Source organism: Amaranthus tricolor, chromosome 13 (genome assembly GCF_026212465.1).
Source record: "Amaranthus tricolor cultivar Red isolate AtriRed21 chromosome 13, ASM2621246v1, whole genome shotgun sequence".
NCBI classification, from domain to species: domain Eukaryota; kingdom Viridiplantae; phylum Streptophyta; class Magnoliopsida; order Caryophyllales; family Amaranthaceae; genus Amaranthus; species Amaranthus tricolor.
Genome location: NC_080059.1, coordinates 8,409,004 through 8,553,182, shown reverse-complemented (window position 1 = coordinate 8,553,182; position 144,179 = coordinate 8,409,004). Strand labels below are relative to the sequence as shown.

General features: G+C 33.5%; 12 protein-coding genes and 1 long non-coding RNA gene across 19 annotated transcripts; 5 read left to right on the top strand and 8 right to left on the bottom strand.

Moving 5' to 3' along the window:
* The first annotated feature begins 5,276 nt into the window (after positions 1–5,276).
* On the top strand, positions 5,277–7,692 carry LOC130798355 (60S ribosomal protein L10a). Its single transcript, XM_057661296.1, has 6 exons — positions 5,277–5,372; positions 5,474–5,511; positions 6,414–6,633; positions 6,786–6,951; positions 7,142–7,347; positions 7,447–7,692. Exons 2-6 carry the CDS (start codon positions 5,507–5,509, stop codon positions 7,498–7,500), a joined length of 651 nt encoding a protein of 216 aa, XP_057517279.1. The 5' UTR covers positions 5,277–5,372; positions 5,474–5,506; the 3' UTR covers positions 7,501–7,692.
* A 5,961-nt stretch (positions 7,693–13,653) lies between these two features.
* On the bottom strand, positions 13,654–24,277 carry LOC130797953 (UPF0235 protein At5g63440). The gene is made up of 7 exons (XM_057660753.1): positions 23,921–24,277; positions 19,905–20,019; positions 17,795–17,948; positions 17,121–17,217; positions 14,757–14,845; positions 14,611–14,679; positions 13,654–14,079 (listed from the first exon to the last, which is right to left on the bottom strand). Exons 1-7 carry the CDS (start codon positions 24,033–24,035, stop codon positions 14,020–14,022), a joined length of 699 nt encoding a protein of 232 aa, XP_057516736.1. The 5' UTR covers positions 24,036–24,277; the 3' UTR covers positions 13,654–14,019.
* A 1,017-nt stretch (positions 24,278–25,294) lies between these two features.
* Positions 25,295–42,383, top strand: LOC130797476 (uncharacterized). Of its 3 annotated transcripts, none has more exons than XM_057660070.1 (28): positions 25,295–25,653; positions 25,744–25,933; positions 26,049–26,164; positions 26,249–26,365; positions 26,559–26,705; positions 27,016–27,402; positions 27,500–27,657; positions 27,871–27,992; positions 28,091–28,182; positions 28,285–28,480; positions 28,573–28,633; positions 29,979–30,127; positions 30,243–30,313; positions 32,151–32,324; positions 32,419–32,490; positions 35,164–35,265; positions 35,376–35,465; positions 35,974–36,049; positions 36,129–36,222; positions 36,299–36,368; positions 37,148–37,327; positions 39,683–39,805; positions 39,887–39,970; positions 40,194–40,378; positions 40,507–40,645; positions 40,731–40,790; positions 41,400–41,504; positions 41,600–42,381. In XM_057660070.1, exons 1-28 carry the CDS (start codon positions 25,465–25,467, stop codon positions 41,711–41,713), a joined length of 3,663 nt encoding a protein of 1,220 aa, XP_057516053.1. In that variant the 5' UTR covers positions 25,295–25,464; the 3' UTR covers positions 41,714–42,381. The 3 variants fall into 3 exon arrangements, with proteins under 3 accessions (XP_057516053.1, XP_057516052.1, XP_057516054.1); XM_057660069.1 differs by having other exon boundaries at positions 25,296–25,653; positions 26,037–26,164; positions 41,600–42,378; XM_057660071.1 differs by lacking the exons at positions 25,295–25,653; positions 25,744–25,933; positions 26,049–26,164 and having other exon boundaries at positions 26,250–26,365; positions 26,527–26,705; positions 41,600–42,383.
* A 1,125-nt stretch (positions 42,384–43,508) lies between these two features.
* Positions 43,509–54,392, top strand: LOC130798619 (conserved oligomeric Golgi complex subunit 2). Its single transcript, XM_057661679.1, has 12 exons — positions 43,509–44,124; positions 44,215–44,421; positions 48,053–48,389; positions 48,797–48,958; positions 49,087–49,186; positions 49,281–49,496; positions 49,589–49,697; positions 50,356–50,556; positions 51,167–51,271; positions 52,896–53,021; positions 53,114–53,248; positions 53,445–54,392. Exons 1-12 carry the CDS (start codon positions 43,633–43,635, stop codon positions 53,556–53,558), a joined length of 2,304 nt encoding a protein of 767 aa, XP_057517662.1. The 5' UTR covers positions 43,509–43,632; the 3' UTR covers positions 53,559–54,392.
* Positions 54,393–54,525: 133 nt separating this feature from the next.
* On the bottom strand, positions 54,526–69,017 carry LOC130798618 (ribonuclease J). 3 transcript variants are annotated; one of them, XM_057661677.1, is made up of 17 exons: positions 68,725–69,016; positions 64,002–64,230; positions 63,779–63,902; positions 62,359–62,415; positions 61,911–62,102; positions 61,739–61,816; positions 60,844–61,026; positions 60,466–60,546; positions 60,122–60,187; positions 59,927–60,019; positions 59,449–59,574; positions 58,673–58,786; positions 58,352–58,447; positions 58,119–58,216; positions 57,575–58,026; positions 56,245–56,684; positions 54,526–54,947 (listed from the first exon to the last, which is right to left on the bottom strand). In XM_057661677.1, the coding sequence occupies exons 1-17, from the start codon at positions 68,819–68,821 to the stop codon at positions 54,852–54,854; spliced, it is 2,622 nt and encodes an 873-aa protein (XP_057517660.1). In that variant the 5' UTR covers positions 68,822–69,016; the 3' UTR covers positions 54,526–54,851. The 3 variants fall into 3 exon arrangements, with proteins under 3 accessions (XP_057517660.1, XP_057517659.1, XP_057517661.1); XM_057661676.1 differs by having other exon boundaries at positions 59,927–60,187; positions 68,725–69,017; XM_057661678.1 differs by lacking the exon at positions 68,725–69,016 and having other exon boundaries at positions 63,793–63,902; positions 64,002–64,141.
* A 12,453-nt stretch (positions 69,018–81,470) lies between these two features.
* On the bottom strand, positions 81,471–81,881 carry LOC130798781 (S-protein homolog 29-like). Its single transcript, XM_057661877.1, has one exon. It carries the CDS (start codon positions 81,879–81,881, stop codon positions 81,471–81,473), a length of 411 nt encoding a protein of 136 aa, XP_057517860.1.
* Positions 81,882–87,220: 5,339 nt separating this feature from the next.
* On the top strand, positions 87,221–88,366 carry LOC130798163 (zinc finger protein SHOOT GRAVITROPISM 5-like). Its single transcript, XM_057661046.1, has one exon. It carries the CDS (start codon positions 87,435–87,437, stop codon positions 87,954–87,956), a length of 522 nt encoding a protein of 173 aa, XP_057517029.1. The 5' UTR covers positions 87,221–87,434; the 3' UTR covers positions 87,957–88,366.
* Positions 88,367–93,309: 4,943 nt separating this feature from the next.
* LOC130797457 (acetolactate synthase 3, chloroplastic) lies at positions 93,310–97,345 on the bottom strand. Its single transcript, XM_057660042.1, has one exon. The coding sequence runs from the start codon at positions 95,503–95,505 to the stop codon at positions 93,496–93,498; it is 2,010 nt and encodes a 669-aa protein (XP_057516025.1). The 5' UTR covers positions 95,506–97,345; the 3' UTR covers positions 93,310–93,495.
* LOC130797456 (uncharacterized) lies at positions 96,858–102,082 on the bottom strand. Of its 2 annotated transcripts, none has more exons than XM_057660040.1 (3): positions 101,871–102,082; positions 99,892–100,788; positions 96,858–98,843 (listed from the first exon to the last, which is right to left on the bottom strand). In XM_057660040.1, exons 2-3 carry the CDS (start codon positions 100,658–100,660, stop codon positions 97,345–97,347), a joined length of 2,268 nt encoding a protein of 755 aa, XP_057516023.1. In that variant the 5' UTR covers positions 100,661–100,788; positions 101,871–102,082; the 3' UTR covers positions 96,858–97,344. The 2 variants fall into 2 exon arrangements, with proteins under 2 accessions (XP_057516023.1, XP_057516024.1); XM_057660041.1 differs by having other exon boundaries at positions 101,876–102,082.
* Positions 102,083–106,735: 4,653 nt separating this feature from the next.
* On the bottom strand, positions 106,736–111,365 carry LOC130797903 (rust resistance kinase Lr10-like). Its single transcript, XM_057660692.1, has 3 exons — positions 111,209–111,365; positions 110,340–110,587; positions 106,736–107,963 (listed from the first exon to the last, which is right to left on the bottom strand). Exons 1-3 carry the CDS (start codon positions 111,267–111,269, stop codon positions 106,938–106,940), a joined length of 1,335 nt encoding a protein of 444 aa, XP_057516675.1. The 5' UTR covers positions 111,270–111,365; the 3' UTR covers positions 106,736–106,937.
* A 7,756-nt stretch (positions 111,366–119,121) lies between these two features.
* On the bottom strand, positions 119,122–120,649 carry LOC130798325 (protein ALP1-like). Its single transcript, XM_057661262.1, has one exon. The coding sequence runs from the start codon at positions 120,642–120,644 to the stop codon at positions 119,268–119,270; it is 1,377 nt and encodes a 458-aa protein (XP_057517245.1). The 5' UTR covers positions 120,645–120,649; the 3' UTR covers positions 119,122–119,267.
* Positions 120,650–123,874: 3,225 nt separating this feature from the next.
* LOC130798324 (CBS domain-containing protein CBSCBSPB1) lies at positions 123,875–140,878 on the bottom strand. 2 transcript variants are annotated; one of them, XR_009039039.1, is made up of 16 exons: positions 140,617–140,878; positions 140,250–140,385; positions 137,982–138,150; positions 137,726–137,858; positions 137,479–137,649; positions 137,261–137,339; positions 137,056–137,169; positions 136,745–136,811; positions 136,527–136,632; positions 136,391–136,449; positions 135,791–135,900; positions 135,032–135,162; positions 134,782–134,867; positions 134,598–134,687; positions 125,176–125,423; positions 123,875–124,014 (listed from the first exon to the last, which is right to left on the bottom strand). XR_009039039.1 is itself a non-coding variant. In XM_057661261.1 (15 exons), the coding sequence occupies exons 2-15, from the start codon at positions 140,366–140,368 to the stop codon at positions 125,247–125,249; spliced, it is 1,611 nt and encodes a 536-aa protein (XP_057517244.1). In that variant the 5' UTR covers positions 140,369–140,385; positions 140,617–140,878; the 3' UTR covers positions 124,966–125,246. The 2 variants fall into 2 exon arrangements, 1 of the variants encoding a protein (XP_057517244.1); XM_057661261.1 differs by lacking the exon at positions 123,875–124,014 and having other exon boundaries at positions 124,966–125,423.
* LOC130798326 (uncharacterized) lies at positions 126,993–132,257 on the top strand. The gene is made up of 2 exons (XR_009039040.1): positions 126,993–130,556; positions 130,901–132,257. It is a non-coding gene; the product is annotated as an uncharacterized LOC130798326 (long non-coding RNA).
* Positions 140,879–144,179: the final 3,301 nt, after the last annotated feature.

Genomic DNA, 144,179 nt, shown 5'->3' with positions numbered 1-144,179 from the left:
AATCACGAAGGGAAGAATAAGGACTTACTGATTTCACACGCAAGTCCTTCGAAGATCAGAGGGAAGAAGAACAGTCATGCCCTCGCAGCCATTGACGTTTTCTTCGTAGAAATTTAGGGAAATAGGGGTTTGAAGATTCAAAGAGGAATGTTGTAAAGGGAAGGTGCTCTTGGCTTGTTTTCTCTGGGTTGTCGACGTGAGAAAGGGACAAGGAATGGGTGCCTGATTCCTTGAGTTTATACGAGTAAGGAAAAAAAGAAAGGGATTTTTGGGTTTTTATTTTATTATATATATATAAATATATATATATATATATATATATATATATATATATATATATATATATATATATATATATATATATTTAAACAAATTAAAAGAAAGGAAAAGAAGAGAAAAATTAAATTAAGAATACTTTATGTCATGTGTATTTAAAATCGTTCTCGCATAAATAATTCTCTTAAACTTACTCGTCTTAAAATATTAATTTCCCAAATGTTACATTCTACCCAACTTGAAATGAACTTCGTCCTCGAAGTTAAACTAAGTCTCAAGCATATATTCAAATATCTAGCTAACATACATCGTAAAGTTATGTCACCCAATTTCTCATACTTTATGCATTGTAAGAATCTATCTTACTCGTACTAACTATGCGAACTAACCAAAATTTTAAGGCTTAGCATCGTTAAAACTTAGTATTATTCCTGAAATCTTATGAATCTATCCAACTTAGAATGGAGTTCGTCCTCGAACTTAACTCACTAAGACTAAGAAGATGCAATAGCTATAAAGCGATAAACATGATTTCCGTTTTTTTGTCCTTTCTAAATTTACGACATTGTCTCCCTTTTGTTCGCAATTATTAACTGCGAACAAACAATTTTTGACTTTTTTGACCAATTTTTTTTCGCTGTTAGTAACTGCGAACATACCTAACCTTAGACTTGGACATGAAGATACTTATTTTTGAAATTAAATTTATCGAAAGCTCTTTTTTTTTTTGCTAAATTACTTATTTATTTCAATCTTTAAGTGTCAAGTCAAACACTAAACTCTAGAGAAAATTTGAAATGTATAAGACAAATTATCAAAAAATGAACAAAATAGTATAAGTTTCAACTTTATTCCAAAAGTAAGTGTGAAATTCCCAAACCTGAGATTTAAGACTGTTCGCAGTTATTAACTGCGAACAGCTACTTTACTTAATTTTTTTTTCTAATTATTGAGTTGTTATTTGTTGTATTTGCATTAGAGACATTAGAATAAGTAATTACAAGACATTGTATGTTTCAGGCGGAATGATTTATCGCCAAAACTCCGAACATTCGTAAGTCAAAGCTTGGAGGATATAATAAAGTAAACAAACATATATATACAACTAAATATATACAAATGTTAGAAATATACAACTAAATAAACATATATATATATATATACATATATATATATATATATATATATATATATATATATATATATATATATATATATATATATATGTGTGTGTGTGTGTGTGTGTGTGTGTGTGTGTATATATATATATATATACATACTCAATCCAAATACACAAAAATGAAACGCTTACGCTCATGACCCTCATCTACCCTATCCAACTGAGCTGGTCTCCTACGCCTCCTACGGTAGTAAGAGGCTTTTGGGTGTCGCTCTGGCAGTGGAGGGGACTGGTACTGTGATGGCCCAGCCTGCGAGGTCCCCGCAACGTCAACGGGGTATGAAAGGTCCATCTCCTCCAAATGATAGTCATAAGCAGGAAATGAGACGGGCGTGTGGGCGGTAGCCGGTGAGGACTCTACAGCGACTTCCGGTATGAAGTGTTGGAATTGCGTGCCAACGAGCATGCCTTGAGCAATCTCCCTCACCGGCTCCTCATGGTTGTACCGCATCACTGCTGCCGCACCTTGTGCCTGCAATTAATATTTAGTTTATGTAATATTATATTATATAATTGGCAACTTAATCATTTAAATGCAAATGAAGACTTACAAATTAGGTCATCGTAGGCGCAACAGGTGCATAATGTGATGTTGCGATGATGCCACGTGGTGTAGTCCGGTGTAGTAGGTGCGCCATGAACATCGATCGGCACACCTTGGGCCAGCAGCTCAAGTCTACGATCCCAACGAGCGATGTGGCGCCAGTTGATCTCCATCCAATTCGCCGTACCCTGATTCTTGAGCGAAATTAGGTACAGCTCGGGTTCAGTGTTGCAAGGCGGTGGGATGCCCTGTACCAACCCATATTGGCGCAGTACGCGGTCTGGTAGATGTACTTCGACAATGTCGAAGCATATGAGTGGCACAGAAGCCCTACACGCACCTGATTGAATCCCTGAGTGCACGGGAGCAGCTGCGTAGGCTTCTGCAGGGTACGAGTCCCACAAAAACTAAATACATGTTATGAAAATGTAAATGATGTGTTAATTAAATTGCAGTAATGTTAATGAGTACTGAAATATTTACCTGGTTGGGTCGCAGCAGGTCTAACTGATCTCGGTAGAATCCGAGACCGGTCCCGGTGTGCTTGCGCGTCCGGCGTGCAAAATTTCACCTTGAACCATATGTAGCATCTGGTAGGTGTTGTTGCGGAGGAGCAGCATCACCACGACCAACGGTTCTATAAGGTTAGCCGATAAGAATATGCTCCCACACCCGCAGGTGAAGATTGCAAATGTAATTAGTATGTAATTCACCAAATGCATATTAGAATTAAATATTATTATTATTACCTGTAATATGACTAGTGGCCCTGCAATCTCCTTGACGTTCTTATGGGCAGCACCACATAGCCTCCTGTACAAGTATCCTAGGACTACGGAGTCCCAGCGATACTCGGCGATGCGCTTCCAGGGGTCGTTTAGTAAAGTCAAGTATAGGAGCTGTAGTTGGTTGCTATTTTTATCGGCAAACAAGACAACTCCTATCAAATATAGGAACGCCTTGGCGTACCTCGAAATAGAAAGATTCCTTTATCACCATTTTGGGCAATGGCAGTCAATAAGGTATAACGATACTTACCATACAAGTGTGTGCCGTCAAAGGCGATAAGAGGTTTACAATGATTGAAGCCTTCAATGCAAGGTTTAAAGGCCCAAAAGACACGTTGGAAGTTCCTAATATTAGGTCGCACTTATACACCCGTGTCATTGTCCTCCTTCAAAAACCACTCAAGTACTAAGCCTGGGTTGGAATGTTACAAAGCTTCTAAAAAGCGTGGAAGAAGTGAGTAAGGACCTTCCCAAGTCCCGTATATGGACAACAAGGCTTGTTGCTTAGCACACCACACTCGCTTATAATTCACATCCACACCAAAACGATCTTTAACCATCTGCCGTATGACAGATACCTTAATGGATGAGTCTTTAGCAATACAATTTCTAATGACATTGTTAATGACAGAAGATGTCAAGTGAATGTGTCCAGCCGAAACAGTGTCCCTACCCAAAACACAAGACCCATGCTTACCCTTATATGTAACAATACGCCAACAAGATAAATATGAATCGAACGCAGCCCTAAGTCTCCACGAACAACCCCGCTTGCACTTCAAGGTAAGGACAGTTTGGTTTAGGTCTCCGTTCTATACTCCACATTTCTACGAATATGATACACTCTGATAGCTTCCAACAACGCTTCCTTACTAGCAAACATCATACCCTTCTCCAACTCTCCTTCTTTGGTGTAAGTGGTATCACATGCCTAAGTCCTCCAAGAGTTGTCCTCCTCATACTCGTCTAGAGGTGGACATAGGGCATAAGGTGTAGGAGGAATGATTGTAAGAATGTTGCCTAGGGTCATGTCATTTGCTAGCGCATCCTCATCGACATCCACATCATCCTCAAAAGGATCATCAATGAGCTCATTACTCCCATTTCCATCATCCCAAGGTCCCATCTCATCACTTTCTCCTAAGTTAACCATTGAATCAATTGGAACTTGATTGGTAGGAGGTTGAGAAAAAGTATAAGATGCGGAAGGAACAAAAGGATTAACAATTTCCTGAGTTGATATAGGCATAGGGGTAGGAGTAAGATTAGAAGCAACTACATTCCCTAAGGGTACTTCTTCTACGTATAACTCTAAGGAGGGAATTTTGGTGGACTTTGAATACTCCCACATAGCATCTATAGCCTCATCATCCTCAACAGGAAAGACTAGCAATTCTCTACTCATGTCATATTTAAAGCTTATATTTACGGTACTTCTAGTGGGGCCCAATCAAATCTTAGAACATATAAAACGTTTAAACTGGTTCAAATCCATGTTCGAGTTGCATGAAACAAACTTACGTCTTCCCCCAACATAATGAACTTTGCCACTACTTTCTTGAATACAACCATTCAAAAAACATACTATAGTGACGCAAAATGATGTCATTTTCTACATTAATACAAACAAAATCAACATCATCATCAACTTCATACTTAAACAAGTACATTATATTCATTTGATTATAATCTTTTTTGGTCTACAAATTAATAAAGTCCATAATGTAACTAAGTTCATGCATATATAATGCACATAAAATCCAAATAACAAATCAATTTATAAGTTCATAAATGATATTTCTAATACCAACATCAACATGTCTAATAATATATAATGTACATCTAATTCAATATGCTCATCAACAACAATACTTCAAAAAACAACATAAAGCTATGAAAACAATTAAACATTACCTTGAATAGTTATGGATGATTAAGAAGAGTCTTGACTTAAGAACTAGTAACCTACATTTGAGAAAATAACCAAATTTCACTAAAACCCTATAAAACTATATATATACTAAAAAAATGCATAAAAGTTTACCTTTGTACAAGCTAGAGTATCCCAGACTATTTTTGAAGTGTCAAATTGAAAGAGGAATGCAAGAATTGATGGATTGAATCTAGACTAAAAGTGGTTTTAAACGGAGAATGTCCAGTAATAAGGTAGGGTTTTGATAATTGGGGAAAATGGGAAGGAAGGAAGCTAATCAGCGTATTTGTGAAGCATTTTGTTTGCAGTTAGTAACTGCGAACAAGTCAAAAAAAGTCAAAGTGTTGTTCGCAGTTACAACTATTTTGTTGTTTTTGACCTGTTTATAGTTACTAACTGCGAACAACCTTAAACCACAAGTTTGAGATTTTCACGCTTACTTTTAAAATAAAGTTAAAACTTATACTATTTTATTCATTTTTTTGATAATTTGTCTTATAGTTTTCAAATTTTTAACTCTAGACGGGCCAAATCCTGACAACATAACCAATATCTTAAACATAAGCCCAAAAGACAGTCAAAGCCCTTTCTATTTAATGCCAATTCTGATCCACACTACTCCAGTCGCAAAACCCTAGCTATTTCCCTCCGGTACTTTCCCTCGATCTTCCTTTCCTCCGTTTTATCGATTTAGTTGAATGCTTTGATTTCGATTAACTCTGATTGTTCGTTTTGTGTTGCTATTTCCTCAGGTTTGCATCGTTTCTCCTGTAAAAGATTTAATCATGAGGTAATGCTAAGCTTAGATTTTCATTTCTGATTTTTGTTAAATCGTCCTTTTTTGTAGTGTGTTCATTTTGTGATATAAATAACTGTTATGGCTTATATTTAGGGGTTTAGGTTCATGTCTTTTTATATATTGAAATTCTGAAAATGGGGTTCATTGTTAAATCGGGAATTCATTGTTTAAATGGAAATTCTTCGTTCACATGGGAATTCATTGGTGAATCGATGTGTATGTGTTAAGAGATCCCAAGAAGTAAAATAGTTTGTGGGCTATGGCTTTTAAATGTGTCTGGATTTGCTACGTGTTAAACGAGAATATTGAGTCTAGAATAATGTATTAATTGATCTTATTTGCTTGTCTGTTAGTCAGTGTAAAATCAGGTAATTTGCCAATGTAGTTTACATTTGTCAATAGCAAAAAAACATAAGATTTGTCTACCTTACACCTCTCTGGTGTGACCTTCCTTGGACGCTTTCCGGGCAGCCCTCATTAATTCGTTTTTATTGTAACAATCATAAATATCTAATTAAACTTGAGCCTAGGGTCTCAATGGCTCTAATCTCCTTTGATAAAAGTATAAGATGCTTTTTTCATCCCCCTTGGATCCTGATTATATTTTTTACGAATGTGGGATGATGATGAAGATATAATCTAATTAAAGTTATTCTAAGATGAATAGTTTAAAACATTATTCAAAAAACGAAAATTTGAGAATCATATGTACCACTTTATAAAGCTTGGCCCTAAAAGGTTGTTTATTCATATTGCATGACATAGGTACTGCGTTGTTATGTTCCTGACTCTATTTTGGTTTGCTTATGCTAGTGTACTATTGTTACTTTTGTATCTTGTTTTTTATGATGTGTTAAAGGAAGAATTATTAAGTTTATTGTTCTGTGATGCAGTAAGCTTCAGAGTGATGCTCTGAGGGAGGCAATTTCTGGGATTAAAAATGATGCTACTGAAAAAGGCCGCAAATTTACTGAAACAATTGAACTTCAGATTGGGTTGAAGAACTATGATCCCCAAAAGGACAAGCGTTTTAGTGGTTCAGTTAAGTTGCAACACATTCCTCGTCCCAAGATGAAGGTTTGCATGCTTGGAGATGCACAACATGTTGAAGAGGTATATATTTATAAATAGCATTAGATTGCTTTTGAATTTCTTGTTGCATCTTTTCTAGTTATGAGTGCCGTATTCGAGTGTTGCTAGTGCATTTTTTTGTAGTATTTAAGCTTGTGTATTGTTTTCTTTATTACTGATGTATATTATGGCAGGCTGAGAGGATTGGTTTGGAGTGGATGGATGTGGAAGCATTGAAAAAGTTGAACAAGAACAAGAAGCTGGTGAAGAAGCTTGCAAAGAAGTACCATGCTTTCCTTGCTTCTGAAGCAGTCATCAAGCAGATCCCTCGTTTGCTCGGCCCTGGTCTTAACAAAGCAGGCAAGTGGATTTGGCTGGTTGCTTAAATTTGTTTACCATATTACTTTCAAGAACATTTAAAGTGACAACTAACAAGTTTAAGCTGCAGTTCATCGGTTTCACATAACTTGAATCTATCAGACTATGACTTACCGGTGACTAATTCATCTTTTGTCTAACTCTTTGTTTTTTCCTTTTGTTGCTTGTTCAGGAAAATTCCCTACTCTTGTCACTCACCAGGAGCCCTTAGAGAACAAGGTGAATGAGACCAAAGCAACAGTGAAGTTCCAGCTGAAGAAGGTTCTCTGCATGGGTGTTGCTGTTGGTAACTGTAGCATGGAGGAGAAACAGATCTTCCAGAACGTGCAAATGAGTGTCAACTTTCTTGTTTCACTATTGAAAAAGAACTGGCAAAATGTAAGCTTCAATACTCTTGTGATAACATTTATTTTGTGAAAACAAGTATTCTATTGTGCATTGTACCTTAAGCAACTTACTATCATCAACGTTGTGCAGGTTCGTTGCCTGTACCTGAAGAGTACCATGGGCAAGCCTTACCGTATTTTCTAAGTGCCTTCCTGCGAGTTTTGCTTGATCTTTGGGAGCCGCATTTTTGTTACATGTGTACTAGAGTATTCAAAGCATTAGTATACTTGGATCGTGACTTTCTGTTGTGATGGTGACTATCATCTTTTTGTTTCATTGTCCTTGGCGACTTTAATGTTATACATGATGTGCTGACCCTATGGGCAGTTTTGGCTATTTCATGCTGAGTACGAGTGAACTGTTTGATCATTTTTGTCACATTACAAAACTTTGTTATGCATGCTTGAAGCCCGAAGGTATCGAGTATGGATTAAAAAGTGTTTTCAAATCCTGTATTGCTACGTTATTGCTACATTATGGTCGATTATGTAAGCTTACTCGGAGTAAATCCAAATAGATGGAGGAATATTTGAGGATCATGCTTGCTGCTGTGGAGGTTTAGGATCAGAAAATCTTGTGGGGAATACTCTAAATGGTTTATAATTTTGAGTCTTTGACAAATGCTTGTTGGCTTGAAGGTTGATTAGATTAGTTGAAGAATTTGATTAGATTAGTTGAAAGAGTTTGCTGAGATTTGAGAAGTTGGTAAATTAATTGTTGGTTGGCTGTTATGGGAAAAAAGTGTTGCTTGTTGGTTGGCTTATCCATTTAAAGGGACTTTTTCTAAGCAAAAAATGGATAAAAAAATTTAAGACAATTAAAAAGTTATTTATAGTAGTATTATGATCTTTGCTTAAAATTCAGCTTTTAGATTGCTTAAAAGTAATTCCATTGAACACTATTCATGATTTTGGATCAATTAAAATAATTCTTTGATCAACTTATAGAAAACAATCAGTTAAATTTATCACTTTTTTGAGTTTGTAAAAATTAATAGATTTTTTTTTTCAAATGAGGCTTCAAATAGTTGTTCTATGTAAATGTTTGGAAAAATTATCAAAAACAACTTATAAAAATAACTTTTAGTTATAAATTACCTTGAATAATTGTTTTTCCAAAAAACTTCAAAAACTCACTATTTGCCAGAAATTACCGAACACAATTTTTTTTAAGAAACTACCTAAAAAAGATTTATTTTTTTGTCAACACTATCTGCTAAGAACATAAGATATCCGACAATTAGTTAATATGAACATATACAAATCACATATTTTAAATTTGCATAGCCAAAATATACCACACTTTTTGTTACAGCTCATCCAATTCACTTCCCTTTTTGATTTCTAATCTACAAAACCTATTAGTAGGTACTTGATAGTGCTTGACAAAAAAATAGATTTCAAAGAGAATATTTAATAATAAATTTTGCTTTACGTAATTCCAACAAAAAGTCAATTTTAATGGTAGTTATATATATATATATATATATATATATATATATATATATATATATATATATATATATATATATATATACATATATATATATATACATATATATATATATATATACATATATATATATATATATACATATATATATATTTATATACATATATATATATATACATATATATATATATATATACATATATATATATATATATATACATATATATACATATATATATATATATATATACATATATATATATATATACATATATATATATATACATATATACATATATATATATATATATATATATATATATATATATATATATATATATATATATATATATATATATATATATAAACCAAAAGCGATTAGAAAAGTGGTTGAATATGGTAAAAATCATTAGAAAAGTAACAAAAGAGAACTTGGGGGTGTCGTCGGATGAACCAAAAGTGTTTAAAGAGTTGTGGTGGTGGAATGATGAGGTGGAAAAAAAATAAAGGATAAAAATAAGAGATTTAAAGAACTTATGGCATGCACGGAAGAGGAGGATAGGATAGAAAAAAAGAGTAAGCTATAACGAAGAAGTCGGCGACAAAGAAAGCGGTAATGGAGGTAAAAAAAACTGTGGTTATGAGGACTTGTATCGAAAACTTGACACCGAAGAGGAGGAGAAACAGATTTTTAAGTTGGCAAGGACTAGGTCCAGGCAGCGGCAAGACTTAGAGGCAGTGAAATACATCAAGGATGAGGGAGGATGAGTTTTCCTGAGACAAGAGGACATCAAAACCAAATGGCTCAAGTATTTCTCTCAGCTACTCAATGAGTCTAGGGGGGCAAGGGAGGCGGATAATCAAATTTCTGATGTCCAAAGACCACTGGAATATGGGTCAACAAGTGATATTACCACAGAAAAATTAGGAGAAGCTCTCAAAAAAATGAGAAGAACAAAGGCAGTCGGACCAGATAACATCCCGATTGAGGTGTGGAGGGGTTTAGGAGAAAAGAGCATTCGTTGACTGAGTAACCTCTTTAATATTATTTTGAGGACACATAAGACGCCAGAAGAATTGAGGAATAGCATACTAATACCTCTGTCTAAAAAAAAAGCGATGCGCAAGTATGAGGGAACTATAGAGGTATCAAACTTTTAAGTCACATGATGAAATTGTGGGAAAGAGTGATAGAGAGGAGAATTAGACAAGAAACAGTGATTAGAGAGAACCAATTCGGTTTTATGCAAGGAAGTCACCATTGAGGCAATTCATGTTTTGAGGATACTGACGGAGAAATATAGGGAGCGAAAAAAAGATTTGCATATGGTGTTCATTGACTTGGAGAAAGCGTATGATAGCATACCACGATATGTCATCTAGGATAGGCTCAAGGCTAGAGATATTTCTTCAGTGTACGTTGAGGCTATAGGGGATATGTATAACAGAGTTTCGACTAACATTCAAACACCGGTGGGGATAACAGAGCCCTTTTCCTATTAAAGTTGGACTACATCAGGGATCGACTCTAAGCCCTTTCATTTTTAATGTCATTATGGAAGAGATTTCTAAATCTATTTGGGAGACGGTATTGAGGTGCATGCTATTCGCTGACGACATAGTGCTGGTAGCAGAAACTAGAGAGGAGGTTAGTAATAAATTGGATGAGTGGAGGGAAGCTTTAGAAGGTAAAGGGTTGCGCATTAGTCATACGAAGATCGAGTATTTGCGCTGTGACTTTAGTGGGACAGCACCGGTAGGTGAACCAGAGGTGTTCATTGATGAAGCAGTTGTTAAAAGTATGACCAAGTGCGAGTATATGGGTTCGATCATTCAAAGGGATAGGGAGATTGACGGAGATGTAAATCATCGTATACAAGCGGGTTGCCTCAAGTGGCGAGCAGCCACCGCAGTTCTATGTGATAGAAAATTCCCAAGCAACTTAAAAAGAAAATTCTACCGGGCGGCAATCAGACCTGCTCTGCTATATGGGACTGAATGTTGGCCTGTAAAGAATATTTTTGAACATAAGATGAAAGTTACAGAATTGCGTATGCTGAGATTGATGGATCGAATTAGGAACTAAGAGTTTAGGAACAAATTAGGGGTAGCCCCTATTACTGGAAAAATGCGCAAAATAGATTGAGGTGGTTTGGACATGTGCAAAGAAAGACTTTCGCCGCCCCTGTGAGGAGGGTAGAAAGCATTATAGTAAAGGGTAAGAGGAGTCGAGGAAGACCCAGGAGAACTTGGGATGAGCAAATAAAAGTTGACTTATATATATATATATGAAGAAGTTTGAGTAAGAACCAATCAATCTGACAAAAAGGTGTTACTTTTCTATTAAAAAGATGTTAATTTAGGCAAGAAAGTGTTAACTTTTTTTTAAAAAAAAAATAATAATTTTTCTCAAAAAAAGTGTTACTTTCAGAAAAAAAATTCTAAACAAAACTCACCAAAAAGGTGTTACTTTTTACACAAGAAAGTGTTACTTTTCGGTATAAACGTGTTACTTTGTATTATTATTTCGGAAATTTCATGATACACCACTGAGTGTCTCCAAAATTCACCATATACCATACAAAATTTTTTAATTCACCATATACCATTAAGTTTTTGTACGTTAACATAGAATACCATTTATGACAACTGCTGTCAGTGTGCCGTTAGTGGTAAATTATTAATTCACCATATACCTTTACTTCTTTTTTTTTTGCGTCAAATACTATTTTTTAAAAAAATATAGCCGTCGGAAGAGTGTAAAGGCTAGTTTGTGCATATATATGTGATTTTTGAGGGAGTCACGTAACAAGACACACCTCTAACCTCTGAAAGCATTTGCAAAGATGTCTAAAAACTCAGGATCATCATCATCATCGTCTTCTTTTAGTTCTTCGTATGCAAGTGCAGACCACCTAAGCAAAGGACAAGAGCTGCCATAAAGCAAAAAAAGGAAAGAGGCACAAGAACAACAAATGCAGTCTCTGTAAAGAATTAGGCCACAATACAGTGACATGCAAGGCAAGAAAGGCGTCAGCAAAGAAGGCAGAACATGTAGCTTCCTCTTCACAGGAAGGCAACAGAAGGGGAAGAAGAGAAAGGCTGCTACTTAGCATTGTTTAGTGTCATTTTTTGGTGACAGTGTTCAAGTTGCTTTTGAACAAAATGTTAACTACTTGATTTTGTGTGACACTTGTTTTGTATCACAATTCCAATGTATGTAATGCAAGTACTCACTAATTATGTAGGCAGATTTTTTTGACAAACAATGTTACCAATTTCAGTACAACTTATTTAAGCAACGAAATATTTTATCTTACATTTTTCATTTCAAGGCAAGAAATACAATAAACACAAACAAAATTGGTCCTATTTTATTGCTCCATTCACTATCTTTTGCTGTTTTGCTACTCTTTTCTTTAGCTCCTTTAAACTCATGCTTCAACACGGTCTCACTTCCATGCGTGGTATTCCCTCCCTTGCTTTGATTTTCATAACCTCACGAGACATTTTTATCAACATTGCCCTCGCACCATTTGAATGTATCACATACATCACACTAGTAGTACAACCTTTGTGGATTTTTTGCCGAATCGGAGCTTCTTAGTGCAAACTTCCTACCACAACAACATGCTTTGTTCGGCACCCTTACATACGAAGAACTAAAAGAAGACGATGATGATGATGATCTTGTGTTTGTGGACATCTTTGCAAATGCTTTCAGAGGTTAGAGGTGTGCCTTGTTACGTGGCTCCCTCAAAAATCACATATATATGCACAAACTAGCCCTAAGACTCTTCCAACGGCTATATTTTTAAAAAATGGTATTTGACGCAAAAAAAAAAATGAATGGTATATGGTGAATTAATAATTTACCACAAACAGCACACTGACGGCAGTTGTCATTAATGGTATTCTGTGCTAACGTACGAAAACTCAATGGTATATGGTGAATTAAAAAATTTTGTGTGGTATATGGTGAATTTTGGAGAAACTCAATGGTATATCATGAAATTTCCGTTATTATTTTTTTGAAATTTTTCTTGAAAATAACACTTGTTTGCTAAAAAGTAGCAACTTTTTTTATAAAAAAAGTATCAATTTTTTTATAAAAAAATAGCAACACTTTTTTGCCCAAAAGTAACACATTTTCTGTAAAAAAGTAACACATTTTATTAGGTAGATTAATTCTCACGGTTATCATATAAGTTGGGTTCTCACTTACACACACACTAAATGGATTCTGTTAGCACTAACTTAGTAAAAGTAATATATATATATATATATATATATATATATATATATATATATATATATATATATATATATATATATATATATATATATATATATATATATATATATATATATATATATAATACATATTAAAACAATTCATAACATCTATTAAACCTATAAGAGTACCAAATTTTAGCCACTACTTCACTATTATTTTTTTTCTCTTAATAAAAATATTATGGCTTGTTCTCTCTATCAATATTCTTAAATCTCAACACCCCTAGTCTCTTGAATTACCCGCGTTGGAAATTCACCTTTCGCTTATAGCTTTAATGTACAAACAAGGCTGCAATTCATATCGCGACCGTATTGTATAGGCTTTTGAGTTTACTTTACCGCTAGCGAAATATAGATCGCACTGACCATGTAACTATTCGTATTGACTACAATATCCATTTCGCGGTTGTTATTGCAACCGTATTTTTACTCTATACTTAAAGCCTTTGACTTGCCATCAACACTATGTGAAGATAACTAACGGTACATGAAGACACAAAATAGGGAAAGATAGCGTTACACATGAAGAATGGAGATAACAAAGTACAGTTATGTTCAACCTTACTAGGTTTTCGTTAGAGGAAATGATTTTGTTACAAGTGGTTGATAAGCAGTAACAATTGCGAGGAATACGCTAAACTCAAATAACGGAGTTAAAGACGTATCTATAGAAAACGAAAATACTTATGTAATATCACTCATCACCATTCACCTCGGTGGTCCATCCTACCTTTCTCTTTTCTCATGTCCAAGATATGGTGAAAAAATGAAGAGTATCCTACTCCAAGAAGCAAATTGTAGAATACTAGCATTTTAACATGAGAAAAATAAGAACACTGTGTTTGTTTTTATCTAGTCTTAATATTGTACAATTGCCAATAGCATACGTAGTTACAACTTCGATGAGGAGGCACATCAAGGCTGAACAGCTTCTAGAAGCTTTTCATATACTTGTCTCGCGGTGAGATCTTCCACCTATTCAAGCGGAGTTTCTTGTGTTAGTTTACAAAGAATCGGTGTTCATACTATCTAAACAAAGCCTTTTGCAACATAAATTACTTCATAGAACAAAACCCAATCCTGTGTTATCAAAAACTTGCATGTTCCAAATCCCTACCTTCTACAAAAACCCATACTTATATTCAAATTTCCTCATTGATCTTTAATACTCAAAATCTCGACTAAGAATTTCAGTTACGATGACCTCAACAATATTAATAACCAAAAATCCAAAATATTGCAGTTTCTTTCATTTATAAAAGATGTTTATCTAAACTATGACCCCATTATATAAGGCTTGATTGAACTTCTTATTATAAACCCTTATCTAAAATTTCCATGGCCACTAAATTCAGCATATAAATCAAACTGAAATGTGTTCTTGGACACCCAAAATAACAAGCAGCCTCTTGTGAACTACTCATTCAGCAACACAATATTCCAAAAAAATTTTATACTAAAAATAATTTCCAACCAAAATAGAGTGCAAGGGCAAAAATGACTAACCACAAGGAGCTTTGATTTATTGTTCCATCCTCTTTGAAGAGTCATTTGGCTTAACCTAAGCCCCAAAACCTGTTAAAGAGAATCTTTAATGAGGCTTATCGTTAAATACCACTCGCAGTAAAACTAAGTATAAAAAATGTTAAGACCTTTCCCATGAATTCCAAGAGCTCATTATTTGCTTCCCCGCGCGCAGCAGGTGCAGCTACCGCTATTCTTACATCGTCAGCATTAACCCCTGATCATCATTCAACAAATTTGGCCAATCAATGTCCAATAATGTGATAAAGCAAGCTATAATGAGAAAAATAAGCACATATTGACATGACCTAAATAATGCAAGCACATATCACATTTAGTTAGAAAATTTATTTTTGTGGAGCATTATAAGGGAAAAAATAAAATGATATCATAAGTATATGTAAAAGGAATTAGAATAGTAAGGATGGCATGACACATCCACACTAGTCGGTATCATGACATGAAATTACAAGACAAGGATTAAGGCATTATATGATTCATGATGATAGGCAAACAAGTGTCCAAAAAGGCATTTTAAAAAAGACTCGATGTCCTTTTCTTTTAGTTTGATAAAAAAGAAAGATAGAAAATCAAGTAGATCTCGAGGGCTGTCACAAATATTTTTGAACTATCTATGTTGCTTAATTAAAACCTTTCTTTCGCTTTTCCACCTTGCCCTAGTCTAATCCAACTTTGAAGGATTCTCCAAAGTTAATAAAAGATAACCTAACATGATAATCTGATACAAAGCGGACACAAAAATAGCTGGTAAGGCCTATTGATTCATATGTATTAGATAGGTCAGCATGATATATCGACTTCTCTATGGAGAATGCCACATTTAATATGTAGTACGCAATTTATTTCTGTTGGTTGTGTTGGGAGGATAAGACAAATTTGAAATGTGTGGATGTGATTAAAAGAGAAAATATAGGGAGGATGAGATTTTGTGAAAGTAATGGGATCCTTACATAAAATCAAAATGTAGCAATTTAAGGGGAATCCATTATAAGTAAATGTAGAAAATTCCGTGGGACGGAGGAGATATGTGTTAGTTAATACTCCCTCCTATTCATAGAGAATGAGACATTTGGGTTTTGCACCAAAACCAAGGAGGGGTGGGGGCCACTTAAAAGTGGGTGGAAAACTCTCTTTTTCCATAAAAGGTATTGAAATTTATGTGTTATTGTGTTGTTGTAGTAAGGGTAAAAGGGTAAAAAAGAATGACAAAAATAAAATGGGACATTTTCAGTGAATTGGCCCAATAAAGAAATGTCTCATTCTCTATGAATAGGAGGGAGTAGAATTTAGATAAGAAAATAACTTCCCATATATGTAAATGAGTAACAGAACATGCAGATAATAAAAATTAATGGAGTAGGTAAAATGTAACAAATTCTATGCGACGGAGGAGACATTTGATTAGTTAATAGAATTCAGATAAGTAAATAACTTCATTAAACCCATTTATGTAAATGAGTAACATAACATGCAGATAACAAAAATTAATAAGAAAATACATAAATAAAAAGAAAAAAATTAGAGGGCATAATTTTTTTATAAATGATTTGGTAGCATTAGTGCTTCATGTTGACAAAGCAGCAAATAGCAAATATACGTAATACATGGAATCCACCAAGCTTCCAGGATGTGAAAAGAAAGCGAACAAAATCTAGTACTCATTTGTCACAAATATTCTCACGAACCTCGCCTGGGTAGGTGCCACTTAATGGCATAGGGTTAATGGAATATTTTTGAATGTCACATATATTATGATTGTTAGAACCTAGAAGTAAACCTCTTCCTCTCCCCTCTCCAACAAAAGGAATGACAAACGAAAAAAAACACTGAATTGTAAAATGGCCATAACGGAAACCACAAAGTATACTTCAGAGTTCAAATGTATGCAATGTAAAATAAAATATGATTCCTCCAATAATCACCTAAAAACACAATAACTAGTTTAAGAGACAAACATGTCAAAAAGGTATGAACCACCAGTCCACCACCAACAGCTAAGCCAAATACTACAAGGTTAGAACTTCTAAGGAATAAGAAATAGCTTTAGGGAAGGGGAGAGAATGGTATATAGGGTCATGCGGCTCATGCCAACTCAAATTCTTCTCCTATGTTAGTCTCTCACCAATAGCAGTACAAGGGATGCTTCTACAGACAGCCAAAGGAGACCTAAGGAAGAATTTACATACTATGGCTATAAAATGAAACAACATGCTAATACTAAAGATCAGTCCTAAAGCATCCTCTGCTTAGTAAATACTCACTGTCCCTTGCAATTGTCATAATTGACTTTTCCTGGTCAAATTTAGAAATCTTCAGCCATAATATCTCTCAGAAGAAAGTCAATTTAGATAATAGCCTGCTAAATAACAACAGATCAAGCTAAGATGGAACAGTCAAAAGCAAGGTAACAAAAGGGCTTATTGTGCTGAGATGATGAAAAATAAAATGACAAGTAAAAGAATATGTATTACTTGTAATTGCTGAGCGTGGTGCACGGTCTTCAACTTCAATTGCAACTTGAACAAGCCCACCTTCTAACTGTGATATGCATGGTGGCACAGGAGCATCCTATATTGCAAAAAGAAATATAAGCCCCAAGTTCAGTTAAATGGAAAACTATAACACTACATGCAAGATAACATATTTTCACAATATGCAAATAATTGAGCAAGTCAAGAAATTAATTTTAAAAATATATAAATTCATCAGATAAAAGATCAAACTGACATGATAAATTATTCAACAGATGAAAATCTACATGTCTGGTTCCAAATATTTAGTCCACACTATAAGTTATTAAGAAAGAAAAATATACGTCTGATTCCCAATAATTAGTCCACACTTATATAACATTCAACCAAGTTGAGAAAATACGGAAATGTAGAAATCAGTCTAATAAACATCAAACTGGCATGATAAGTTTTCAACAAAAGAAAATTTAAATGCAATCCCCAACAATTGGTCCATGCTCTATAATAACATGGTTTCAAAATGCAGTTCCATAGTCATGATGACTGAAAAAAGGGTTCGTACATTATCAAAACATTTTATAGGTACTAAAATGTATCAAGCTTAATCTTATAGATCAATACTTAAGATGTGAAGCTCTAGAAATCTCTAGTTTCCTTAATATAAACATCATTACCTGTGGGTTTGTTTCAGCAGCAACAGTGCTAAGTGCATCATTAATTATGTATATGAAAGATGCATGTTCCAGTTCTTCTTCTGATCTGTAGCAAACAAAAAGGCCACAGCCTAAACAATTCATTCTGTACTGTTTTTCCAGCTTCCCTTCTCCTCTGGCAATAGAATCAACAGGAAAAAAAAAAACTGTTCATAGACATGTTTATAACATAACAGTTTAGTTGTAGTGATACAGGTTGAGAAAACAATCCAGCATAATAATTGGCAGCATTTGTATTCTAATATGAAGGTCTCAAAGAAAGGCAAGGTGCTTGACCCAAATGCAAGTCTCAAAACTACCGAGATTGAAGCAAGAAGTTTGTATACAAATTTCCGGAAAATAATACAGCGTGGCTTAGAATATCAGTCTTAGTACACAGCATCAACGTCAACATCACCTCAATGACATTTAAGAGGCTTCTAGGATCAAATAAGACGGGTGGATGTATTCAATCTTACACCTACAAATTACATTCACATATAAATAGGAGAGAAGTTACTCTAGTCAAATCCTCGATCGTAAGGGACATGAGCAACTACAACTTAATAATTAACTAAATAATAATTAAGTACAATAATTTTAGTCAGTCGCTTTAGTTCAGTCTGTTGCACACTTGTGCTTCATAGCCAAAAAATAGAGAATGTAAGTGAATTTAGTAAGAAGAGAGTACGCTAACAACCTAGAGCAAGAATCTTTTATCAAGAATTACTTCTTACAACCAGTTTCAAGTATGATTTATGTCCTTGTTTCCTTCTTGTATCCTAAGAAGCTCAGACTCAGATATGGAAGTAACACTTAGGTATGGATTCATGAGAGATATGGAAATTACTAAAAAAAGAAAACAAGGACACAATTGAGAGTAAGCAAAAAAAATTAGGATCCCAACATCAGGACACGTCATTTTAAAAATATATACTCCCCAAAAAAGGGAATTCACAATTCTTTAATATTTACAAGTTATATTTGAATGTGGAAGTCAAACCTTGAAAAACATGTTCACAATGGAATCATAGTAAAAGTAATTGGAAAAAACTGATACAAATAATCACAGCTACCCATCAAGATAATCCTAACTAAGTTTAACAAAGAATAACCCCAACTACATGGGTCTTGTCCTAACTCAACACTTTTAAGTCTAAATTCACTTGTTACCTATGAGACTGGTTGATAAGGAATGAGCTCCCCCTCAAAACTCATTTATCAACCTAATAATAGGGAGTTATATAACTCTTCTCAATCCACCCTGAGCTACAAATTGCTACACTCTGCTCTTCCCTTAGAGTCAATTAGTCAATGCCTTAACTCTCTCTCCTCCAAGATTTTTTCTCTTCATTTTCTTTGAATATCATGTCAATTTATTAACAAAATTGAAATTTCACAAATATACAATGTTAACGGATTTTTGCAGAAGATAAATTTGGTAATGTGTTTAGGAGCATGTCAAATTTGTGGGAATCACAGCACAAGTCACTCAAAATCCATATCCAATAGTTGTTCTCAGAATAAATTTTATGATAAATCAGGGAAGAATCTGATACAATGTATTGGTCAATCATTATATTTTCCGGCATATCAAAACGTCAAAATTTGCAGCAAAACTGCTGAAGGCAATATTCCCCAGTTCAATCAGGATTTCAGCAATTCTAGCTCCATTATTATGCGTAACTAAAAAATGTTCTAAGCATAAAGTAAAGCTTATCATTTCAATAAGAAAATTGATGAATTTACAAAATTTCAGAAGGATAGGCTTTAGACAGTCACATAATGGAAGTATGCCCACCAAACACAAGATCTACTCAAATTGGATAAGAATGAATGTGAGACTTGCAATTTGCATGTAACCAATGACACAAAGAAACTGAACGTAGGAATAAGTAAATTTATGAGAATAGATGCATCATCGTATAACACATACATCCAGATCAAGGTTTCCAAATATTTATCAGGTTTGAACAATTTGTGAAAAAATGAGTCAAGATTCACTATTACACAGAACTTCTACTTTGAGACAATCACCAAATGCAAGGACACAATGGAAAATCTACGTAGCTTCTGAATATATTAGCCATACCGCTTCAACAAAATCTTCCCTGCTTCATTGATGTTAAGCCTTGCGAGATGTTTTGTTTTGTCAATTACATACGCCTTGTCTGTTTTCCTCTTTGGCAACTTTTGCAACTGGGTATCTTAAAAAAACATATCTCAGTAACAAACTAAAAATCACACATTGAAAAATTCTACAACATAAACTCATTTGAAAATTCCTAGAGCCTATCTTTACAGAACATAATGTGAATTTGACCGGTGGCACTATTACTCCAACTACACGCCGAGAGTCCAAGCCAATACATCACCGTAAAGCTCTAAAAAATACTTACACAGTTACATGTTACTTCACTCACATAATACAAGCTTCACGATTCCAACACCAAGCCCAATTAAATATTCAAAAATCACTACATCAATATTTTCCATTTAGCATAAGACAGTTAAGTAATGAAATTCAAATTGCAATTATGTCACTCAACACTATACAAAGTGTGGTTCATCAGTATATTGGCTTTCTTTTAAACTATTGAAACTGAATACGAAGATATCCTATTGAAAAGACTGAATAATATACCTCGGCACTCATTCACGTGCTTTAACAAGCTTTAAAGTTGCTTGATAAGAATGTAGTTACCATTACTTAAATGGAAAAAAAAAATATTATCAAATAAAAGGGAAATCTATAATCGTAAGGGGGATAGGACTTGAAGCCTCACCATCCAAGTTCCATCATTCCATGGACTTTATTTGAGCAAGGTGGAATAGAATGTCAAGTTAGGGATTAGGACCTGCTTGAAGAATATCATCCTACCCTTCATCAAAGCTCCCTTCATCTTCTTCAATTCATCTCATCATCTTATACCTTTCTGTGTTCACCATTTCAATCTTTTTTGAAGATGGTTCTATTTTAATTTGGTGAAAAGTTAAGATTTTGATTTGGAGGAAATGCAAAGAAAAAGAGATGGAAAGAGTTGGAGAAGAGAGAAAATGAGATCCAATGATAGCTTTTGAATAAAGCTAAATATATTCAGAGCACATGAAATTAGAGAGAGAGGAAGGTATTCTTTGTGCCCAAGCCACACCCATGAAAGCTTAGAGAGAACGCAAAATTAGTGAATTCAAAATGTTTTATTTATATTACCGCCACCACCATATAATTCCCAAATTATTTCCACTATTATGCCAAACAAGGGCAAGAGACATTCCTTTTATTTCGTGAATTCTCACCATCAATTCCCATTCTGAATTCCACCATTCACTAAATTTGATTCCCAATAACAAAATGACCTCTCATTTGCTTCAGCACCAAAGGCAACCTAAGATACAATTGTGGATAAAGTTTCAAATGATATTCCATCCATTGGTGAACACACAAAGGGGTTTAACATCTTAAGCTAATATGTTATTGCTCCAATTTTCTTTTGTTTTTTTCTAATTATTCAATAAAAATTTTCAAGAATCTCCCCATTGTTAAAATCCTAAATCCGCCACTGATTCCATCCGATTTCAACTAAAAATAGAGCATAAAATAACTCAGAATCTCAGCTTCCCTTGCTACCAATATATCATGGAACCAATTCAAAAAGTACACAACAAAAATTTTATCTTAGTCCCATTGGTCTCAAGATCACAGCTCACAAACGGTCAAGGAAATCTAGTAGCGATTAAGATCACACTTGTTTAAAGGGAATTGAACAATATTTTGTCTTGTTGGACAAGCTGAATAACAGGAAGCTAATATAAGGTCACTATTAGGCAGTTTATTGACAACCCCATAAAGGAATGAAAACTTAATGTCCTAATATGCACTACAACAGTCATTTAATCTTTTATGAACATATAAGTCTAGTGTGTTACAACTCACATGCTCACAACATCGACTTAAAATCTAGACAACATTCCCAATCCCAAGCATAGAGGTAAATATTGACCCTATCACCGCAATGAGACCACATAGGAAGTATTTTAGGTTACTATGACCACAATACAGAGCCCGATAACCACAAAACCATTGACCAAAAAAGTGGTTTCACAGCTGTTAGCAATATGAGATTTGCACTATGGTCTCAAGTAGGGATGGCAACAGGTCGAATCTGGACCGGGTCCAGATGGACCCAGATCCAGATCCGTTTTCAAGAACAGGATCCAGATCCGAACTCGGATCCACGGGTCCAGTTTTGCAAGACCCAGATCCAGGTCCAAAATGAGTCTGACTTGTTTTTGCTTTTTTTTTGTATTTTTGAATGGTGTTGAGATTTAAAATTTGCAATAAAGCTATATTGATAGACTATTGATAATAAATTATTATCATTAGTCTATAAATATAGCTTTATTGCAAATTAGAATTAGAAAATTAGATTTAAAATTAGAATTAGAAAATATAGCACGTGCACTTGATTCGTGAGTGCCTGAGCTTACAGGGGGAGTACTGGGGTCTGGGAGGGAAAATTAGAATTAGAAAATTATATATATTTAATAAAATTAATATATAAAAAAATAAAATGGGTCCTCCAGATCCGCGGGTTGGGGTCTGGGTATTTTTCTTAGATCCGGATCCGCCGGGTCCATTTTTTAAGGATTCAGATCCGTGAAAACAGATACGGATCCGGTTTGGATCCAATACCCATTGCCATCCCTAGTCTCAAGAAACCCAACTCATTCCTTCCCAGTTCATATTTACTATTTTAACCAAAACACTTTCTCTTTCATGCTTCACAACAAATTAAGAGCTGCAATTGGCACAATCAATCACTTAAAAGGAATGACGAGCTTTGAACTAATATTGATATTCTTCATCCACTCAAAAAATTGATCTTACAGCTTGGAGAGTGTGGCTTTGATTACATAATTTCATAATTAGAACCTAGAAAGTGTTCCTGTGACTTATGAGTATGACTAACGCCAACACAATAACATGTTTAGACACCACTTACTCTACCAACCACGAAGATCGTAAAACTAGATTTGTATCTCCATAGTTCATCCAATTAACAAGTCTAGTAGTGACACTCTGACCCGTCGGACCTCTGGTGTCTACCCATGAAGACTGTAGACTAGCCCCACAAACCAACACAAGTCTTTTCAGCGGATTTTGGTCTCACTCATGCGCACCCGGAAAGCTTCCCAGGAGATTACCCATCCTAAGATTGCTCCCCACCAAGCCCGCTTAACTGTGGAGTTTTTAGCAAATGAACTCTCTTGAAAAGAAGATGCACCTTGTTGATATGAGTAGTCTATCAATCCTTTTTAAAGCTGAATCCGGAGTATCACACTAGTTATGAGTATTACTCTTATAACCAACACAACATAATTGCAGCAAATCTAAGTTGTGTGGCTCCAATCCTGCAAATTTCCCAACTAGCCTCATCCACTGATGCTTCCCTTTAATGTAGTTCCACTTACCAGTTCCCACATACTTTTTCATTGTCAATATATAGGTGGTGGTTATCAAATGAGATAGGGATCGTGCAAGGAGGCGCAAGTTTTGGAGGAATCATTTACCAACGAAAATATATATGATGAAAATTATAGTTTCCCTCCATTCCCTGCGTCAACAATTCCCCTATCAATTTATTTATTCACCACACTGACACTACTTCATCCCATTTTAATCATCCATAATTTTCTACAAAAGTCTTATTTCCAACCCGGGCATGCCCTCAAGAGCTCTGCATAATGGACAAGTCCAAAAGCAATGTACCTATTGCTTCCATTTTTTGCTTAAACTCAGTAAACTCGGCCATTTCCCCAACATACATAATCCTGATGATTAAGTGGTCATCCCTACCCCTAAGGATGCCTCAACCACATTAGATCAAAGTATTCATTATAATGTTTAAGAGAACAAGTAGTCCAATCAAAAAAGATCTCACTGAGTCAATACTATGAACTTTCAATATTATTATACATTTTCGGAACATAATAATCAGTCTATAATACGAATACTAATAGCAATTGAAATTGAAATTGACATTGATCAAAAGTAAGAAAGTAATGAATCAAATCAAAAACCCTAAAAAGAGAGATGAGAGAAAGAACCAGTAATTAGGATGTGAGAACTACAATGCTTGCAGTAATAGACAAAGAGTTCGGAATCAGGACCATCTGGAACTGCATCTTCGCTCGAGTATGTGTGCGTCGTCCTCTTCGGCATCTCTCTACTTCTTTGCTCCGCCCACTTCACTCAGACAGTCACACTACTAGTAAGTACTAATCTTCCCTCCCAATCTATCCCCCCCCTTTATATGTTCAATTATAAGGTAGACCTAAAAAAGAAAGTATCACTCTTTAAAAAAAGTCATACATGATTTTTAATTTATACAGGATTCGATTCTCGGAGGAACACCTTACCTAGCTGTCTAACAGTCCCCTCGGACACTTATGGATAAAAGTATGTGATGTACTCTATAAATGAAGTGTACAAGCATAATCTCAACTTCGTGCATTATAAAAAAATTAATTACACAAGTTTATCACATGTTTATTTTCTCGAGTATGTGAACATATGTGCAACGTTTGCATACACTATAGTAACCCATACATGCTTAGAAATATCTATTTATAATAACTATTACTCAAACAAAACACTGTTAATGGCATCACTTATCAAAATTGCTTATGTGTTATGCTCTTAATAAAAAATTTCCCTCTAAAGCTTAATGATGATGTCATTTTTATAATGACTATTGTTTACTTTACTACTTTCTAAGTATGAATATAATATTATCTACATTGATTGATTTTTTACTTTTTAGCTCACATCATTTAACGTATTAAAAAGTTATAGAAGTATATTTTATTTTGTTTTTTTTTTCAAGTTTTTTTTATAAAATCTTTATGATGTTTTTTATTAAATAAGTATATGATATTTTGAGATGATTAAAACATAAAGTCGTTAATTTTTTATTTTTTTGTTTATACAAATATGTCAAAAATTTTAATAAAGTTGTGCATCGCACGGGCATTATCTAGTAAAGGTAATAATAAGAAAATGGCACATCGGCTTTAGATAATTTATTATGACGGAATAATATGATCGGATTCTTTGTCCATATGCTAAATATGAATCATAGATTACAACTATTTGCACAAACTCAAATTCTTTTGGGAGAGGCACTTTATGCACGAGTTTAATAGTCTAACTGGTACAAATTATTAGCATATATGCTTTTTTTATGAGATGTCTCACCGAAAGACGGTTTTTCACAAACATAACTCTTGCACAAATACCTCAACGAGTCCCACTTGTTAATATATAGATTTCAATAAGCATATCTTGAATTGATATGGAAATGAAATCCTCGATAATTAAAGACAAAAGCTTTATATTTGTATGAACTTATCTCATAATAAGACGATTCTATTTCAAACTAAAACGATAGAAAGTGCTTGTACTAGTATAGTAGTATTTGCTCCTTAGACTCAAGAGTCATAATTTTCCGTCTCTCTATCTCCCTTATTTGTTTCGTTCATTCCTCTTCCGTTTAATTCTCTCTCTAAACCAGATTATATACAGAGAGTAGAACAAACAGGAAAGACCAAACCTCGCTCAAACCCAGAAAACCAAACTCAAATTCATAGCCATGGTTTCCACTAGACGAAGCAGTGGATCTATGTCTTCTAACAACAATACAACCACCAACAATAATAGTACAAGTAGTACTAGCAATAACGATGGCACCAAGATTAATGGCGGTGCTTCTAATTCCAAAAAGTCTTCTGCTTCTGCCGATGATAATCACCTTAAACCTCCTTCGCCTAAACGTCTAAAGGTTTTTCTTTTAATTTCTTTTAATTTTGATTTTTTGTATGGGAATTTAAATGTGGATGTTTTAATTGATCGGATGTTTTGATTTGATTAGGTTGAAAATGAGGTTGCATCGGAGAAATCTACTGGAATTCCGGGAAATTCTAAGGAAATGTGTAGTTTGGGGGGTGTAGATCCCGTTGAATGTGAAGCTGTGAGTCATAGCGGTGGTGCTGAGGATGTTAATTCCGTTAAACCCGAGGCTGCTACTGCTCCTATTTCGTCTTCCCCGATAGTTCCAGAAGGTTCTTTAGCTTTTTTCTTGAATTTTCTTTGCTTCTTTTTGCTTTTTTTTTTTTTTTTTTTTTTTTGTTTGGAAAATAGGTTTTGAATTTTGATTGATTGAAGGGAATTCGCCAGTTGTGGTGGAACACGCCAAGAACTCATTTTCACCAGCCAGAAACTTTCAAAAACAAATCTTGGGTTATGAAACTTCTGCTACTCCTTGGTGTAGATTATTGTCAGAGTATCAACAGGTTATTTTATTGTATTTTCGATTTTTTAGTGAAAAAAGGAGAAACATGTCTGTTCTTGAATTGGGTTTTTTGATTGATATGCAGACTCCGACCGTAAATATATCAGCTTCTGTTTTCACTATTGGTTCAAGCAGACAATGCAATTTACCTCTGAAAGATCAATCGGCTAGTGGGATCATATGCAAGATAAAACATACTCAGGTACTTATGTTTTTAATGTAAGTGAGTATAATTTATCATGATTAGTTTTGAGTTGAAGTTTATACCATATTACTGGCTGCCAAGATATTCATTTGCCCATCAAAAAGTATGTTTGTGTTTGTGATTGTTTTGGAAATCAAGTCTTGGTGATGTATTTGCAGTATGATTACTCATTTTTTGCTGGTATTATCAGCGTGAAGGCTGCATGATTGCTGTTCTTGAAAGCACAGGGAGCAAAGGAGCTGTTTTTGTAAATGGGATTAATGTTAAGAAGAATACCAGCCGTCTTTTGCATTCTGGGGACGAAGTCGTTTTCGGAGTTGCTGGAAGTCATGCTTATGTATCCTCTCTTTATGTTGCTTCTATTGGCTATGCACTCATTAGTTTTTGAACATATTCCTTTTTTTTTAGTTGGGTCAAAACAGAAAATCCCCACAAGCAAGGGGAAAGAGAATTAATCCGTCATGTATGTAGTGAGAACCGAGCCCTTGTCACAAGGGTGAAAGATAAAATCCCTCGATTACTAGGCTAATTTAGAATTCATAACTCTTGAATGCATACCATAGTGATTATCTTTATTGGTAATTTGCTCGTCACGCAAGGGATATTTTGCTGTAGTCAGTTTCATCCTTAACTTGCATATTGTGTAGATTTTCCAGCAACTTGTGATGGATGTTGCTGTGAAGGCACCTTTGTCAATGGGAAATGTGGAGGTTCAAGGTGCTGTTGGGAAGTATTTTCCAGTAGAGAAAAGATCAGGAGATCCTTCTGCAGTGGCTGGGGCTTCTATATTGGCATCTCTCTCAAATCTGAGACCTAATCTGACATGGAGGCCTTCTGGTCTGAGCACTCCTAAGCCACACCAAGAAAGTGAGCTTTCTACTCATGCAGTTATACAGGATGGATCAGAGGCCGAGTTTGATAGTATGGAAGGAAATTCCACTCAGAATATGGACTGTGATAATGCCACAAACATTGTTGGGACTAGCAAGAACCTCCCTATTGACCGTAAAACAGATGGCTTAGAGAGAGGCAATGTAGGTTTATAAAGTTCATAGTTTTTGAGGTCCTAAGCCAGAAACTTTTTTTTAGGGGGTATCTAGTAATTGAGCTTTCTTATTATTTTGGTCATAGGTACTAGAAGAAAAAAATGATTGCACAAGGAGTTCACAGCCGGCATCGACATCTGGTATATCTCCCAGATGTGCGGCCTTCAAAGAAGATGTTTTGGCAGGAATTATTGATGGCAATGGGGTTAACGTTTCATTTGATGACTTCCCTTATTATTTGAGGTTGGGATTGGATGCTTATTTTTTTTATTACCTTTGATAATTAATTATTTTGTGGGCTATATTTCTTGTTTCTTGAAACCTTTTAAGTTTCCTTTTCTTAAGTGGATGACATATGACTATTTTCCTTTGAATATCAAAAAAAGAGTGAAGTAAATTGATTTTCTACTTGTGATGATTCTGATGAATTATGTTGTTTTTGTTTGAGTTTTGCAGTGAAAACACAAAAAATGTGTTAATTTCTGCGTCCTACATACATTTGAAGCACAAAGAGCATGCAAAATATACATCTGAGCTGCCTACTGTTAATCCAAGAATTTTACTCTCAGGCCCAGCTGGTGCATTTCATTTTCATGTCTATTATAATTGTGCATTGTATATTGTTTATTGCTCTTCATGAAAGCTCTTTACCGAAGTTACTGTACTGATGAAAAAGGTTCGGAGATTTATCAAGAGATGCTGGCAAAAGCATTAGCTAAACACTTTGGGGCTAAACTCCTTGTATTTGATAGCCACGCCTTATTGGGTGTAAGAGCTTAAGACTTTTATCAACTAACGTTGCTCTCATTCAAGTATTAGATTCTTGTTGGCAAAAAAGTAATAAACTAATGTACCTATATATCTCTTTAGGCTTTGTCAATAAAGGATGCAGAGCTTCTAAAGGATGGTCATAATACTGAGAAAACACCTAACTCCATGAAGAAAACCCCAGGTTCAGTGGAACTGGATAAGTGTCCAGATCCTGCTGGTGAAGTAGATGCTCAGCCCAAGCTGGAACTCACACCATTTGTTTCTTTCTCATCTAAAAATTACACATTTAAATCAGGCAAGTGTTCGTGGGAGATTTTGTGTAAGCTTCCTATAGTTATTATAACACCTAATACAAGAAACAATTTAATTTGGTTATTGAATATCCAGGCGACAGAGTGAGATACATAGGTTCGGGTTCCACTGGTATATATACCGCAACATCTTCACGGTATGGCATCTGAAAATAAGAAAACATTGTTGTCAGGTGGACAAGTTTTTATGCCGTTGATATGTTTGCAATTTGTTCATATTGTATATATGTATTTTTGGCTGTCTTGGCTGCTTTTAAAAACATTGCTGGTTTTAGAAATGCTATTTATAAATGACTCAAAAAGGATTGTATACTTTTTTTCATTAGATTCCAGTTTAAAGATTCACATAGTTGTATATTTGACATTGACATGGACTATATTATTATTCACTACATCTTTAAACTAATATTTCATAAAATAAGTTTCATAGAAGCTCCTTAAGAGTGTTTTAATGGCCTTTATGTTTATAGGTTATATCTTGACTGAGATTCTTTTGATTGCAATCTTGAGCATTGCAAGTCTCAACAATGTAGATAGTTCTGACAGCTTTTTTTTTTTTTTTTTTTTTTTTTTTTTTTTTTATTAACTGAAGTCTTGAGTTCTAGGAATGTGTAGCTTTAGGTTATGAAATGAACAAAACTATCTAAAATAAAATGTGATTTCTGTTAGGTTTTTCCAATCTCCTCAAATATATCCCTGGTACTTAAAATTCAGATATCAATGGGACAGGGCTACACGATCTATACCATTATTTATATCATTAGTCTTATCGCTTGTCTCCAATCAATGTAGAGATTTTGATTCTCTTGTTATGGACATATTTATGCTGGTATATGTTGTTACTTATGATGATAAGCTTTGAGCTTTTATGTTTTGCATTTTCATGTTGATGATTTTTTTTCCTTTTTTTTTATGGCATGGACATCAATCTCTTGGCATGTCAGAGGTGCAAGAATTTTTTGGGTTATGGATACTTACAATGCAATTAAGATTCAGGTGTAAACAGGAAATTTGAAATCATGGTGTATCAACAGTTGAAACACAGTAACTTGCAACTGAAACGCATTTTTTTAAACTCTTCATTATTGCTTGTGGTTATCAGTGAGGTGCTCTAGAATGTATGGTTTTGTCACATATGTCCTTTCATGTCAGCTGGAAAATTGGTTCTCGAGTTGTAGGGTTGGAAATTAAATGTGAAATTGAGGAAGATCAAATATGTTTTTATCCATCTATTATGATTTATGTATGCCGATTAGGAATGGATCACCCAAGAGAAAGAAAAAAGGAAAGATGTTTTTTAATCAACTAAAGAAGCTACTTTTATGTTCCTGCACAAATTCGTATTAGTTTAATAGAAAGTTTTAAGTGCTTAACTAACTTTTGTTGGAATTGTTATCTCCAGGAAGTCACAAAGTGTTTTTTCTGACTTCTCTTCAATTTTTGATGGTTTTTGTTTTTTTTTTGTCTGTAAAATTCTTGCAGGGGTCCAACTTTTGGAATGCGTGGCAGGGTTGTTTTACCTTTTGAAGATAATCCACTTTCAAAAATTGGTGTGAGATTTGACAAATCAGTGCCTTCAGGTGTTGACCTTGGTGGCATGTGTGAATTCGATCATGGATTCTTTTGCAATGGTAATACTCTTGTCTTTTCTGTAAATGCTCAACAGGGTGACACCTTGTAATTATTATATTCTTTCAGCCTTCCTTATGCATATTATTGAAAGCTCTTTGTTTTCCTCTCCTTTAGTCCATGATCTCCGCCTGGAGAACCCTGGTGTAGAAGACTTGGACAAATTACTGATCAATACACTATTTGAGGTACCATCTCAATGCTATATACTGTTCCATTACTGTGTTTTACTTTCTTTGACTGCCGTGAGTATGGTTGGTGAAGGCTTTTTTTTTTGATGTACCTTATATTATACTCTATATTGATTGATACATTTGATAGTATAGTGTTTTTCCTCTAAGAAAGAAATTTCATCAGAATTAGAAAGAAACTACTAGATAGATAAGTCTTTTTTGCCAAAGAAGACATTAACTTGTATTAAAAATTGTTTCCTACTTTAGAAGTCTTTGAATAATCACACTCCTTGCAAGATGTGCAAGATGTAGTTTTACTATCTTTAGAGTTTATTTTCATTTTGGAATCAGTCAGCTGATTAATTTTTTATGTATGTTTTTGTGAATTGAGAGTTAGCTAGGACAATTGACAACATACTTTGTTGATTTGTAGATGGCCGTAGCCTATGTTACTCGAACCCTCCATTTTTTCCGGCTCACTGGTGTCCGGTACGGATACCGGTGCTGGATATGTGCCCGGTACGTCGGATTGCACTTGTGTACAACCCAATTCCATGTTGTCATTCTTAAATCGCCATTGAAGCTTCACTTATCAACCATTGTTTTTCTTCTATTTTAGAGATGAAGAACATGTTTTTTTTTTTCTCTTTTAGAGATGAAGAAAAGGGTTGAAATTTGAATCATTAAAGATAAAAAATAAAGAGAAAGAAAAAAAGGTGAAAGGAGGGAGTACCGTTTTGTGGAGCCTGGAGGACATGGAAATTAATGATTCAGGGAAAATGAAGGGTTTTACTAAGTGAAGATGAAGTTGTCAGACTTCTTTTAGCTTCTCAAAGAAGCCTAGTTTTATTTTTACTTTTGTTTACTTTTTTACCTTTTACCTTTTCACCTTTTCACTTGTTACTTTTTAGTTATTTACTTCGTTACCTTTTTATTATTTTTGAAATGGTAGAAGTAGTACTGCTTTCCTACTACTAATGAAAATTTTCTTTGTTTTCTTCTATTTGTCCAATAATAATATTAATAATATTAATATGTTCAAAATTTTATTAATAATAATAATAATATTGACTATTTATATTTTAGGCAATTTTAAATATATTTATGCTATATGAGATTTTTTTTAAATTCTTTTGCCGTGTCCTTGTACCCGTATCCAATATAAGGACGGTGTCCGCGTATCCTAAAATTTTAAAATTGTCGTACTGGATCCTAGGATCCACACCCATATCCGATACCCATATCCGTGTCCAAGTAACATAGGCTATAGCAGATTTAGGCAGAAAGAATCCAACCACCTATTTTAGTTCTAATAAGAAACATTATATAGGGTGCAGGTAGAGTTTAGAACACAGGATAAAATGCCAGCTAGGGTGAACATATGCATACAAGTTTGTGTAGCTCTTGTTTGCTGAAAATTTGCACATGTACTCCCAAGAATCAGTTGACGGGTTAGTTTCTATTAGCTAGGGTGAAGCAGTAGTCATAACTTTTGATTCCTGATGCTATGTTCATTGGGAATTCCGATTGCTGTGTAGATGACATATTACAGAAAAAGAAGCATTTCTTGTTTTGTTAAAGAGTCTTGAGTAAGATGATTCTCACGTGGTTTAGGAGTATGCTTCAGTTGTGGAAAAGATACTGTTAGCTTTTTGTCTTTGTCTTGTTTTCCGCCTTGTTATATTGAGTATGGCAGGCCAAACACTCATTGGAAAGAAACATAATGCAAGGTGCCAGATTTGGCATTTGAGAGTTAGCTTCTTTTTTTTCTTTTCATTTTTTTTACATAAAATAATTCATTTTTATTACCAAAGTATATTTATAATTCAGTATGTCATTGCCTTGTCTTTAGGTCATAACAAATGAGAGCAGAAGCTCCCCTTTCATTTTATTCATCAAAGATGCGGAGAAGTCTCTTGTTGGTAACTCAGAATCTTATTCAACCTTCAAAAGTAGGCTGGAGAAGCTTCCTGATAATGTTGTTGTAATTGGGTCACAAGTTCAAAATGATAACCGTAAAGAGAAGGTACTGTTGATTTCATTTATGTTTCTTACCTTTTACCATGTTCCAGGACTCTTGCTTGGATGTGTTATGTTTCTAAAATCTTTTTTTTTTGTAGGCACATCCTGGTGGTTTATTTTTCACAAAGTTTGGCAGCAATCAAACTGCTCTGTTGGACCTGGCTTTTCCAGTAAAGTTTCTTTTCTTTTTTTCATATAGTTTATAGCTTTAAATTTCCTGTGTTTATTTTTCTTTAAGATCAAGAAAGGTAGAGAGAAATAGAGGTAAAAAGTGGGTAGTTGGGAGGAGAGAGAAATAAAATGAGAAAGTAAGGGGATGGAAATTGCAACCAATATGACATATCCTGAAATGGGAAGTATTGCAACTAATTGATACAAGTATAACTTCCATTTTTATTGGAGTCTTACCTTGAGTCTTGTTAGGAGCTGGCTTTCAGCTCATAATCTTTTGCCACTGCTATTAGTATCATGGTTCATAACTAAAAGAATTGAAGTTTCGTCAGATCATGTTCAGGAAGGGATAACCTGCTATTGGATTTTGATCTCTTTGAGAATTTGAACGATGGCCTGCAATAGGGAGTTTTATTTGCATATAGTACTATGAATTCTTAGTTTTAGATGAACTTTGAAAGAAACTCTGATCAGTTTGGTTGGGTTGGAAAGCATTTTAGGCTTTGTTGTTGCAACTTGCAAATAATATCATGGTGTTAGTTTATTATATTTTGGATATCCTGTAGGGTTGTGTTTGAAAACACGTAACTCATTTTAAATTGTATGTTTTAATCATGAAATCATAAAGGAAGAAGGTGAAAATGACAAGGTTTGGGATGTCATTCTCAATTCTCCAATTAACCTACTTTTAAAACAATGGTGAAATTGACTCAAATCCAAAATCGGATTTCATTGATTTCCCGAACATTAAATTTCAGTCGATTCTAGATTTCAAAATGAAATCATCTTCACCAAATATAGCATTAGAAGTATATTAGAGGTTAAGCAATCTAGGTGACCTTGGCTTGATGACTAGCTATTAGCCTGTTGATGAGGGAAAGGGGGAGATTGTGAGGACTGTGTTCTGTTCACCTTTTTAGTTTGATTATCATACTCTCTTTTAGCCTTATAAGTTTTAAAAAGGCTGCTAATAACAAGAGCTTTTGTCTTCTTGGATCACTGATTAATGTTGAGATAGAATCATGGGCCCACTCACGTAATGCTACTCCTTTTTATTTCACAATGCAGGACACACTTATTTTGCTATCAAACTGCTTGTAAATCTATGTTACTATACTTCTTCCATTTCACTTTAAATTTCCAATTTGGTTTTGCACACTAATCAATGCATTAATTCATATTATCTTTAATTGTACATAATTCAAAATTATAAAAAATTGATATTAATGAATATATGTTCAAACGAATTAAACAAAATTCCACTTGACTATGTTTTAACTTATAGATTAATTAAAAAATTCTTATTATGATTAATGTGATTGATTGATGATTAGACAAAAACCAAATGGAACACATGTAGAGATATGGAAATATATCATTTAAGGTTATAATAAAAGTATTACAAAGATAAATTGATTTAAACCCATTGTTTTATACGTTTAGAACAATTTTTGGTTAATGCTCAACTTGAATAATGGAGGCTTTGTATTATGAAATGACAAGGGTAGGACATAGTTACAAAACCAATAGTGGGAGCTCAGAACATTTTAATATTCTCTATTATCATGGCCATATCTTAAAGCATTTGTAAATTGATATTGCTCGTATAATATTAAAGAACATGTTTTCAATGCTCCACCTTTCACATACTTTATCTTGAATAGATATTGTTTTATTTATCAAAAATTATTGACCAATATTTTCACTTACTTCAATGGTAGGGGGGAAGTTTCGGGTTGAGTCCGTTTTGGTCGGATTAGTGTCACATCGAGGCTTTTATGACAAATGGGTTTGATAATCCCCAATTGGAGTTTGTTCATGGATCAAATTGCCCTTATATTTGTTTTGGTGATATGAAAGTGTAAGGGTTTTTCTAGAAAGAGAGAAAAAAAGGAAGTTGGGCAAGGAAGATGAATAAGAGAAGTAGTGACAGCCAGTGGTTTTCAATATTAATACTTACAAAGAAAGAATAGAAATGACCTGACACAATTTTTTATATTTTTTCTCTTCAATGAAATTTTATCAAAACATGTAAACTTGTAAATTTTTTATTAGTAACAAGTGGACCAACATACTGGTTTTAAGACTTCGACATTAGAATATTAACTCAAAAGTCATGACATGGCCAGAAATAATGTTGGCTTCGACCAACAAATGATAATGTGGAATTTTAAATTTGACATTTGGGAAAACAGGTCAAAATTTATTTGGTACGGGTTATAGTTGGGTTTGACCCACTTTTTTGTTTTTTCGGGTTGTTTACTTTTGGGTAACTAGTAAAGAATTTTGGGTTATGACGAACTAGTTTTTTGAAAAGGTTTGGGTCAGTTTCATATTGGATAAAAAAGTGGCATGTTTACTTCCACTTATTACAAATCTCTAAGACCTTTCATCTGCGTGAATAATTTTCTTGAAGATATAGTTTTGAACGCGAGTGAGATAAAAATAGTTATAAATGGAACTCATGCCACATTAGCAACTTTGTGATCGTTAATGAACTGTTCCTTGCATGTACATTTTTGTGAATAATTTTTTTTCCAAGTACCAACTCCCGTTCACTTCTTGGCTCTTCTTGCAATCATTTATAATTATCTTGATTGTAGAGTGAGATTGATGAAGCACTTTGTTGGATGATGTACATGGACTGATGTCTCTACTTTTTTATCCCTCAGGATAGTTTTGGCAGATTGCATGATAAAGGGAAAGATGTTTCGCGAGCAACAAAGGCTCTAACAAAGCTTTTCCCGAACAAGGTTACAATTCATATGCCTCAGGTTTGTTTGCACCTTGAATCATATTATCCTTCATTCACTTATGTCTTGATCACTACTCTCTTCTCTATGGACCATTTATGCTTTGCTCGCTGCTTGCATTATCCTTGCAGGATGAGGATCTTCTTGCTAGCTGGAAAAATCAATTAGAACGGGATTCTGAAACTCTTAAAATGAAGAGTAATTTGGGTCACCTGCGCACTGTGAGAACTTAATCCATAATTTCTGTTTTTGTAAAAGAAAATCAAGATCATTGTTTGTTCCAGCTAGTGATCTTGGTCACCTTAAGTTTGAGTTATGCAAGCATGAAGCAAACCATTGCATTTTTACAAGATTATTTTCTAATATTTTTGGGGTGGGAATTACTGATGCTTTAAATCCTCTTTACCTGATATGGTTCAGGGTCTTTGGCAACATCATCTTATATTTGCATAAACCTACTGTATTTTGACTGTTTATCAAGTAAGAGTACAAGACTTGTGTTGTGATATTAATGATCCTACTTATGAGGATTCATGGACATGGCCCCTGGGGTTCGTAGCATGAAAAATCTTTTTTTTGACTTTGTCACCATTTCTTATGAGATCTCTCCATTTGATTGTTGTTTTAGGACTTTGGTTTATTTTAATAGCTTGCTACGCTATTTTCTATTTCTAAATGTATTTACTAAAAAGCATTTAGTTACAACTCTTTTTTTTTGATGATCTGTAGGTTTTGAGTCGTAGTGGCTTGGAATGTGATGGACTGGAGACACTGTGTGTCAAGGATCTCACACTTTCCAATGATAGTATGTTGCCCCTATTTGATGAGCAATTGGATATGTTTAGCTGTACTTAGATGGTTACTGAGTCATTTATGGTTTGCAGGTGCAGAGAAGGTGGTTGGATGGGCTCTAAGCTATTTTTTGATGCAGAGTCCTCAATCTGAGTCTGATGCAAGGCTTGTTTTGTCTGCTGAGAGGTATTTGATTATAGTAACTTTCTGATTTGTTACATTAGACTGGCTATTGTTTGTTGACCTTAATGGCTCTTGACAGCCTCAAGTACGGGATTGGTGTACTACAGTCTATCCAGAATGAATCCAAAAGCTTAAAAAAGTCTCTAAAGGTATGTAATATCTTCTGCAAGTTTATATTACACAAGCTTACCAACTGTGCAAATGTACAGATTTTGCAAGAATTGTTAATAAATGCAAAAGAAGGCTGATCGTCTTATATATCATCAATTATTTTCCTGAGTTCAGAAAATATAATTCTACAAGGATATATTAGTATGTTAAGGATATAAAATACTTTAGCTAGAAGTTTCCTTGCAGTAATTAGTGTATAACATTCCATTACCATCGTGTCATGTTGTCATTATGTGTCTCCCTTATCGCTAGTGTTCGAAAAGTTGATGTACGCAATCATGCCCTTGTTTTAACAAAGAGGTTTTTTTTTTTTCCAATTGATCCTTGATAACAAAATAATCAGCGACTTCACATGAATTAGATTTGTACATGATTTAATCCAGTTTATTATAGTCTAATATAAATATTTGGATCCATTGAGATGCATAGTTTACGTAACTTAGGGACTAATACAATAACATGCCTTTACCCCAATGCCAAGTGGCTCCCACAGGCAATGGAGATTGGATGTACACACCCTATCCTTGTAATAACAAAGTGGTTGTTCTGACTCTTGATTGCAAACATCACTTTGGAATATCATTAGTAGGTGGAAAATTGAAAGGAAATTTTCTTAGGCTGGATAATTTTAATAAGCTGACATGTGTCCTCTTGTTTATTGTTTTTCTGTAAAGTAATAATAATGTATTCATCCATAACATAAAGAAATCGTATTCAAGTATAGTATTTAATGCTGTGTGTTTTGGGAAAATATCAGGATGTAGTGACAGAAAATGAATTTGAGAAGCGGCTGTTGGCAGATGTCATTCCACCCAGTGACATTGGAGTAACATTTGATGATATTGGAGCCCTTGAAAATGTGAAAGACACACTGAAGGAATTAGTAATGCTGCCTCTACAAAGGCCTGAACTTTTTTGCAAGGGCCAATTAACTAAGGTTTGTTTCATTTGTTTTATTTCTATATCATTTTCCGCGCCTGTTTGCCTGCTAGCTGTTGATATTGATGAGTGCTTTAAGGTGTTATCCTGTCATTGGATCAACATTGTCTGTTTTGACTTTTTAGGCATGTGTTCTTTAGTATTTTGATTGTTAGTAGTTAAAAGGGAATGGACCCTTTTGTAAACATGCAGTTTCAATAGTGGCAACTGTAACAGTCACAGTCTTGTAGTAACGAGGTTGTTGTAAACTTTGAGATATCCCTTAAACTTTACAATGCAACCTTATTCTGCACTGTGATTATTGACCTTAGTTGCACTTTGTTTAACACCAAGAAAGTAGAAGCACTACATCTATTCTATTTATCGATGTGTTTCTGACCGTTGGAGTTGGAGTTGATAATCCAACTTAAAAGTTGCTCAAGGGTCTAGAACCCTATAGCTATATTGCAAATAGTGAGGATCTCCAATGTTTCTGACCGTGAAACTCATTGAAGCTTATGCGACTAGTGTCTTCTCTATTCATGATGCTATGTGTGTTGGCCAACACTTGCAATTTATGAGAAGCTATGGTGCGGCTAACTTGCTTGTGCTGAACTTGACCCTTGGTAGAAGCACATACCATTTTTTGTTTCCTCTCATAAATCCTCTTGTTTGGGGTTTTTTTATTTATTTTTAAAATTGATGTGGGAGAGAGGGGAAGGATGTGCGGGCTGGATTTGAGACTATATAATGTTTGCACCAGTGTTAGGAGTATCTAAGAGTAGCTTTCATTAGGTTGTGTCTTGTGATCACTGAATAAATGGGTCAACTAATGAACTAAAACAAATCAATTTGGAAGTCGTCGCTAACAAAATTATGCTCTATTCTGTTTTAACAACTAAGAAAATTAATTCCAGTGATCCTTCAACATATATTCTCGTCTACTTATTTTTCATATGCTCATGCAAATCCCAATTTATGTTCACCGCTCTTGTCATGAGCGAAATCACCTTTCTGATAATAGGGTCACTTGACCCCACTATACTCTTTTGAATCGGGCAGTATATCATTATATATAAGGGAAAAAGAAAATGAGGCTATTGCATTGAACCCACTTTTTATGTGTATTATTTGGACATCACATAGTATTAAAAGTATTAAATTGTCATAATGACTATTAATGCACGAAATGCCAAACGTAGTGTGAAATTACGTTGCAAACTATCCATAGACTGAAACACAATCTAGGATGATAGCTGTAAGGTTCCAGTTGCCGTCTTACCAAGTATAAGACAATGTCTTGAAGAGCAAGAATAAAGAAGCAAGAGAAGGGAGGAAGGGTACTTGAAGCCTTCAGAGAACTCAATAACAAAAATAGACTTTTTCGTTGCAACTTGATCTGTATGCTAGCTTCAAAGATTTGGAATTGCCTTTACCAATTTACCATTCTCCTTTACCGAGAATGAAAGAAAGAACAAATAGAGACGAAAGAAAGGGTAAGTGAGATGAGAGAGAAAAAGGAAGTGGAAAAGACTTGTGAGTTGTGACTTTAGAGTTTGTTGTCTTACTTTTCTTTTTTCAATCAACCATTAATAGTATTTGTATTTTTTTTTATTAATTTCTTGTTTTTTCTTCTGCTTGTTTGAGTTTAGTAACTTAGTTCTAACATTACTGCTTTTTAAGATAGGACATAGGAGTATGAGCAATCAATTGTCATTTTATTTTAGATGTTTAATTGTACTTTCTTCATATTTTTTGTGTTTAGTTTAGGCATATATTACTTGTTGCAAATAAAAATAGCTTTCATTTCATATTCAACTCCATTTCCTAAGTTGTTGATAATTCAAATTGACGCTTCGCGTTTTCGTTTTCCATTTTTTTATTGGATCGAATTTCGTTTCATGTAACATTGGTAATGACTTTGTTGTTTCAAGCATCTTGTGGGTATAGGCTCACTTGTCCCAAATTAGTTGCTACACATTCCATTTTGAGTCGTCCCAAATTAGTTGCAATATTTCCTTTTACAATATTTTTGAACTTATTAAATCTCAAATTTAATCTATTATAATTCATCCAATCCTAATTTTATGTATTATTTATACTATACATTTAATGCAATTATCTTTAATTTAGTGCTTTTAAAACATTCAGTCCTAAATTTCTCTTTTAACTCCTTAAATCCAAGCAAAAGTTCCATAAAACCTTACATAGCAACTAAAATTTGGGACAGCGCCTTCCGTTCTTGTTTGTTCTCATTTTCCCCAAATAGAAATTCCAAAAATCTCTTGAGCTTTTCCCATATTATTATCTGAGATCTGTTTATTTTAGACTTTGTGGCTGAATGAAATTTTAATTAGTTTTTTTGTCTGTTCAGCCTTGCAAGGGTATTCTTTTGTTTGGCCCTCCTGGTACCGGAAAGACAATGCTTGCTAAAGCTGTTGCCACTGAAGCTGGTGCAAACTTCATCAATATATCAATGTCAAGCATCACTTCTAAGGTTTGCAATGAACACACAACTGTATTCTCTATTATATCTTCGTATGAGACTCTGATTTGATGTTAATTTGCTTCTATTCAGTGGTTTGGTGAAGGTGAAAAGTATGTGAAGGCTGTTTTTTCACTTGCTAGTAAAATTGCTCCAAGTGTTGTATTTGTTGATGAAGTAAGCTCCTTCTCACCTGCTCATCAAATAATGTTTTCCATGTACTTCTCAAACTGTTTTTTCTTAAATTATTTTGTCTTTTAAATTGAAAACAATATCCATGTTTCTACAAGGGTTAGGTTGCAAACATTCGACCTCCCAAACCCCGCTTAGGTTGGAGTCATTTAATGACACGGGGTTTTGTAATGGAAAAAGATTTCTTAATTGTGCTACTTGAATATAGGTTGATAGCATGTTAGGCCGTAGAGAAAATCCTGGAGAACATGAGGCTATGCGTAAAATGAAAAATGAATTCATGGTGAATTGGGATGGCTTGAGGACCAAAGATACAGAACGAGTTCTGGTGCTTGCAGCAACAAACAGACCTTTTGACCTTGATGAAGCTGTCATAAGGCGGCTGCCTCGTAGGTAAGCTCTTAGTGCACTTTTAGATTCAAGCATTGACATTGGCCTGGTCCTTAGTTGTGATGTGTTAAAATCTGATTTGGTTGTAACTTGTATACTCAACTGGGTCCTGGTTATTGGTGTTTTATCAGGCTTATGGTTAACTTGCCCGATGCTCCAAATAGAGCAAAGATATTAAAAGTAATATTGGCGAAAGAGGAATTGTCCGCCGATTTCGACTTTGATGCAATTGCCAGCATGACTGATGGATATTCTGGGAGCGATCTTAAGGTTAATATGATAATCAGTTATCGTTCATTGTCTAATTGCTCTTTGTAATATAAGAATCTAAAAAATTTTGAGAATTATTTTACAGAATCTTTGTGTGGCTGCTGCACATCGTCCAATCAGAGAAATACTGGAGAAGGAAAAACAGGTTTGCTTTTCTCTCATTCTTAAAAGATCTTCTCATTCTTGAAAGATTTGACTTGCTATTTTTACCCATGTGCCACATACATGTTCGTAGTGATTCTTTATGGATTTCGATATCTTACCTGACTTGCCTAATATAGCCCTAAATTATACCAAAATGGACAATATTTTGTTATTTCAATCTTTTAAGGGGACAAGTAATTTAGACAACAGTGATAACACTGAACTTGATTGTTGTTTCATACATATCTTTGGTTAATATTAAATACGACAAGATAGCAAAGAAAAAAAGTAAGTTTGGATATTTGTTGACAAAGTTTAAAATAACTGAAGGTTCTATGAGAAATGAGAAGTAGGTTGTAAATTACTGGGCTGGCGCATCATAGGCACAAACTCTTACATACGGCCAAAACTCTTACATACGGCCAAATCCGTGAGCTATGCGAATGGCATTATTGAGTCCAATATATAGGCATAAACATTGTTATATGGCTTTTCATGCAATTTTGTCATCTTCCGAAAAGAAAATTGAAAAGGTGAAGAGAAGTATCTGGAATTTACACCTGTTCTGCATATTATTATCACTCAAGTTTTAATGTTCCATACACTCCAGGAGCGTATATCCGCAGTAGCAGAAAGCAGACCACTGCCACCTTTGAGTGGTAGTGCAGACATTCGTCCTCTGAACTTGGATGATTTTAAACGTGCACACGAGCAGGTAAGAATCAAACTTCCTGGCAAATTCCTTGTTTTGAGTTCATTCTTCCTCTACCTTGTATCATTTTGACGCGGATTGTTTCGAAATGAAAACAGGTTTGTGCTAGTGTATCGTCTGAAAGTGTTAATATGACCGAGCTTCAGCAATGGAACGAACTTTACGGCGAGGGTGGTTCAAGGAGGAAAAAGGCACTTAGTTACTTCATGTGAAGGATTTTTGTGTATACAAAGCTAATGCAATGTGGGAGACATTTGGTGTCGTCTTGCGAGTCACAGCGGAGCCATTTCGTGTTGTTTTGTGAGGCGTAGCTTCGTATAAGTTATTCATAGGATGATTGTATAAAGAGGGACAATGTGTATTTAAGTCTGCACTTTGTTTCCCTTTGTTTCATTGAATGGTTCCTGTGATGTTTAGAATCTTTTAGGACTGTAACTTACTGAGCTTGAGAAACTGAGGAAGTTCAAATTAGAAATCGAGTTTATGGTTCTAATAGCATTAGACCACATTTTTCATTCTTACCTGGCCCCACCATCTTTTTTAATTGCATAAATATTTGATAAATGCACATGTCTTCTGGTTGTCACTATATTCTTGGTGAATATATCCATTTTCATTTTACACATTGTGCAAAATAATCAAATATAATCGATATAGCTACTCTTGTGAGAGACCGTTTTTCGGTAAGACGTTATTAAATCATCATCATATTTAGTGTATCCTGTCCATAGAAAAACTAGAGACAATATTAAATAAGGAATTTCTATTCTCGTAATATGTATTAGTTATTCTATCTAACCTATGAATAAGACGCGTTTCTTGGTAATCAGTCTCAAATTGATTTTTTGTAACATAATTTATCAATCTCTCTTTTCAAACCATCTAACTATTAAGTCCTCTAAGCCTAGAAGCATTGGAGGCACTTTAAAATCACCTTTTACCATTGTAGTCATCAAAATAATTCAATTAAGATTATACTTTTTTCGTTTTCTTATGTATATCTCATTTAGAATATTTCACTTTAAAAAGAAAAGTTTGATTACAGTTTTTGAAAGATCTCATTATATTTGTCTTAATATACATTTTATTATTATATATTTTTATGATTTTTTTATGATACATAATTAGAAATATTGAGATTTAAAAATTACTTTAAAAATTGTGTAAAAAGTAAAAAAAAAAAAAGAGGAAAGTAATTACTAATGATAATGAAGAAGAAAAGTAGCAATGTGATCCATCTTTCCTTGCAACCTTATGAGGTAATCATAAAGAAGACTCAAAGGTCTTTGGTTTCCAATTTCCATGATCACGAGAGCTCACTAAAATGTTGAGTCATAACCAAAATTTAGAATGTAGAAAATTTAATAAAACAACCAAGGAAATAAGCATGAAAGTAGGTACATATTTAGCTCTACTTGAGTAACACAATACCAATAATTATTAAAAATCTAAAATTTTAAAATGTATTAAAATTGATGGTGTAAAATTATTTACATATTCTCATTTAAGATCGTTTGATTATAAAACAATTTTAAGTTAGGCTAAATACCATAACTAAATTAATTAAATCATTCACTTTCGTAATTAAAACATTCTCTTTAATAATTGAGCTAATTATATAAAACTGGCTCGCTATGAGACGGTCTCATACACGATTTGCTCTAGATTATTTGTTTTGCAATTTTAACCCAATAATAATGTAGCACTCCCTATATAGTATTTGGGGAAATCGTAAAAAAAATTAACTTTTGTTCAATTCGCTGAAAGTAAACTCAACTATTATTTATTTTCAAATACTACTTATTTGGTATAATTGTTGAAAATAAACTCAATTATTATTTATTCCTAATGCTGACTTGCAAAGAATTCATAAAAATTGTTATAAACAATATGTCAGTTTATTTTTAGCAAATATACCTAATAAATAAATTTATTTAAAAATAATTAATAAATAGTTTTATTTTCAGCTGATTAAATTGGTTTATTATTCAATTTTTTTAAAAATATCACAAATTTGTTGTTTTTGTTAATTCATTGAAATTCCTGCAGTCCTGCTCTTGAATCTTTTGGTGTACATACATAAACTGAAGTTTTAACATTCAGTAGTTAAGGAGAAAGCTTAAAGATTACAATGGCGTCGGCAGATCTATCAATGGCGCCACCAACACCAACACCAACACCAATTACACAGCGAACGCACACAGACCTATTCGGCGACCCGATTGAAGATTCAACTCCATTATGGTTCAAGAAAGATCTCTTTCTCTCCCCTGATTTTGACTCCGAATCTTACATCTCGGACCTCCGAACTTTTGTTCCTTTCGACACTCTCAGATCTCAGCTTCAATCTCATCTCTCTTCTCTTAAACACCAGCTCGTTGATCTTATCAATAGGGATTACAATGATTTTGTTAATCTAACTACTCATCTCGTGGATGTTGATTCTTCCGTTGCTCGAATGCGTGCGCCATTGTCTGATCTCAGGGATAAGATTTCTGCATTTAGGGAATCTGTTAAACAATCTCTTGTTTCACTTCAAAATGGTTTGAATCAAAGAGCTGATGCCGCTAATGCTAGGGAGGTTTTGGAATTGCTTCTCGATACTTTTCATGTCGTCTCCAAGGTATAATTCATATTTTAGCTTGTATATTTATGGTTTAGTTTACTTTGTTGCAAAGAGTTAATGGGTGTGTATGATCAAATTGTGGTTTAGGTTGAGAAGTTAATAAAGGAGTTGCCAAGTGTTGCTGCTGATTGGTCGAATGGAGACTTGAATGCGTCAGAGAGGAGTCATATTAGCAATGGTATAGCTGTGCAACAATCAGAGAATGAATCAAATGTGAGGGAGACTCAGAGCATGCTTTTGGAGAGAATTGCCAGTGAAATGAACAGATTGAAGTTCTACATGGGTCACGCAAAGGTCTCTTTTCCTCCTTACTCTCATTGTTGCTTTCACTGTCATGTTGTGTTTGTTTTGGATCATGCGCATCTATCTCTTCTCATGCTTATTTCAACCTTATTTTCAAATAAATAATAGCAAATTAAGATTACAGAAAATAAATATTGACAAAGAATTACCTTTCGTTATGAGCTAGATTGTTATGATATCTTCCTCATTTTAGTGTTGTTGCGGCTCATTTTTCAAAAGCCTTGGAGCTGGGGGGCATTTTTTAGATAGAGTGACTGGTGATAAAAACAAGGGTTTCAAGTTTCATTGATTGGCATCATAAAGTATGTTTGAACGTATGAATCACAGGAGTAGTTGTGGTTGTGTAAATCATTATTTGGAAACAAATTGTAATGAGTGGGGTTCTTAAGTTTGTTCGTCTTAATCCCATTTATCGGCTGCACCTAGATTGTCAAATAACACTTTTCTTGTAAATTGTATCACAAAGCTTTTCTTGTCACGCCATCTATGCATAACCCATTATCACAACCAACGTTTGATCTTATAGTTAGTATTTGTTATTGATTTGCCATTGAAGGTAGAATCCATTGATTACAATCGACCTATGGCCTTTTGGCCTAGGTGTTGCAGGTATTTCTATATTAGATAACATTATATATACAATTAGTGTTTAGGAATGTTGATTTAGCTCCAAATCATAGTGGAAGAACAACATCACATCGTATCATATTGACAGAGGGCTAAAGGTTCTATGTAGATTTTATGGTGTAGCGTTCCTTTTTTCTTCTATATAACATTTTTAAGAAACGGTCTTGGCTTAACAGAAAATATTATTTGAAGCGCGTGCATTTGGGTTTTCTTAGTGCGGAGACAACATCTCTACAATCAACATTTTAAAGTAATCATGGTAATTTATTCAACCCAAAATCTATTATTGTTAGTTATAGGCTTATAAGTGACATCCCATTTACTCATTCCATTTCTCTGTAAATGTCCTAATTGGTTCTACGCAATATCTAATACACTAATTCATTCCATAATATTTCTAGCTGTGCGCCTGTGCGTAATTAAAGATCATAAAAAATTAATATTAATAGAATTTAGATCACGAAGAATCAAATACAATTTTATTTGACTATATATTCAATTATAGATTAAAAATAAATACAATTTAAGATTGATGGATGAATAGTGATAAAAACCAATTGAGACTATCATCAACTAAAAGTTGAATGAATCCCCAATTTTTATTTTTTTGGTTTGCATATTAACTCAAAGACTATCAAAGCAACAACGTTCCATTAATGTTAATAAGTAGATCCCATGTATGCTTGTTTGGGAGAGTTGAATGTATACAATTTTATCCTTGTGACTTGTGCTAACAAAAGGTTTCTTTAATTGAGTCTTAATTGCAAACATCACATAAATAAGGAGTGCACAGAATTTGTCATGCCATTACCATAAAAAATTATAAATCTTATAAATTCTAACACTAGTTAGGTCCGTTTAATCGATGGCCTAATTTTGAAATGATTTACAAACATTCAATGTCGAAAGGCTTTTTCCTCGAAAGGGAAAACTATGATATTATCTAAGTCATTTTTGGGCTTGTGCAATGTGTTGTTGGATTGGACACAACTAAAATCGGGTGGCCCTTGAGATCCTAATCAAGATTCAAGTATTACCTTGTTTCTTTTTTTCTTTCTATCTATTGCGTTTTATCTCAGTACTAATGATGCAGTCCTCATGCTTTTGTCTAGCGGTTCATTCCATATTAAAGATGGCTGATGGAAATATTTAATTTTTTGAGGCTCTAAGCTATCACCACTCCAATTGTCACTACCACCCTTCACCACTACAACTTTCACTGTCAAGTCTTCTACCACCAGCATCTTAAACATCAATGTCAGTCAATAAATCATCATCATAAAATCACCTCCAATTTAAATGAAATGAAACCTATTTTGACCAAATTACCACTGTAAACCTCAAACGAACACCATCACTAGTATGACTAAATTAAAGTTCAACACTGTTCTTTATACATAAATAAGACAAAGTAACTAAATGAGGGAAAACCTAACATAAACTAATGTCTAGAAAAGGAACCAACATTATGGGAACTATGTTGTGGTGGTTGATCATCTGGGTACGGTGGGCATGGTGGTTGATATTAGGTATGCCAAATTTAAAGAGGGGTTTATTGCTTTAAAAACGTGAAGGTCTCTCGTTGAGCTTGAACATTATAGCATGTAGATTTGTTGGAGCCTTGAATTTCCCATTTCTCTGGGTATGCACACTGTTGCTTGAGCTTACATTATGTGACTATGGTATTGGCACATGCTTATCCGCAACAAATTCTTGTGCTCTTCATCTATTGGACTTAAGTAAAACAAAGGAAAATATTAGTATTCTAAAACTTCAGGTTTCCCTTCAGAGACATTTGAGGAATTATTTGAGGAGTTCAAACTCCATGTTGAGTTTTCCTTAGCATACTGAGCCTTTTCTCGTGGGTATCTATGGTAGCCTTTTTTGTCGCATGCTTGCAGCCTTGGCTTGATTTGTGGACCATGAACCATTATTTGGAGTTTAATTTTACTAGGCTTTGTCACTGAGAACACCTCCTTTAGAGACCTACGATGCAAAGCTATTTTTTTCCAAGAACACAATGCATTTGGTGCTCGTTAGTAGAATAAGAGAAGTAGTTAATTACAATTCCGTTATGTATCTTTGGTTCACTCCTATCAATAGCATAGTGAGAGTGTTTACTGACAATGTATGATATATCTACAATCCTTAGATTATATATTATATTTTATCACCTAAAATCCTAAGGAAAAAGTCTCACTTCCCATATCAATATTAGTGTTGTTAACAGTCTCCAACAAAACAGGAGCATCCATCTTATCAGCACGCACGACTAGCACATGAAAGTCAACAAGAAAAACTTGCTAAAACTATAAGCATATTTTCTACCAAATCTTTGGGAAGGCACTAGACTGATGAACTTATTGTATGACTAAGGCAACTGGGGTCTTAGAGCTTGGAGGTAAAACACGTGACATGACATGCGTGTCTCCTTAAAATGAGGCGCATTCTCTAAAATTAAAGACCCTTTGTGCGAAAAACAAACACAAAATACTGTGTAGAGTGCCTCCATTGCCTTGTTTTTGCCTTATTTGTGCTGCAAAGAAAATGCCTCCTTGGGCCATTTAAGTGCTTGTGATAGTGGACCTTGGGCTTTGCTCTCGAGGTGTGTCTTGGACACACTTTTTTCAACATTGGTTTTGACATGCGATATAGATCAACACTTGGAATAGTGGTTGATAACCCAGAGGACAAACGTCAATAAGCCTAGATTTAGAAAAGATGGCTTTTTTGAGTAGCCAAACATTCAAGAAGTACAATTGCTTCTCTACCTATAACAAAATTAATTAGGGATGTGACTCAAAGGAAGATGGAAATTGGAGATTTTTTTCAATGACTAAGGCTGGAGGCGTGTCTTCAATTGGTACATAATAATGTATAGTTGGACTTGATCTACTTGTTTTCAGTTTTGGAGGAAACGTTACAATTATTCTCATATGTATGTATCCAGCATATATCTTGTTGCTCATTTTTTTTGTCCATTATGGCAGTACAGGACCTACCTTTTATTCAGAACATTGAGAAGAGATTTCAAAGTGCTAGCCTCTTGTTAGATGCGAGCTTGGGACATTGCTTTTTAGATGGTTTAGAGCACCAAGATGAGAATGCCATATACAATTGCTTACGGGCTTATGCTGCAATCGACAATACTAGAAATGCCGAAGAAATTTTCCGTACTACCATTGTTGCCCCTCTTATAGAGAAGATTATTCCACATGGTTCTTCAGGGTTGATTGGTGTGGCTTCTGGGGATGAACTGGAAGCTGATTACAAAGAAATGAAACAATGTATAGAGAGAGAATGTACATTCTTGCTGAAAATTTCTTCAAGAGGTATGGTGGCGTATAATATAGTCTCATTGTTTTCAGCATTCTGATAGACATCTGAGTTTCTGTTGCATTAAATTTTCTTTTCAGCTGATGTTACATCTTGTAGTATTTTATGATGTGATAATAATTATATTGGTCACAGATGTGAACTCAGCCAGTCAGAGTTCAAGTTGTGCAGAAGTTGTTGTCCCCTTTTTTTTTTGCCTATTTGGGTATGATGTAGGTGGACAATTTTGCATAACATTGTTAGATTTCTGCATGTTACAGTATTTCTCAATTGTTTGATACAGTTGTTTGAAGATATTTAATAATTCTGTTACTTATATCTGGAAATCATCAAACTGTTATGAACAAAAAGTTTTTCAACCATTTGAAAATCCTAATCATCAAGTTCTTTTGGTCTTATGCAGAGAATGCTGGCTTTCACGTTTTTGACTTTTTGGCTAATTCAATCCTCAAAGAGGTTCTTTCAGCAATTCAGAAAGGAAAGCCTGGAGTTTTCTCACCTGGAAGGCCTACGGAATTTTTGAAAAATTATAGATCAAGTATAGATTTTTTGACCCATTTGGAAGGTAAGGTTTTTGTAAAACTTTGATTATCAATTTGTTACTTATATGTGCATTGGAAAAGTCTTCTGAAACTTACCTTAGTTCTGAGATTGTGTATATTCAACTCTAATTGTAGAGTTTCTGTTGTTAAGGTTATTGTACATCTAGATATGCCGTTACTAAATTCAGAGCAGAGCCTGCATATGTTGACTTCATAAAGCAATGGAATCTTGGGGCTTACTTTTCATTGAGGTATCATATGCAACTTAGATACCAATAAAGTTAGAAAATGGATATTTCATGATAATGGAAGTAAGTTATGACTTATGAGATCCAATACGTTCAGGTTTCAAGAAATAGCAGGGGCTTTGGATTCTGCTCTTATATCTCCCAGCCTAATAGTGGAACAAACTGCACATCATGAGGATGGAAAATTTCTAGCTTTGACTTTGAAACAAAGTGTTACTCTCTTGGAGAGTTTGAGGGCCTGTTGGAGTGAAAATGTGCTTCTCCTACCTTGTTCTGACAAGTTTCTTCGTCTGTCGTTGCAGCTTATCTCAAGGTCGTGCTAAAAGGATTTGTACTTTATGTATATCTCCGTTGACCTTCAGTCTGTGATTCATGATCATTTGAATTGACAATTGCATTAAACAGGTATTCTAATTGGTTGTCATATGGACTCAATGCTCGGAAACCTGGTCATACCAATGCGAACCCTGGATCTGAGTGGGCGATCTCTGCTGGACCTGAGGATTTTATTTATGTATGAACTCCCTTTCTCTTATTTTAACATTTGTCCTTATGGTTTTGTTGATTATATTGATAGTCATGTTGCTAATCTGAAATTAGCATCAAGCTCAACTTCGACTAGCATGCGTGCTAGCTTGCAGCTTGAGGCATAACTGCTATGTGCTTACCAATATTCTCAGTTTTAATCTTGAGTTGCCAATTTGCGGTGGTGGGATAATTGATTGCCATTGTAGACTTTAGCTTGGGAAAATAAAGACCTAAAGACTTGAGTAAAGCAGGAATGTCCCATAAAAGAAAAAAACAAACTCATCACTCAATAAGGTTGATACTCTGCTGTAAGCTCACCATGTATCTTAGTTTTGGGATTCGGAGGGTTGAATGAATAAGCTGGTTCGATCCCTTCTTCACCAAACACTCCTAAGAGTGGTTATGACCTTTTAGCATGCGAATTGTCTAAGAGTCCAAAGGCGATGTCTGTTTTTCTGATGCCTTCTTAATTTAATGTGTGAGCATTATAAAAACATATATTGCTTTTAATTTTCATGATATATATCGCACTCCCACTTATCTGTGTTAATGTTGATGTACTCTGTACTTTCTAACTCTGCAAGATATTGTATTTCAAGATTTTAACTGAGTTGTATGATTAAGCGTGTCAAATTGGTTTTCAGGTTGTGCATGACGTAAAGCTCATTGTGAAAGAGATTTGTGGCGACTATGTGGGACATGTTCTAGATGTTCTTTCTTCCTGTCCCACAGAAGTGCTGGATCCTGTGAAACAGAGCATATTACAAAGTGGAAAATCATTGGAATCTATGATTACACCATTGACAATATCTATCATAGATGCGTTGGTTGAGAAGTCTGTTGAGGTGAGGCATCATTTCATGATGGAATAGTCTCTTAGACTTCAAAAAGAGTGATTTGGTTGAAACTTGAAAGTGGTTTGTACTGAGTAAGACTAGATGTTGTTTTGTGTTTTTCCTTTTACTTTCCTGTTGCAAGTAAATTGATTTTCCATTCAGCTTATCTACTAGTGATTTAGATAACAAAGCTATATGGATATAGGTAACAGTTAATAAAGAATAATGTAGAATGATTCTTTACTTATGGCCATTTCCAGAGTATATAGCTTTTCAAACAATAATGGTGAGTTAAAGTGGATCATGAAAATTACATCCCTTGCTATCAGTTTTTCTTTGATTCCTTTTGAATGGCATGACTGGTAACCAGTAGGTGAGTGATTTGCTATTTGATAGTTTCAATGGAATTACACTCATATTTAGCTCCTGGTACCCAGTTTAAAATGCTTCAATGCCTAGACATAGGCATACTTAATGGAAAGTTTTTTTTTCTTTTTTTTTTTAATATTTTTTTTTTACTTGTAGTGGGTTGAGGACATTGCATAAGTTCTAATCCCTTTCAGTAGCTATAAGTTTTCCAAGTTGAATTTCGCTGATGATTTCGATCTTACAAATTTAGGACCTAAAACAGCTGAAGGGAATTTCAGCGACATACAGGATGACTAACAAACCTCTACCTGTCCGTCATTCTCCTTATGTCACGGCAATACTTCATCATCTCAAGGTAAGCATTCTTGATGCATCATCCTATCAAGATACAACTCATAATCCAGCCTTCTCATAATCCAGTCAATGAAACTTCGTCGCTGATAAAAAGTCAAGCAAATTTGCTTCTAACGTAGTCTTGTTGTCTTTGTTGTGTCTTCTGTCTTCTGTCTTGGGGACTGCTATGTTGCCTTTGCTATTTTTGTTAATACCTTTTCTATTTGGCTCCCTTGGCTTTACTGGGCTTGCTGGCTGTGTTGAATCTGTATTTGGTTTTTCATTTCATTTTTCCAAAACAAAAAGGTTTTTCAAAATCTCAGAATGTCCTAAAGTTGTAAATGTCTCTTTGTTAAAATGAAAATTGAATCCTTTGGCGTTCTTTTTCTACTTGGGACTGCGAACAAGTCAATCCAGCGTAATTTCGGTGTGTTGGAACTTATCTTGATAAGAAATTTCAGTGCTTATGTTTGCAATTAATTATTACAAAATTGTTAAGGTTGCATACATTCGACCACCTAAACCTTGCTGAGGTGGGACTTGAAAGTTGGAAGCCAACTGACATTGGGTAGAGGTTGCTTGTTGTTAGAACTTTGAGTGCTTGAACATGGAACAAGCTTTTAAACTTCTAGTTCAAGCTTGGCTCATTATGCATTTGAGACTTTGAGTAGTTTGAGCTCAACTTGAGCTTTCTCATTTGTGTGTCAACCTTTTTTTTTGGAAGGATTTGTGTATCAACCTCAAACAAGCCCAATTTATGTAATCAAATTGAAAGTAGCATTTAAAAGTTGCAATATCTGTTAAATTAAAGAAGGAAAATTCTGCTCCCCCAGTTTCCATTTAATGTTTCCATTTGCTTTTTGCACGGTTTTCAATGCATGTGTTTGAGGCTCAATATCTATAAATACATTTGATATAAAATTATATAAAGTATTTTATAAAATTCTATGTCGAGACAAATTCAACTAGATCTCACATAGATATAATTTAACTTGTAAATATCGTTGAAAAATCATTAAGTTTCTCTCTCCTTAAATAGAATATTTTTGGTGAGAACATCAATAGGAACTGAGGGAGTACAAGACATTTATTTTGATACAGGACATCCAAATCTGAGCTTTTTTGGCTATTTAGGAAAATATTTTACGGTGGGTTTAGACTCTTTTTTTGTGGGATGCACAAGGCTTCATTTTGTTCTGTTTTTAATATTGTTGAGATCTCTTTGGGTGATGATAGGGCCTATGAATGAGATGTTTGCGAGCATTATCGAGTTAAACTTGAGGGGCTCGAGTTCGGCTCGATATTGTAATGCAAATTCTGTTCATGTTTGTGTGTATCTTAATGGACATGCTTTGATTGAGCTTGTAAGCTTGTTCTGGAGCAGTTTGTGTACATGTTGAGTTTTTATTCAATTGCAGCCCTAGTTCTACTCTTGCTATTTTAGTTGGTGTTTTGAATCCTTCATTGCAAGCTATTCTGCATTTTTCAAATTCAATTAGATATATCATCTTATGTGCCTTCGGAACTTGATACTCTCTTTGCTGGAGTTTCTATCTTTCAAGCAAGGTATCCCCCTCTTCCAATAAACGGTTCAAGGAAAACGCGAGGCCTCTTGTTTAGTAAATTAAAATGCGCATTTCTTGTAGGCTTTCTTGGAGGGAGACAGAGCGACCACATATCTGGACAATTCAACAACAAAAGCAATCCTGCGAGGTACTGCATCAGAGATTACCAAAAGTTATTATGAGATGGCCTCTGATCTAGTTAATGTGGTATGTGTGTCAATTTCCATGAAACATCAGTTTATTGTTTTCAGATCCCTAATAGTGGAAAAGTTATGACTTGATTCTTGCTTATTTCACAGGCAAGGAAAACTGAAAGTTCACTGTTGAGAATCCGTCAAGGCGCACAGAGGCGAGCTGGAGCAAGCTCTGATGTGTCTGACCATAATGTATCTAATACTGACAAAATTTGCATGCAGTTGTTCCTTGATATACAGGTGCCATTTCTCTTACACCTATTGCTTGCTTATCATACTGATATGTTAAAGTTGTCGAATCTTGAGCTCATGTAAAAGAGCTCAAACCTTCTGTCCCAATCAGAAGGCCACTGTTTCTATTTGGAATCCCAAGATAAAAGTTGATATCTAATCTTATTAACTCGGTCATTTTTCCCTCAAAATTTTCCCTTGTCAGGAGTACGGGCGTAATCTAGCATCACTTGGAGTTGATGCTACTGAATTTCAAGAATACAAATTGTTGTGGGAGTGTGTGGCTCCGGCAGATAAGCAAAGCACAATAGTCTTTTAGTATCCTATTTAGTTATGCTGAGATTTGAGAAAATATTGTTCCTCAACCTGCGTAGTGAATATAGAAATGTCTTGTGGTTCATATTCCCCTGTAATTTTTTCAAAAACAGGATTTATTCGTGTACCTTCAAAATTTTGTTCATAGTATAGTAGTGCTCGTTGAAAGTTCTATCGAGGTAATAAATTGTTGTATAATGTACAGTGCTGGTTAAAAGTTCATTTTGCAGGATCATGTGTTCGTAGTCCATGAATTTGAGGTTGACAGATTCGATACTTCTGCATCATGTGTTACTATGGGAAAACTATCGATTCAATTCCAAGAGTGACGCTACACCCCAACAAAGTATGTGCAACATTTGCAGTCTTGCACATGAGGTAATTTTGCTAGACAAACGGCAAAGCTTGACACGAGTCAAACCCAATGAAATACCATACTAGGGGATCGAGCTTGTGTTTGCTTGGTTCGACATGAATACCCGAGTTTGCTTGAACTCAAAGCTTGATGAACTTCAATCGTGGTTTGAATTCTTCAACTCAAATTTGAACTCAAAAATACTTTGATAAATAATATATCTAGCTATCAATACATAGTAGTTAAAGTGGAATTTATAAATGATGATATCATAATGCACAAGCTAAGTGAAACTAGCACTGCATTGTGCCACTGCTACCTATGTGAAAAAAACCATCAAAGCAATCATATTCAATTTTGCTTGGAGACAAGTAATTTATTTTAAATTGTGAAATTTAATCATGAATTTATAAATAGGAAATTTAAGTATGACAAGATTTGAATGTTTTAAAACAATTGTAAAATTAACTGAAATTCAAATTTAAATATTTTTATTTGTCAAACACTAAATTTGAGTCAATTTTAGATTTCTAAGTAAAATAATCGTTTTCTGTAACCTTTGAACCCATTGAGATGGTAATGAAAAGATCTGACTGAAATAATATGGAGCTCTCTATTTTAGAACAATGCATGACTTCATTTTTTTTTGGTTGGAGAAAATTAAGAGTAGAAATTGGGGAAGTAACCCATTGAAAGATGCTAATACACTGTCAAAATTGAACAATATCTATATCGTTCCTATTTTCTGTACAAATTTGAGCCATTCATAACATATCTAAGATACCCAGCAGCCAGCTGCTCCGTCTGTCAACACCAGCCATCATGTTTTGCAGCACATTTGTCATCAAAAACTATTCCTTTTAAAGGGTCAATCTTCAAAGCCGAAATTCGGAGAACAATCGGAAATCAATCTTGTGTATGAGAAATGGTAGAATTGTGAATTCACGAGTTAACGATCTCCCCCAAACTAGATAGTATTGCGTTCATCTCTTGAAAATAAGGCCAGCTTTTCTTGTTCTTCTCGTCACTCTTGCTTTCCTGCAACAGAAGACACTCACTCAGTAAACCACCAGAGTTCTGACGATATTGTTCTTAAGAAGGCATTGATTCCATCACCCCCAACGAACCATTAAATGGCTCCCACTAGGCGGGTTTGAAGGAATCGAATATATACAACCTTACTTTTGTTAGCGATAACAAAGAAAATGTTTCTGATTGACCACTGGTAGCAACCATCAACTGCAACTTCACTTAAATGAAATAACAGTGCACATGATTTTATAAGTCATTTGGATATAGTCCATTATAACCAGAAACCAAATAATTATTAATCTTTACCCCATTGAAATAAGAGACATAAAGAAAGCATTGAAGAGAATATAATCGAAGTGAAGTATCTTATGATACTATACATAGAGTGATAGAGATGTTACTTAAACAATAAAGGAACACCCTCGACTTTTATATAGAGATGGTACTTAAACAAGGCACTATTGTTAGTTTACTAACCTAACTAAGGGCTTTCCTAGTCCCGAGCAATAAACAAGAAACTAAGGAATTGATACCTATAGGAATTGTGGATGATATCAATGAAGACTTCAAATTGCTAACATAAAGGGGATAGTTAAGAAAAAAAACAATTCTAAATTATACAACAAAAACTGATTCAAGGTACATAAACTGATTTAAATCAGTCCCCAACAGTCGTCCATTTGAATTCTGCTCCATTCATTTCGATTATCAACTATTTCAACCAGTAGAATTATATTCCTTGTATTTTTTTCCACTTCTGCTCTCCAAGTTATCTTTATTGTTTTTCACCCCTCATTGGTACTAATTTTGAACGTCATAAGTGCTTATGCACTAACAAGTGGGGATAGAGGAATCAATTGGAAGGAAAATCTGGGAGAATTAGATGATATGGTGCAAGACGTACCAATGAATGGGAATCTCTATAGCGGAGGTGATTTGAATGGACACCTAGGAGTATGTCGCAGTGGCTACGAATCGGAAAGGTTATTTATTACAAACATAATTACCCTTGTTACGAATTGACATGTATATAATGCGGTCACAAGCAACCTCTCAAAAAAGAAAAGAGGGAAAGGCAAACCAGTTTCACATGATTCGTTAATCTCCTCGCAAATGGCGAATCAAAAAGCAAATTATGGTCGGTTTTGGACTATATTTGGACCATTTTGAGCGAATCACGATTCAGAAAGTGAATTAGCTAGCGAATTATGTTACACCTATACTATCAAGTTGGTGTAATTCACTAGATTTAATCGGTGAGCGAGTTATGACCCAGGGAAACAGCAAGTGATAATGAACTGACCTCGTACTTTTGGACTAGAGAAGCCCACAAAGATTTGCATTGTCCAGGTGTTCGAGTGTAGCCATCAGCCAAAAGACTCGATGATATCTCTTCCCATAGTGCCATACGTCCTCTTGCGACTTGGAATCTTTCATGCAACTCTCCACGCAACATTATCAACTTTTTAACCTCTTCAGGCTTCCATTTATTCCGTTTGGTTGACTTTGAAGGTGTAGAGGAATGATTTGTCGTGTTATCAAATTCCTCTTGACTAATTTCTTCACCCATTCCAGCTTTGTCTAGCTTACCCGTTGGCAGGGTTGAAAAATCTGCAAACAGTTTCAAAAGATCCTCTGAATCCCCAGATTCTGAATCAGAGCTTGCTTCAATGTCTGAAGCTGACGCTGAAGCTGAAGCAGACACATCATTCGCTACAAGTAGCCGATCAATTTCAGTACCGTCTGTATACAATAAGAATTAGAAAGGGAAAGATATAAATAGAGCATTTTGGTAAAACAACACTCAATTCTTTGATAAAAACAACTTCAGACCCCTTTTGCTACAGCCACACATTGTCATACACAAATAAATTTGAACTACTTTTACGACTAATTATAAATTTGAAGCATATTTTCACATTGTAGAACAACTTATGGTTTAATAAATTATGGGCAAAAATCAAGTGAAAAGCAGCCACTAAAGTCAAACATAGCTCTTTTTTGAAGTCAAAGATAGCTATGATTCTCAAATGGGAATATTTGTTTATGTCCATTCTATATATGTACACCGACATTCTATTGTGTATGTACAATATTTTGCTACTGAAGCAGGCACCTTAGTGCATAGGCATGGAGATTTTATCTTACCCAAACACATAATTTTCTTTTATGCCAAGGACAATTTGGCATTGTGGGTAATGGAATGTTGTTTTTGCCAAGAAAATGTCAACTTAAACACTTAGGGAAGTAAAAGACTCTAGAGACCCTTTTTATAAAGACATCTAGCTCAATCATTTGTGGTCGTCATAGTGCAAAAGTGCGGCAATGGTCGCATTCGCGGTAACCGAACGGTTATGCGGTGAAGGAAGTTAAAGGGTTACTATAACGCCTAAATATCAGTCGAAAGCATGAGAGATACCTTGATACAGCCCAAAGCATGGTTTTTTTTTACACATTTAAAGCACGGGAAATATCAAATTTTTTTTTGAAACCTTTACTACGTAGTTGATGCGATGTGATGCGACCTTGTTTTTGCACTATGGCGGTCACGCAGAAGCTTTCATTTCGAAAACAGTAAAGCAGGTGTACACAGGTAGAAAATGATACACAAGGGAAGAGTATAAGTGTAAAACCTTCTGACAGGGGCTCTGGGGTGCCATTTATAGACAGTTGAGCATCGTCTTCCTCATCTTGTACTTTTCTAGCCTTTTTCCTCTGAAGATGCCCATCAAATCCCTTTCGCAATCCTGATATACCAAAGCCAATATTTGATTTTCCAGATAGCCTTCCGTTGACTTCTTCAGAAAGAACTGCTGCAGGATTTTCCGTAGCAATAGCAATTACTTCAGGTCTTTTTCCACTGTACTTCCTCACTACTTTTCTTAATACCTCAGAAACTGTCCTCTCCATATGCGAAAGAGGACTGTTTACAGGGCAGCTTGACAATGCCGCACATGCAGCTTTGTACAGTGCATCTAACAACTTTCCTTGATCAAGCCATAAACACCGTGTAGTTATTCTTATCTTCCCTTTCAAGAAATTCTCGGTGGAACCCTCAACCTCGTGGGGCCGTAAAATTTCCATGCTACACCACAGGAAAAAGGAGAGTTAGCCAGTGTTTAGGGTACATATAAGCCTAAACATAATGTTGTCTTTGTTTCTCGTTTCCCATCCTACCTGATCACTATTATTCCATCTGTAGCAATTTTCATCCGTTCATCAATACAAAGTTCCGCAGATGTGCCAAACGCTTTATCACCATCGTTATACATTAACTGTGTTTATGAACACCTTGTAAGTTGTAAGAAGAAAATATTTGAATAATCTATTTCGGTAACGAAGGCAACTTGGACCAACAGGTTGGTCCATCACATGAATCTAATTATGAAAAATTACTGCGTATAACCCACCTGTAAATTTTCTTTGCCCAGAGAAATGAACCCATTTGATAAGACCCTTCTATTCCTCAAATGAGACACTCCAAGCATTTCTCCGTTCTTTATCACCTGGAAAAAGAATTTTCAGACAAAAGTTAAAAAGCTTATATGGAATGGCAATACTTCCTATTTTAGCCTACGGTGTACTGAGGAACGTAATGAACCACACAATAAGAGATCTAGACAGATGATGAAGTAACCGTCAGATACAATAGTATCAATGGGACATAAGTAGTTATTTCACACACGAATGCTCTGTTGTATGATTATTTGAATGAGAACTTTAAAACTCACAGTAGTATGCCGAACACCGGTTGATTTTCCGAGGAGTTCGTGTTCTTTCAGGAATAACAGCTCACCATGAATCGGGAGAAAATGTTGTGGCTTGACAATCTTCAGTGCTTCCGCCTTGATACAAAAAATGATTAACTTCATTAAACATCATGAAAGACACAGATTTGCATCAATAACATAACAGTGACAACCCAAATAACGAGCACCTTATCAAGGAACCAACTCAACCAAAAGCTTAAGCTAATGGTTGAGGCTCCAGGATATGTTATATACTCTAAAATGTTCCCTCGCACGCGAGCCCTTTGGGCTAGAAGTGTGGATGCAGCACAGACCATCCTCATATCTGGCGTACAATATTCCACTTTAAATGAGGGGGTGCTTGGTTGAGATTCAAACCCCTTGTCACGCTAGCTCTGATAACATATCAAAGAACCAACTCAACCAAAAGCTTAAGCTGATTGTTCAGGTTCACGCCCAGATATGCTATGTACCTAACACCTAACTACAATTTAAGATCTTGAGCTCACATAGCTTAAAACAGTAGTTTAGAAATGAACTAAAAATCATTGTCCATGCATAAACTAATGCAAATTTGTCATGTAGAAGAGAGTAGCCAAACTAATTAGCTAAAGATCCAAATTTGTCTGCTCTTGTTAGCCAACTGGAAGTCTAAATCTCAAAGTATTTGTAGTTATTTTAAGAGTTTCATGGAGGTTGAAAAATTAAAATTGGAAATCCAAAAGAAAAAAAGAATATTGGACTCCATAGAATATTACCAATTCCTCGCGATGCCCATGACCAGAAGTGTGCAACAACTCATTTCTTCCCATAACTAAGGACGATCCAAGTTCAGCTATGCGATTGAACATTTTCATACACCGAGTTTCATTTCCAGGTATGACCTGTATTACAGAAAAAGAATGAGTAAACCAAAGTGTATCACTAACATCAAAAGAATAATTAATCAAATATTATCGTCAACCAAATATGTCAATTTTAGATAACCCCAAAATACTAGCCAACTTTCACAATGAAATTATATTTGAACATTTCCTTATGACCTCCAGTAAGATTCTCAAAGAAAAACGACTAGATAAATGGTGAGCACAATTTTATGAACGGATATGTCTTCCAACTATATTTGGCCAATGAAGGAAGTACAAAGAGACTCAACAATGACTAAAATGAAGACCGATTCAAGATTTTAGGGATAAACTTGACAAAATAATCTAAAGTATATTGTGAAGAAAATACCTTTGCGGAATATAATATAACGTCATCTTTGCTCAATTTGAGGGAATGACTGCTCCCATAAGAAGCAAGGTTAAGAGCAGCACGTGGTTCTGCCTGACACAACCGTATAGTTATATGCCAGAAACAAGTCAGAGAATTGAATAATGAAATACAATAGTAGTGCCAGTAGAATCTGTCGATCATCTTATTACTTACTTGAGAGCCTGTAGTTACAATCAGCAAATCTTTCGGAGCATAGGCATCAATATCTTCCACCTTAACCTGAGAACAACCAGAGAAAATAGAACTAATAACTGTAGAAAGTATCTCGTAGATGATAACGAAACAAAGATGCATCAAGCCAGAGTTGTCAATTAAAGACAATAAACCTTATTTAAGAGATAATATATATTGACGCGTATAACACGATTTGAATTGTACTTAAATTGTGATTAGAGCATATAACTTGTCAGTAATTTTCGCATTTGAAAAAAACTTCGTGAAACCCCTCAATCAAAGTAATATAAATGATAAAATAATCATAAACTATTAAACTGTACCAAAGTAGATGGATCAATAGGTGCCGTCCCGTCCTTCCAAGCAGCATCCAAATACGTTCTTAAGGACATTCCAACAAAAACCTACATAACATGTGTGCCATGGAAATTTTATACTTATTTATAAAATCTGAAAAGAAGAAATAAGAATCATTAAGGTGCTTTGGGCATGTGCGACGATGGAGTGTACGATTAAAAATGGATACGAAGTATCTACAATTACAAACGGAGAAGGTGAATTCATTTGGACGCTATTGGGACTTTGGGAGTGATTTATTGGTTCATGTAGCCAACCCAATCTTTTGGGATTAAGCTTTGGCATTGTTGTTATTTATACAAAAAAACATCAACTATACCCTAAGACCCAAGAAAGATGCATACCAACTTACGACCAGTGGCGTCTGCGGCTGCTTTGACACTTCCAAGGCGGTGTATATTTGATGCAAACTGGGTAGTAATCACTCTTCCTTTGGCTTCTGAAATATGCCTCAGCAGTGAATCTGCCACCACACTTTCACTAATAGTCCTCCCAGGAGACATAATGTTTGTTGAATCACTCATCATCTACGATGAAAATATGGTTGGTAAAAATCGGTTTATACTGCTTAAATGTTAATACATACTTCTGATAGACAACAAACTTTTACAGATAGTTCATGAGCTGAGGAAGTTCAACAGTAACAAAATGACAGACAAATAGTTGAAAAAACATGTAAAATAAAAGCATTACTAATGTTCACTGTATTTAGAACACAAGATAAACTTACAGAACATAACAGCATAATTAATAAACATCATTACCAGGTTGAGACCAATAATTTCATTCTGTTAAGTGATGTTCCACAAATCCCATGTAAATTAAAAGCTAAATTAGACTTTGTAACGTCTTATTTAAACAGGGTTCCACACTTGACAGTTGCAACTTCTGTATTCAAGCTAGAATGAATATCACTTAATATTGACCCGACCCGCTAGTGACCCATTAAAATGTGACCCGACCCTTGATCCGTTGGGTCGACCCGACCCCGTTAAACACCTCTGGTGGCAAGTTGCACTTTGCAAGTATAAATGTGCAATTTCTGTAGTTAAGCTAGAATGAACGACTCAAAACTCATTCACAAGCAATTGGGCAAATGAATGCCTATTTGCTCCCACATTAGAAGCAGCATACGAAATCTTGGCTCCCTCAACCAAGTTAAAACAGTTTTAGTCAGCTTGAGCAGATTGATTAAGCAATAAATTAGGACTTTAGTAAGAATGTATTGAAGAAGCTTACTAATGTAACTCCTTCCTTTGCGAGTTCCTCCAATGCAACACGATCAAAAACTTTCCCATCCACTGGAGTCTCATCAATCTGCACAATAAACAATTCTTATACAGGTTATGGTAAATATCAGCGCCTACCTTCCAATATAAAAAAACTGGTGCAAATAGAACAGAATACCAACCTTCCAATCACCAGTGTGGAAAATTGTACCATCACTACAGCGCATAACTAGCCCACAGCAATCAGGTATTGAGTGGGTAACCCTGATGGGTTCTATTTCAAATGGCCCTGCCTTGAATTTCCTTCTCGTTTTAAACATCTTTAGTCTAGATGGGACAAAGATTCCAAATTCTTTCAAACGCTTTTTTATGAGCTGCTCAAACACAGAAATGAAGTAATTTTATATTTAGTTTGAATTTAAATGTAAGAGTATACGAAACAAGCTAAAAGATCTCCTTGTCACATGCATTTTCATCAAAGACAAGATATCTCCAACAAAACATGTAAATTTGAGAGGAAGCCCAGAAGGGTAGAGACTTATAGATTTAGGGACAATAATAAGTGGAGATAGGAGAAGTAAAGCGATGGTAATAAAAAAAAATTCTTTGACAGGGAATCAAATCATATACCTCCATGGTGAAAGAGGATGCAAATATTGGTGTGCTTGGATCCAAGGCAGGAATAACCTGTGAACAAGAAAATATCTCGTCAGTTTATATTACAATACACTCGATAACAATGGAATTGTAAAGTTTGACCTTCTTAACTAAACAAAAAAAAAATTGTTTTTAACAGGTCCGACTATGGGTTATTTGCTACTTATGAGTATAAATTCAATTATTCCATTCTTGGGTTGAGTTTAACTTTTATTTTTCATTAGAAACCTGTGGCAGTTATTGATACTAAATGAAATTGTAAATACCCTTCCCTTCCTGCTGACGGACCCTTCCCCTTCCCCATTGTCTGCTAGTGAATTAAAAATCCCCATCCCCACTGTTGCCGATATAGTTCTTCCCATTAATCTTCCCCTTCCCATTGTCATTCCCATTAGCCATGACTGTCTATGGTTTGAGAACCAACGGCGAAGCAACCCGTCTCTTCGCCTCCGACATGGCAGGTAGCAAAATGTATAGCACAATGAATTGCAGCAACGGTAGAGCACAAAAGCCAAAAGGAAGGGGTAGAGGGCAACTAGCAATGGCAGGAGGTAGCACACAACAAAGATTTTGTTGAAGAAAAGGATGCAGCAATGTCATGCAGCACAATTCTTTTCATTCAATGGCAATGATTGAGAAAAAAAAAAGGAACAATAGCACACGGGTGGACATTAATTTCACCAAGTGGCGATCACGGGAAGGGAGGTAGGCAAGGCCACAAGGGGGATGGTTCATGATCGGGATTTTAAAAATTTTCTTTTAAGTTTTATTATTATTATTTTATTAAAAAGCCAACATTGTATCTCGAACTCCAGCATTGGGGGAGGGGGCAGAAGAAGCGGTGACCAGTGGTGAGGAGGGAGGCAGTGGAGCGGGTGGTCATAAGGGCTCTTTCAACAAACTAAAATTATAGTGTTTTCTATGCTTTCTATTTTCTATTTTGGAAAACTTTCTCCCTTGCTCAAGCATAACTGCTTAAGTGACTCTTTCATTGTGGTCCCTCCCCTAATGTTTTGAAATTTGTGCAAGGAGAAAGGTAAAGAAAAATACTAAACAGAGGGAGTACAAGATTTTAGTGTAAAATAATTTTAATTTAATATGCCAATAGTTTTACAGAGATACACTTAAAGTTAAGTCACAGCCAAAGTTTCTTAGGAAGGGTCAAAGCTGAACATTTTAGTGGAACTAGCATTACACTATTATAAGACGTCAATAACCGCAAAGATCAAATTATCAAGCTCTAACATGAGAAAAAGTTACCGCAGACACGAGTAGCACTTCTTCGATAAAAGACTAGACAATGCTAATTTCCATGAAATTGTTTCTTGATTGGTAAATACAAGCAAGTTTATTGTTATATGAAGAGCTATTAAGAAACAAAGAGAAAATTTACCCAAGGCAACGCACCAATGTGATCTTCGTGTCCATGTGTGATAATGACTGCTTCTATTTTGTGACTCCATCGTTTAATGAAAGTGGTATCAGGTACAATCTTTTGAACACCAAATTCATCAAAGCTGAAAAAGCATAAATAAAGGAGAATTTATCAGTACTACAACTAATACCCGTTTTCACAAGAGTAGGGGATAACCTGAAAAACTGTTTTAAAGACTTACTCTGGAAACATAATACCAGCATCTATCAGAATATATCGATCATAATTACCGACAAGCATGCAGTTCATCCCAATTTCACCCAAGCCACCAATTGGTAGAACACGTAGAGGCGGACCAGTGGAACCTTCATAGAACTGCTCCATTTTTCGCTTTACAGAATCTTCCATACTTTTGCTAGCACCTTCAAGTCTTCCATATCTTTTGCGTGGTACTTTTGTTGCATTAGTACCTGAAATTAGAATGAAAAGTAATATTCACAGAAATGTATCAAAAATGGCCAGCATTTTCAGTATAGGAAACATCAGTCATAAACCACATATGATCAACACGAAACTTATTGACATTCAAAAAAAAAGGATCTATATTTATAGAAGTATAGAAAACATATGAGAAATATAAAACATGATGACAACTACAATGTAATTCTGTCTAAGAAAACATATGATAAATATAAATACATTCCAAAAGGCTGTTCATCTATAGAAGAATAGAATGTGCAGAATCAGCTTTATGTAATTTAATTATGTCTGATTTAACCCATTTCTACTGCACTAATAACTCTCCATAACTACGGAAAAGAGTAATTAGAGTCCATTGCCCATTATATCATGCAATTAATTAGATGGCCTCCATTACTCAAAGTAGTTGAAGAGAGAATATGATTGTTGAAGGCCATTATATCATGCAATTAATTAGATGGCCTCCATTACTCAAAGTAGTTGAAGAGAGAATATGATTGTTGAAGGCCATTAATCTCATAAACGAGATTAATGAAGTTTAGGCGATTTATGAAGATCAAACTCTTCCCCATTCCTGTAGTATAAAAAGGAAACTAACAGACTATTCACTTGTATTTATTTTTTTTCAAACACTTTTAAACCAAGTTCTACATATTCTTTTTCTTATTTGTTATGTAACCAAGTTTATGTGTAACTAATACACTCACTCCTTGATTGATTCGTGGCTCATCCAATGTCCAATTAATGATGTAAGGAATCTCTCTTTTACATATTTTTTTCTATTTTTGTGTTAATCCTTAAATAATTTATATGATTTAATCTTGTAATTGTCAAATTGATCACTAAAAACTAGTGCTTCTGAGCTAGTGCTAGTTTACATGAAGTGTTAGGTTACTTGCTTTTCTTTTACACTAAAGTGACATTGATGTGAGAGCAGTGCAATTAGCAAGCAAACTTGTTCGGAAGGATTAATTATATTTAATTTAAGAGTGTTCCTATTGTTGAATTGTAACCTCGTTGAAATTACTTAGCTTGATGTTGTTCTTTTATAAATTCAAAATGATTCTCTAAGGGTTAGACTGTTAGAGTGTTGAATGAGAAGATCCATTCATCATTGATATAACAGTGCTTGTTTCTAATTAGGAATAAATAGACATCAAAGACTATTCATATGATTTGAATAAGAAGAAATTCTAGGATCAATAAATATGTTAAGACAATGCATCAAAAATAACATCATTGGAAATATACTTTGGATTTTAATTAATAGTTTTATACATTTTGATATCATTAATTAAAATTTGTAACTCTATCGTTATTGGAATAAGAAGCAAAATTCAATCAAATTCGTGAAATAAGCTTAGACTCGTTTTGGTATCGGGGCCCAAACATGGATCCATGGATACAGATATAAGTCCTGAAAATTTGGACCCTCAGATCTGAGTCCCATCTGGGATCCAGTCCAACCCGGTGTCATCCCTAGGTGTACCATATCATTTTTGTCTACCTTTGAAAATAATCAAAAAATCAAAAAAAATTTAATTACTTTCCTCACCTAATTTCGCTATATTTCCTCTCTTTCTGAATCAAACCACCTATAAATAGTTCTAAGTTGCACAAAGTGAAGCAGTCGGACATGCTGATTTTCTTATGAATGCTTTAACATAAAAGGCTATTCAAGTATGGAGAACTTTCATTATTTCAAATCAAAGAAATATTTATGTATTCAAAAAAATAATGTTCTAATCAATCAATGTGCATTATAGGCTAAACGTATCAACGTGTGAGCAACTTGATCATAAGTCAAATCTTTGCTACAATTAACAGTGCAAATTACATCACTTGAAAATTTAAACTTTATTAAAAGAAGGTATACGACTCTTAATTTCATCTAATAGATAATCCCTTTTTTTCTAAATGGTGTACAATTTTCATTCTTATGTGTTCCATGTTGGTGTACCCTTGTTTGCACTTTACATATATTTTCTTTTTCCTTGCTACCACCATTTCTATTTTTCTCATTCCATTTCCTCGTCCCCTTTTATCTCCTTATTGCAATAAAAGGGTGCATATATAAGGTAGAAATAGATAAAAAAAAATTGAGATCATTTAACATTGAAACTACTATTGTACATCGCTTTGATATCCTAAACTAACCAACCAAGAACACCCTTGAAGTTGATTAAAGTTAAACAACTCTAGCCTAGTGAAATTAGACAAGACAACATTTTGTCCTTAAACTAAATAAGTCACCCAAACCCCCATCCTCTCTCTCCACACACATACACACCAAAAACCCACAATACATGTATACAAATATATTTATATAAATAAACATAAAAGCGTAACACTTGAGTTATCAAGAGGTAATGATTATTTTTGACAAGGAGTATATTTTAGGATATGATAGATAAGTGGACACTACTGTAGGCAACTATGCTTTTGCAATGACATAAGGCAATCACAATGCAAACAGTTGAACAATCAACAAAAGGTATTTCCTGTGAGGATTTGGAATGATGTGCTGATGTCCAATAATTTTTTTATCGACAGTTCCCCTTAACATAATACTCAAACCACCCAAACTACGTTTGTTTGGTTTAATCCCTATCACATGTGCACACTAAAATTACTTATATGGATCCTACAAGAAGATGAGCACCAACATACAAGACAACTTGGCAAGACTATTAAGATTTCATGGCAACGTAGCCCTATTGTCACATAATCACAAATTTTTCAGCTTATGAGCCTACATGTCTCTTTAAATTCTATCATAAACGATAAAGGATGAAGGTGGTACTTGAGAAAAAGTCAAGTATGCTCTCAAGAAAATGTAAAAGGTTCAATCCTGTGTAAAATGCTTTTAACCCAATCTCATTCCATCAATTATTGGGAACCAACCAAGACTCATATCTAAAATGTGAATTACTTAGTTAATCTCGTCATATGAAATATCCAGCTCTTTTTGTATGTAACTCAATAAACCAAACACTTAAAATACAACCAGCAGCCTGGAGGTTGAAACTTGGAAGTAGTGCACAAAGTTCCCACAAGTTTAAAGTTCACTTTTACCGTTTTATATCGTTTTCAACAAGGAAACGAAAACAAAAATGTGGTAAGGAACCTATCCGACATAACTTGATAAACCATTCCACAAATCTTGAGAGAAGAAAAAAGACAGCCTTCCTTCAGCATTCTAGTCTTGAGGTTCAACTCAGAGATCCAAACCGATAGTATATACTACCTTATCATAGGGTTTTATTCATAATTCTCCCAAAGAATTACTTCCAACTTCAATAACACAAATTCAAAACACTTTCAAGCTCATAAGACCTGAAAGAGAATGACTCGGACCCAACAATGGTAGAAAATGATGTAAAAGATGAGTGAAAAACAGAGCATACACAAAAGACGATCAAACAGCAACAACAATGTGTCTATGAGATATCAAAGGATACCTCCCCTCAAAACAAGTATCTTATCATTAATATACTCAACAATACCTTAATGACTCACATTTCCAATCCTTGAGAACACTCTCTTAAGATAATGATTGAACCTTTAACTCAACCTCACACAAACATGCAAATACAAAGAGGAAGAACTCTTATGGTGTGAACCCTAGTTTTACTCTCTTGTATAAGCCACTCCAATAGCCTAATGATGTTCTAAGACTCCTTATATAGCCCTGAAACATATCAGGAAAACCTAGGACAAAAGGCTTAAAAGCCCAACAAAATCCCGCAACAAAACAGAAACTGACGCCGAAGCTTGCTCGGGTCGAGTAGCATAGCTCCACAGGTCGAGCGACTATCCAGTACCTACTGGAATGCTGCTGCTGATCTGCTCAACCGAGCCCCACTTGCTCGACTGGTTGAGCGGTTCGTCTGTGCCTCTGATCTTCTGATCTTTGCGTCTTGGCTTCATTAAGACACCCCAAATCATCCACCTTTGATCACTTCATCAAGTGATCCAAAACATATACTTCCATACTCCTTTGCACACACAACATCATCCTCAATTGTGCAAGAAAGAGCATGGGCAACCAAGTGATCAAACCCATCACCAAGGTCATGGGAATTGGGTCTTGACTCAACAAGACCAACTACTAAAAATCCCTTAATTGCCCATACAAAGTTACACCCTTGCCAATATGCAACATGTCTCCCTATTCATATCTCCTAATTAAAAATCAAAAAATAGATAAGCAACTTTCCCCAATTTGTGGGCAGTAAAACTCCCCATGTAATTGTCAACCAAACAACTCCCTATTTCATGTCTGTCTCCTAATTAAAAATCAATAACTCCCCAGAAAATTACTTGAAAAGAAAATTCAAAATACTAAACACCCAGCAAAACAAAAACCAAATTCAATCAAATAAACACAAAATTAACCAAATCTCACAAGATATATCCAACTATACTAGGAAAACAATGCATCATACAAAAATTGGGTGAAAAAAAAAAGGAAAGAAAGATACCTAAGGAACAAACAGGAGCAACAGAGCAGGAAATGTAGTGTTTGACAAGACTAGGACGAATGCAAGGACAGATAGATAGAGCAGTAAAAGCTGCCATTTTTAAGTATTTTGAAGCTTGAATGGAGGTGGGTAAGAGAGATAAGAAGTTGAATCTTCAATGGAAGAAGATGAGTGAAGCCTTCCCTTGAAAATGGTGTAAATGTGTAAGCAAAACGAGGGTTGAGACAGACACAGGGAGGGAAGACAGGAGGGTGAAGCAGAGGTTTGAGAAAGGATGGATATTATTATAAGGATTCAAAATATCTTTCTTATCGTTTTAGCTTTTCTAGTCCTCCTTGCTAAATTATTAGGAATAATATAATTTTTTACTTATTTTTCTATAATAATATTAATTTTTAATTGATATGAATAATGTCAATTTAACGGCGTTTTCCTATAATATCCGTAACATGTTAAAAATCAAATTATAGGAGATTATATAACAAAAGAAAATTCATAAATTAGTTATTAAACGAAAGTTGATATTATTCTAGGAAAAAAAACCCCCTTTTTTATTAAGGTTAGGAGATAGGACGAGGAAATGGACGATTATAGTTTATTTTTAAAAAAATTGATTTACTATTCAATTGAAATACAACTTGGTTTTAGAAAAATGGATTTTTTTTTTAAATTGGTGTTGAAAAGTTTTGTTTGTTTAATAACATATCGAAAAATTATCTTTTTGTTTGAGGAGATTGAAAATTGAGAATTTTATTTATCAGAGTAAAACTGGTGAATTTCTATATGGGAAAGAATAGGTAGTGAGAATTGAATGTTTGTTACAAAGGATAAAAGAGAAAGTTTCCAAACCTAGAACGACCTTTGATTTTGACATGATAATAGAAATTTAGACAACAAAGTATCATAATAAAATATCTGCAAATAGAATGACATTTTCGCTTTTGACTTGAGAAAGGAAAAAATCACATATATTTTGTTAAAAAATGTAAATAAAAGAGAAACGAAAATGGGTATATCTTTTATAAACTTAACATTTACTATTCTGTTTTCATTATTTACCAAGCGTAAACATAAAAAATTTATTCATGCTTGGCTCGAAGTTTCATCTTGATTGGTTCTTGATCTACCCTAAGTGTGTCATTAACTAGGCACATGTGTAGAAGCAATCTTTACTTCTTATAAACCATTAGTTATCACAAGCATGGGTAGAAATAGAGGAAATTAATTATGATTTGATCATGCTATAGTCACATACTCCCTCCGTTCTTTTTTGATCTTCCACATTACTATAATGGGTAGTTTCAAAAGTTCTTCCACTTTAGAATACTTTCTATTTTTAGAAAGTTTTTATCCCACTTTTACCCCTTAAAAACCCCATTTTCTTTTAATGTACCCTTTTTCTTTTATTTATAATTATTTTCTTTCTCATACTTTCAATACAATCATTACTTCACACTACTATTTAATTAAAATAATACACACTACAACCCAAAGATTCTATCTTCCTTAATATGTGTGAAAAACCCAAAGTGAAAGATCAAAAAAGAACGGAGGGAGTATAATTTAAGGGTTTCTAGTTGATTAGTTGGTTCACAACAACATAATTAAAGTCAACAAATGATTAAAGGACTAAGGATGGAGGAATGGTTAGAGTAGTATGTTAAGGATAAAATAAGATCCGACAAACATTTGGTTACAAAGGTACCACTTAGGGCAACAAGGTGGAATCAAGCAAATTAGCCCACAATTAGACCAAGAATGTCTATTAGACATGGTTTGAGTTTTGTTAGAAACATACCTTTTAGGGTTAGTTTTTCATCATTCACTAAACTTATCCTTCTAGGGCTTGGAATGGCTCAAACCATGAGCCATAGTTTTACCAAAGAGCAACCGACATATAAGCTACCACTAATTAACTTAAACCATGCTAATCATCCCGTTTAATCTTTTAACCCCTAACAGAAAATTACTCACTTATCATGCAATAAATAACAAAAACTACAAACGTAAATGTGCTTAATTAACACTAATCAAGACGAAACACTAATTAATTAAGATTAAAACTAATTAAATAATTAACACCTTTATGGATAAATTCTAACTCTATAAGCATGAAAACGTAGAATTACAAAATAATACAAGAAAATAAACATAAAGCTTGATAAGCTAGAGACATAAGCTTAAAGAAATAACTTAATGCCACTCTAATGGTGTGCTTAGAATTCCACTAAAACAAGCTTGAAATAATGCTTAAACAACTTGAATAATATAATGCTTGTTCTCATAAAAAAAATATATATAAGAAAACAATTTAAATTAATTATAAATTGGAATCTACAAGAAGTGAAAGATACCAATATCATGATCGATACCAATAAATCAAAGTGCTCTTGTTTAATTGTGATGAAGAGAGAATTGTTAATACAAACTTAAAGTAAGATTTATAAATTAACACTAGTGGAAAAAACCTCATTTGCTGCGGTTTTTTGGCCATTATTTGCTGCGGTTTTGGCCCCCAGCAATAGTGGTAGCAGCAAATGTCCTACTTTAAATGCTGCGGTTCAAAACCGCAGCAAATAAGGGCATTATTTGCTGCGGTCATGGGCTAAAACCGCAGCAAATAATGGGTGTTATTTGCTGCGGTCATGGGCTTAAAACCGCAGCAATAAGTGTCTTTTTTTTTTTCTTTTTCCGTTTAATCCTTATAATAATGCAATAATATTACAATGTAATAACAGTGATTAATCCAATGATAATCACAGATAATCAACATTAATCTCTTTGTAATAATAAACTCTCGCTCGTATATATATATAATATAATATGTACGTACATATATATATATATATATACATTAAATAAACTATAAAAAATAATCAATAGTAATTACAATTTATCAAGGACAAATATTAGCAAGATACACGGCAATCTTGTCTTTTAATTCGCGCATCTCTTCACTTCTCAAAGCGCGTGTTTCCCTCGGAATGTCGTTTAAAACCTATATTATAATATTAAAATAAAAGCTATTAATATAGAAACATTAGATTTTACCAATAATATATTTAATTAAGAACGTAACAAATACTTACGGCATCTATATTTTCGACTCCAAATTCCTTCACGGAATTTATAATATCGTCCATAAACTTCAGCGCGTAGTAGCCGCAGTCAACGGAAGAAGGAGGTTGTTGAAAGCACTAAGAGAAAATAGAAGTTAGTGTCAAAAACGGTTAAAAACGCATAAAATCGCAACTTAACACATAAATTCTAGAATATGACTATGATTTTCAATTCTAACAACTTCTACACAATAATATATACCAAATAGTGTTGTGTGCCAAGTTTCGTGCAAAACAAACAAAGTTTGAGCTACTTTACGCGCGGAATTGACAAAAACGCTTAAAAACGCATAAAATCGCAACTTAACTTCTAATTTCTAGCATATGACTATTATTATCAATTCTAACCATTTCAACACAATAATATATGCCAAATAGTGTTGTGTGCCAAGTTTCGTGCATAACAAACCATGTTTGACCTACTTTACGCGCGAAATTGACAAATAAAAACGCGAAATTGACAGCATCAAACTAGTGACCAGACCACCTTGCACGACACGTGGAGACCAAACCTATGCATCCAGGACCTAGGCTAAAGTGGAAATGGAATCTTGGTACTTGGATCTAGCTATCAAGGTCCTAAAACCATTCTAACAATCCCCGTGGACTCCTAGAAGCTGAGCCGAATGAGGGCTGGTCGACAGTTTGCTAGATCAGAATTTTGTTTAAGTGTTTGTGGTTGTTTCGTGTTCTTTTCATGATCATTTGACCAAACCTATACAAAACCCATAAAATCGAATTTGTGTACCTTTCTTGCTATCCATTTTGGAAATGTGGCTCTGGATGTAGATCCCATTTGTCCACGCACTCTTTTCATTGCGCTGAAACGCATGGGAAAAGTATACCATTTATATATATATATAAAACTTAATTAAATCAAATTGGTACAATAATTAATATTACGTACGCATTCAACAATGCTTTGAATCTTGTGTTGCGAGGTAGGCTGTTAGGTTTTTGTAATGAGTCGAAGACGTGCACGGTGTTCGTTAAAGGACATATGATCAAAAGTATCCAATGCAAACTACAAACACAAATTTAAAATCAACAAATTAGAGATTAGGTGACTTTAAAAATCAAAAGATAAGTTCAATTTCAAAAATAAAACTTACTCTTCCCAATATGGAGCCAGAATGAACGTGTGTTGAGAACTAAGATTGCCGAACGGGTTCATTCCATCCGTACACAGTCCGAGCCTTAAATTACGAACCTCATCCCCAAAAGTCTTATGCAACCTATCAATACTGTTCCACTCCGGAGAATCAGATGGATGTGTGAGCAAGTGACCTTTCTTCACCCTATCTGCATGCCACCTTAAATTTAACGCATCTTTCTTTATAGAAAACAAGCGCTTGAATCTAGGTATTATTGGAAGATACCACAATACCTTAGCCGGGGGCCCTTTAGCATCCCGAGCCCCTTTACGCTTGTAGCGCGATAACCCATACCTAGGACACTCTTCTAAGTTCTCGTTTTCATTCTGATACAACACACAATCATTCGGACACGCATGAATCTTCTGGTACTCTAAGCCGAAAGGACACATGAGCTTTTTGGCATAATATGTCGACTTTGGAAGTTCATTTCCCTCAGGAAGCAACTCACCTAACGCTTCTAATAACATTGTGAAACTAGCGTCACTCCAATTGAACTTTGACTTAATGTTGAAAATTGTCAACACTGCTGTTAGTTTGGTGAACTTTGTACATCCAGGGTACAAAGGCTTTTGAGAAGCCTTTGTCAACAAGTCAAAAACACGAGGACGTTTTCCTAACTCATCCTCGACTCCCTCCATCATCTCATCAACACGATCCACATCCTCATCGACATTCTCTTTATCTGTCTCATACCCATCAACATGATCTACTACATCCTCATTGACATCGGTCACATTATTGACGTCCTCAACAACACTTTTCTCTTTGTAAACTCCCTCCTCACCATGCCAAACCCAAACATGATATTGAGGCCTAAACCCACGTCGAAGTATGTGCTCCCTAAGGATATCAACACTATCTACCTTTGATACATTGCCACAACTGACACATGGGCAATAAAAACCAACTCCCCCCGTCCTAACTTGATGTTCAACCGCAATACTACAAAATTCTAATACGCCATCAATAAATTCCGACGATTCAATGCTTCCATACATCCAAGAACGATCGTTTGTCATCCTAATTAGTGTGATTAATTGATTCAAAACAAAACAATAATTAATAATATTCATATAAAAACAATAAAAATTAATAATTAATATTCTTAAACTAAAGAGTTTTTTTTTTCTTGCATTATTCTTCATGACTGATCTAACCTACGTACACAAATCCTATTCGAAGTCTTTCATCTTCTTCATGACGAAACTGCCCTTTTTTATTTGATATTGCTTTATTGATATATTGTTTGATTGAGTTTACAACAACAAGAACAACAAGATTATATTCGATTTTTTACAACAAGAATAAGAACCAAGAACAACAACGTAACAAGATTTTAAGTTGAAGATGAACAGAAACATGGTTTATGAACAGCAACATCAACAACAAAAACAGCTTCATCTTCTCAAATGACCACAAGATTTTTTACAAGAACAGCAACAACAAGAAGATGAACAGAAACATATATTCGATGAACAACAACAAGAACAGCAACAAAATTCGTTTATGAAAATTCGAAGTTTGATGATGAAATAAAAATAAAAATAAAAACAGCAACAAGAACAGCAAAAGTTCAAAATAAAATTAAAAATAAAAACAGCAACAAGAAGCAACAAGGATTTACCTTCAAAACACAAGTTTGATGATGTACAGTAGATGAAAAGAAGCAACACGAACAGCAACAAGTTTGTGAAGATGAACATCAACAAGTTTGTGAAGATGAAGAAGATGAACAACAACACGAACACGTACAAATGAAGATGAATAACAGCAAATGAATAAAAGAGCGTTTGTGAAAATGAAGATGAACACAAGAAACGAACACAATGAAGCGTTTTTGAAGCGTTTGTGAAGATGTTGAAGAGGAACGAATTGCAAATGAAGATGAAGCGTTTTTTCAATGAAGAACAACTGTATAACGTATTTGAGAAGATAAGAGAAATAAAAAGAAATGGCGGGTTTTATTTGTGCAAAGGTCATTTGCTGCGGTTCATTAGAAAACCGGAGCAATTAATCCAATTTTGCTAGGGTATTTGCTGCGGTTGTGCATAAACCGCAGCAATAAATGCATGATGCTAGGGTATTTGCTGCGATCCTTAGGAAAACCGCAGCAATTAGAGTTTTTTTTTTTTCCAATACGTTTTTCTATTTTTTGCTGCTAATACACAAAAACCGCAGCAAATATGGAGCAGCAAATACATTTTTTTCCACTAGTGTAAACTACTAGTTTTATGAGTTAATGAAGAACCAGAAATTAATGTTACTTGAACTTATGAGAGAAAAAACTAAAACAATGAAGCTGAAAAGAATAACTATGCGGGTAGTGTTATGTTGTGTGTAGAGGTGTTCATTCGGATCATTCGATTAATTTCAGGTCATTTGGGTCATTTGCTTCAACATCAAATCTTGTGTATATTTTGGTTTTTATATAATTATAAATACCCCATTGCCTATTTTTCTAAAAACCCTATAGAATGATGATGATGCATACTTTTCTAACAACCTATTGAATGATGTGTGACGCCATTACCAAGGAAGTAATTGAGAGTACTCCAATACCTGTTAGTTCAATCTATGATTCCCTTGCTACTCAACATAAGATCGAATGTCAAATGCATCGTAGCAGGACCATCATAAAAAGACCAGACAAATATGTATGCGTGAGTAACTAACCTGTTGTAATAATGTCAATGAATTGAGAAATAACTCATTATACAGTATAGTGATGATCCTACAACACTTTCTATGTACTACCCTCAAAATCTTATCATCATTCTCTATTTCTCACTGTCATCAGAGTATAAGTTTCGACCTTTCTTTTTATAACATCTTTCTAAGGCACACATAAAACCACCTTGATCAAAGTGTTATCGGACAACTCGACACCATCGCCAAAGTGTGTAAGCTTATCAACGTCAAAATATATATGTGACTAAAGACCACCACATTGGAGTATGCAAGACCCACATGGTAACACCCCATCTAAAGACGATAATGGTCATACCAATGCCCATTAGCAAAGTATGATCATTTAAATTTAGAGAATTTATCTAAAAAATGCACGCACATAATAGCAGTGACCATTACTACTCAAAAAAGGAGAAACACAAACATCAATATGAAAGATATCATAACTCATATAAGTAGTACTCATAGAATAAATAAATGACAATCAAAAAGTGTTTACTAAGCTTACTAGATAGGACAAAAAGTAGATACTTTTGGTTTAGCACAAAAAACGAGATTTTTCTTTCTAAGAGCATCTAATACAGTAGTTCCTGGATAACTCAAACGATTATGCCAAATAGAAGGTAAAAAAACAAAGAAATATGGAGATAATATGTCTTATTTGTGATGGTAATAGGATATAGACCACATCAACTCTCTCATCTTATAAAAGTCATTTGCGCTTGAACATCATTTATACAAAAGGTAGAAGGGTCAAAACTAATCAAGACATCATTATCACAATTAATATACGCACAAAAATTAAATTCTTGAGGCATGAAGAATATTTTATTAAAAGGGAGGATTAGGGATGCAATTTTAGCATTACAAAGTTCCCTAATAAAAATAAATAGGTCATTTCCAACAATAATTATATTATTTGCTGAAAGTGTAATTATTTGCACTTATTTATATCATTTTATACTCCTTAATGATGGTTATTGTTAATAAATTCGTGCTTCTTTTGAAGATTTATGTCACTTTACCCATTTTGGTTACTCATGTTAATTTTTAGTAATTTTGATCGTTTTAAGCATAAATCTTATGGTTTTAATGATGACGGAGTTTACTAAGGAGATTATTGCTCATTTGAAGATGTTTTAAAATGAAGATGGGAAAAAGAGTAGAAAAGTGTTTAAAATGCAAAAGTTTTGAGGTGAAATTTGATACATGCTTACTATTTTAGTCATAACTTTTGACAGAAAGATTGTATTAATGCAAGGTTTGTGGCATTGGAAAGTAGATTTCCAATGGTATATTATATGTACAATTCTGACAATCAAGCAGAAAATGGCAGTTGTTTAAAGTTCGTCATTCAGTAGCAAAGCGACGAGTCATCGCCTAAAAGCTACGACTTGCCGTCGGGTCCAGGAAGTTCGCTCCGGCAGTATCCACATCATTTTAATGTTTTATTTTATTAAATTTCAGTTATTTTCTGGTGGTTTTTACCCAAAATTAGACCCTAGTATAAAAGGGGTAGTTTTAATTTCAAGTTCAGGCATTCTTTTAGTTAGTGTTATGTCTTAATTTTCATGGTTTTCTCTTAGTTATGAGTACTTAGAAGAAACTCAATTTTTATTATCTTTCATTGTTACTTTTACTTAATTTGATTCAATTCATAGTTTGTTCATGCTTCAATTAGTAAGTTTCATTATCTTGTCTTTTAATTACTTATTTAATCATCTTTAATTACTTTTTTTCATTATGTTTAGTATTTTAATTAGGTTTTTCTTTATTGTCAATTTCATATTCATCATCATGTCTAGTGAGTAGATTTTCCTTCTAGGATTGAGGGATTGACCCTAATTTGATGCATGGAATGACTTTAATTGATTAATTGTGTGGAATTTGAATCTACGATTAAATCTATGCTTAATGAACCTTAGTTTAAATATCTTTGTTAACCTTTTCAACAAAATAGAAGTTTGAAATTAGAATTGATGCAGGATTGAGGTATGTTTGAGTTAAAGTCATACTAATTTAACCAATAAAACGGAAGTTTGAGGATTAATATTAGTAAGGTCTTGAAAAGATATTGATCAATAGAGCGGAAACTTGAGATTAATTAGATCGCTTTTAATCATGTTAAAGATTCAATTTTATACAATTATGCAAGTAATTGAGCATCTGCATATGGAGCAGAAGGTTTGGGATTTGACTCCTACTGGGCGCAGGTATCAGTTGAGGGGTTTCTAGACTGCGCGCATCTCTCTTTACTCTCTCATTAGGGGAACGGGTATGATTTGTCTGCATCTTTCAGGAAAAAGAACACCCTCCACCTGGACCCTGCCTTGTGCGGGATATTGAGAGTGTCATTTACCTTTACCTTTACCTTTTCCATGCAAGTAATTGACTTCCATGCTCGAATTAGGTAATTCCCGACGTCTTAGATTTGTTTTATTTTTGTTATCTTCATATCAAATTGTTGATCTTGCCTTATTTATTTACTTTGTTTGCATCAGTTTAATTACTTGTTACAGTAGTTTTAGATTAAAACCAAATTCATATTGCTTGTTTCGTAGCTCGTGATTATAAATTAGATAAATTCGTTAACTCGCTTCCTTGAGTTCGACCCGTATAATTACACATATATCGTGTGCTTGTAATTAAATAAAATTTACACATTATTTGCGCACAATAATTATAATATTTGCTCTTAAATTAGAATAAGTAGATGGATTATTATGGACAATTTTGCTTATAAGTAAAAAATAAAATGCAATCATGGCCCGTTTAAAAAAGAGATAGTAGTATTTGGCTTTGTAGCACTTGCTTTACAGCTCTGAACTATGTGAGTGTGGGACAAAAAAGATTGAATATCAAATCACTCTTTCTTGATTCTTTGGATTCAACATTCTTTTAAAGAAATTACTTTTGTCAAATTTGTCATTTTCTATGTGTAGTAACTATTTTGATTTGTTTGGGATTGAATGTCAAGTTATTCGGTTATCGGATTTATTTTAGGAAAATACCTTCTAAAATTATGATTATTTATTGTTAATTAATAGGTGAGATTATTGTAGGAAAATCATAAAATTGTTGAATTACTCAAGGTAATTTTTCCTAAATTTTAACAATAAAACTTAATATTTCCTTTTCCCTCTTTAATTATGTCCTTTTCCTTACATTTTCATCCATCATGCCAAGCACTTCCAAAGACTACAATCCTTGTATCAAATGAATGAACATATTAGAACTACATGAAGTGAGGCCGTATTAAAAAAAAAAAAAAAAATCATACATTCAATTCATCCACCCTTTTAGCTTGAGATATAAAATTAAAACGAATTAAGTAATAAGAAAGGGGTTAGAAGAAGTAAATATAGAGGAGACAATAAATAAAATTGTTTACTAGATGACCTGCTTCATGTGGATGACCACTGAACCTGATCTATTAATTTAAATAATATATCTTAATTTTTTGAGATTAAGACTTTAAGATTACGGTGTATAAAAATAACCTGTATTGCATTCATGAGTACAACTAAAAATGACTTTTATATGAAGAAGTGTGATGCAATTTATAACAAAAACCGAAAGCACAACCATGAGTCTAAACTTGGAGTTAAGTTGACTGATTCACATTAAATAATAAATTTATAGAATCATGGTTACCATCTTTAAAAAATTTAAGTCCTTAAATAATTAAGTGAGATGGGTAATTGTACTACTCTTTACTAAAGTGATCAAGTAAGAGTGCGAGTGCAAGCTCTAAACACCTTTTCGGCTTTATTTTCTTTTTACTTTTATTATACTTATTTTACTCCTATTATTATATAATGAGAGAATTAAATTTTGTAGATACTATAGAAAATAAATAAATGAGATGAAGAAGAATTAAAAAATGCGGTAAAAATATTATGCTTGAAAAAAATTGTTGCAAGATAAAAATACAATAACAACAACAATAATGTCAGAATCTTAATCCCAAAAGATTAAATGAACTAAATATATTAGTTTTAATGGTCTTTCCACATGAATTCTTCTTCTCCGTTTATAACTACCAAGGTAGGATATAGATTAACAAAATTAAAGAGCAAAACAAAATTAGAAATATCAGAAAACTCATAAGTACATAGGGAGTATAATACTTGCAAGTTGCAACATATGGTAACATTTTCCCACATAACATGTAAAAGTAACAAAAGTAATAAAAATCAGTTATTTTTATGACAGACCGTCTCTCAGAGAGACAACCTCAAAACAAGAAGTTCATATTCTTATTTTCTCATTTGTATTAATTGAACTATTTAGCCCATATATCTAATGCGTCTCTCGAAGAGAACATGTCTCACAATAATAATTTGTGAATAAAAATTAAGGAAGTTCTGACAAATCTTGAAGCTCCATGCATGAGTGCATGTTAGTCCTTGATTTAGTTGAAGTGATCAGTGCCACTAGTATGGTAAAATGAGCATGATGATGACAAAAATCTTAGAGAATCAATCTTTATCTCTTCCATCCCATAAACCTTACTTAATTTTATAGGGATTAGGGACCCCATAACTAAAAAGGATTATTATTAATTTATTATAAACAATAAGTCATAATATAATATAATTATGTTCCCTCCAATGAATGGAAAACCATGATATATAAATCATTTTTGGACATTGACCTACCAAGCTATACCATCATCCATCATCCATGAGAAAAAATAAAAAAATTTATAAGTGTAAAAGCCTCACGTGCCCCTTTAAAGGGTTCAAAGTTAATAAATAAATCTTAATTCTCACATAATTAATACAGCTCATTTGTAGCAAGTAGCAACCCCTTTTAATTCCCTTTCTAAAAGTTGTTTTTTTAGGTGTATTTGTATGTGTATTTGTTTTTGATCAATCGGATTGTCTTATAGACAAATGCATCCTAACTACTTATTCTTGGGTCCCTTTATTTTCTTTTGGCTTTGTAATTTTATAATATTAAACTATGTATAAATGGTGAATTCGTTCATTTGTTTTACTCGCTATATAAGAGTTTGCACTAGAATTGAGTCTTTACGTTAAAAGACCATTATAATCTCTAAAAACATAGGTATAAAAGTTATTGAGGTTGATGATCATGACCGTGACCATAATGGATATTTACGTAATTATGTTTTGTTGTAACCTGTAGCAAGTAATTTAAAACAATTAAATAAAAAAATACAGTAAGTATAATAGAAAGGATAAATTATTAGAGTAATGTTAACGTGTTTTGATCTCTTAAGAGAGTGATGAAAAATCTATAGATTAATTATCCTAATTAAGAGAATGACGAGAATGTTTATGTCTTTATGTTGCATATATGCTGTCTTTATGTTTGACCTTTCACTAAACTCGTCATTAGCTTGATAATTCAAATTCAATTTGGGTAGCACAATTTGGTTTCACTCAGGTTTTTTTCAATTCAACTTAGGTTTGGCAAGATTACCTTTTTATTAAATTTTAGGTTCAAGTTACTATAATTTTGATTCATGTAGGTTTAAATATCATTATCATCATACCTAATGTATCTCACTCATAGAAACTATGTTCAGGTTCTGAGAAGGAACTGAAGACGACAACACATACTCATAAATGAGAGTGAACTCGAAACAAACGCCCAGATATACAACATAATTCAAGTCAAATCCATTTCACACAACTCTAGACACAATGTTGTACATTAACATAAGCACATAAAATAATTCTTCATATTAAAGATTTTATTTTTTTTTGACAGCAAAAAATTAAAAAATTTGCTTTTAATGCAAATCATAATTCTAATTAGACCAAGAGTGCTTGTAATAGGAGTCATCATCATCACAATGATAGTAGAAACCATCCGACCTAACCTCCCAATAAACTAAATACGCACAATCACCTTCATTTTTGACGGTAAAAACAGGAAAACTTACAGTTTTATCCCTCCAGTAAAAATGACAAAAGTAAAGTGTAGTTTCTAAGAAATTAACCTTAAAAACCCAACTAAAACTTGCTCCAGTGTCTGAAAAATGATGATAACCTAAATCAGTATCCTTTGATTGGCATCGAAATACAAGTTGTTCTCCTTGTTGAAGTCCATTTGTAACTGTTACGTTGTACCCAAAATGTGCTGATACAATCACCTTTGGTGTGATGAGTACTCCCATGAGGATTATGAGAATGACTAAATTGTAATGAGTGGGACCCATTTTTCACTTTGATAGGTCAAATATTTCCTATGAATTAGTTATTTCAAAAATATTAATTAATACTTGTAATAACAAATTAGATATGTGAGTATAGATATGGAAATAAAAAATATGCATAAATTTTAAATGAGACATGCAAATAATATAGACAAATTAATAATGTCAATACTTGTAAAACAAATTAAAAATTTGAGTATAGACGTGCAAATAAAAAAAATATACACAAATTTTTAAATGAAACGGTTTTATGGTGAAACTATTGCTATTGGGATGATCTATATATATTTATTATATTAAGGTGATCACTTACAATTTTAAAGTTATCAATTAGAAAAATAGACTAGTAATTATATGGGTCTATCTCATGGTAAGACAGTCTCATATAAGACGAGCTGAAAAAATTATCATATGGTTTAGAAAAAATTCATACAAATTACACCTAAGGGTAAATCAAAGATGGGTTCTATTTTTTTAAAATAGGACCCTTATGTCCTTTAAGAATAACTAAAGAAAATTAAATCAACTATAAAAATATTTAACATTAAAATGTAGAAAACGAAATAGTTTATACTTGAATATTCATTTATAAACAACACAAAATTTATCCCGTGATTCAACAAATCTATTAAACACGAAAAATTAAATTTGAATTACAAAACTTGATTATATAAAAAAAATGCATCTTAACCCTAATTTAAAGCCACTGGTTTTTAGAGGCCTAAGTGATTGGACACCGAAATGTGCCAGAAGTCTAGATCAACCTATGATTTACACCCAATAAACAATTATTTAGTTATTCGATAAATCATATTAATGTGAAACCAAAATCAAATATAAACTAGATAAAAATGTTCAATTTTTATATACTTTTTTAATTTTATTATAGGCTTGCTTTATTTTTCTTATTAAATTGTTTTATATTACTTGCTTCAATACTATTTTTGACAAAAAAAAAAATTACAAAAATGTCTATTTTGTCTTTGCTTTTTATTTTATCCATACCTCATTAACTTTTACACACATTTTTTAGAGGTTATAATAGTTCTTTCAACGCAAACATTACCAATTTCTTAATTCTTATGCAAAATCCTTATATAACGAAAAAAATATAAATTAACATATAATATTAATCAACTATAAAACATTAAATTCATCACAATTATTTAGGAGGTTTATAATTAACAATTAGCTATTTTTAAGATTTTAGATTGAGACATTAGGAAACTATAATAATATAATTATAAAATAACAATAAAAGAATAGTGAAAGAAATAAAAGAATAATTATAAAGAGAAGAAGAGTACTTTGTTTTTGAAGACTTGAACGAATGTCAATTGCATGAGAAAAACCACTAAAGATAGGTATATATATAATGAAGATTTTCAAAAGAAAAATCATAGTTTATCATGAATATTATCCTCTACAACAAATATTTAATATTATTATTTTATATATATTTTTTCATAAGCATGATATATTTCCTATTTGTGAATTGTGAAAATCATTATCTTCATTTTTGGTACACTTTGATTTAGGTTGCAAGTGAATATTAAGTTCATTGTATCTTCCTAACTAAAAAGATACTACTGATTAGTATTCCTTGTAATATTGTGGTGAGCATCGTGATCTTATCCGATGTATCTTATTAATAGAAAATTATGATCGAAATGTGAGAAGGAAAGGAAGACGTCAACTCATATCCAAAAAGGAGAGTGTTGTCAAAAAATCCCTCGATTCAAGAAATATCCTTAGAAGAATCCTTAAAAAAATTCTCAATAGTCAAAAACAAAAATTAAATAAAATACATATAAAGAAATAAAAATACTCTCTCCAATCTTTTTTGTATGTCCACTTTAAGCTTGTCCACTTTAAGAAAGAGAAATTTAAATTAGATTTTTGAAGTATATATATTGAAGATAAAATATATTCATATGAGATCTTGTTAGATTTGTCTTGATATAAAATTTTTTAATATATAATTTTTATATATTTTTTATGATACGTACTTAGAAATATTAAGACTTAAAATTTGCTAAAAAAATGCGTGCAAAAGGTAAAGTGACAAACAAAAAGAAACAAAGGGACTAAGGGAGTAACTAGGTAAAAACGAATAAAAATGATATTTAAAAAGACCAAGGTAAAAACAAGAACACCAACTGATAAGCGCAAGAGTATCAGTAATCTACGACATATATATAGCACCTCCAACTAATATTGTCTAGTAAGTTAATATCTTTTGATCCTCCTTTTTGAAGTTTCCATAAAGAATATTCACAAAAATTAAGAAAAGTTAAATCTTTTAGATGGGGGAGATATTATGTATTGAATAGTAAAATTCATAGAGAAAAAATTGGGACTATGAGCATTAAAAAAATATAAAATAAAGATAGTGGAAAAATATATAAGGACCACAAACATAAAAAAATATTAACATATTGTTAATGTGAAACATATACGGATCATAAGCGTTATAGAAATGTAAATATAAATATAGTTAGCGAAAAATATACGGGGACCATAAACATTAAAAAATATTAAAATTAGGTGACTAAAGCTAATTATGTCCAAATATTTAATGTAAATACAAAGATTATTTAAAAGAACAACAAATGAAATTGTTGAAATGAAAAAATGGGAACATATCATTATTAATATATGACTATGATACACACTAAAAGTAGAAATCGATATCTTACATAATTTTAAAATCATGATGTCCAATGCAAGACTGATGATCAGTATAGGTGATTCAATTGAAGAATTGCGACTAGAATATTGTGCAATCGTGGATTTTATTAAACCAATGCTATTTATAGACTAGATAGATATCCATGCTTTGTACGAAAATTGAAAAAATATTTTTAATTTAATTACATATTTGTATAAAAGTTTTTCTAATATTATTTGTTTTTATATATGAAGGTAATTGGATATGTTTTACACATTCTATTTTTTTCCTATAATATTTTTATTATTACTATTGATCATAAGCTGCATTATTTCTTTATTTATATTATATTTTAATCTTATTTGTATTTTTCACGCATTTCCCAATTGAATATAAATATATATATATATATATATATATATATATATATATATATATATATATATATATATATATATAGAGAGACACGTATAGAATGATCATCTTTCATGTTTATGTCATATATTTTCATGTTAAACAAAAGTTGTAATTTTATAGTTTTATTAAAGTTACTAATTCCTTCTCTTGTGATTTTAAGTGTAGTTATGAAATATGCGGGTAGTCAATAAAATGGTTATTTTATTTTGTCAACTCAAAATTTCACAACTAATAACTTGTCCAATTTGATAAAGTTTGATGTGAGATTATTAACGCTTACCATTATTCAGACAACATTATCACAAAAAATTATAACGAATAATGCAAATAACAAATACACATTACAAGTAAATATTTGTATTCAGTTGTATCTATGACTATGAACTTCTTTAGTGATGAACACCAAACTTATAGAATTTGATGAGTTATTTGCAACGCTTAAATCGCTAGAAAACCTGATAAAGAATTCTAACTTGTATGTAAAATTTTCTTTTGTGATATTTTCCCTATAATATATTACTTGTGAATATTAATTTGAAATTGACAATGAGATATAAACAATTATACTGTAATCTGAGTAAAAAGTGAGCACTTAAATATGTATCTAAATCTAGAACAAAATTAAAAATTTCTATGTTCTTCGTATGATTAGCACAAAGAGAAAAAAACATTAAAAACAATAAAATTTGGAAGATAATCAATTGTAGAGAGGTTGTATCAAACAACGATATGATAGAAAGAATGCTTCAATGTCAGATCTCCTTTATAATGATCGTAACTTTTTCTATATAAAATCTTATTTGATTAAAATTGTTATGTATTTTATTGAATGTTACTCTATTGTAGATGTCAGTATGATATTTTTATAAAAAGAAAAGTACAAAGAGAAATATGTAGCATGAATTCAGAAATTCTAAGCAAGTATAATGCATCGTGTACGTCGTTTATTTATAAAGTCCATGCATAATTTTATCCCTCGTTTTTGTGTCTATTAATTAACTGATCAAAAAATAAAGTCCATGCATAATTTTATCCCTTGTTTTTGTGTCTATTAATTAACTGATCAAAAGCCTAATTATAGTGATAGAATACATGCTTATGAAACAATGCTTCCATTTGCGAACATACGCACTATACATAAATGTTTGTTCGAGCGCATCTGGTGCTCGCACGAGTGCACCTAGCTCCCATACCAAAGTACATAAGCTTTAGAAGCCACTGCCTATTGAAATTTAAGAGTGCTCGAAGGAGCACCAAAGTGATTAAACGAGTGCCTAAGTGCTCGAACGAGTACAAATTTGGTTAGGCCCTTGCTTCTTGTTTCGTTCATTTATATGTTAAGCCCTTGCGTACATAGCGTGATGCTTGTTTAGTCCCACAATATATATATAGTATAAGGAATGTCCTGAGTCCCAACTTGCTCTAAATCATTTTATTAAATTTTCCTTAACCGTATCATATATGTTCAAACCTATGTGTCTTAACTTATTTGTCACCATACTCGAGCAATATGACATATTGCTTTAGAGTGACAATGCAACTTAGTCGTATATGTACATACCCTTGCTCATTTTGACACCAAACACAAGAAGTTAGGTGCATAACTTCTGAGTGTCAACCTATCAACCTTTGCATGCTTCCGGCTACACCCATGCCTAGCTAGGAAGTATATTAACAAGTTGTTGAGTTGTGATGCTAAACCTCCATGAATTTTTATTTTTAGTTCAAGATTATGATGTGATTAAGTCTTACTAAATTGATTGTCATAAATGTACAACGTACTCACTTTTTTTCTTTATCCGGATTAAAGAGCAATAACAAAAATAAAAAAATCAAGAAAAAAATTAAACAAAATTATAGATGGTTTATTGTGATAGAAATTTAAAAACCCATTGTGATGATATATTAATATCTATGAAAAAAAAAACGGTAATATTATACTTTTCTCATTACTAAGTTAGGTACATGCATGCAAGTAAAATCTAGACATACACACCAAATAATTACAAAAGCTTAGAAAGGAAAATATTTTATATCTCTTACAACCCAAATACTCTTGACCATCAAATATTATCCAATTGATGAAGTTGCCTAGATTCCTATCTATAGCACCACATTGATGAGTTGGTTTAGTACCTTAAGCTATCATTGTTACAAAGGAACTAAAGGGTATGTTGGTAAATGAAACTACCCTTAGTTTTTATATATAAACACTTGAGTTGTAGTGTACTATTATCATCCCTTAACTAAAAATTGAACTAAAAAATCCCACAACCCTTTCTCATCTCTCTCTATTCCCACCTCTTTTTCTTACTTTCTTCTAAATAGGGTCACAAGAACACATAATACATACAACCCTTTTTTCCTTTTTCTTCCTAAAAGTAAAAACCCAAAAAGAAAAAAAAATTTTAAAAATTTTAAAAAATAAAAGATAATATAATCTTCTTCTCTCTATTATTCTTCCCCACATGGAAAAAGAGTTGGATCATCAAAAAGAACTCCAACTTCTGCCACCCCCACCTCCTCATCCTCCTGCTACCACCTCCTCCTCACGTGCTCTTCCTTGGTTCAATCACCACCGTCGATCTTACCACCCATCTAACGGCGGAGATCATCGTCATCATGATCATGATCATGATCATGATCATCTTCATTATCATCATGCAAATGGTGGGCCATCTCTTGATTTGAAGCTGTCCATAAGTTTGAACCCATCTGAGCCGTCCGATTTCAGCTGCATCGAAGCACTGAAATGGCAAGCTAAGGAGCAACTAAGGGTGGCTGCCATTGAAAAAGCATATGCAGAGCGAGTTAGAGAGTTGACTCGGAGAGAAATTGAGTTGGCTCACTCTGAGTTCGCTCGAGCTCGTGCTATGTGGGATAAAGCTAGAGAAGAAGTTGCAAAGGCTGAAAGACTTAGGGATAGTGCTACTACTTGCATGGGAGAGATCACTTGTCATTCTTGCAGGCAAAAATTTCGACCTAATTAATATTCTAGCTTTTAATTTTTATTTCTTATTATTATAACTATATATATTAATAGAAATTGTTTTATGAAACGGTCTCACCGACAGATATAGCTTAGACATAATATGAGAATATAGGCCGCTTGTTTGAGGTCTTCGCACCGAGTTAAAGACGGTCTCTCATAAGATATACCGGGTATGATATTGATGATGAGAACTATATAATAATAGGAAAAGTTGTTATGAAAAATCCCACTTTTTGCTCATCTGATTTGCTGTGAATAATCTTTACTATTGATTATTTTTAAATAATTAAATTTTTGTATATTTTTTTGCTGACAGCATTCGTTGTCATATTTTAACTGGGTTTGTAGGTACTTATTAGCCATTACACTTATTTCTTCTTCCTTCTTATATTTTTTCATTGGTCTAACCCACTCATCTTTTAGCTAATTAAAATGTAATAAAGGTTGTTATCAGCAAAAAATTACAAATATAAGATTATTTAAATATAATTAATACTAGAGATTATTCACAGCTGCTAGAAAAAGCTAAGATTATTTACATAATTTATAGAAGTTATTATTCAAACTAGTTAGAGGGTGAAAGAGAAAATATATCCAAAATTTTAATTCATGTATTGTTGTAGAAAATTTGATTAATTTACTTTAATTTGGTGGGGGGTTTTAGAGCATTAAGCATCCAGCTGATGATTATTATTGTTTTAAAGAATGGTCATTGCTGGTTGGTGCAATCTTGTAGTATTTCCTAAATTAACTAGAATTTGAGTTTGGTAATGCCAATATTTACTTCTTTCATGACTCCTTATAGAAGTATGTATGAATAAATTAATTATTTGAGATGCTACAATAATACAATTGTTATTTTATTTATTTAATTAATAATCTTTAGTTTTTAGTAATTATTGTACTCCCTGAAAAATATTATACAATTTCAAATATATGAAACTTTATTGAGCTATATGGTGATTCATCATAGGGACATAGAGAGTAATTGTATCGAAATAAATTTTGATGTATAAAATATTTTATTGTTTATTTATTTTCAATAGATAATTTTTGGGTGAATTAATTATAGTTTCTAAAATCTGAAGCATAGTATTTTTAATTCTGAAAAATAGTTTTCTATTAAAATTAATTTTTCATAAAAAATGAAATGGTCTGTTTTACTTGGTTAGATATAAGAGGAGCTGAAAAAGGATTTAAAAAAATCATGGGCTTGAATTTTCGACAAATACTCAAATTCAAGTGGAATACTAGCTATATTTTCCTAATGTGTGAGATAAAATGTGCTGTGTTGCATTTACACTTCTAATTAAAGGTTTGTCCTATGAAAAAGAGCGTTGTAGTGTATAATTTCTCTGTTTTGAAATACTAGCTATATTTTTGTTATGGGAATTATCTATCATTTAAGCTTATTTTTTATATTGCTGCCATGTGTAAGTAAAAATATAGTCAAGTGGAATTCTTTTTTAATCGTCTAATCGCATACTTTCATAATATTAACTTTTTATAATTTAAGACGTGTGTAGTTAAATATATAAATGAACAAAATAACGCATTAAATTGCGTAAAAATTCAAATATAATAAGTACGATGGAACAGATTAAGTATAACATATCATGTAAAAAAAGTTATAGAGCATTAGATGACCTATGATAAATTTAATATTTTTATAAGAAGTTAAGAGTATTAAATTATATCCCCTTATTTTCAACCTAGATTTAGCTTTTACCCCTTAATTTTTCATTCAAGTTCTTTATATATTCAACAAAATATTCAAAGTCAAGTTAAAGATTAAGATAAATATGTTTTTGTCAAAAAAAATTAACTCAATCAAAAGTTTAAGTTGATGGTTGAAATTTCAGAATATATTTTATAATTTGACATGTCCCCTCACACAAGAACTCTCTGGGCTCGAAATGTAGATGCAACACATATATGCATGACACTAAATATTCTATTTGAAATAATGAGGGTGGATGAAATTCAAACTCATTATCTTTTGTCATGTTGGCTTTAGCTTGTCTTGGACTTTTTTGGGCACTGTGCGAAGGTAAACAAGGAGTAGTTCTTATCTTGTGCATTAATTTTTATAGTGATAATTGACAAACTACTAATTTTCTCAATCAACCAAAATACTAATATGCTCAATTAACTTATTAATCTAAAAGATACGATAAATTATAAATATCATCACTTTATTACTTAATTAATACAATCATTATGGATGAAAAAAATATCAAACTATATCCATCAACCAGTAATCCAAAATCAAACAGCTAGCTAATTAATTAGTCTTTAACAATGTCAAATATGACAATTTATTATGGAAAATCATTGCTATTAATTATATGGATGCTTTTTCGTCCATTTAAATATATTATTAGTTTTTTGAATATATAGATAAAATTAAATACATTAAAATAACTAGATCCTAAATAACGAGATCGTAAGGTGTTGCTAATGGTCGTTACTAACAGCTTTTGATCCCTCTCTATAGATTGTTACAAAAAGTAATTAAATGCATCGACAATGAAGAAGGCGACATGACATTAATAGAAGGATTGTTTCTGAGATAAACTGTCTTTTCACATAGGTTGCTGATAGTACTATTGCTGTCTTCCAATAATGCATTATACTTAGCCGTATTAAACAGATCAGATTAGATCGGGTAAAGGTTAGGGTCATGTATAAATAGGTCAGAAAATTCTTGACCCAAACTCAATCCATTTAGTTAATTGGGTTAAAAATCACAACCTTGACTCGACCTACAACAAATCAAGTTGACCTGATTTCGACCCACTTAACCCCTTTATAATTTTATTTTTCTTCGTTTTAAGGTTTTTAACATTGATCAAATCTAAATGTTTAGGCTTTAATTTTAACTTTATGTTTCTTTGTTGTTTATTTTGTATTTACTATAAAAAATAAGAAAATACTAAATGAACTAAGTTTAGCCTATATTTATTGATTTAACTCGAAATTAACACATTTAATTAAATGGGTTATACAGGTTTTTTTAAGGTTTAAAATTTTGACCTGAACCTAACCCATTTAATAAACAGATCAGATCGGGTCGACCCATTTAATTAATTGGTTTAAAATTCTCAACCCAAACCCACTAATACTATCTTTCGTTTCTCTTTAATAGCTAAACTTTTTCGGGTTGAGGTTCGGTGAATTAACTAACATGCGGGTTGAAAGATGGTTGGTTTGAAGAGAATTGGAGTCTCGATGGAGTCTAGTGCCCAATATCGGTTGATGCGTAACTCCGCAGAAGGCATAAGTTTCTGTGAAGAATTATGGTTAGTCGTGAGCGAGACTATACCAAACCTTGGCCGAGATTATTTTTAATCATTTATAAAATAAGATTTACATTGCCTCCAGACTTTATTGTAACAAATCATGTATAAAAGTCATAGCCGCAAAGTAAATCTAAAATAAATTAGGACTCAAAATATCAAGCTTAACATTTTCTTGAGGTGCATTTCTTTAACACAAATCAATAACTATATAAATGGCCTTGAAAGAAGTGTAACTTTAAGTCTTGTATTAATTAATCATATGTTAAATGACAATTAAAGAGTAGAGGAATTTAATCTTAAAGGTTAAGATAACAAACTAAGATTATTAGACCTTAAGCATGTATTATTGAGTGGTAAAGGGCACTCCAAGTTATGAAATAGTACACACTCCCGTTGTATGCATAAAACAAGTGCATGGAGTGTGTTACATGGATTTGTTATTTGATAATTTAGGCATACAAGTACATCCTTGGGAAGCAAAGAGAGACTATTGAATCACGTGAAAGCAGAACAGACAAGCCAAACCAGCTGGACCTACTGCGGGCTGGATCGAGCCGCTCACCCGAACATGGGTCGAGCAGGCTTTCTAACGCTTGTTGTCTTGCTTTTTTTGGTTACAATGCAGCCCCATTTGTCCTATTTGCATATATATATATATATATATATATAGTAGAGGTAGAGCCAAGCTACAAGCTTCAGCCTTCCATTCTTATCCTTACGATACTCTCTTTTTATTCTCTACTCAATGTAATGTTCACACACACAAACTCTATGGATGTAATTCCTTCAACATTATAATAAGCTTTCAACCTCCCATTATCCTTTTAAGCACATAATGATACACTAGCCTAGAATGGTAAATGTAGCCTCATTAATGGTGAATCACCTTAAATCTTAGTGTTATATTTACATTAGTTTTATTGCTTAAACCACCTTAATATTTGTATATAACCATAGTTCATTAGTGCACCTTCAAACCATGATTATTAACCTTATCTTAGGGAAGTCTTTTAGGATGTATAAGGTGATCAACCGCAAAAGACCTCTCTTTCTCCCATATATGAAAAAGTTAATTAAAAAAAAGAAATATGTTAAAGTTTATTAATAAAATAAATATATTAATTATAAACAAAACGCAAAATAAAAGTTTTGAACAGGGCCTCAAATTTTCCAAGACGGTTTTGCCTTACTCTTATATTAATGATAAAACTAACAAAGACATGCAACTTACATGAATAAGTGCACATAATTTAATGAGTAACTGTACTTTATAATTCGACCAAAAACCTACTCCATCAAAATAAGGGACATTAATAATGATAAAAAACAAAAAACAAATTATCCAATAGAAGTGTAAGATTGATGGCCAAAATCAATAGCATAATTATAATCTTGAAATAAATCCAACAAATTTACCATTGTGAGCACTGAGCAGGCAGACAGATATTCATGTCTTACTCCAACGCATATCATCTCGCAATGTTGACTCATTTCTATCCTTGCTAGGCTCGCTTTTGGAGTAAAACGCTGCTCTCATCCCGACCCTCTTCCTCATAATCTATGTCTTTAAGATCCACATTTCAGAACTGAACACAGAATACGACGAAGACACCAACACTAAACACAAGGCCTCAAAGATCACAAAATATGAACATAAAAACATGGCTGATGAAAGGCAACACCCACCCACAAAAAAGGGGACCATAAGTACCTAACCATTCCACCAGTTTAAATTCTAAGGCCATTTCTGCTTCCTTTTTCTTCTTTGAAAAACCCACCAAAAGCATTGAAGGAGTCCAACATAACAACAAATCAAATACTCCTATACCCACCAAAAACCCACCAAGAGATACAATACCAATGTCCGCTAAGACGAGAAAACAAGATAGGACATGTGGATTCACTAGTATCAAACAAACTCCCTAATATCAAATTCATCAAAGGAGAACAAAACGTCAAGCAATGTGAGACAAACTTGGTTACACCGACTAATAGTTGTCCTTAACTCGTTAACAAAAAGAAACAACTAGTGTGTATCAAACCATACAATAACATGCAAAGATTATTCGTGCTAATGGGTCTTAAACACAAAAGGGTTTTTCAAAGAAACAAGCAACATGAAAACAACAAACTAACATAAAAACAGCTAAACGAGAGAACGGCAAGAGAATATAGAAGTTTATGGAACTACTAACATACATACAAAAAAGCTTCTCTATAAAGATTTCCAACCAACTAATAAGCCCTTCTTCCATCACCCTCAGTGATGGTATCCTTGAAGGCGCCACCGCTAGGGATCATAGGCAGCACATGCTCCTGATGTGGTACGATTACATCCAGCAGATATGGTCCTGGAGTATCCAACATTGTTTGAATTGCAGCCCTTAAATCCCTCACCTTGGTAACACGGGCTGCTGGTATATCACATGCTTCAGCAAATTTGAGCATATCCGGGAAGATTTCGGAAGAATTGGAAGGATTCCCGAGGTATGTATGTGCCCGGTTAGCTTTGTAAAATCGATCTTCCCATTGAACAACCATACCTAAATGTTGATTGTTCAAGAGCATGATTTTAACCGGGAGATTCTCCACCCTAATTGTAGCCAACTCTTGAACATTCATGATAAAACTCCCATCCCCATCAATGTCTACAACCACCGCATCTGGTCGAGCAACAGCAGCTCCAATAGCGGCTGGTAGACCAAACCCCATAGCCCCCAAACCACCCGAGGTCAGCCATTGGCGAGGATTTCGGTACTTATAGAATTGGGCAGCCCACATTTGGTGCTGCCCAACACCTGTACTTACAACCGCATCACCCTTTGTCAATTCGTCAAGCACCTGAATGGCATATTGCGGAGGAATTGCGTCCCCGAAAGTCTTAAAACTCAAAGGAAACTTCTTTTTCTGCTCATTCAATTCCTCCCTCCAATTCGAGAAATCTAATTTCACCTTTCCTTTTCTAGATTCCAAAATCTTATTCAACCCCTGTAATGCCACTTTAACATCACCACAAATCGACACATGAGGTTGCTTATTCTTCCCGATTTCAGCAGAATCGATATCGATGTGCACAATCTTAGCCCGGCTAGCAAACGCCTCGAGCTTCCCAGTCACACGATCATCAAACCTAACCCCGAAAGCAAGCAATAAATCAGCCTTATCAACCGCGTAATTCGCGTACACAGTCCCGTGCATTCCCAACATATGAAGGGACAGATCATCAGTACAAGGGAAAGCCCCCAATCCCATTAAAGTACTAGCAACCGGAATCCCTGTCAACTCGACAAATTTCCTTAATTCTTCACTAGAATTCAAACACCCACCTCCAGTATACAGCACAGGTCTCTTAGCCTCACCCACTAACCTCACAATTTGATCAAGAAGTCCCTCTTCATTAGCAGAATAAGTGGGCTTAGGCAACCTAGAAAGATACCCACCTAATTTAATAGGCTGTTCCCAATTAGGAACAACCAATTGTTGCTGAATATCTTTAGGAATATCAATCAAAACAGGTCCAGGTCTACCAGAATTAGCTAAAAAGAAAGCTTCCTTAACAATTCTAGGGATATCCTCAACATCTAACACCAGATAATTATGCTTAGTAATCGATCGAGTTACCTCAACAATAGGAGTCTCTTGAAAAGCATCAGTACCGATCATACGCCGAGGAACTTGCCCAGTAATGGCGACAAGCGGGACTGAGTCAAGAAGGGCATCAGCAAGACCAGAGACAAGATTGGTAGCACCTGGACCAGAAGTAGCAATACAAACTCCAACACGTCCAGTAGCACGAGCGTAGCCTTCAGCAGCGAAAACCCCACCTTGTTCATGTCGAGGAAGAACATTTCTAATGATATTAGAACGAGTAAGAGCTTGATGGATTTCCATGGAAGCTCCACCAGGGTAAGCAAAAACATCGGTAACACCTTCACGTTCAAGAGCTTCAACAAGAACATCGCAACCTTTTCTGGGTTCTTCAGGGCTAAATCGGGAAAAAAAAGAAGAGGGTTTATCATCGGTGAGAGATGAAGGTGATTGAGTTATAGTAGCGGAAGGAGGTTTAGGTTTAGGTGATTGAGAAGAAGATGATGAGATTTGAAGAGGGCGGCGGAGGATTGAAGAAGAAGAAGTGGGTTTAAGAGAATTGGAAAAAGGGAGAGCGTAAATGGAGGATTGAAGATTAGGGATTTTGTTAGGTTTAGTAAAAGAGGAAAACTGTGGGTTTGAAGAAGTGGACGCCATTGTTGAAAGCTTGGAAGGTTGGAAATGGAGGTAATTTGTGTGAGGAGAGCTAAGCGAAAATGGAGAAAGGGAATCACCGAGAAGGAAGAAGAAATGAGTGGAGGCGCTTAACTATGGTTGTTCTTTAATTACTTAAATACCCTTGAATATCAAGATTGATTTGGATTCTAAATTCTCATTGTTGCTTTTTTTTTTTTTTTTGTGGTTTAAAGTTTTTTCAATTTTTTTTCATTAAAAAATTTGACAAGTTGCTACGTGAAATTGATCTTTTTTGGTTTCCACTTTTTCTTTTGGGGGCAAAAGAAAACAAACGAAAACGACCTTAGTCCTTAATGCCTAATGGGGTGTTTTCTTGGATAAGATTAGGGTTGATGTGTTTGTTCTCATGTGTTTTATGCTATTAACATCAAAGAGATGATTAGGTGATAGGGTTGACTTGTCGTCTTTTACCTCTCTATAAATCCTGATTATAGATTTTATGAGGTGGATGTATAAGGTATAATGATGACGAGGAGATATTTTAGGTGATGACAAATTAGCTAATTGATAAAGTCTCATGATGAGACAAACCATTGATCTAAATAGTTTAATTAAGTTAATTAAACACCAACTTTGAATATTAAAATACTTATTTCTAAAATTTAAACTCCTTATATAGATTTATCTCAAACATTAGCATTATAATTGTATATATACTTCCTCCATTCTTTTTTACTTTCACTATTTGCTTTTTCATACCCCAAATGTACGATATTAATTGTTAATATCTCTTATTATACATATCAAAATAATATGAAAACTAGAAATCAATAATCGTTGAATCGAGACGATTCAACGAGATCTCAAATGACTATGTTTTAACTTATAAATCACTGACAATATGAAAGTCAATTTACTTGATGAATAGCACCGAAGTTAACTATAATGCAAGTAAAAAAGAATGGATGAAATATAAGTTAAACTCGACCAACAAACTATTTTGCCAAAACACCCCATTTATCTTCATTTATCCGCTGATTTTATCTCTGATTCAAAAGCAGCACTAACAGCCACTTTGCTAGCCTACTGCCATCTCCAAGATTAAAAAAATTCTAAAATCTAAACCTAACAAAATTGGCCCCCAAGTTGTCAAGGCTTACAAGCACAACAAATATCCTTCAGCAATTTACACTTCTCTGCAGTTTGTAGCACAATTTGCAAGCTTTTGAAAACATTGAATCATTTACCATGAAAATCAATACACCAGTACAACCAAGATCAAACTGATTATATGGTTTCGATCTAACATACGACAAGGAAAATTCGCCCAAATTTCTTGTTTCTTTTTTCTGGTTCGGTATCATATGAAACAGTTTAAACGAAAATAACAAGTCTGTAAAATTAGTCTTTGCAAAGGACATTGACAAAATGACAATTACCAGGTAGAAATAAACAAAAGTAAGAATTTGCTATCATGGAAAGCTTTCAAAAAATTGCATCCTAAATTTTACCTTCTCAACTATTTTTAGACCGTAAATGAAGTTATAGAATAAATGTGGACTTTTCCGAGTTTCTGTACCTATATAGCAAAAAAGACCTGTGTACCTGTGGTAAGTGAAGCTGTACACTACACAAAGTATCCCATTTGAGTCAGTCTCCAAAAAAAATTTACGCCGTTGATATCCTCCCGAGCAAAAAGTGAAGAACAATCCGTTACTCCATCAAATTCCCACACTGATGTCTCAAGTTCCTTTCAAGTCTTCAGTACTCGAAAAAACGATTCCTCAAACTAATTTCATGATCAAATAATATTTCTATATAACTTTCTTTTATTCAAGGAAAATTGATCAACGTGGGACGTTATCCGATAGTAGCACCCACCTGAACAGTTACCTCATCTCCCATTTTCATGGTTTCACTTATTGCAGGGTCATTCAACTTTGCTTCTTTGAGATCAGATATGCCATTACTTGCAACTTTCCAAGTATTTTCCTTCGTCACCTCCTCTGTGGCTTCCGTCATCACCTGAAGTAGTTCCAATGGTGTAGCAGCAGGGTCAAGCTCCCAGCATCCTTTTGGGGCAGTACGGGATTCTTGCCCAGTAAGCAAGAAGGAAGGAACTTGATGTGAAAATCTGAACATTTCTCCGCGTGGAATTACCTTAATATGTTCCTTATCTAAGTGTTGGCGAAACACAGTCTTGAAACCAGCAACTTTCACCAGCGGAATGACAGTTGCTCCTTCCTCTTCGTTGTAATCTTCAAGTACCTCCACCATCTCATATTGATGTATTACCTCATCTGGGGTATGCTCATTCCACTCAGGGGACCAATTCCTGTACAGAGCCCAAACATCCCCTTTACTTGGGTATATTTGGATCACCCCTCTTATTCCTTTTGTCCATTTCACTCTGTGTGAAAAGGAATTTACACTTTTGTTGATTTCATACCTACCTACTCTAAAATCACCACTGGTTTTGTAAAAGCCACAACCAACCCAATTGATTGTCCCAAATTCAGTGGTGGTTTTAGAGTTAAGCCAACTAATGCGCATCTTAAATGGCTTCCTCGAAATCACATTATGAATCATCGCATAGTACCGGGGCATACCATCATCATCGTCATAAGCTGCCCAAACTTGACTGTCACCAAAAGAGTTCTCAGTCCGTTTTTTGTCAAAATCATGGAAATCTGGATCTGGGACAGTTATAGACAAAGGCACATTTTGGGTAGCATCTGTATCATTTTTAGAAGAGGGGAAAGAAGTCTTCAAATTACATTCTGGATGCTTGAATCCTGCATATGAGCCCTGCTTTCTGCCATTTATTTCAGCATTAGACTGAGCTTTGAGAGTAGATATTTCCTCTTTAGACTTCTCTTTTACTTTGGAATATGCAATTTTTCTTAAAGCCACAAGCTTGGCATCTGTGTTCCTCCATTTGTTCATCTGCTTGCAAATTTCATTCTTCGCCTTTGCCATCAACATATTTCGAGTCTCGAGTAGTGACAACTCTCTTGAAAATGCGGGTAATCTAGTCCCAACGGTAGTTGCCTTCTCTGTTTCAGAGATGCCACTCTGAAATCCATTTCCCCTTAACAATGGATCATTGTTTTCAATGCCGCTGTCATAGACCTTGTGATCACTTGCCCGTCTTCTTTTTTTAAGCTTTTCACCCTTCCATGCAGAACATGCTCCATTAGCTTCATCAGCAATAGGCTTATTAGAGGCACTTGTTTTACTCTTCATTACAGCCTCCATGGTGGAACTCATTTGTGAAACTTCATGCTTTCTCTTCACATTCCCATGTGGCAACTGAATCCCATTCATAGCTTGGGCAGCTGAGGAAGGTGCTGGTGGTCCTGAAGTATGTTCAAATATGCTAAATTACTTTTTGGCTCAATTCAAAGAAAATGTAGAAACAAGTAATAAAAGTTCACATTTTATTAATTTGACCCAATTCAAAAAAACAGACTCAAATTCTATCCAGAAAAACAGTATTCATCACCATCAAGTAAATCAGATTTCCTTTGCACCGTGTTTGGATCAAGGGAATTGGGGGAAATCCCACAATTTTCTTGATAACCAAATGTCCAAATCTATCCAAAAATAAAAAGATTTGAAATGAAAATAGTATGTTGATAAGTTTGTAAAGAGACTAGTCCCCTTCATTAGTTTCATTGAAAACTCAAGCACAATAAGCTCCCACTGAGTTCCACATAAAATAATGCAACAACAATGTTAAAATCTTGATCCCAACAATAAAGAGTTAGCTTCTTGTTTTCCTTTTTTCTTTATTTACCCATGTTCCCTTTCTGTTTCTCTCTCCACTCTTTTGTGCTATGCCACCAAATCAGAAATCTATGGTTTTGGTTTTCTTAATACCCATGTTTCAAATGAACTGGCAATGCTCAAGAGGCACTAGTTGCTTTACAAGACAATTCTCCAATCAATAAATCTATAACAAAACAAGCAAAGGCACTAGTTGCTTTACAAGACAATTCTCCAATTCAAATAAATATAACAATTATTTGGCCTTTTCATGCAACAAACAGATGTAAAATTAATAATATTTAACATGAGGATTGGGAAAAGGTAAACGAGAGGATGATAATTTTGCTATTAATTTTATTGAAAATAAAAATAAATAATCAAAAGAAAGATGATAGAATTTGTAGAAAAAAAAAAGAAAGAAAAGAAAAAGGGAAACAAAAGAAGGATAGGGATACATCTGAAATTTTCCATGTCTCATTTTCTTCCTTACCCTTCCGTTCCCTTCCCTTCTACGCAAACAAGGGGAGCTCCCCTCAATTTTCTGTCCTACGCTTTCCCTCATTATTGGAGTATAAACATATGATCCTAGCCGCTTATGCATTTCTAACAGTTAAAACTAAGAAGTCATAGACGCACCTGTATTTCTCCCTGCTGATGAAGTTACAGAGGCAAAGGAGTAGCTAAAAGTATCTTGGGGCAATTGAGCAGTCAGCGGCTGATGAGAATGTGTTTCTGGAGGTGGGATCTGTATTGCCAGAAAGGGCTCCTTGCAGCTGTAGCATTGAAGCTTCTTGTTGAGGTACTGAACAATGTACTCAAATTGCATTTTGCAACTAGTACACATAGTCCAAAATGTATTACGTTTGATTGGAGGAACTAAATTTAAATGGGGATTTGGGGCATTCTGACTCCTTATGCTAAAATTACCATTTTTGACATATCCATGGTGACTGTCCGTGCTAGCAGGTCCTGAAGGCTTCATGGGTACAACTTTATCAAACATATTCCTTAAAATTCTCTTTTGATCATAAGTTTTTCTCCTGGCTTTGTCAGACAATAAACTCCAAGCTTCTGAAAGGATTTTAAATGCTCCCTCTGCACCAACTGATTTGTTTTTATCAGGGTGGAGAGAAAGGGCAAGTTTCCTATACTGCTTCTTCACAGTCTTATCATCACTTGATGGCTCAACGCCAAGTACTCCATACCAATCAACTTCCCCATTTATTTTTCGCTCGGCAGAGATGTAAACGTTGAGTGTTACCAACAAAGGTTGCAGACCATCTAGCCCAGGAAACAAGTTTTGAGCTTTCAAAGCAAATTTCCTTGCTCCAATTATATCCTTCTCCACAAACTTCTTCTCGGCAAGTTCCTTAGCTTTTAAAGCCTCATCTTTGTTGCATTCCATTTCTATATGACTCCCTGTATAAACTATTAGAATCAAGGTCTTTGCTGAGGAGAACCACTGAGTCAAATGATTTCTGCCGTCAAAATTTGATCAAAACTCACAAAGGGTTTTCCATCACTGACAAGCACCTACATCAACATCAAGTTGAAATTCAGTAACTGCAATCAAATAAACAATCTTCACCAATATTGATTATTTCAAGAGTCACGCACATTATTGGATTTCTAAAGGGTTCTCGAAGTCAAAAGGAATAGAATCAACCAAAAGCATCCGGCTAACACATATAAAGAAGAATAACGAGAAAAGAATGTCCTGACACCAAATTCATTAACATTGCGTAAAACTAGCACACCCTTACACAATTTTCGAATAACATTTTTGGAATGAAGGGGAGGGGAGCAGAGGTCAAAAATAGTGAAGTAGCTCCTCCTTCCAAATCCCTTCCCTCCATTTCCCACCCTTCCCCTATTAATCTCCAAATGAGGGAATTGCAATCCCTTCATTTTCCTCCCCTTCCATTGTCATACTAACATCAAAATCCGTCAAACTCAAAGTTAATGAAGAGAAACAGATTCCAAGTTTCTAACATACCAATAAACTCGAAGATGCATACATATTTATTAGAACATTCAACTTAATGTCGCAAAAATAAACAAAATGTCAAACATTTAATCTATTTACTTCTTTCCATCAAGTTCCTCAGCATTATACTATACACAACAGATCAATTTAGGTAACAAATTTCCCAATATAGTAAACAAATTATTCCGTTAATTACACTAGGAAACGAAGGAAGAACAAAAATTATCCAGAAACCAAGCCAAATGGTCTCATTCAAATCTTATACAAGGGTCCAACATTTCAACCTTCACATAACGTAACCTTAGTCCTAAATCTGTTAAATTTCAAAAAACAAATTGCATAAACTTTAGCTTCAATTCAAATTACGTGCACGAACAAATTCTTAATCTTCTGGACTGTTTTAGACTTGAAAAAACACAGAATTTTCAACTTAATCATTTCTACAGATCTATTGAGATTAGATTTCAGTAGAAATTGTACTAATTTCAAACAAATATTCAGTAATCGAATCAAAATCAGTGACAAAAATATTATTGACATTGAACTTCACTCTAGAATCAAAATGCTGGCACATTAAAATGTGATAAAACAGTAACCAATCAAAAAAATTAATATCAAAAGAATCAACCTTACTCATATTCAGGACTATTGATCATCGAAAGATCCTTTTAGAGGATTGAAACACCCTTGTTTCTTCAATGTCGCTGCTATATGGATGATGATTTTTCCCCGAAAATTACGATTTTTGAGAAAATACACAAACCCTAAAGTAAAATTAATTACAGAAATATCTATGAATTATTTAGGAGAAAATGATCATTATTTTTCCAGTATTTATATTTAATACGTATTTTGTTGGGATAACATAACTGTTTTTTAGGAAAAAAGTTTTAACTTTAACCCAGGTTAAATTTTAACTAGGGTTAATCGAAGTGCACATGTCAACTTGGCTAATAAATTGTGAAAATCAATATTAACGAATTTTCTCAATCACAATTTTGTTGCCTAATTTTTTTACAATGTATGGAGCGTAATAAATGATGAGTTGGTATTGTATGGATTTATTAGGGTATTCGCAAATTGTTGATAGTTGTTACTTGATTATTTTGGTTTATTTAACTAATTGATTTTACTAATTTGTTTGACCAGCTAATTTTAAACTGCTACGAGCAGTTTGTTCATAAACAACTTATTCATATCAATAAATTGTTTTAAACCAGCTAGTTTACCAAAAATTAGAATTGGTTAGTTCCACTCAATCTTCTATTTGCATAAAAATAAGTTAAAATTGTTCATCAAGCCATTTTGCCAAACATCCCATTATCTTCCTTCGTTTTTATTTGCACTCAAATGCATTTTAGCACTATTTATAAATGTCACTTAATTTTCATACTATCATTAATCTATAGGTTGACGCATTATCCATCGAGTATTTATATTTTTTTTCTGATATTACCCCTTTATATATTTTAAACGACTACTACAGTAACGTACTGCCAAAGAGGTGTAGGAGTAGACCAACGAAGAGATATAAAAAGGAAGAAGAAGTGGGTGTAACGACTAATAGGTACCTATAGTAAGCGATAAAAATATGACAAAGGGTGATGTCAACAAAAAAATTGTAAAAAGATAGGTTATCACAAAAACTTTGACGAGGCGGTCTCATTATGAGACCGTCAATTTTGGTCGATCTAATTCGCGCGTGTAACAACATTTCAATTTCTGGGCATTTATCAATTTTTAAAAATTAATAAATTTTAAGGTCAAAATTGATATCTTTAAGATCAAAATAAAAAATGTCCAGAAAATAAAAAAAATGTCCAGATTATTACACACGCAAATTAGACCGGCCCAAATTGACGGTCTCATTATGAGGCTGTCTCGTCCAAAATCAGTTGTATCATTATTTATAAATCGTTTGGCAAAAGAGGCTATTCTAGTCCTATCAATAACAAAAGGTGAACAATAAATCAAGAATAATCTCTTCATGTAATATTTGTTAGTTTTTTCCAAGATGGAGTGCTTGTGACAAATGTGTTGGAAATAATAAGGCAGCAGCAGCATATTTTGATTCTAATATTTTAAATGTTTAGGAAGTTAAGATAATTATGTTATTTAGTTTTCATATTGAAAGTTCTACCTTTTGTATTAATAGGGGTCATTTGCCTCCCTTTGATTAATGAGAATAAAAATCAAATGATTTAAGCTTTAACCTAAACAAAAATTGTTATTAAATTCTTCATAATAAATTGTTATTAATTTCTTTATAGTATCAGAGCCGTAAGGTGTATTTCGGGACCGGCGACATCTTTTTTTCGATTCTCATCATTTACCTTAAACCCTTTATCAACAATGGCAAAAAATCAAAATAACCAGCAAATGATTTCAGTTACTCAATTGGAACAAATTGTCCAACAAATTTTCAAACAGATCAATACAAATACTCATGCCAAAACCACACATACTGAAACTGCAGAACTGAGAGTGGCCGAAAAATTAACATATCACAATTACACCACATAGTGTAAACACATCTCCATAGCTTTTGAATCTCGAGGAAGGCTTAGTCACATTACAATCGCCTCTCCGAGTCCAACAGATCCGTCATACACACAATGGAAACAAATGGATTCTCTTGTCTTTTCATAGCTTATTTCTAGCATTAGTTCAGATCTAGTAAATCAATTTCTTAATTATACTACATTTTGGGACTTATGAAAAGGCATTGAAACGCTTTTGAGTAGTAGAAGAGATGAACTTTAGAACTTCAAATATTCGATCTAAGTTCTAAAGTAGCATTTCTCGAACAAAATCAAGAACCCATAGAAGTTCACTACACAAAACTCAATACTTTGTGGAAGGAAATTGACCGACGAATACCGAATCCGATGAAACATGACGATGATATTACCATTTTTAATGGTTTTATTCAAAAACACGACCGATTTTTAGCCGCAATAAACGACACATTTGATAAGGAACGTTGGGATCTTCTCAACCAAGACCCATTACCCACGGTTGAAAAGGCCTATGCTACCATTCGCAGGGAAATTAATCGGCGTGGTATTATGACCGACGCTTCATCATTGGAAATGATTCCCTCGGAGATAGGAAGTAGGCTCATGGTCAAACACCGGTCATACTACACTTCATTCCAGCGAAAAACCGTGGACAAGTCTCAACTAACAAGTAACCACTTTGGTGGTTCTTGGCATACCAAAGAAGAGTGCTTTAAACTTATCGGTTACCCAGACTGGTGGGAGGATTTAAAGCAACGAAAGGCCGCCGCCAAGGCATCGGTTACCCAGGCCGGTGGCAAGGCACAGTTCGTCAGTACCGTCACACCACCTGAAGCAACACCACAACTGGAAGAGATACATGAGGAATTGGATCTAGGTATGATATCATGGGCATATATGGGAGTGACTAAAACAGATCTGTCACCCCCACAAACCCATTACACTTTAACCCGAAAACCGCATAAGCAAACTCATCAAATCCAAAATCAAGTCCAGAATACAGCAACATAATCAAAAAAAAAAAATACAAACAAAACCAAAAAACCAAAACAACAGGAGCCTAGATCCAAAGAACATATCTCAAAGGAACCCAAAATTAGTCCAAAAATCAACTGTCAACATCACAAAACAACAATTGAAGCCCACAAATCCACCATTTTCTAACCTCAAAATCGACACACCAAAATCACAAGGAAATCTGCACATCGGAAATGGGTGACAGCCACCATGGTTTCGGGAAATCGGACCGGCTGCCATGTCAACCCCAGTACGCATATCACAACCGTTTTAGGGGAGGGAAGAGAGAGATCAGAGAATGAGGGAAAGGGGAGGACTAAACTTTCCTTAAATGGACCTATTTATAGAAGTGAAACCCTACAGTCCCTTGGTTATATGATAAAGAAAATCATATACGTTTTTTTAGCTTGCCATCGTTGTACTTGACAAGCGTACAAAAATCAAAAACCAAGAATGCTTGAATTGTACAACATCTTAAATTGGTTTGTTTAATTTTTTTTTTTTAAATTAAACTGATGAACCAATTAGTTTTGAGTCCTAAAACATTCGGATCATTTACTGTTATGTACATTTTTTTCTCTTGTTTTGTTTTCAGTTACTCTTTGTCTGTCAATGTATGTGGGGATTTGAGACTATTTATATAAATGACAGTTTAATAGTTTTATAGTTTGATGCGGCCATAGTTGGGTTGGATTGTGTCAAAAGCTAATTGTTGAATATTTTTGGCAGCATTATGCCACGAGTCTGAGCTTATACAGTTTGGGCTATAAGTTGGGGTTGTTTTGATTGTAATGTGATTGTGTGATTGCCTTTTTGTATAGTTCATTTATTAGATTGTTGTTCTAGGAGATGAAGTTGAATCTTTTGGTTGGTTTTATGCAGTGTTTCAAAGCCAAATAATGAAGAATAGACCAAATCATTTGGCTGAAAAGCTGTGTCAACCGCATTGAAATGTCTCACCGGTGGTGTTGATTTGAGTGCTATCAATGACTTTGCTATCTACCAAGGCTGCAGCAGGTACCTTATGGATCCTTTTCTCGCGATTAAGTTCATCTTTTTGGAATTCATTTGAAATTGAGTTACGGATTTGCTATCTGTATTTTTGGATTACTGATATATATGGTGGACTTCAGAAGAACATTTATTCGAAATCACTTTAATATTTTTAAAATTTAAAGAGAATAGGCTCGCAGTAGATGACCAAATGCAAATATCATTGTATGATATAGTATAATTAAGTCTAGACAAATTCTTGTGAGAAACGTTCTCTTTGAAAGATCATCTCTTATTGGGCCGACCATTATATATTTTCTAAAATATTGTAAGTAGGTATTAGAAATAATGTAAGTACACATTTAAGATATTGCAAGTAGACATTAAAGATACAGTAAGTAAACATTAAGGATAATGTAAGTAGACATTAAGAATACAGTAAGTAAGCATCAATTTTAATGGGCTGGGCTTGAGAGACGTCTCTCAAAGAGATGGTCTCTCAAGAGACTAGCTGTTAAGTCTATTATGGTTGTTTTTGTGCTTTGCAGGATTCATCCTCTTTCTTGCACTGATGATTGATCGCCTGCATCACTACATCAGATAGTTTCTTTAAACAAGGAAGACCATGGAGGGTGGAAACAGAACTAGAGGGCAAGGTTAAGGGAGCAAGTACATTGAAAGCTACTGTTGAGGCTCTTAGAAAGCAATCAGAGGGGCTGCTTCTTGAGTATGATTGTTTGTTAGCAGAACACCAAGAGCTTCGAAATCAATTGTAGAATTATGCCCCCTTGGTTGCAGACTTTCATAGTATTCATACACTTATTTAGTTCGTCCGATAGTGATCAAATGCCTACGTTCGCAGCACATGATCAAAACAGTAGTTGCTAAGAGTAAATAATAGACTTGTACAATTGGATATTTATTTTATGGTAGAATTTTTTTGGAATTTATTTAAAAGGAAAAATTGATATTAATTATTAATTTTTTACTCATCTGTTGGGATTAATAATTACATGTTTGGATTACATTTTAATTATACAACCTTTGTTTTTCATTTGCTATCAGCATAACTATTTACTTTAAAATAATTCAATCTTTTATTCTTAATTTACTATCGGTATTTATTTTTCCCGACAACATTAAGTAAGATGAAAATATGCCACTACTCATAAGGTGCTAGCTCCCTTAAGATCCTCTAGTGGCACCCACAATTCATGATTTGTTGGTTCCATAGAATGATTCAAAGCAATAAGAGGAGGCATAGATTCATAACTATTTTCAATAGATGTTGATCCTTGAGAATGCTCTTTACTTCCACATTCCAAGGGCAAGTCTTGAAGATGTTCAAAAGGGTTTGGAGGTGTATCAATTTCCATCCCACCTTCCAACATTTTTACTACAAGGCTCATCATTGGCCTATCTTTAGGCAAGTATTGTACACACCACAGGGCAACTTTCACCATACGTTCAGCCTTTTCTCTATTTATTTCTTCAACGTTACAGGTAGATAGAAAATCCAATAACTCATCTTTGTTAAACTTCTCATACGTCCATCTTGGAAGCCACTCTTGGGTTTGCCCACTATATTTAATATCATGATTTTTTCTCCTCCCAACAATCTCAAACAGTAACATTCCGAAACTATAAACATCACACTTATACGTAACCGGATAAGGACTCCACATCTCGGGAGCTGCATAACCTGGCGTCCCTTTATAGCCCGATAACACAACATGTGTGACATCACGATTACACAATGTCGCGAGTCCAAAATCGGCAACCTTGGGATTCAAATTCATATCAAGAAGCACATTAGCCGGCTTAATGTCATAGTGAATAATCCTCTTGAGACATTCCTCATGTAAATAGGCAATACCCTTAGCAGTCCCTATAGCAATGTCATATAACTTGTGCCATTCAAAAACTGTATTGTGGCCACCATAGAAGAGAAGCTTATCGAGTGATCCGAACTCCATAAACTCGTAAATAAGAGCTCTCATAGAGGTATGCGAACAGAAGCCATAGAGACGGACTAGATTTCTATGGTAGGTTAAGCCAATGGTGCCTACTTCTGCCATGAATTGCTCTGAAGCTGTTTTACTTGAATTGTTGTTTAAGACTTTCACTGCAATTTGTACTCCATTGGGAAATTCTCCTTTGTACACCATCCCAAAGCCTCCAGAGCCTAACAACTTTGGAAAATAAAAAATACGACCAATGTTTACGTGAACTAAGAAAAATAGAATATTTTAGACGGTGAATATATTATTTTATTGAATAATAAATTTAAAAGAGAAAAGTGAAGACCTTAAGCATTGGAAACATATTTAAATAGTGGAAAAAAATGGAGAACACAACTATTAAAAAATAGTTAAATAAAGTTAGTGAGAAACATGTGAAAAACATATAATATTCCTATAAAAATTTTAAAATGAAGTTAATGAAAAATATGTGCGACCACAAAAAAAAAATTAAAATAAAGAAGAATAAGGTTAAATATATCCAAATTTTGGACCAGTCCAATTTCGCAAGTGGTACAACATCCACTTCTCTTCCCTCCTTTATTCCATCTTCCTGCCACAGTTCCCTCATTTTTTTTCCATAATTAAAATTTCTCTTCTTTTCTTCTCTATTTTATTCCCATTCTTAATTATTGTCATTTTTGTTTTTTTTTTTTCTTCTTATGATTATTGATTCTTCCTCTCGATTCTTGCCATTTTTTTAAAGGTTTTGATTCTTCCTCTTTAAAACCCTTAAAATAATTCAACCACAACTTTGTGGTAGCTTTTTATAATTATTGATTCTGATTTTTTAAGAATTAAAAAAAATGAGAAATTAATTCAAAACATAATTAAATAATTTTGAATTGAAGATTACTTACAAGGAGAATTAGATTGGAGGAAGAAGACAAGAACAGAAACCCTATAAATTGTAATGTAGTTGTGGGATTGAAGATTATGTTTTCACCATTACTAAACACGTTTACATATATTTTGTAAATAGTTTAAATTAAACATGTTAATAGTCAAAATATTATATAAATTGACAATTAATGTTTTACGTCTAACTCAATTTTAAACCTATAAGCTTCAACTATCGTTTTAAAAATAAGTATTCAAAGTCTATAAAGATATTATATAGGTTTTAGTGTATGTTAATAGTTAAATTATGACATAATTTGACAATTGATTTTTATAATATAACTCAATTTTGAACTTATAATCTTCAATTATCCTTTTAAAAATAAGTATTTAAATTATATAGATATATTAACAGTTAGTTCAAATTTAATATGTTAAATGATAAAATTGTGATATATAAATTTACAATTGATGTTTTATAATCTAACTCATAATCTTCAATTATCGATTAAAGATAAGTATTCAGATTGAATGAAGTTATTGTAACTCATAAAGTTTAAATTGAATATGTTAGAAATAAAATTGTGATACATAAATAGACATTAAATCCTCATCTGCATTTCTTTGTAATGTCTGTAAAGTTGTTTTCATGTCGAATTCATTCATTAAACCTCCATTAGAGAGACTTTTGAAGTTTTACAGATGAAATATCGATTTTCTAGATAGTTTGTTGAAGATTTACAGAGATATGTGAAGAATTGAATGTGCAAATCTTTTTGATTTTCTTTCCTAAATGTCAAGTTTGAAGTTTGGCGGTTTGAAAATCAAATTCCATGAATATCGTTTTCAAAAATAGCTGTTTTTATATTTCCTCTTTTTCTTTTTATTAAATCTTAATGGAGATTCGGCTGGGAGTTAGATGGGCCGTCTCATATTGTGACGGTTTTGGCCAAGACTAGCTGAAATTTATGATATATATAGAAATATTCTTTAAAAAAATAACAAATGAAAAAATCTAAAGAACAAATGAAAACAACTTAAAGAAATGGAGGCACTATATGTAACATAATCTTTGTCCTTGTAAAATTTCCAATTTCAACATTAGTAATTGAGACCGGTCCATTGGTCTAGCGGGTGGGCTTTAAGTCGGGTTACTTTGGGTTAGGTTATTTTCAGGGCGAGTCAACTTTAAATTGATTTATTTTCGGTTTTGATTATTTGTGCCGAACTAATGGGTCATAAATTTCAAAATATTTTTGATCACTAAATTTTTATCAAAAAGGTGTAAAAACTATTTTTTTGTTTTTACAAAATACTTCTCATAAAAAAAACCTATACAACAATTTTCAAGTTTCAACAAATAAATAAAAAAATAGAAATAGTGAGCCATGAACAAAAATTAACATAGTGAAAGAAAAAAAGTTATAAAAATTGAACAACAGATCAATACGACATTTGAATTCAATTTCCAATTGAATTTGACATATTTTTCTCTCTTCAATTTCAGGTTAGCGTTCAAAATTTTCATTTATTACTAATCGATTTTCAATCAATTTAGGTCAAACAAAATATAAAAAGGCCGAATTCTATCGACACATATGAGCTCTAAACAAGGTCGCTGACATCCCAGAACAAAAATAAAAATAAAAATATTTAAAATAAAAGACGATTCATAAAATAGACGGGTAGAAACTAGAAAGGGCATACCTTAGAAAAATTGCGAGTAAAACCAGCCAGCTGATGCGGAGAAAAGCGAAGGGGCTTTTCTCGTGCGATATTACTAAGAAATCTTTCCAGTGTAGCAGCATCCACTTGGAAAGCCATGTGGTCTTGTACATAATTTGGGTGTATACCAATTAAATTGAGTTTTCTTGCTTCTCTTACTGCTCTTTTGAAGCAGCAGTAGATTATTCCTACCTTTACACTAACTACAGCCAATCCAATCAAGATAGCCACTGTATATTAAGTGCACATTATTAGAGTATATTACATATTTTTACGTTTTAATTATCAGCTTAAATTTTTAATTTAATTAATTTAAATTATTAAAGTATACTCTCTCTGTTCCTTTATAATTAACTATTATTGACTTTTGAGCAAAAATTTAAAAGGAAATCTTTTCTTAATATAAATCATTATTTTAAATGAGAAAATAAAAAATTCATCCATGTTTTAGAAAGATTTAAATGAGAAAATAAATAAAGATGCTAGTCATTACTCATCATAAATATGATAAATTTCTTATAATAATCTCTATTTCTATTGGTTAATTAAAAGCTAACATAGATTACTTAAACATAGAGTATAATGAGTATGAGGATAGTTTTGGAAAATATTGTGTCCAAAAAGAAAATGATTCTAAAATTTACAAACATATGAAACTACTCGTTTTAGTAATGTGGACAAATAAAAAAGAACGGAGGGAGTATAACATATCCATTCGATTTAAGTAATTAAGAAAAGAAAATAAATAAGTGATAATCAAACTCAAATTTTTGCTTTTATAATTTTATATATGATGAATGAAGTATGAGTAAATATAGAAATTTCAAGCTAAGAGAGGATAAAAAGCTGACCTATAATAATACCCGAATCTGAATGTGAATTTGAATCTGAATCTGAATAGTAGTCAGGCATATTAGGCAAATTTTGCAACTAAGATTAGAAGAAATTAAAATATGAATGTGAGCTTTATATATTTAGGAGTTTTTTTCTTTTGAATGAATATGTTGAGTTTTGATTATATACCAATTTGAACTGATCAGATGACCACTTGACCAGTGATGTCAACTTCTTGACAACGTTATTATTAAGAATTAGACGTGTTTATCAAGTCGGATTAAATTTTGTAGGTGGACTATATTTAAATATTATAAAAATTTAATTTTAATTTTAATTTTATTTTTTTATATACGGGCTATTTTTTGTTTGGTTGGGTCAGAACGGGTTATACTTGATATCTGTTAATCAGATCTATTTTGAATAGGTTTTTTTAAGATAGCGGATCTGTTATGGTTGAGGAAATAGTGTCTTCATGTTAAGCAAGCTTTTTTGATTAATTCATATTGAGGAAAAGAGTCGTTGGTGTTATTTATTTATTTTTTATATCATAATAGTGCATTAAAAATAATTTAAATTTACAAATGGTTAGAAATTCAAGCTTTTATGATTAATTATTTTGATGGTTGAAAATTCTAATGCACGTCCAATTTCCTAACAACTTTTATTTAAAACGATTTTATTGTGAGACGATCCTAAATTATTGATTTAAATAGTTTTAATAAATCAATTAAAATTGTGAGAAATAGCCTATTAGTGAGACGTTTTCAAAACAAGGAGTGCGTATTCTCATAATTTGTTAGGTGAACTATTTAATCAATGAATAGTGTGGATCTCACGGTGAGATCGTCGTATATAATAATTAGTGAAATCATAAATGCTTATTTTTTAGATTAAGACTTATCATATGATTATCTCACCATAAGACGAATACATACAAGAATTCTTTGATTTTTTTTTAGGGAAATTCCACGTGGTAACCCTGAGATTTTGGATTTTTCACGTAGTAACCAAAACTTTTAAAAAATCCATGCGGTAACCCTAAGGTTTACCAAATTGTTCCAGCATGACCTTTTTGCACAGAAAATAGTAGCAAACGTTAATTTTGAAGCTTTAAGGCTGTTGTACACCTATTTATGCGACTCATCATTTCAAATTCCATCAGTTTCAACCTTTCTACCAAAGCATAAACCTTAACTCACCATTTCAAGTACTATATTTAAATTTGGGTAAATGATATGATTTGGATAAAAAATGGTAGAGTTAGGGTTTATATTTTGGGGAATAGGTTGAAACTGATGGAATTTGAAAAAATGAGTCGCATAAATAGACGTACAACCTTAAAGCTTCGAAATTAACATTTGCTAACGTTTTGTGTGCAAAAAGCTCATGGTAGAATAATTTGGTAAACCTCAAAATTACCGCGTGAATTTTTTAAAAATTTTGGTTATCATCTGAAAAATCCAAAACTTCTATGACATGAAAATTTTCCATTGTCGTATGTGACTTGCTCACATCCACATTGATGTGTTACATATTTGGGAATTTTTGAAATTGTTGAGCGAAAAAATAAAAAAAAGTAATTAAATAAGCGAAATTTTAAACAAATTCCAAAAGTAAGCGTCCAAACCCCAAAGCTGTGCTTTGGAGCTGTTCGCAGTTACTAACTGCGAACAGCATATAAGACAAACTAGCTGTTCGCAGTTGGTAACTGCGAACAGTTCAAAAAACACAAAATAATTGTTCGCAGTTAGACTGCGAACAGCAAAAAGACAAAATAGCTGTTCGCAGTTACTAACTGCGAACAGAAAAAAAAAAAAAAAAAATAAAATAAAATAAAATAAAATTTATCGCGAACAGCTATTTTGTCTTTTTTGACCTGTTCGCAGTTACTAACTGCGAACAGCTCCAAAGCACAGCTTTGGGGTTTAGACGCTTACTTTTGGGAAAAGTTTAATTTATCGCTTATTTGATTAATTTTTTTTATTTTTTCGCTCAACTTTTTCAAATTTTCCATATTTGGTGAATGGTGACACACTTGCACTTACTCTAATGGGCCAACTTGGGGGACCTAAAACGCGTAAAACTAGTTCTTCTCCAAATTTATTGATTGAGAGTTGGGAGTGTATGAAATTTATTGATTGAAATTTTGTTCAAGTTTGGTCATTGATAATGAATGATATAACAATATTGTTAAAAATGGTGTGAAATGCAATTAATGTTTTTACACCAACATAAAAATTTCTCTGCAGCTGTCTTACGCGTGCGACCAAAAAATTTTATATTTGTCAAATTTAAGCCTTAAAACACTCATTTTAAGACTTGAAAAGTCAAATCTAACACTTAAAACCTCTACTCCAAGCCTTAATCTTCTTTCTCCATAAGCTTAATTTACTTTTTTAACTATCGACTTCAACCTTTAAAACACCATTCCACCACTTAAAATGCCAATTTTAACTCTTAATACCCCTACTCCAACCCCTAATTTTATATTTTACATACCTACTCCAATTGTAAAATATCCATTTCAAGACTTAAAATGTCTATTCCAATGTTTTAAGTTTGTCAAATTCAAGACTTAACATGCCTATTTCAAGGTCTAAACTGTTCAATTCAAGCTTTAAAATGGCAACTTTAAAATTAAGGGCTGGACATGTGAGTGGTCCCACATATGCGGCCGTCTCACAAGAGATTTGTTGTTACACCAATGTGGATGCTCATAATATATTGTAGGTAGAATTTACTTATAAATATGCAAGTTTACATAGTAAGAAATCATAATCGAGTAAAAACTTTATCTCTTTTATTTATTTTTCTCTATTATCTCACTAGTTTTTCTAAGTTTTAACACGTTACCAGCACCAGCTTTACCCTTAATATCCAATAAACAAATATGCTAGAGATTACAAAAAGACAATTCAACATATTACACTTAACTAGAAAAAAATTCTTAAAAAGACATCATGAGTCGTATAGAAGCTCGGGGACTTGAACATATTGTAATGAAGGTAAAAGAAAAGGATTCAACGACTTAATGGAACACAAGATACCAAAATAAGGGTTACCATAAATCAAGAACAACCAGTCTCCTGAGCTCTTAGGCTTAGCCCATTAAAGTTTAATGCGAAAATTTGAAAAGAATAAGCAAATTAATATAGAAAATTCAAAAAATAAGCATCTTTTAAACATAATTCCCAAAATAAGCACTTTTTGCCCAAAGCACATTGTTTGAGGTTGTTCGCTGTTATTAACATCAAACAAAAAGGCTTGATTAAAAAGGTCAAGATCTTTGTTCGCTGTTTAGTAACAACGAACAAAGATTTTGACCATTTTTTACCAAACTTATTTGTTTGTTGTGTTATTAACAGGGAATAATTACGACGCTAATTGTCTGTTTCAATTTAATTGCTATTTTTTTGTGCCATTTCAAATTTACAAGGCTGATTTTTAAGATTTTCTCGTGCAATATTACAAAGAAATCTTTCCAATGTTGCAGCATTAACTTGGAAAGCCATCTTGTGCGTGTATACCATTTAAATTGGGTTTTTTTGCTTCTCTCACTGCCCTTTTGAAGCAGTAGTTAATAACTACCTTTATACTAACTACAACCAATGCAACCAGGATAAAAGTTTTAAAGTATATAACATATTTTGATGTCTTAATTATCAACTTATGTTTTTTATTAAGTTGGTTTCTTGGCACAGATTATCAACACAATTATATATGCTTCAAATATCCATTCATCATCATCATCATCCTACCCAGTGTATCCCGCTCATAAAAAAATTATGGGCAGGATCTGGAAAATGAAGGACGACGACAACTCACACCCAGTAATCTAAAACACGAATATGGCGCTTCAAATATCCATTCGATTTAAGTAATTAAGGAAAGGAAACGGGCAAGTGAGAATCGAACTCAAGTTTCTTTTTTAATTATTATGGCCTATAGGTAGATTACCAACATTATTATGAGCCTAGTCTATGCTATCTTAATGTGCATTTGTAACACTCTCAGAATAGGTCGAACTTTTGAAAACACATTTAATGAAAAGTATGAACCAAAACCTACTCATGGGAGTGTTACCGCCACATCTATTTCTAATAAAATAAATATAAGGCTTAACGACTAAGAAATAACTTAATAATTTTAGATCCAACAAAGGGTCTTACAACATAAGAAAAGACTGAAACGTAATCTGTGTCCATATAAAATTTAAACAACTAAAAAAAAAATTTAAACTGAAATACGACTCTAATAAAAGCTATATTTCTAAGTGATCCTCACTTCACAATTCTCACGCAATTAATAACCTGCAACATAAGAATGCAAGAAAAACAAGGGAAAAACTCCCAAAATCAGGAAATTGAGTAATTCCAACTCCATCCCGTAAAACGATTAAATTCGAAAATGATTTTAAGAAAATAAGATATAATTAAATTGAAAATAATTTTAGAAAATAATATATAGCTGAGTTTAAAAGAAAACAATTTTGGAAAACAATATATATAATATCACATAAACCAATTTGTTAATTTGATATTTAATAATGACAAACACATAATCAATTTTTAATTTGAGGGAACGAGAACGCCAGTAGGCCGAGGCTTTACCCCTATACCTACTTCATCAAGAGGTCGTCACCCCAAATAATTCAAGGCCAGCAGAGTAGTCTCAGGGAATCCTAGTGTGCACACCCCTTCTACTTGGATCACAACAAATAGAAGGAAGACCAAACATCGTATCAAGTATCAGAAATAATAATAATAATACCTGTCGGCAGCTATACTAACCAAACAGGGCAACCTGTTCATCACTCTTATACTTGGACCACAACAAATATAAGAGCTTCATTTCCCTCGAGTTACACTTTACATGATTTAATAGATTTTTATAATTAGTCGCGATCACGCAAACATATAATCAAACATACATTATTTATTTTATTTTAGGATCATAAATTTTTCCTAATAGATATATATCTCAGGAATATCCAACTGAAATCTCATTTTCCAAATCACCATTCTAACATCAATTGGTGCCAATAGGAATTAATATCACAAATATTTCTCTTCCAATTTAAATCGTATCTAATTTCGTTATCAAAATAATAATATAAATTTTAACGAAATAAAAATTATAAATTCAAGTTTGACAAAAATAATAGTAAATATAATTTGAGGATATATAAAACATAATATCATACAAAATAATGTCATATCAAATCATGCACCCATTTAAACACATTAATTATCACTTAGCACATAATACTAACGGGATAGTCCTAATTAGATGGACATTGAGAATTACCTTGTCACGCGATCCTAGACAACGTACGCTCCTAATAATCTCTATCTACGAATCCGCTGTCTTTAATATCAAAATTTTGCCTTTTCTTGATTAAGTTTTAAGCAATTAGAAGATGGAGGAAGAGTTTGTAAGAGAGAAAGAAAGTGTGAGCAATAATGTGAATGAAATTAAGGGTGATTGGTTTAATTTATAATAGGTAAGTGAGGTTGGTTATAAGATTAAGAGGGAGAAGAGGGAAGTTATTTGTTAATGGAGAGTTATTTTTAATTTTTTATTATTTTTTTGATTTCTGAAATTTATTTATTTATTTATTTATTATTATTATTATTATTATTATTATTATTATTATTATTATTATTATTATTATTATTATTATTTTAAAAGAGAACGGGTGTTACAGCATTAATCTAAAAGTAGCAAATATTTACCAATGATTGTATTTAATTGTACTTGTCAAGTGAAAAAAACACACTATTTGTGTATTTTTAAGATTGATGCACACTAAAATACTATAGATCAAATCCATACAAGATTTTCTCGATAAAAAGAACTCCATAATCGCATTTTGTTAGTAATTGAATATAAGAAAAAAACAAGCATAAAAGTTAGTTTAGACAACTCATGTAATGTTAGCAGTGTAGACCGAGATAAGGAAAAGGGCTAGAGAGAATCGAACTCATATTATTCCTAAGAAATTGGTAAATACTCTAATCGAAATACGACCTGATTCTCAAATAATTATTTATAAGCCTTTAATCATTTGTTTATTTATTTTTTTAGAAGGAAAAAGAGTAAGTCTATAATTATATACTTCCTCCATTCTAAAATACTTGCAAAATTTGATTTTTCACACAGTCTAATGCACTACTTTAATCGTTAATATCTCTAGTTACGTATAATAAAAAATTATAAAAATTTGATATTAAATAATCTTTACATTAAAACGAATCAAACAAGATCTGACTTGACTATATATTAACTTATAGGTTAAAAACTAATATCAAATAAAGAATGATGAATGAATAGTGTTACTTGTAAGTTACAGGTTTCTTTCTCTTTGAAGACATTTCTCGAGCCGAGGGACTCTTTGATCGCACTCTCCTCTATGGGTAAGAGCTCCCGTTGTTCTTCCCTCTCCAGACCCTGACCATAGTTTTTTATGAGCGAGATATACTGGGTATGATGATGATGATGTTGCAAGTAAATCGGAACGGAGAAAGTATATGATGAATAAGTATATTAGATTTGAAAATGAGTAAATATAGAAATTTCAAGCTAAGAGAGAATAAAAAATTGACTTATAATAACACTCAGAATTCAAATTTAAATTTGAATTTGAATATGAATTTAAATCTAACTCAGTAATAACTTGAACCATTACGAAATTTATAATAATAGTTAGGTGACCATTGATTTAATACCAATTTCAAGTCAATGAATAACATTATCATTAAGGTTTAGACGTGTTCATCAAGTTCCATTATGATATTTCAAGTCGGTTAATTTTTAATTGTGGAATATATTTAAATGTTTTGACAATTTAATTTTACTTTTTATCTATGACTTATTTTTAGTTTGGTTGGGTTGGATTGGGTCATATTTATTATCTATTAAACAGGTCTATTTTGAATAGGTCCTTTAAAAATAGTGGGTCTGTTATCGTTGAGAAAATAGTGTCTTTATATTTAGCAAGTCTTGTATGAAATCGTCTCATCATTAGACAAACTCATATAATTTATCTGTGTTTTTAATTGATCATTTTAAAATTATAAGTAATCATTTTTATTATTTTTTAATTAAAAGTAAAAGAATAAAATTAAAATAAGTGAAAAATATGTACTCTCATCATTTCTTTTTGTTTTACTACTTTACTTTTTCCACGGCTATAAAAAAAAGTTTTGAATCTTTATAAATCTTTAGATTTAGATACACATCATAAAAATGTATCTTTAAGTGTATAAAAAAATTATGTATTAAAACGAATTTAACAAAATGTCTAATGAATCTATATTTTATCTTTGACATATTTCTTAAAAACCTAATCAAATTATATCTTTTGAAATGAAAATTTCTAAAGTGAACAAACAAAAAAAGCTAATGGAATATATGAAATGAAAATAAAGAATATTATTAACTAAAAGAACTGGAAAATTCAATGTGACATCCTCACAATGATTTGTCATACGAAATAATTAAATTATTTATTTGCTATATTTATTAAACTAAATAAGATAAAATTAAATTTGTTTTATCAAATCATACTATTAAGTAAAAGAACTAGAAAATTCCCTTTAAATCATACTTTAAAGAGAAGTATATATATATATATATATATATATATATATATATATATATATATATATATATATATATATATATGTATATATATATTTAAATGAAAAGAAAAAAACAAGTGCAGTCCAAATCCGTATCCCCTCCCAGAGTAATGGGGTGACACACTCGAGGGGGACCTAAAACGCGTAAGAATAGTTTTGGGTCTTCTCGAATTTTGTTGATTGAGATTTGAGAGTGTATGAATTTTGGAGTAATAACTCGACGGGTCTACTGATAAATTAGAATTCATTCATTCACTAAACTATTTGTTAGAATTAGACATAACAGCTTTAAGGAATGCTTTAAACTGATAGAATAATTTTTAAGGCATTACAAGCAACCTTATATAAAGATGAGTTCATGAGAATATTCACTACTACTGATACAATCTGCCTACCCTCTTAGAAGCTGTAAACTTCATACGCCTACGTTTCATCTAGATGGCAATCGTCGCTGCAGATCGTCAGCCAACGTTTGCCTCAAGTTTTCACCATAATAGTAAAATGATCTCTCGATGTCCAACACTCGTGGGGTAGACCCACTTTCCTCTGGCTCCTTGAAATATTCGGGTTCGGGCTCCCTCGCAATCTGACACAGATTATGTAACACACAACAAGCCACAATGGTTTGAGGAGCATGATGTAGACCGACGTTCAGATTCTGCAAAATTTTCCACCTCCCTTTGAGGAGTTCAATGGCTTTGACAGCAGCTGACCTACCCTTCATTAAGGCAGCATCGAATGCGTTCTGGGCCGGGGAACCCCTGTTATTACCGGAGAATGGGGTTAAAAGGAAGGAGAGCAGTGGGAAACACCAATCCCCAACTATGTAGGGCCTCACGGGATGTCCCCTCACATTGACGACTTGATCCCACACGACGTCACCAGACATGAGCTTATTGTAGAGGGCACTATCTCTAAAATGAGTGGCGTCATCGACACTCCCTGGAGCCTTGACGCAAACATCCCAAAAGATCTTCTTATGGTCCGCTACCACCTGGAGCTGAATGGCAGGGAAACCACTCCGACAATGATAAGATGAAGGGTCGGTAACATCAGTAGGGAGGCGACACAGCCGAATAGGAGTAGAATCAATAGCACCACACATATTAGGCAGAGAAGTGAGCTCTTCAAATGCCTGAGTGGTCTCATGAAGGCGTCGGCGACCAGCAGGGATCTTGATGAATTCAGGGTAAAGCTTGGTTGACAGGAGACGAGTGACCATGTTAGTAATCTTGGAAACGAGATATGTGTCTAAAGAGTAGCGTTTGGCAAGGGTTTTCGAAGATAGGCCATGACATAGACGGGAGAGAACCATAGCAACAGCATAATCAGGTGGGAGGGAGAGGTTCGACTCGGCTATGTGGGGCTTGAGCTTATCAACAACGGTAGTAAAGACAGGATAGGAAAGGCCATAGGACCTACGCCATTGCGCATCACGGACAGGGGCATCCATGGACCAGATGAGCTCAGTAGAGAGGGCTCGGAAGGCCGAGAGGGAATGATCGGATGGGGAAGATGAGCGAGAGCGAGATGGAGATCGTGAGGAAGGAGAGGAAGATGATAAGGACGGCCGAGATCCAGCAACGAAGGAGAGGACTGATGCAATTGTGAAGAAAAGAAGAGGGGCGGCAGAGGAGGAGTTAAGAAGCGAGGAAAACGAGGTGGTGGAAGAGGTTGAGAAGGAAGTAGCATCTGATGAGAAGAGAGAAGAGGTGGGATCCAAGTAGTTCTGCAAGTGAAGCAGATGTGAAAGCATCATCAGAAACATTTGATTCATCTCCTCTCCGTTTGATTGGAGAAACGGCATCACCAGTTAACCAATAACGTAACAAGGCTATGAATACATCACTTTGCTGTTAAAGAGAAAAACTTCTGCGCTCAATAATCCAAGCAGAACAAAGACTGTTCAAGCTATCATGTCCATGAATTCCAGAACGGCCAGATCTGCAATTAGAAAAGAATGTCTCTGGACTTCACAAATACAAACTCTAGAAAACACAAATTTATTTTCTACAAAAATAACAGAAATATACACAAGAACAGAACAAAAAGGTCTTCATAGGATTGATTTCGTACATAAAAACACACAAGATACCAAATAAAATAACAAATTCAGAATATGATACCACACTGATCTCTCAACAAATTATACTCAGATAACCAAAAACAAACAAAAACCAGTGTTTTTGATTCTTATTGAAAACTGCTATTTTTGGAACCCATTTACAGATGCATCAATGGTTTAATCTTTCTCAAGAAAAAAATATTGAGATACCATCCAACATTCAATTTTCCATACTAATAGTATTAGGTAGTTTCCTCTTAATGTCATTCATTCTCAGAATATTGTAACTAAAATTATTATCCATTCAAGAGACGCTACTCTGTATACACTTCGAAAGCTTTTTACGCTTTCTATTGTATGTTTGATAGAAGGCTCAATAAATATTTGAACGTCCTAAAATCTCACACCATATTCCACATCATCAATGTAAAAATCAAGGGAGTGTAGAAGGAGAATAAATTTACTATTTCAAAATCGGATGACAAACGTGACAAAATAAAATCATAAGCTAAACTATAAAATATACTTCTCTTAGTTTTAAAAGGTGTAAGGTGCCATAAGGCGCTAAGAGTCCGTAGGCTCTAGGTGCACACCAGGTGCTAGCCATTACAAGTGAAGCGCCCCAAAATACAGGATAAAAAAATAAAAACTCCCCAAAATAAGAAAAACTCCCATGAAAAGAGGAAAAAAAAAAAAGAGAAAAAGAAGAGAAATAAAGAAAAGAGAGAAAACATATTTGCATCAAATCAATGGACTCCTTTTCATACCAAGACCAAAAGTTGCTCTATAATATTTGACTTAGGCGCTATAAAATGCTTGCCAGCCCTATCAAGACTGCCCTAAGGGCCCTAGGCAAGTTTAAAAAAATAAGATACTTCCAACTCTGCATAAACCGAAAACTCAACAAAAATCTACATGAGATAATTAGATATGGAACCACTTTTCACCGGAAATAATGCAGGCAACTTTGTAATTATTGTTTAAAACCGTCGGTGATCATCCATCGCAAATATCCAAAAGAATCAAAACGGTGAAATATGTTATAAAAAAATTATATGATTCTTAAAAAATGATGAGAGGAAATTTAGAAAAAACTCAAGAACTCCGATTGTCGGCAATAAGTTAAATATTTCAACAATGAGAAAATAATTGAATCTACCTCGAAATTTCTGATATTTATATGGAAGTATGTTCAAATATTGATTGAGGAGTATGAGAAAAGAGAAGGGGTAATAGATTTAGAATATAACAGTGCAAAATATCAGCCACATGATCACAGCATCACCACTGCATTGTAAAGTTTATTGAAAATAGTGCTAACATGATTTAGATCGTGAAAATTGTGAAACATCCGCCACATTGATTAAAAAAATGGTTTTGCAACTGCTACCACACAGTCGCAACTCATTTGACATTCTGCACTATGGATGAGAGAGATTGAGAGACGGATAAACTAAGAAAGTCATCACTCACGAACAAAAAGTGAGGAATCCAAGAAAACAAATACTATTTGAGATCAAATAAATAAATGAAAAAGCTTAATCTCAGATGTTAAATTGCTTCCCTCTCTCCCTCTTAAATATCACCAGAAATGATATTCACGGTGACCAAGATTTTGAGAGGGATTAACAAGTAAATCTTCTAACAAAAAATATATGATATATGAAGGTCAGGTGCCTCTTGCTTGGTTAAATATACCCACAGGGATCCCAAATCCAACCCTTGATCGTTTTTTGAAAGTAGGTGCGGATTGGGTCTTAAACTTTCACGTCCAACATTTGATATTTCGATGATGTGTTTAAGGGAACAAATGAACAATGAGATAGCTTCAGCCAATGTAGCACAATTTTATTAATTTAGGTTGTTAGGATGTTGAACATCACTATGGGATTAATTTGGGCTTACTTTGGCCTACAACTAAGATGTGTTTAATCAAACTAAAATGAACTAAGGTGGAAACTGATATTAGTTCTAAAGAGCATACCTTAGCACCAAAGATTTAATGAAGAAAATTATTATCCAACAACACCTTCAGTTGCATAGCAATCAAATTTAAACCTTTTCTAGGTGAGTCATCTTTGAGACGGGTCGCTTTTTTGAGTCATGTCAAGATGGGACATTTTGAGGTTGGGTCAATTGCGCAACTATCAATTTAATTGAGTTCCGGTTGACCCAATAGGTCAATTGATCCAAACTTTCCTTTTGTATATCATTAAAGTTTTCAAAAATGATGATAACCTAATTTATTTAATTTTAGACGAAATTTTAAATAATTAACCAACCTTTACTCGATCAGCTCAAAATAAATTCTCCTAATGTATATTTTTCAATAAAGCTACCTACTGGTTATAATTGTCAGAGATAAACCCTGCTATTGTTTATTCTCAATCACTCGATTTACAAAGAAGGTTAGAAGAATATAATTAGTTCGGTAGATTTCATTTTATGGGTCAAAATTCCCGTATCATGACCCACTAATGTTAGTTTGCGTTGGATCAAAATTTGATAGGTGTATCAAATTTCATAGCCTTTCCTCCTCAAAATCAACATATGCCAAGTTCCAAACTCCATTTTCAATTAATTCTATCATCTCGAAATCAGAACATAGAAGCTAAGGGAATTTTAAGAGCAATAACAACAAGAGCATATATTGAGAAGAAAAAACCAACAATACAAAGAAGTAAAATTTTCAAGCCCTAAGTCAAATAGCAGATTGGGCACACAGTGCACGTCCTTACCCTAATTAAAACCAAAAGGCAAACGTCAATTTTCGTTTAGGAAATGAAATAAAAAATTTAAAGAAAACAATTGATTAATGTAAATATACGGCCATAAAACACCAAATTTGAAGACACAACAACAAATCAAAAACTTTAAACAGACATATGTGCAAACAGTCCAAGAATTTATCAGCAAAAAGTAACCCAGAAATGAATAAAAGGAAAAGTAAAATTGAAGAAATACTAACCATAGGAAGATTGATCCGCATGAGAGAGTAAGAAGAGCGCGGCAGATGAAGCGAAATTAGCAGTCGAGAGAAGCAGAGGCGGAGTAGTTGGGGTTCGGTGGCTTAAAAGAGTGGTCTATGTCTACTAGAGAAAGTTTTTCCGCCCTTAAATTTCGAAATAGGGAGAGTAAAGTGCAAATTATGTAAGGGAAAAATTGTAAAAAAATATATGAAAATTCTACTTTTCCTATAATAATTCTAATTTTTAATTAATTATGTATAATCTAAATTTTTTGGGTCACTTAGTTAAGAATATTATTACCTATATAATGATCGATTCTTACAGGTTAATTGCCACAAAAAAAATCAATAATAAAAAAATATTAAAAACTATAAGTTAAAATTAAAAAATAAACTTATTTGATTTCTCTTTTTATTTTTAAAAAATTTAATTCCTTATTTACTTTTATATTAAAAATTTAAACTTAAAATAAAAACCAAAAAACTTACTTAATCGCTCTTTTTATTTTATTTTTTCAATTTTTTACTAATTTAATGTTTTTTCATACCTTTTTATTTTCCATACAAAACGACTTGTTTTATAGGTTGAAAATTACCTTTGTGCGTTCTTAGCAAATATCTCTTGGAGTTGAAATTATTCTTATTTATTCAAAAATTAAGATTATTTAGAAAAATCAGTAAAAAATTAAATTATTATGTATAATTTTTTCTAATCTATAAATAATTCATTATTTTATAATTAATATAGTCTAACTAAGACTCCTTCTGTCCCATCAAATTTGCCTCATAGAAATTTGATGGAAAACTAAGAAAAATGAGATAAAAATAAATAAATTTTAGAGGGCAGTGGGAGAAATGTGGAATGAAATAAAAAAGTAACTTTAACATAAACACGAAAATTAAAGAAAGATTCTTGATCATAGTTAAGATAAAAATTTTAACAAATTTGATAAAGTTGACTAAAAAGGAATGTGGAACAAATTTCGCAGAAAGAGGGAAAAGTTAACATTCAGCTCAGGCTTCATTTAAGATGTGCCATTTAGCTTTTGCAAATTCACATAAGAAAAATAAATATGGACATCCCGAACAAAAATCTAGCAAAACACCAACACAATGCTTCATCATATATCAAAACTCATCAGCTGGCTCTGTTCGTATCGTTAAAAGTATGAAATTACATGCATTTGGGATTTTTATTAGCTATATTCTTCCATTTAACATTTACAAATCTGTTATTTGTTTCACGCATGGCTAATCACACACTTAGCCGACAAAAAATCGACATGAATAAGAATTGCAACTCACTACTTGGTCCTGCAAATGAAATCTTGTTGTATTTGTCAAGAGCCTTCATTACCAAAACTGAAGTACGCTTATCATCCACTTCTCCGCAGATAAGCAAGGACACCCAATCCAGCAACAAGTGCAGCACTAGCTGCTACTGCACTGTATGCAGATGCCCATGCATCAGCCTGAGCATAGTCTAAGCTCGCAGATCCAGAAGCATGTTTACGACGTCGTGAGCCAGAATAATCTAAATGTAGTTTTAATCCCTGTACAAACCCAAAATAATTGAGATTCTCTTGCAAAATAAAAAGAAAGCTTTAAATTCAATAGATTCAACAGCTTATGCCATGAAAAATCACTAAATTGTATTATACTGAACATTTTCCAATGGAGATTGTTGTAAACCTAATAATCACGTTTAGAACAACAAATGAGATTTATTTGAAGCAGATTTGAAGAAGCCAACCTTACTGAGAGTTATCAACAAAACTATTTCAAATTGACCTTTGATCTAAAATATGTTCCGCCACTTTACTATAGATGTGAAGCATATAGTTCGCTGAGATTGCTTATACTAGACTAAAAGCTAAAATGGTGTATGTTAGTGAACTTGCAATTTTAAAGGAGGGAAACCGAGAAAACGAAGATGAGGATAGAAAAATCAAAGTTACAAAACATACATGATTGGTTTCGAAACATACAAAACAGAAAACAGAAAACAGAAAGATGACAATAAAGAGAAATCAATGTTACCGACATAGAAGACTGGTATTACTAATCAACTTGTTAGTGCTTGGAATTTATGGAGATGGAGACACCGTTCGAAATTTGAACACAGATATACCAGAAAATTATGTATAAAGATATATATTTTATGATTACTATATACTTGCACGAGGGACCACAACAGCACTTTGTCAATTCTTGAAAAAAACCAAAGGAAAAAAACAAATTCTGAATGTGATGGCCTGCTCTTGGTCCCTTCTCTCACCCCTAATCTACAATGCAACTCTTATTTCATTTGCATTTCATTTGGGAACTTTCTTTCCCAACATAATGAATTGAAATGAATTAAGTCCATTAAATTTACAAATACATCCTTTTTCAATCACCACCTAAAGAAGTATTAGCAATTCCTTATTTCAATTGTTTCTATTTCTATTTTGGCCCTCTTTTCTATTTTCTCCTTCTTGTCTTTATGAAATTACCAGTTATTATCTTCGTCTATTGTAAGATATAGAGCAAAACAATCATGGCTGCCATACAAGACGTCGGAGAAGCTCACAGGTTCACCTTTCTACAATAAAACCCTGACTTTTCGTTAGCAATATGATACATGTTTCCGTTCAACTTGAAAAAGTAGGGTTCTTCTTCCCTTGTGATGTGTCTAAGTAGATTGTCAAAACCATCCAGATTTTATGTTCATGTCCGTGTCGTGTTGAACACAGGCAGCAACACCCAAGTAACAAAGCATTACCCCACACTACTTGAGTGTGGAACTTTTCTATACCAAGCATCGTGTAAAAACGCGGTCGCGTTCCCGAGTTGCAGGAACGGAAAAAATGTGGTTATTGTGGAATGGATCGCAATATATTATATTTTTGAAATATAACTTTCATATATAAGTTGAAAGAATTTAGAATTAAAAATTATCTATTTATATAAACACCTTAATATTTTCATAATTACATTAAAACTCTAGAATACTAGAAGTGTACTTCTTAAACTATAAAGGAAAATATCAGTGTCCCACTAAACCAACCCCACTAATACTATTTAATTAATAAAAAACCCCATAATTTTCACTTACACTATCAAATTCCTACCTTTTAGGCTTGTAGTATAGTGCTTGCAAAGTTGCACTCATATTTTATTATTAGTAAAAAAAAAATGTTTCACTGCACACCCTTCTTCTCCTTCATCCTTCCAGAACATCAACTGAGACTTCAAGGCTGGAGCTTTCATGGCAAATGTTCAATGTCTTCAAGTTTTATATCTAGATCTATAACATTGTGTTTGGATTAAGGGATTTGGAAGGAAAGAAAGGAGGAGACTTGGAGAGATGTGTTTTCCTTTGTTTCAATAGCAATTTTGAGGGGGGGATTTAGATTTGGAAGGAAGGGATTTGAGGGGATTAAAAGGGGTTTAGTTAATAGTTAATCTTTTCAATTTTGAAAAGATTTGAAAGGAAAAGGATCTATTGACTATCAAAATGATAAAAATGACTTACTTTTAGCATTTCTTTCTAATTTAGATGAAACTATGTAATTTTTAGGTACAAAATGATGAAAATGATGAAAATGATTTTTAGGTACAAAAATTTCGTCTTTTCCATGTTTTTTCTCTTCTTGCCATTTCCCTCCTAAACAAACTCCTTTCATTTCCCTTCCTTTCCTTTCTTCTCCCTCCCTTTTCCTTCCTTCCCTTTCCTTTCCATCCTAATGCTCTATTTAAACACAAGTGCTTTGTAAGGCTTTTTAAAATTTTCTATTATGTTTTACCTGTTTAAATGATGGAATTTTGAGAACTCGCCGATAATCTCAGTGGTTCAGTGCCCTATAACGTTTGATGAGGCCGATTTCTAATATAACTCATTTTTAAAATCTCATTCCAAAACGCGAGAAATCGGAATGGTGAACATAAATACCAATACAGAAAGGTCGTTCAAGATGACTCGACCGTATTTTGACTCCCTAGTTCCAAGACCCTTAAGCCAGGCAAAGATCTCAATTCAAAACGAATATCCTCACTCTCGGACAATCTTGCAAGCACAAAAGATTTATTTCACAAACATGTGAACACAAGAAAAGTATACATTGTTAGACCTTTTTAGTTGTTTCAATTTCTAGGAGAAACAGAATTAGATATTCAATAGCAACCTTTGATTCCACCTAGTTGGCTCATAGAACACAATGACAATGTATTCAGATTTTAGAGCCCAATGTGATTTGGTGAGAACATAAGGTTGACTATAGAGCCAAACTATAAGATATATATTGATTAAACGAAATTATGTGCCAACAATAAGTGCCATCATGACCATAGTTTCTAGTTTCATTAAGCTGAATAAATAGAGGCACTGATTTAAAACCCCTATGATGCACAGCTCCTTAGCACTATCTTTTGCATGAAAAATGTGATTTCAAGTTGAGTCTCTTAAATGCTATTTAAATTCACCATTAAAGTGGCACTTTAATGCCATATTACATTCATGTTACGTATGAGTTTGGCTCTATATAAAGAGAAGATTGGGCATTTTGTAAAGTGTACTAAAAAATAAACACATATTACATATTATTCTCTTCTCTCTTATTCTCCCTTTGGAAATTGAGCAATACTTTATATATTTTGGTGTTTTCTACCTAGTAATACTGTGCAAACTACTAGTATTATAGACAGAAGGTTGTTTTATCCTGGTGACATACGATTAGCACGATCTACTAGCACAAATCTAGGGCAGTACCGCAAATGTTCTAAACAGAGCGACAGTCTGCGACTCAGCTAAATTTCGATAACATTGTTCTTGTTATTTTGCAGTTATATTTACAACAATTTGTGTTTAATGATAAGTTTGTATTGTAAAAGTTGACAACAACATTAGACAGTTAGTGGAGATTAGATGTGGCAAGAGTTTACTTAGTTTGGTTTCGAAGTACTTCAATTGAAAATGACCCTAAACATGCCCAGTATCCAATTGATTTAAATCTAAGCCACTCCAGATCTGGAATGAAATTAGTCCAATTTCTTTAAATAAAAAAACAAAGATAAATCAATCTCAAAAACCTAATGAGTTTGAGGTAACCTCCCTAATGGCTCAAACACTCACCTTTCTCCCTCTCTGCCTAGTGCTCTATTTCTCTCATGTTCATTTTCTTCAACATTCTATTTCTCTCATGACTTACCTCTCATTAGTCATTGATAAGTCCCATTTTACACGTGTCATGACATGATTAAGTATTGTATTCAAAAAGTTTCCATGCCTTTTCCCCTTGTTTCTATTGGATTTACATCCCTTGGTAGGGTAGCATGTTTATTGCATTTTTATAAGTTGTTGACCAATTCTAGAGCACTGAAGCATGATAGGGAAATGCCCCTAATCCTCCGAAGGAAGCATGAAGCAAAAAGCCGAGCAAAAAGAAGAAGATAGGCTGCAAATTCAGCAAGCACATATGAACATGCGCTACTCGTTCCCCTCCCTGATCTACTCAACGTTCACCAAAGGAACTAAAACGTACCATTCGTTGACCTTATACTACATTAGCATATTGCAGCAATCAGCATAGTGGGATGAAAGTGTGCAATTTATTCACCTTTGAAAGTTAAATGTATCGCACGTTCAATTATCAAAAAGGGTTATTTCGGTACTTTTATGGGAGATTTTTTGATTTGGGGGCCTTCTTGCTGACTTAAAGCTTATTTCGCATTTATGGGCCTAGGGTTTTGTGTTTATGAAGATTATAAATAATGAGCTTTGTAACGACAAAAGATCTCTCAGGCCTTAATTTTCATCAACTTTTCAGATTTGAACTTTTTCCCACTACATCTATCAAGAACCCTGGTTTTTATTGCTTGAGGTCCTTGTTCCAAATACTTAATCATTAAAAAAAAGTCAAGTTTTTATTGTTTACCAGAATTATCATTATTATTTATTGCAACTTTTGGTGTCAATCTTCATCTTCAACCTCTATTGTTAAAGGTTGACAATTAGCAAAATTTCTAGCTTTTAATCTTTTGTTCTCCGATCGTTCCCATCTTTTATATGTATAAACTATAATCTACTGCTTCTTAATAGTTTACATGTTTGTATTGTTGATTATCTTTGTTATTGATACTTGCCTTTTTTGTGATTATTGCTTTTACTAGCCCTTTGGAACTTGTTTGTTTCAGTTAATGATGATGATGAATTATGATTTGAATATGCATTGTGACTTGTGAGTAGTTGTTAAGGTTGGGGTTGACCCAAACCCATTGTGAAGGTTTGAGAATGATCCACCCTTATGTTGATTTTGGGTTGTTGTCAAGAGTATGGAAGGTGGCTTTCCTCTTCCATTGATTAGGTGGATTTCCATGGTTCATTCCAGAACCTCAAAAGTGAACCCCAGTGATTTGATCCTCGGCTCAATAGAAGATTAGGGAACAATGGATCAACGAGGATTGAACCTTGTAACCACCCATTTCTCCATTGATCTTACGCTATGATCATGAGGGTGACATAGTATTGGTAGTAGGTGATTGTGTGTTGCCCAAGATGGTCATCTATGCTCACAAGAGTGACGTGGATGATATCATTGTAGATACTCCTGTCCCTATCCTAGAAGGGGTTACTTAATGATTGCAATTGCCTACCTTTGAGCAACTCAGGGAAAACCTAGGAGCAATCATTCCAAATCTTAACAATGGTGAGCAACCTACCTGTTTTCCTTATATTGATTAACCCATCATCATTATTAGCTTTTATTAATTAAAAAATTCAAACACTCTATTCTCAATTTATCACCCTGAAAGATACAAATCTCTTGTCCTCGAGTTGACTCGTACGGTGCTTATGTGAACCGTGTAGTTGCGGTATTACATTGGTATAAATTGTGTCAACAAGTTTTTGGTGTCGTAGCTGGGGACAAGGTATTCTTGCTATTTTTCATTGTGATTAGTCTTTCTTGTTTGCTATTTGTTTCCTTGCTTGATTATTCTCCCCCTCCCCCGAATCTTACACTTGTTTCCTCCTGCGTTGCATGATCACTAGGTCACTTAGTAGGGACCAATGGCAATATGGCCTCTTAATCATAAAAATCAAGGCGGTAGCAAGAAGGTTGAGTTCAAGACAAAGGAGGTTAAGGAGAAGGTTAAGTGGTAACGAAGCAATGGCTAACAATTGATCCATTTCAAAGATGTTTATGTCAAATGTCAACTCTATTTGGCCAAGCATAACTAGGCCTACCAGGCTACAACCATGGAGACAAACTTTGAGATCAAGTCGTTCTTTATCCAATTCATGGCTTGGTTCCAATTTAGAGGTATGGAATCAAAAAATCCAAATGATCACCTCGATGAGTTTATAGGAAAGTGTGCATTGGTGAAATAATTGGGTATCTCTAGTGAACATTTCTACTCTTATAATGGTGAAGCCAAGGATTGGCTAAATGCTGAAGGTCACGATAAATTCACTACTTGGATGATCCCTCAAAGGCACTCCGAGCCCGACTCTTCTCTCCCAGAAAAAAAATGCAAGATTGAGAAATGATATCACCAAGTTCACATGAGTTGGGTAAGTCATAATATGAAATTTGGGAGAATTATAAGGGTCTTCATAAGAAGTGTGCTCATCATGGAATCCCAGAAAGGTTGGTGGTGCAAAATTTTTACAATGTGTTGAAAGAAGAGATACAAATGTCAGTCAGTGTTGCGGCGGGTAGAGCTTTCTTGAGTTAGCAAAACAACTCAATGAGCAAATCGCCTCCAACAATTTGTGGAAGGACATGAGGCTTCCTATAAGAAATTATGGTGCAAGTGCAATCGAGAAGAATGAAAGTGATGAAATGAGGGTAATGCAAAATACTATCACTTGACTAAAAGGGTGAATCAACTTCCCAATGGGCAATGGGAGCTCCAGTAATGGCATGTTAAGTTTGTAGTATTCAAGGGCATGTCCCCTGCGAGTGCACAAATCATATGGAGCAAAGGTGAGTCTATTAGTATGGGTATGGTTGGTAACTATGTTACTCGGACCCTCCATTTTCAACGGCTCACCGGTGTCCGGTACTGATACCGGTGCCAGACACGTTCCCAGTACGTCGGATTGCACATGGGTACTTCATGTTGTCATTCTTCCGCTATTGAAGCTTCAATTTTTCTTCGGTTTTTCTTCTATTTTAGAGATGGGGAAGAAGAATAAGAGAAAAGTGTTAAAGGAAGATGAAGGGTGACTGTGTTAGTATAAAACGGAATTATAAAACAACATAAGATATTCTATGTATAGGAAAGAATAAGAGAACTTGTACATGGAATAAAGTAACAGCTCAAGTCATGCTTTCTTATTTTACAAGCTTCTCAGACAAGGATATTTTACTTGTTTTATATTATTACTTTTTCACTCTTTCTTACTTATTATTTTTTAATACTTTGTTTTCTTACTTTTTTTTACTTCTTTAATAGATTATTATTTTTCAAATGAATGCAGTACCACTAGTACTAATAATAATAATCCCTCCAATTCACACCAATTGTGAATTTAAGTATAGACAATTTTAAGTATATTTAAGTATGCTTATGCCGTATCCCCATACCATATCTAATATTAGAATGGTGTCCGCGTATCCTAGACTTCCAAAATTGATGTATCGGATCCTCGGATACACACCCGTATACGATACTCGTACCTGAGTTCAAGTTACATAGGTTGGTATGGTGGAGGTGAATGGTATTGAAATGTTGACTGATGAATGGGTGGCGAAGGTGATTCTATTAGTATAAGTGGCAAAGGTGTTTCTATCAGCATAAGTGGCAAAGGAGATTCTACTAGTATGGGTTGTGATGGGTGGTGGTGGTGGGTGGCGTGGAAAGTTATTGATGTAAAATATGTATTTGGCTCCATCAACTAAAGGTGGCATGTGCGGGGATGGGAGGTAGATAGCATCAAAAGAAACAGTTTTCCATCATACATAATACCCTCCATCTAATACCTGTTTTTTGTCTACCAATTGTGATGATGTAGTTTTTCTTTTCGAATTTGTGAATGAGGGTATCAACATATTGATATTTGGTCAGGACATTGGCCATAATGAAACCCTGACATGAAATGATGGAGTATGACTCAGCATTGTTGATGATGACCTTGAAAGCGTCAATCAAGGTTTTAGTGAGGTTAATCTTTTGTATTGGTTGTGATTGTCTAATTGGGAAGATTTGATTCATTCAATCGGTTGGACTCTCCCTTATGATTCAAGAGCCACACCCGAAGAGCTAGGTCATGGACATCACTCATTTTTATGTCTACAGTCTTTGTGGCATACAAATTGGAAAGGGCTGACCAAAAACATTTAGTTTTGTAATGTTGATTCTTATTTACGATTCTAACATTGGGAACCCCAAGAATCTCAGCCTACTCATCAACATTCATGGTTATATCTCAATTTCTTAATTTAAAAGATAACTAGGAAACATATTCAGAATCCATACTAAAGTGGAAGAAATTAAAAAAACTCAAGAGTCATAATTGAAAATATTTTTTCCATGATTAAGTTCTAAAATATGTTCCGTTGTCTCATCAAAAACACCCAACCTTCTCAAACATCCATGATCAATGAAACCAGCGTTATAAGCTTTTCTTTTTCATAACCATTAAAAGCATACGTTGATGGTTACCGATGTGCGTGTGCTTTGAAAATGCAATTATTCGCACTTATCATATCATTTTATACCCTTTCATAATGGTCGTTGTTAGTGATTTTATGCCTATTTTGGAAAATTTACTATTTTACTTATTTAGGCTATTTATGTTGATTTTGAGTGATTTTGATGGTTTAAAAATTGTTCTTAGTATTTTAATAATGATTGAGTTTAGTAAGAGATTTGGGTTTGATTGAAAAAGTTTGACAAAAAAAGAGAACAAAAGAGCTAAAAGGTGTTTAAAATGCAAAAGTTTTGAGATGAAATTCAATACATATTCACTATTTTGATCATAACTTTTAATAAAAAGATTGTATTGATGCACGGCTAGTGGCATTGAATACTAGACTTCAAGAGCTTTCCAACGGTATATTAGGTGATTTTCTATGTTTTTTTTTTCACTGTTTAACATATATTATTTTTTTTCACTGTTTAACATCTAGAGTAGTGCGCCGATATTCAAATTAGTTTCCTTGTGTTTGAACCGCAGCAACATATACACCGTGCGCTTTGGATACATAAAATTTCACATCATGCTACGTCTCTCATGACTCGTCTTTCATCAATCTTCATCGTTGGCTTTCAAGAGTTAGAGGCATTGTGCAAAAATGTGGTAGCGTTCGCGATTGTAGTAACGAAATGGTATCGGTCACGAGAATGATGCGGTTATCATAACGCTAAATATATGCTCAAAGCATGATATATCCCTTGAATGGCCCCAAATTTGTTTTTTTAACAAATTTACAATGCGGATAATATCAATTTATTTTTTTAAACATTAACAACCTAGTCGATACGATGCAATGCGGCCTTATTTATATACTACGGTCAAAAGTGGGCCTCCCTCAAGAGCTCACTTCTCACCTTTTTCTATTTAATCAGATCTCATCATCCGCACCATCACGAAACTGGATATGTTGTATTGAACAAGGAAAGATTCAAGCATCCAGGTTTTAAACCGTTCCAAAAAATTACTACAATTTTAAAGTCTGATAGCCCATATATGAGAAAATATGGTTTAAAAATGAATAACTAAATAAGGAAGCAAGTATCACCTTCCACCCAGCTAGCTTAGCATGATCTACAGCTGCAACAAGATCACCATCAGTAGCAAGGACAACTTTATCACCATCTTCATCCTCATACTGTAAGTAAACGCAACTAATAAAAACATGCTCAAGAACGTATTAAGACCATTCAATGATAATCAGGAAACCCAAAACATGAACAAAAAATTACCAAAATTTGAGGCAGATTGTTGTGATCAATATCATCACCCACTCTTTGAAGAATGCAAGTAATGACATCGGTCAAACTTCGAGTATCTGCATTCATGTAACATTAGAAAAGTGTCAAAGATAGAATTCAAAACACTCTCCACCACAGAAACACAAAAATGGACTTAGTCCATGCCTCCCCTACTTTCTAAAAAAATTGTGAGTCTTCTAATCATTAGAGATATTACCAACACTAGTTAGTTACGACTTACCACATATAAATCGATGCATCCAGCCTCTCTTGTCTTCTATTTTGAAGGCAAAGCTATTTGCTTGAATCGAAGATGTGAGATAGGATTTTGTTGTATCGCCGCTTTCAGACGCCAATTTAAGGGATCCCTCACTGAGATTAGATGAACAGCTATCAAATATGTTAGCAATATTTCAAAAAATTGACAAGAACAACTGCAACTATGTGCATCCTTCTCTTATGTCCCACCATTCATCAACTAACAACAATCCTAAGTTGTCTCTTCCGAAAATGGGTCCAATTAGACCTTCAACATTCACAACAGGTAAATTTTCTTAACTAATTAATTGACCTGGTCTAATCCCACAACAAACTTCCTTATCTTTCCGGCTGGCCACAAATTAGTAAGAAGAGGGAGAAATAGCATGTTTATAGCTTCTTTGGCCATAGTAGTAATGATGACCAACAAGAAGCAGGCTCAACCTTCATAGCAAGGCATCAACAATAGATATGAGACTCTTTCCTAACCACTATGTCTAAGTAGGAAGCAAAGGAAAAGCAAGGAAACCCCATGACAATAATTGAAGAGATCCAATGAGAACCTACCAAATGGTGTGTTAAACCTTTTCTAACAGCCTAGTGGCGATTATAGGATCGGTTTTGGGAACACTTAATAGTGATAAAGTGGGACTCTTCTTAGAAGGATGAGTATAGTTGAAACAATTATTGTCACTTTTTCCTTCAATTCAAAATGAAAGAGACACATTGTCAAAGCCTTTACCTCCTCGAATCCTCTTCATCATCTGCAGGCCCCAATTGCATAGCAGAATCCCAAAATTTTTGCATCATATTGGTAGTAGCTTCGGTATTTATCCCACCAGTATTGCCGACCTGATTATCAAAGGCACCAGGGAGAAAATATTTAATATTCACGAACAGATCCAGAGAAACACCAGTAGGTGCCTCAGCCCTCAGCATAAAACTCATAAACAATGCTACAAAGTTTGGCCAAATCACATATACTGAAGATCAGATCCTTCAACGAAAATTGTAAATCACTAAATATTGTCAATCTTGCAGATACCATTTCCTAACAATACATCATCACACACAATCAAGGGGGGTTTCCCTATAAACAAAGATGGAGGATATAGAATTTCATGTGTACTGCACGAGTACCATAATTACTTTTTAAATATCATTCAACCTCCATAAATACCCCATCAATGTGTGGCAACACTTACCCTAACAAGAACATATTACTTGTGAAGCTTGTAAAAATGGACAAGGTTATAACCAGAAGATAATATCTACTAGATTGCAAACATAGTAGAATAAACAAAATCACATGTAGTGTAAGAAAGTAAAAGAGCTGACTCACAGTGGCAACAGCTGCATGGGTGATGTGAATTACATCAACAACAGCAACAACGTGTCCCTCTGCCAAATAGCTAAACTATGAGAAAAGAATAAAATAGTAACTTTAGTTACTAAGTTACCCCTAAAATCAGCTATACCTCTATCCACAACTGGCAAATGCAAAAATTTCCCATCATGCATCGTGTGCAAAGCATCAACAATCGGAGTATCAACCGTTGCACATTCTGGATTAGGTGTCATGATCTGCATATTCATTGGAAGACCAATTGTAATACAAAGAGCGTAAGATTCTTTCTTTCATCAGAAATCGATACTTAAAAAAGTTGACCGTCACAGCAATGCCTATACTATATACCTTTTCAACAAGTGTTGAATCTGAAGGAAGATTTTGTGCAATCACCCGCATCAATATATCCTTGGAACTGAAAGAATTCAAAAACAAATGGTAAGTTGATAGGAAATTGAAATTGCCTAAACATGAGAGTGCAGTAATAAAACCAATACTCCCTCCATCCCAAAAAAGTATGTTCCACCTATTTATTCATATGAGTAAATTATTTTTAATCACATTGGAACATATCTCTGAGACAGAGTCGGTATATCATTTCCCCTACAAAATTGATCAATAATCACCATTTGAAAATATATCTTGTGAAAAGGACTCACGTTAAAATGCCCTTTGGCTTATTTTCAAAAGTCACAATAGCACAACTAACACGCAAGTCAAGCATCTTCTTTGCCGCTTGTAAGACGGTGTCAGTTTGTGATATAGTAAGGAGCCTGAGAAAACATACTTAAAATCAGTTATATAAGTAACCTGAAAGCCAAATATATCAATGTAACTTCTAAACAAACAAGAGACATTACCTACTTTGAATGCTCAGAAAGAATTGTAGACAATGAAGGCCTAAATATTCGCTCCCTTAGTGCGTCGATGAATGTATTAGGGCCTGGATCCAAACACAAAAAAGAGGGGGTGGAAATGTAAGTGCAAGAAGAGAAAAATAACAAATGCATCACCGATGTTGAATGAAAAAAGATTATGATTTTCTATAAGCCTAATATATTAATGTTATCCAAATCACTAACCAGACACCGTTGAGCCCCAATTTTTCTCCACGCCTTCAACAGCTGCAACAATGGCCTTTCCTTTTTCAGCTGCCCTCTCCATACGAGCAATGGCATCATATAAACACTTTGCTATGTCAAGCAAAGCTATAACCTCTCCATTATCCACTACCGGCAAATGCCTAAATTTCCCTGCAAAGTAGTATTTAAAATCAGGTGGACATGATCTCCAAATTACTTTACATAAATAAATTCTTAAAGTTTTTACCTTGCACCATCTTTTGCAAGGCTTCCACAGCTAGAGTGTCAGCAAGAACAAATACAGGATTTTTGGTCATCACTTTTGAAACAGGGGTTTCTTCAAGATTAAGATCTTCAGCAATAACTCGTGTAGCAATATCCTTAAAACATAATAAGGTTTTTAAACTTATCTGTAAACTTGCAAATTCCATATGTAGAAAAACGTCACAAGAACCTCCTATTTTTACAAGTTTTATGTCATAGAAAGAAAGGCAAAAGCTAACCTTATCTGTAAGAATACCACAGAGTAAAGCATTTGAATCAGTCAATAATACAGCATCTACCCTGCGAGAAGCCATCCTACGACAAGCATCATAAACACTTGTGCTTTCAGGAATCGTAAGAGCCCTTGATAGTCGCAAGCGCTTTACTGTCCGTTCTCCAGTTAATCCTCTGCATACACGAAGAAATAAATTCCTTTTCTAAGTGGTGCCAAAATATGGAAATAATGCTAACTTCCTTGTATAGATCCATAATTGTATCCCACGCACTATGTGCATTAGATGCATGGCCACTTAAAACACCTGGACAAAAATGCTTATTGCATGTAGATTTTATTATAAAAAAACATTCAGGTTTTCTTGCTCAATAAAAGGCCAAAGAATTATAATCCACAACACGAGACATATAACCAATAACACAATGTGTCGACATACTTGAAGTTCACATAACATGTAAACATGCATGTACTAGAACATATTTCAGATTTTAAAATATGGACAAGTGATAGCCATTGAAAACCACAGAAAGAAAAGAAAAGAGGATAAAACAAAGTTATAAAAATCATTTTCATTGTGTCTTCTTCATAAAGAAGCATAGTTAAAATACAAGGTCCCATCGTATCGTGTCGGTCACGTCATAAAGGTTTTCAAACCTATTGTGTTCGTCTGGTCATAAAGGTTTTCGAAACTACTGCAAAGGTGTAATAAATGTGTTTCAGGCTTGTACGAGTTATGTCATGTTAGGATCGATATTGGTGGTACGACAACTGCATCACCACTGTTACTGCATTATCGTGATCATTACTGCAATCGCATTTTAGCTCTATAGAAAGGAGAACAAAGTTTATACATTGTGTGTGAACAAAATTGAAGAAAAATGTCATAAAATCCTAGGAAAACTATATAAATATGATAGTCGTTTGCTTCAATTTAAGTAAAAAAACATACTTTGAAAACTTTCAAAGATTCTCTAATGACAACAATTAAAAGTCAATATAAGCAGCTAACTTACAATGTTTTAACAATCAACAAACTAGAAGAGGTGATGAATCAAATTAAATCGAGTACTATAACTAATTAAGATAGAGAAAAAACAAAGGAGAAGAGATAGAAAAAAAGAGAGAAGATTGAGAACAGAGAAAGAGTTTCTATAGATATTGAAATATTGATGATGGCAAAAATTATCAAGTATACACACTGTCACGAGGCATGTACTCTCGAGAGAATGCCTACACTTTTCCGAATGAATTTCTAGATTACCCTTCCTTCCCATACATATGCCTCACACACTCTCGCCAAAAAAAAGCCTCAACTTTGACACTATTACTTTTCTCTCTCTAAAATATTAAAGCATCTTTTTATCATTTTCCACTTTGTGCATGTATCATTGTATCTACTATATGAGCAAAATTTGGGGTGGCATTGCTAAGGTCAACACAGTGGATATCCTAAACAGCATATATCAACATAAAAACTATTCTTACATATGTATCATGCATGAAGGGCAAGGGCAAAGGCGAGGACAAGCACATAAAGTACAAACAATCCTTTATTGAATAAGATATTTCACAGAAGCAGAAACAATGAATGAAAGTTGAGATTCTCAATGGACAACCATCACAATTCACTAACTTGTGGTTAAAGGCATCAATCAAAAACACCAACCAAAATCCAATGGCATAAAGCCCAATTTACCCCACTCTCCAATATACCTTGTTACAACAATCTAATTCTCTATATAAAAAAAAGGATAATTTGACATATCTCAAAGGTAAAGAAAAAACATTGCGAAAACAAATTATCCATGTAGGATAATTCAAACAATTTCAAGGTTTCTAAAGTAAATCTCCATATTTGTGTGTGTCTATGTCGTGGGCTATGTTACTCGGACACGGGTACTTGTGTCTAACTCGGTTATACGTCATAGGGTCAAATTTTGCCCAAAAATAAAGTGTGACCTGACCAAAGTTACTATGCCTGATAATGTGAAAGAAACATACGTTAAAAACTATGATGGAACAATCAACAAAATAAATGACAGAAAACTGAAGGTAACAAATTAAGGGTATGTTTGGTTTTCCAGAAACATTTTCCTTGGCAAAATTTTAGATCAAAACTAATTTTGCAAACGATAATTAGTTTTGCTTTGATGAAAATCTCTTGCAGAACGTTTGGTTGATGAATAAATGTATTTTTTTTGATGAATATAAAAGTAATAAGATCTTTTAACAAAACACAAAAGGTAATTGAAAAAGGTGAAGAAAAGCATACATAGTGCGTGAGGAAGGGAAAGGCTTTCGAGCAGCATCAGAAAGACCTCCATTTTCTACGGCTTTGTTCTTTGCATGTGAAGATGACGACGAAAAACTTTTCCGGCCTTGACTTGACATTTCTCCTCAAATCAACACTACAAACAGCGAATATAGATGCATTCAATAAACAATAATCCATCAATAACAGAAAACAACCATCAATTAACCATCAATCTTGAAAAAAGATCAAAGAGGACCGAATCTGATCAACTCAGCTCAAAACAGCAATCTGAAGCAGAAAATAAGCTCGAAATGATTGCAGCAAATGGAAAAATGAAAACAAAAATCAAAATATATAAAATTTGATAAATTAACGAATTTATTACCAGATAATCGAGGAATTTAGAGGTGGAGCTGCGAGATATAGAGCGAAATGATCAAGTAATTAACGAAAAGGAATGAGAGAGCGAGAAGGTGATCGGCGGCCGAGAAATGATCGGGAAGATGAAAAATGATTCCCGGAGAATATGTCGACCGACGACGCGTTTGAAAGAAGGAGAAAATTGCTGGGGCAAAAAAATGGGAGGAAGAAGACTTGTTTGAAATTATGGGATGGATGTTGAACGAATGTTGCTTTTTCTTTTCTTTCTTTTTTCTTTTTCTTCTACTTTTATTAGGTTCAGTAAATCTGCTTTTACTCAATTGCATAATTTTAAAGTTGTTATTTTAAAATTTATATTGAACATTTTAAATTTTAAAATAGGTAATTTAAGTTTCAAATTTGATAAACTTTAAAATATTGAAATAGATTTGATAAGTTTTGAAATGAATATTTTACAAAAATTAAGGGTTGGAGTAGGGTTTTGAGAGTTAAATTTGAATGTTTTAAGAGTTGAAATCGATAGCTAAAAAATTAAATTAAATCTCTAAAAAAAAAAGATTGAAAGTTGGAGTAGAGTTTTTGTTAGATTTGGCTTTTAAGTCTTAAAATTGGTGTTTTAAGGCGTGAATTCGATAAGTATAATTTTTGTCGCATGCGTAAGGCGATCGCATACAAATTTTTGTGTTTTATTAAAATGAAATGTTGGAACCTAAGCCAATGGCACACCCATATTGACATTTGACATATTGTATTTACGAGTGAGAGTTACCTGTTATTTTTCCTTTTTTCTTAATACTTTATGACTTTTTGTGATTTATTTGATTTTTATGATTTTATTGATATTGATTATTGATTTATTTTTATTGAATGAAATTGATTTTTATTGATTAAAACTTTTTATTGTTATAAATTATAACTAAGGTTTATTTTACTAATTAAAACTTATTTTCCTTATTGAAACTGATCTTTATTGCTTATAATTGATTTTTACTTATTTATAATTTATTTTTACTTATTAAAACTAATTTTTGCTAATTAAAATTTATTTTTACTGATTATTTAATTTTTGGAAGGTGGACTAAACAGGGTTTTTGTCCATTTAATTTTTAAATAATACTCTTTGTGTTCTAAAAATTCGTTTTTTTCCTTTTTAGTTTGTTCAATGAAATTTGTCTTATTTTTATTTTTGGTAATAACTCACTCTTTTTTTTTAATTCTCATTAATACATTTAACATACTTTTTAATTTTGTCCTTGTTTTTCCCTCACTTTCCCATAAGATATACATTTTTATGCTACTTATTCAATTTTCTAACCTTATCTGTAGTTGAGGCTATTTATTAGGACGGAGAGAGTAACATAGATTACTTCTGCTTTTAATTAGTGAAAAAAAGATAAAGAAAAAAATAAGAGGAAGGAAATTTACATAAATTGGAACAAAAATATAGAATGACTTCATCCATGCATGATATTAAAAAAAATGTAAGACTATTATTAAAATATAAAATTTAATAAAATTATGGACAAAATTCAAATTAAAATGTACATAAGAAATAATATTTAAAAAACTATGTGCTTAAATAAACAAGTAACATTTTGGCATTTTTTCTAATTACATTGAATGGGTTGTACGAAATAAATGGAGAAAACGATTCAGATAGACAATAATTTATATTAATATATTAATTTATGTAGTTGATCCTATTATTTTAAAGTTAAGACTATGTGGAACAGCCCAAACCAGCGTAAAACAACATAATAATATTGTCTATAAAGCACAGCGGAAGACTCATAGAAGTCTAGGCTGAATCCAACCTGTGGCTCGATAGCCACAACAAACCAATATCAGAGTATTACAAATTTACATTAATTAAACTTAAATAGTTACAAACCATTTGAAAGCTAAGTTTATACATTATAAAATATCTAAATCCTTTAATTTACAATACACGATTCGTTAAAATGTCATTAAAAGTTAACTTTCCTAAAATGGCGTCCTCGTTATCGCGGCACATAACACATAAGAGCTGCAAAAGTTCATCTATACTAGAGTTGACCTGAAAGTGGATCTATCCCCATAAGGGATAAGCCCCATCAAAGACTATCAACAATTGAATTGTTGAGTAATCTAACAAACTATTATATTTATATACAAGTCATTAACAAAATCTCCAATTAAATCTTTTACTTATTTGGTAACTCCTTATCATATAATTATCTAAGACAACAACCGCTGTGACACTTGTCGTATTGAGAATAAAAAATAAAAAATGATAAGAAGATGTCACGTGTACCTTGCAAAATAAGTTTGAGAACAAATCTTTGCATATCCCATAAGACTTAAGAGTAAATCATGCTAATTCAAAAGCTTCTGTTGAAAGGTACTACATACTTGCTTTTTTCATGAATTGGTAGTATCTTTCAAAAAGGATAATTACTATATCTATTCCATAAACTTTCCTTTCAAATGTGCATCTCTCTTTTATTTTAATTTTTTTTTTCCATTTATGTATCTTTCTTTTTATTTTCTGAAAATCTCTCAAAGATTATTTCTTTCATATATTTTGGAGAAAGGGCATTAGTTGGCTGACTAACCTCTTTAATATTATTCTGAGGACACATAAGATGCCAGAAGAATGGAGGAGTAGTACAGTAATACCTTTGTTTAAAAACAAAAGCGATGCGCAAGTATGCGGGAACTATGGAGGTATCAAACTTCTAAGCCATACAATGGAATTGTGGAAAAGAGTAATAGAGAGGATAATTAGACAGGAAACGGTGATTAGAGAGAACCAATTCGATTTTATGCCAGGAAGGTCAACCATTAAGGAAATTCATATTTTGAGGAGACTGATGGAGGAATATAGGGAGAGAAAAAAAGATCTGCATAAGTAAGAGAAGATATTAGAAGCAGCCTTATCATTCACACTTTTATCAAATTGTCTCTGAGTTCTCAACATCATCATCCCTTCCATTCTCTGCCTTCTATTCCCATCGCTATTTTACTCCTTCACAATTAATCTCACCATCTTAGAAAATTTCTTCAATCAACAAAGAAAGGGACCCAAATAAATTAGGTTTTCAGTGCGTTTTGGGGCGTTTGGGGCTACTTCAAGAAGTGATTTTCCCAAGCTTTGATAGTTTTTAACCTTCTTTGGTGTGGGTAAGTTCTAGTCTTCATTTAAATTTGATTTTTGTTAAGTTTTCTAAATTAGGGTTTATGTTATGAAATTGATTTGGGGCTTTTTGATTTTAAGTTTCTATAAATGAATTATTTGTAATGAAGAGTTAATTATGTGTTTATTAGTAACTTAGATTTTTTTTTTCTCATTTATCTTGAATTAGGATGTAGAAGAAATTCATAAGAATTTCTGGCAGTTTCGAAAAATATGATTTTTAGCAGTTTGTGGGCGTTTTTAGCAAAAGTGCTATTTCACAAAAGTTGTTCGTATTGAAATTTTACCCAATATAGGCTCAAGAAACTTATAATTTGGATCTGTATAGAGAAAGTTATGACCTTTTTAAATTTCTACTGAAATTTTAATATTAAATTAAAGTTTTATTATTG

Bases quoted from the DNA above. Each gene is read 5' to 3' on its own strand.
- LOC130798355 (XM_057661296.1), top strand. The intron at 6,952-7,141 runs GCAAGTGGATTT...TTGCTTGTTCAG, and splicing joins CCCTGGTCTTAACAAAGCAG to GAAAATTCCCTACTCTTGTC. The intron at 7,348-7,446 runs GTAAGCTTCAAT...AACGTTGTGCAG, and splicing joins TGAAAAAGAACTGGCAAAAT to GTTCGTTGCCTGTACCTGAA.
- LOC130797953 (XM_057660753.1), bottom strand. From the start codon at position 24,035: ATGCCGAAGAGGACGACGCACACATACTCGAGCGAAGATGCAGTTCCA. The intron at 14,680-14,756 runs GTCTTAACATTT...TCTCTTTAACAG, and splicing joins TCTTGGAATTCATGGGAAAG to GTTTTGGGGCTTAGGTTAAG. The intron at 14,080-14,610 runs GTTAGTCATTTT...CCGCTTGAATAG, and splicing joins ATAAATCAAAGCTCCTTGTG to GTGGAAGATCTCACCGCGAG.
- LOC130797476 (XM_057660069.1), top strand. From the start codon at position 25,465: ATGGTTTCCACTAGACGAAGCAGTGGATCTATGTCTTCTAACAACAAT. The intron at 27,658-27,870 runs GTTGGGATTGGA...TGAGTTTTGCAG, and splicing joins GACTTCCCTTATTATTTGAG to TGAAAACACAAAAAATGTGT. The intron at 36,223-36,298 runs GTATTTGATTAT...GGCTCTTGACAG, and splicing joins CTTGTTTTGTCTGCTGAGAG to CCTCAAGTACGGGATTGGTG.
- LOC130798619 (XM_057661679.1), top strand. From the start codon at position 43,633: ATGGCGTCGGCAGATCTATCAATGGCGCCACCAACACCAACACCAACA. The intron at 51,272-52,895 runs GTAAGCATTCTT...CATTTCTTGTAG, and splicing joins CAATACTTCATCATCTCAAG to GCTTTCTTGGAGGGAGACAG. The intron at 53,022-53,113 runs GTATGTGTGTCA...CTTATTTCACAG, and splicing joins CCTCTGATCTAGTTAATGTG to GCAAGGAAAACTGAAAGTTC.
- LOC130798618 (XM_057661676.1), bottom strand. From the start codon at position 68,821: ATGGCAGCTTTTACTGCTCTATCTATCTGTCCTTGCATTCGTCCTAGT. The intron at 64,231-68,724 runs GTATCTTTCTTT...TTCTAATTTCAG, and splicing joins TGCTCCTGTTTGTTCCTTAG to GTACTAATGCAACAAAAGTA. The intron at 58,217-58,351 runs GTGGGTTATACG...TCATAAACACAG, and splicing joins TGGGCAAAGAAAATTTACAG to TTAATGTATAACGATGGTGA.
- LOC130798781 (XM_057661877.1), bottom strand. From the start codon at position 81,881: ATGGGTCCCACTCATTACAATTTAGTCATTCTCATAATCCTCATGGGA.
- LOC130798163 (XM_057661046.1), top strand. From the start codon at position 87,435: ATGGAAAAAGAGTTGGATCATCAAAAAGAACTCCAACTTCTGCCACCC.
- LOC130797457 (XM_057660042.1), bottom strand. From the start codon at position 95,505: ATGGCGTCCACTTCTTCAAACCCACAGTTTTCCTCTTTTACTAAACCT.
- LOC130797456 (XM_057660040.1), bottom strand. From the start codon at position 100,660: ATGGAATGCAACAAAGATGAGGCTTTAAAAGCTAAGGAACTTGCCGAG. The intron at 98,844-99,891 runs GTGCGTCTATGA...AACATACTTCAG, and splicing joins ATCAGCAGGGAGAAATACAG to GACCACCAGCACCTTCCTCA.
- LOC130797903 (XM_057660692.1), bottom strand. From the start codon at position 111,269: ATGCCTGACTACTATTCAGATTCAGATTCAAATTCACATTCAGATTCG. The intron at 110,588-111,208 runs GTCAGCTTTTTA...CTTAATATACAG, and splicing joins AGATTCGGGTATTATTATAG to TGGCTATCTTGATTGGATTG. The intron at 107,964-110,339 runs GTATGCCCTTTC...TATTTTCCAAAG, and splicing joins TTACTCGCAATTTTTCTAAG to TTGTTAGGCTCTGGAGGCTT.
- LOC130798325 (XM_057661262.1), bottom strand. From the start codon at position 120,644: ATGCCGTTTCTCCAATCAAACGGAGAGGAGATGAATCAAATGTTTCTG.
- LOC130798324 (XM_057661261.1), bottom strand. From the start codon at position 140,368: ATGTCAAGTCAAGGCCGGAAAAGTTTTTCGTCGTCATCTTCACATGCA. The intron at 136,812-137,055 runs GTGAGTCCTTTT...GAATTCTTTCAG, and splicing joins AAGCCAAAGGGCATTTTAAC to TTCCAAGGATATATTGATGC. The intron at 136,450-136,526 runs GTATAGCTGATT...GCTATTTGGCAG, and splicing joins TTTGCCAGTTGTGGATAGAG to AGGGACACGTTGTTGCTGTT.